Source organism: Corvus cornix, chromosome 26, assembly GCF_000738735.6.
Source record: "Corvus cornix cornix isolate S_Up_H32 chromosome 26, ASM73873v5, whole genome shotgun sequence".
Taxonomy (NCBI): Eukaryota; Metazoa; Chordata; class Aves; order Passeriformes; family Corvidae; genus Corvus; species Corvus cornix.
In genome coordinates, this window is record NC_046354.1 from 4,310,631 (window position 1) to 4,449,573 (window position 138,943).

At 49.8% G+C, this 138,943-nt stretch overlaps 7 protein-coding genes and 1 long non-coding RNA gene across 17 annotated transcripts in view; 2 read left to right on the forward strand and 6 right to left on the reverse strand.

Annotated features, from left to right (window-relative positions):
* Nucleotides 1-4,309: 4,309 nt before the first annotated feature.
* Nucleotides 4,310-8,318, reverse strand: LOC104692417 (peptidase inhibitor 16). The gene is made up of 5 exons (XM_039565425.1): nt 8,138-8,318; nt 6,672-6,884; nt 5,969-6,078; nt 5,606-5,694; nt 4,310-4,616 (listed from the first exon to the last, which is right to left on the reverse strand). The coding sequence occupies exons 1-5, from the start codon at nt 8,288-8,290 to the stop codon at nt 4,486-4,488; spliced, it is 696 nt and encodes a 231-aa protein (XP_039421359.1). The 5' UTR covers nt 8,291-8,318; the 3' UTR covers nt 4,310-4,485.
* A 4,398-nt stretch (nt 8,319-12,716) lies between these two features.
* C26H6orf89 (chromosome 26 C6orf89 homolog) lies at nt 12,717-37,231 on the reverse strand. Of its 2 annotated transcripts, none has more exons than XM_039565346.1 (8): nt 37,184-37,231; nt 33,581-33,788; nt 32,034-32,199; nt 19,933-20,087; nt 19,495-19,616; nt 18,305-18,431; nt 17,466-17,589; nt 12,717-17,084 (listed from the first exon to the last, which is right to left on the reverse strand). In XM_039565346.1, the coding sequence occupies exons 2-8, from the start codon at nt 33,767-33,769 to the stop codon at nt 16,999-17,001; spliced, it is 969 nt and encodes a 322-aa protein (XP_039421280.1). In that variant the 5' UTR covers nt 33,770-33,788; nt 37,184-37,231; the 3' UTR covers nt 12,717-16,998. The 2 variants fall into 2 exon arrangements, with proteins under 2 accessions (XP_039421280.1, XP_019144512.1); XM_019288967.3 differs by lacking the exon at nt 37,184-37,231 and adding an exon at nt 34,133-34,295.
* A 3,351-nt stretch (nt 37,232-40,582) lies between these two features.
* RAB44 (RAB44, member RAS oncogene family) lies at nt 40,583-57,190 on the reverse strand. 3 transcript variants are annotated; one of them, XM_039565504.1, is made up of 17 exons: nt 57,029-57,190; nt 55,450-55,737; nt 55,240-55,354; nt 54,828-54,999; nt 54,415-54,558; nt 53,983-54,073; nt 53,772-53,867; nt 53,272-53,459; nt 52,856-52,904; nt 52,431-52,525; nt 50,815-51,944; nt 44,922-45,470; nt 44,358-44,439; nt 43,909-44,023; nt 43,132-43,233; nt 42,222-42,298; nt 40,583-41,775 (listed from the first exon to the last, which is right to left on the reverse strand). In XM_039565504.1, exons 2-17 carry the CDS (start codon nt 55,657-55,659, stop codon nt 41,688-41,690), a joined length of 3,303 nt encoding a protein of 1,100 aa, XP_039421438.1. In that variant the 5' UTR covers nt 55,660-55,737; nt 57,029-57,190; the 3' UTR covers nt 40,583-41,687. The 3 variants fall into 3 exon arrangements, with proteins under 3 accessions (XP_039421438.1, XP_039421439.1, XP_039421437.1); XM_039565505.1 differs by having other exon boundaries at nt 51,550-51,944; nt 57,029-57,189; XM_039565503.1 differs by lacking the exons at nt 50,815-51,944; nt 52,431-52,525; nt 52,856-52,904; ... (6 more) ...; nt 55,450-55,737; nt 57,029-57,190 and having other exon boundaries at nt 44,922-50,805.
* Nucleotides 57,191-59,632: 2,442 nt separating this feature from the next.
* Nucleotides 59,633-64,496, reverse strand: CDKN1A (cyclin dependent kinase inhibitor 1A). Its single transcript, XM_039565316.1, has 3 exons — nt 64,415-64,496; nt 61,620-62,033; nt 59,633-60,893 (listed from the first exon to the last, which is right to left on the reverse strand). The coding sequence occupies exons 2-3, from the start codon at nt 62,023-62,025 to the stop codon at nt 60,844-60,846; spliced, it is 456 nt and encodes a 151-aa protein (XP_039421250.1). The 5' UTR covers nt 62,026-62,033; nt 64,415-64,496; the 3' UTR covers nt 59,633-60,843.
* Nucleotides 64,497-76,077: 11,581 nt separating this feature from the next.
* Nucleotides 76,078-82,218, reverse strand: SRSF3 (serine and arginine rich splicing factor 3). The gene is made up of 6 exons (XM_039565315.1): nt 82,110-82,218; nt 81,146-81,353; nt 80,102-80,236; nt 77,878-77,916; nt 77,182-77,268; nt 76,078-76,913 (listed from the first exon to the last, which is right to left on the reverse strand). The coding sequence occupies exons 2-6, from the start codon at nt 81,349-81,351 to the stop codon at nt 76,886-76,888; spliced, it is 495 nt and encodes a 164-aa protein (XP_039421249.1). The 5' UTR covers nt 81,352-81,353; nt 82,110-82,218; the 3' UTR covers nt 76,078-76,885.
* Nucleotides 82,219-86,257: 4,039 nt separating this feature from the next.
* LOC120411275 lies at nt 86,258-90,367 on the forward strand. The gene is made up of 3 exons (XR_005603658.1): nt 86,258-86,331; nt 88,507-88,942; nt 90,281-90,367. It is a non-coding gene; the product is annotated as an uncharacterized LOC120411275 (long non-coding RNA).
* Nucleotides 90,368-93,945: 3,578 nt separating this feature from the next.
* STK38 (serine/threonine kinase 38) lies at nt 93,946-109,542 on the forward strand. Its single transcript, XM_039565314.1, has 14 exons — nt 93,946-94,123; nt 95,946-96,078; nt 98,610-98,661; nt 98,806-98,928; nt 99,494-99,577; nt 100,317-100,440; nt 100,850-101,004; nt 102,608-102,710; nt 103,266-103,327; nt 103,869-103,986; nt 104,335-104,458; nt 105,159-105,254; nt 105,502-105,596; nt 106,401-109,542. The coding sequence occupies exons 2-14, from the start codon at nt 95,948-95,950 to the stop codon at nt 106,529-106,531; spliced, it is 1,398 nt and encodes a 465-aa protein (XP_039421248.1). The 5' UTR covers nt 93,946-94,123; nt 95,946-95,947; the 3' UTR covers nt 106,532-109,542.
* Nucleotides 109,543-110,345: 803 nt separating this feature from the next.
* The window catches only part of KCTD20 (potassium channel tetramerization domain containing 20), a 30,277-nt gene continuing 1,679 nt past the window's right edge, over nt 110,346-138,943 (reverse strand). The window contains exons 1-10 of one of the 7 annotated variants that reach the window (XM_010404458.4): nt 137,747-137,839; nt 135,754-135,825; nt 126,549-126,640; nt 119,341-119,534; nt 118,408-118,687; nt 117,297-117,399; nt 116,663-116,783; nt 115,532-115,729; nt 114,966-115,076; nt 110,346-113,546 (exon numbers count right to left, since the gene is read on the reverse strand). In XM_010404458.4, the coding sequence (XP_010402760.2) occupies nt 113,254-113,546; nt 114,966-115,076; nt 115,532-115,729; nt 116,663-116,783; nt 117,297-117,399; nt 118,408-118,687; nt 119,341-119,485 (1,251 nt within the window). In that variant the 5' untranslated portion in view covers nt 119,486-119,534; nt 126,549-126,640; nt 135,754-135,825; nt 137,747-137,839 and the 3' untranslated portion in view covers nt 110,346-113,253. Of the gene's footprint in view, nt 113,547-114,965; nt 115,077-115,531; nt 115,730-116,662; nt 116,784-117,296; nt 117,400-118,407; nt 118,688-119,340; nt 119,535-126,548; nt 126,641-128,948; nt 129,042-135,753; nt 135,826-137,746; nt 137,840-138,943 lie in introns of those variants that run through there. The other 6 variants (XM_039565313.1, XM_010404457.4, XM_039565310.1 and 3 more) reach the window with 6 other exon arrangements.

Genomic DNA, 138,943 nt, shown 5'->3' on the forward strand with positions numbered 1-138,943 from the left:
GAGCTGAGAGTCTGTGGCTGGAATAACCCGACCATCGGCTCTGCAGGGAGAGCTGTGCTCCGTCCCCGCAGTCACCCGGAGGGCTCAGCACCCGTGTCCCGCAGCCGGAGCGGCTCTGGCCGAGCCCCCCGCACTGCTGCAGCCTCGGCTCCCCATCTGCGATTGTGCAACCGCCCGGCCCCGCTCCAGGAGCTCCGCTGGGATCACAGCCTGTTAGAGAGCATCAGCGGGTGGGCAGCTCTGGAGAGCAGAGCCAAGTTAATCACACGCTGCCGGCTCTGCCTCCCCCTCCTCTCCCCACTCCCCAGGCAACGCTTTGCTGGTTTTCCTCTTGTTTTAGACCACACGGATCACCTCTCTCACCTCAACAGCTCTCCTACTGCTCCCCAGATCTCTTACTTTTGTATTACCTTGTCCTTCACCAGCTCTGGGGTCAGCCATACCCTCAATTGTCCAAAAATTTCTGCAAGTGGGGTCTGAGGCCAAGATCTCACCAGGTCTTCTCTTCAACTCGGCCGGTCAAACCAGAGATTCCCATGTATTGCTAAGGCAGATCTGTCTCATGATGGAGACACCTCAACACATTTGCTGTTGCATCTCTGGAGACCTGGGGAAACATCTAGAAAATATCAACACGGGCTGCAGCTCCTGCTGGCCAGCTCACCGTGGCCTGGCTTACCAGGAACAAGGCAGTGCTGAGAATCATAGAGCCACGGAATGGTTTGGGTTGGGAGGAACCTGAGAGTTCATCTCATTCCAACCTCTCTACCATGAGCAGGGACACCTTTCACTAGACCAGTGCAGGTGCTGGTCTCTTCAAACGTGATGTGGAGATGCAGGGCCAAGCTCCACATAGCCCCTGGCACTACAGCACCCTGGCTGCGCCCGGCAGGAGATAGCGTGGCAACAAGGATGATGGAAAATGGGATACGCAGAGCTTGTGGGGAAGAGCAAACAGCTCTGGAGGAGTCATCACCAGGACATGTGGCTCATGGGGAAACGTAAGAGCTGATGCCTTCGGCAAGTGCAGGGCGGCTTCCAAAGGGGTGCAAGGGCCATTTCTCAACTCCCAACCTGCTCTGACGGCTCATTCTGGAGCCAGCGTCTGAAGCATCAAGATTAGCAGTGCAAGGTCCAAGCCCCACCCTGGAGCTGAGACACTCGTGTCCAGCCGGCATTAGGTAAGTGTGTGTGGAATGCAGCTTTCCTTCTGCTCAAGGAACAGCCCATCCCCACACCCCGGGGAGCAGCGGCCTCTGCACGGGGACAGGAGCCACACACCGACACCTGACAGGGTCTGCTCCAGGCTGGTGGCTCCAGAGAGGCCCCACTCTGCAGCACAGAAGTGACCAAGCCTGGGCTCTACTGACTCACATCTCGAGGGGCTCCAGCGGGGCTGGCCGGTGTCTAACAAGGCTCCTGCACTGGTGTGGGAGTAACGGGATCTCTCTCTTTTCCCTACTCGCCCGGATTTATGAGTTCTGGAGGAGTTTATCATCTTCCACACTATTCATTCATCCATTCTATGATTTTAAAATGCTGGGACACAAGTGTTGACTGGGAATCCGTCTGAGCTGGGCAGGGTGAGAGTGGGGAATTTTCCAAACCAGTACAGCAAGTGCCAAGGGGAGCTGAGGTGAGGGAGGCCATGGTGGGACACCCTGTCTGTGACCAGGATGCTTCAATAGGTGCAGGAACAATCCCCTTCCCCCCAGTTCCACCTCAGCAGGCCAGTAGGACCACCAGGCTCTCTAGGGAAGTCCCAGCCTCCTGCAGCCTTTCCAGGGATCTGTGAAACTGGAGCTCTCGATGAGGAAAACGACAAGGGCTCACTTGCAGCACTTTGGCCAAGGTATCAAAACCTCCCCTTGGTCATCTGAGTTTTGCCATTGTGGCCTCACCTCCAGGATTCCCACTCTGATGATGCAGAAGGTGGGAGCACCACTCCCCTCTGGCAGCAGGAGACAGGAGTTCCTCTGGAAGCCGTGCTGCACACTGGGGCATGGCAGATTTGGCCAAAATCGATTCCTTACCACCAGAACTGCCCTCATGTTTTAGTTTTGCAGCTGGTTGCAATGGCAGGGATGGACAACACCTTCTTTTAGTAAAAAGCAGCCAGGAAGCAAGATCAAGAAAGGTGAGTCCTCCCAGGCCCCCACAGGACATTGTGGAAGGAGAGCACTTTCAGCCCAAACACTCTTGAGGGAATACTTGGAAGCTGGATGGACCTGCCAGCAGCATAACCCCAAATGCAAATCCCCCAAAAGCAAATCCCCCAGGAGGGTGTATGTGCTCACCCCACCCTTTCTGACCCACTGCATTCACAGGAGATTGAGGAGCTGAAGCAAAGGAACCTCCTCTCGCTCAACCAGCAGCAAACACCTCCCTCTGCCTGCTGGAAACAGACCCCAGGGATGGAGGGGAGCAAGCAGGTGAGGTTCATAAAGAAGCCAGGCCTCATTAACACCACAGATCTCACCATTCAACCCAAGTCACCCCAGCTGAAGGTTAATGCTTCTCCTCCTCTCACCACACGGAGCCACAGGGCTGTAAGGACCTGGCAGAATCTTTGCCAGGGTCACGGCAGTGCCAGAGCGCCCTTCCTGCCAAGCCCAGCAGTGGAGTGGAAATGCTGCAAAGGTCTCCCTTGAATGTTTTGTGTCCTCCCCGGTGCACCACACCAAACCCTGCCCTTGCCTAAACCCCCAAATTTAGGATTAAGCCAAACCCCCGCCAAATGCGTGTGTGGGCAGGCTCAGCCCCGCTGTCCTGGGAGCAGGGCAAGAGGAAAGCGGATTTCCTTCTGGGTTGCAGTTTTCTGCTGCAAGGAACTCTATAAATAGGTCCTTGCACAACAGCCGGTCTCCACAAGTCAAAACCTTCAGGAAAACAAAACTCAAAGAGTTTTCACAAGGTTCATAGCCCCACACCAGTGATAAAACACTTCAATCCTGGAATTATGTTGGTGGCTGTTAACCGGCAGCACCGCTGGCTCTCAGCAGGGTGGGGGATCCAGCACTGCAAAAAATCAGGGTCTGCCTGAATGCCCTGATCTTGCTGGGAGGAGAAATGTTTCTCTGCTCTTTGCAGTGTTTCCTGGGAATTTCTAGGGAGTGTTACATTGTCCTTCACCCAGATGCAAAACCAGATGAGGTCCTGAAATGCTCTTCCAGGTCCGACCCCTCTCCCCTCACACGGGTGAGGAGCAGCCTCTCGGGCTGTATTTTTATCCCCCCTTAACCCAGGGATGGATTTCTCTCCCAAAAGCAGCTCAGCAGCAGGAGCTCAGCTGCTCCCAGAGCGTTCAGCAGCCACAGCACCTGGGCACGAGGTTATTTTTAATCTGATTCTTAACTACATCTGAAGCTGGCGATTAAATAAAGCTCTGAACTCCGGGCAGGGTGTGCGGGGCGAGTTGAGCTGCCCAGTTCTCAGCGGTGCCTCTCCCAGTGCCATCTGCTGGTCACTGCCTGGCTGGGCTGGACAGGCCCATGACCCCAGAACACCCCGCAGGCAGCTGGGTTCCTGCAGGACAGCTGGTGCTGCCGGGCAGCAGAGACACCAGTGACCTCTAACAGCGTCACTTGTATTTCTGGAGCGCAGATTGTATCGACACACATGGGGATTTGTTCTCCCTGACCACACACACACAAGTTACATGTCAAGCAGGATCTGTATCTAAATTCAAATACACTGAAATTATGCAAAGAATGAAGCCATGCAGGGAAAAGCTACATGAAGGAGCTGGTGGCTGCTCTCAGCTCTTCTCTTCTGTGCGTGCACACAGGTGCAGGCACACGCGTAAAATAAATCCATGGCATTGGAGTAACTGAGGAAGGGGATGTGTGCCAGAGAGCAGGAGAGAGGGAGGAGGCAAGGGCTGCAGAGTGTGAGGAGGAGAGGGGAGAAGAGCTGGGTAGTACTGGCCAGAGCTACACCAGAACCAGGAGGAAACAGAAATCCTCAAAAAAACCACTCTTTTTGGACAAGAAGGGAAAGAGGTAAAATGTGTCCAAAACTGAAAGAAACACACTGGGAAGGAAAAGAGCATTTCTGCTAGAAACTCATCCTGACCAACACCAAACTCAACCACCATGTCTCATCTACAAACACCAAAGCCAACCACCATGTCTCATTGTCCCCAAGTCACCCCGCTGTCCCTGGGGTCACACGAACAGGTGGGTGGGTGGAAGAGCTCAACACTTCCAGCCTGGAAATGCAACGGAAGCCAGGAAAAAGGAGAAGCGTCCAAGGTCACCAGCATTATGGCAAACACCCTCCTGCCCTCGGGTCTCCTCGGGAAGGGACCAAGTTCCTCCGGGCCTGCCGGCTGCCCTTGGCTCGCCGGGGCTGCAGCAGAGAAGGCAGCGTAAGGAGGGAGCGTGTGAATTGTCCAAGGAGTCTCCTGAGCCTACCAGGGTTGTGGAACAACCAGCGCTGACAAAAGCCTTGGTGAGGGGTGCAGGGACAGCTGAGGAAGACGCTTCAGAGCAGAAGGCCCACCAGGATGGCACTGGGGACAAGGAAGAGCGAAAGCCCCAAGCAGGTACTGGGAGCTCCAGCTTTGGGTGGATCCACACTTGTCTTCTGTTGGTTTTCTGTGTCCAGGGCTGATACTGATGGAAAAGAAGAAAACGTGAAGTTAGAGGAGAAGATCCTCTTTAGTGAAGGAGATAAGAGGCTCTCCATTGCCTGCCTTTAGACCCTTTATAATCTGGGTCTAATGTGGGCTCAAAGGAAAGAGTGATCCCAGTTGCCTCAGTAGGATCAGGTCTTTCTGGTTCTGGCTTTGTGGTTGTGGCGGTTTTCGATTGTGTCTTTGCTGTTGTGGCAGGTGCTGGTGTTGTAGCAGCAGATGTTGGCTTAGCCAGAGTTGTGGGGGGTGTTGGCTTGGCCAGAGTTGTGGTGAGTTTTGGTGGTGTGGGTTTTGGCCTGGCTGGGGTTGTTATTGGGAGTGTGATGGCAGGTCTTGGTTTGGCTCTTGTGATGGGTGAAGAGTGTTGGGGGTTTGGGCTTGGCTGTGTTTGGGTGTGTGGTTGCGGGTTTTGGCTTGGCTGTGGTTATGGTGGCCTCTGATGCTGTGGGTTCTGGTTTGGCTCTGGTGTGTACTGGTACTGTGGGTTCTGGTTTGGCTGTGGCGGTGAGTTTTGGCAGGGTTGTGGTTGGGGTGGATGAAAGAGGTGCAGAGATGGAAAGTGCTGTGGGTTAGGGCTGGCTCACCTCAGCAGACCCCTGCACTGAGCAGGACCAGCAGAAACCAGTGAGGGGCTGAAACAGCAGCCAGCTCCTCTCAGGTCACTCTGGGCCATCCCCCACTCTGGGGTTCCCAACCTGGAGACATCTCATGTCCCTCACACAACCTCCTGCCCCACAAGGGGCAAAAACCCCTGCCTAATGGGGTGCAAGGCTTTTGTCCAGCCCTCCTCATCTTGAGGCAGCTGACCTCTCTTAGGAGCAGGAATTGCTCCTGATGTCTCATGGTCCAGCCCTGGGAGTGCAGTTCAAGGGCTTCCTGACAGCTCCAGAAGGCCTCAGAGCTCAGACCCAGCCTGGGGTCTGAGGCCCAACAGCCCGTGCAGGGCCACGCGCGGCTCCGCTCACTCACCACACAGGTTGTTCACACAGACTGTGCCTGTGGGACACATTGTACATGGGGGTCCTTCCATGTAGGGCTTTTTGCTTTTCATGTTACCCCTGGAAGTAGAAAATGCCAAGATAAAGAAGGCGTGAGGAAAGGGGGAACACCCATCCCAGAGAGGGGGCTGATTCAGCTGGGATATCCCAGCCAAGGCAAAACTCAGGATTAATGCAGAAAACAGGTCTTGGTCTCCTGCCACAGCCTGTCAGGGCCATTTACTCACCAGCCTGACCCCAAGGCTGCTAAAGCCAGAGCAGACAACTGCATGGAGCAGATCCCTCACCTCCCTCAGAGCAGAGCAGGGGATGGGCATTGGGGCCTGGAACTTACGGGGGAAAATAGCTGCAAACAAGCACGTGCACGTTCTCTGTTTCGATTCCATCGACCTTCTCACAAAAACTTTTCCCACAGCCAGTGCGAGTTGTGTCTGCCCAGACCATCTAAGGCAAAGACCAGGAGTGGAGGTGAGGGGATTGGGTGAAGGCAACTTGTCCCCTGCCCTTAAAGGCTGCTCCAATGCCCTCCTCATCCCACAGAGTGTACACCCCTGATCCCACATCCCCATGTTGCTTTGGCATTCAGGATCTTGCCCCTTGCCCCTGTCTGAACCACCTTCAAAAGGTCATATATTCCAGTGCCACAGCTTTCCTACCTATCGTCTACCCAGGCAGAGCACCACCAGCTCTGCTTTGGTCCTGGAACCCTCCATCCATCCCTCCATCCACCCATATACTTACCACCACCATCTCTTCTCCTTGCTCCCACCCAAGCTGTGAAGAAACACTCAGACCTCATCTGTCTACCCAAGACAAGCTGGCACTGAGCTCTGCTAAGCAGCCAAAAAAAGGGCTGCAGAGCTTGTCTCTAAAAAAGGCTTCTCCAAAAGGCCGCTCATGGCTGACACCATGCCCAGGTCTGCCTCTATCACTGTGAATCCCACCTGGTTCCCCGTCCTTTTGCAAAGATTTTGGGAGGAGCTGGGGCACTGGTACAGCTCCTTTCCCAACAGCCCCTCCACCCCAGCAGCCAGTACCTGGGTGTGGTTGTCACACGTCTGCCCATTGTCACACTCGTGAGTTGTGAAGCTGTAGAATTCCCTCTCCCCATCCCATTGTTCAATGGCCAATTTTACGTCCAGGGTTGAAGCTGTAGCAAAGAAGTTTTTCCCCTTCTGTTCACCGTTCTTGCCCCAGATGCACTGCTCTGCAAAGGCTCGAGCATTGACCTCCAGGTCCAGGTCCCAGGTCTGAAAGGAGCTCGGTGTCAGCACACAGAGAGGGACACTGGGCTCTCCAACAGGAACAAGGCACTTAGCAAGGACCCCTGCACTCTCTGGCCACAGTTTCCCCATCTATGAAGAAATTCAAATCCCTACCTAATACAGTTCTCGGGAGAGGGGAGCTCCATGGTCAGTCCCAGCACAAACTAAGCCTTGGTTTATGGGTCAAACAGGAGAAGGTCAGGGCACCACCAGGACTCACAGCCTCTCCTGGAGCTCACCTAACGCCATCACAGAACATCCTCAGCTCGGCATGGAGAAACCATCACAGTGCTGAGGGTTCTGGCTCTGTCCCCTTTGAGTCTGCAGTCACTGGTCAGCCCTCCTCTCCTTGAATTTAGCTTTTGGCTTAGTTTGATTGTTAAGCTCCCATTTACCAGCCCACAAAGGTTTTACTCAGCCTGGGTAATTTCTGGGCCAGGCAGAGAGGTGTCCTCCAAGCACACTGTGACCCAAGGAGGAAAGGACTCCAACTTTCCAGGATAAACAGCTGTCCTTCTCCTCCCCGTGATTTGTAAACAGTGAGGAAAAATCACATGTGGTGCAAGATGAAACTTGATAGCCAACTTTTTAATCAAATCAAGAGTCTGAACAAGACAAAAAGCAGCACCAGCTCTAGAGCTCGGCTTTGCTCCCACTGCAGCCACGTGTGATGTGGGACCTGACTCAATTTCCCCAAGCAAAACAGGGGATCCTCATGTCCAAGGCAGCTTTGCACAAGGCATGGGGAGGAGTCAAGGAGCATGATGGGCCCAAATAACTGACAGACCTGACTGGCATGTTTGATGTTGATGCAAATACAGAGCACTGTGTGATGTCCCACACAGCAGGATTCCCACACCAGCTCTTGGCAATGGCCATGGCAAAGTCTCCAGCTCATGGCACCTGCTCATGGCAGGGTCTCAGCAGTCCTTCCTCTCATCAGAGGGAGCTCCAGCAGGCACTCATGGGAGTGAGAGCTGCATCACTCTCATGAAGAGCATCGGGCGACTCACATCACACTTTGGAACTTCCAGAAATGATCAAAGACAACTCCAAAGGTAAAGGAAACTCTTCTCTTTAGAGGCAGTTTAGGAAACCCCTCTGTTGACACCGACTTGTAACCCTACACGAGAATTGCTCTGTCTCCCCTAAGGAGCACCCTGATCCCTCCTCACATTAAGATCGAGCCTTGCACCACACAAACACCCCAATATTCCCCTGCAATAAAAGCCACTTACCATCTTCATCATAGCCCTGGCAGGGGGATTGACCTCAGAGCGATATTTATTATGCTCATCCAAGATTATCTTCTTTTCTTCATCACTCAGGGACCAGCTCAGCTGCAGCACTGAGAGCACCAGGAGAACAGGACAAAGACCTGAGCTCAGCATCGTGCAGGCAGCTTCTGCTCTCAGCAGCTCACGGCTCTGGCAGTCAGATTTAAAGCACCTCCCAAGAGCCAGGAACACCCAACAGTTTGAAAACTGGGCAGGAAATGTATTTATTAGAGTTTTGGAGCCACAGGGGGGCATACCCGTGTGTAGTGGTTTTGGTTCAAAGTATTCATTACTTATTTTCCTTCTGTGAGATAAGAATTAGGAGAAAGCAAAGCAGGCACAAACCTTAAAGAGTTGCAGTACAATGAAAGAGTTTTATTACTAATAGAATTAAAAGTAAAGAGAAAATAACAAGAAATTAAAGCAAATCCCCACCCCCCTTCCCTTTCCAGCACTTCTCTCCTTTTACCCAACTCGCACAAGGGATAACAGAACATGGGATGTTAGTCAGTGTTCCAGTTCTTGAAAAGTCTCTCTCTTACGCTTAAGGAAAAAAGGGTTTTCCTTCAGTTGCACGTGGTTCCCAAACTGCCACCAACAGCAGACCCACCCGGAAACAAACAATCTGCTGTGCTATTAAGCATCTCTCCCATGAAAAATCTCACCATTCCTTCACACTGCAAAACATGGGCCATCACATGGGGTTATTAATCTTTTTAAGGATAAGTTATTTTCGCCTGCACACAAAGCCTTTCTTCGCCACAAGTCTCTAAAAGCTTCTCACTGCTTCTATATAGCCTGGCATAGGCACTCTTCACAATCTTCACAGGCCACACGTTGATTCTCCATCCCCCCATGTACTTAAAATGGATTAAAGAGACAAACAGTTTGTGGTATTATAGTTTCTTGCCACGGCATGCAAGAAGTTTTTTTTTAAGCTACACGTGAGAATCGCAGCACCGCCCTCTTTTTCTCCCTAAGCCCTCAGTTATGGGTCCCCTCTTCTACCTCCCACCCCTTTTCTCAAAATCACAGAATCCTGGAATAGCTGGAGTTGGAAGGGCCCTCTGGAAATCATCCAGTCCAACCTCTCTGCCAAGGCAAGATCACCTGGAACAGGCGACACAGGAACACATCCTGGTGGTTTTGGAATGTGTCCAGAGTGAGAGAGTCCACAATTCCCTGGGCAGCTGTTCCGCTGCTCTGCCAGCCTCCATGGAATGAAGTTTTTTCTTGTCTTGAGGTAGAACTTCTTGAGTTTATGGCCGTTGCTCCTTGTCCTGTTGCTGGGTACCACTGAAAAGAGTCTGACACCATCTTCTGACCCACCCTGGAGATATTTATATGGATTGATGCAATCCCCTCTCTGTCTTCTCTTCTCCAGACTAACCAGCTCCAGCAATCTCTCCTCATCAAGGAGATGCTCCAATCCCTAATCTTTATGGGACTGGACCCTCTCCAATAACTATTGTCCTTCTGGAACCTGGAGACCAGAACTGAACACAGATGTGGCCTCCCAAGGGCAGAGTAGAGGGTAAGGATCACCTCTCTGACCTGCTGACTACAATCTTCCTGATGCCCCCCAGGATCCCATTGTCCCTCCTGGCCCCAGGGCACACTGCTGGCTCACGATAACTCATGGACCCCCCGGTCCTTCTCTGCAGAGCTGCTCTCCAGTAGGTCACCCCCAGCCTGTGCTGGCACCTGGGTTTATCCCTCCCCCGTGCAGGACCTGCACTTGCCCCTGTTGAACCTCATTAGGTTTCTCTCCATCCAACTCTGCAGCCTGTCCAGGTCCCTTTGAATGGCAGCTCAGCCTTCAGGTGGATCAACCACTCCCCCAGTTCTGTATCACCACCAAACCTGCTCAGGGTCCATTCTATCCCTTCATCCAGGTTGTTGATAAACAAGTTGGGTAAGACTGGATCCAGTACTGATCCCTGGGGAATGCCACAGACTACAGGCCTCCAGCTGGATTCTGCTCTGCTCATAATCCTCTGAGCTCTGCCATTGAGCCAGTTCTTGATCCATCTCACTGTCCATTCATCCAACCCACATTTCCTGAGCTTATCTATGGGATAATATGGGAAACAGTGTCAAACACCTTGCTGAAGTCAAGGCAGACACCACCCACTGCTCTCCCCTCACCAACCCATCCTGCTGTGTAATCACAGAAGGCATCAGATTGGTCAGGCAGGATTTCCTCTTGCTGAATCCATGCTGACCACTCCCAATGACCTTTACTTTTAGATGCTTGGTGATGACCTCCAGAACGAGCTGTTCCATCACATTTCCAGGGATGGAGGTGAGGCTGACTGGCCAGGAGTTTCCCAGATCCTCCTATTTGCCCTTTCTGAAGACAGGAGTTAACATTGGCTTTTCTCCAGTCACTGGGCACCTCTCTCGTTCTCCAGGATTTTTAAAGATGATGGAGAGTGGCTTAGCAACAACCTCTGCCAGCTCCCTCAGCACCTGTGGGTGCATCCCACCAGGGATTTATGGGTGTTAAGTCTGCCTGGTTGATCTCTCTCTCAACTCTCAGTGACCAAGGGGAAGTTTTTCTTTTCTCCATCCTTCATCTCTTACCTCCAAGGCCTGGGATTCCTGAGGGCTGCCCTCAGCAGTAAAGACTGAGGCAAAGAAGGCATTCAGTAATTTCACCTTCTCTGTGTCTTCTGTGCCCAGGACACCCACTGGATTCAGCAGCAGCCCCACATTTTCCCTAATCTTCCTTTTGCTGCTGATGTAGTTGGAGAAGCCCTTCTTGTTGTTCTTGATATCCCTTGCCAGACTCAATTCCAAGCGGACCGTGGCCTTCCTTGTTGCATCCCTGCATACCCCACAGATGTTCCCATACACCTCTCATGTGCCTGTCCCTTTTTCCACATCCCATAAATTTCTTTCTTCCATTTGAGAATTGCTAGAACCTCCCTGCTCTTCCGGGCAGGTCTCTTTCCCCCTTTGGTTGATTTCTTGATCATGGGGATACACTGGTCTTGAATACTGAGCAACTTTCTTGGGCCCCCTTCCCTTCTAGAGCCCTATTCCATGGGATTCCTCTAAGTAGGTCTTTGGAGAGGTTGAATTGGATCTCTGGAAAAACAGGATTCTAGTTCTGCTACTGCTTTGCTTCCCCATGCAGGATCCTGAGTTTCACCATGACATAGGTCTCTACAGCCAAGGCTTTCCCCAACCTTCCCATCTTCAACCAGTCCCTCCTGGTTTGGTAATACAAGGTCCGGCAACACCCTTCTCCTCTTTGGCTCCTCCACCACTTGTATCAAAAAGTTATTTTCAATGATCTGTAGGAGCTTCCTGGACTGTGTGTGCTGGGCTGTGCTGTCTCTCCAACAAATACCAGGGTGATTGAAGTCCCCCAGGAGAACCAGGGCCTGTGACCATAAGGCTACATCCAACTGCCCATAGGAAACCTCATCAACTTCTTCCTCCTTGCAGGTGCCCTGTAGTAAATGCCCACCACAGTGTTTCCCATACTTTCCCACAATTTGTAAAAATAATCCCACAGCAACCAGCAAAGCCCTGTTTTCACACAGGTCCTCCTCTATCCCTGGAACGCAGCTGCGTTAGAAACAAAAGCAACAAGATGCAATCGCTGAGAGCAGTTTGCAGCACGGGAACTCCTCAGACAGAGTCAGAGCCCTTCTCGGCCACCCCCATGTCTGTGTGGGGGGGACAGCATTTGGCAGCTGAGGAACAGCCCCCCGGGCTCCCCCAGCCTGCTGGGAACGGGAGAAAGCAGAGGGTTGATGCCTCTTCCCTGAGCCATCAGGAGAGGGGGGAGCAGGAGAGGAAGAACAGAGAACAGAGCTGAAATTGCCCCAGACAGGGGAGCTGAGAGTCTGTGGCTGCCCCCAGGGCTGGCTGGAATAACCCGACCATCGGCTCTGCAGGGAGAGCTGTGCAATGCAGCTTTCCTTCTGCTCAAGGAACAGCCCATCCCCACACCCCGGGGAGCAGCGGCCTCTGCACGGGGACAGGAGCCACACACCGACACCTGACAGGGTCTGCTCCAGGCTGGTGGCTCCAGAGAGGCCCCACTCTGCAGCACAGAAGTGACCAAGCCTGGGCTCTACTGACTCACATCTCGAGGGGCTCCAGCGGGGCTGGCCGTGTCTAACAAGGCTCCTGCACTGGTGTGGGAGTAACGGGATCTCTCTCTTTTCCCTACTCGCCCGGATTTATGAGTTCTGGAGGAGTTTATCATCTTCCACGCCTCAAAGTTTGGCTGAAATCAACTGAATTGTGAAGGAAAGATGGAGATTGTTACCGGGAAGAAAAGAAAGAAGGGACAGGCAGAGCTGTTGCATCAACTTTGTTCAGAGAACCAGGCTAAAACCCACAGAACATTCTCCAAAGTTCTCCTTTTTCACAAGCTGTTTCTTATGACATTTTTCTAACAAAAGTGTTCTGACTTTTCTTTTAAAATTACACTTCCCTTAGAAAAATTGCCCTAAGAAAGGTTAATTAACCCCTCAAATAGCTGACATGCAACATGAAAATAAAAATCAGGAAAAGGGAAAAGGGTCATTAACACTTGTATTTAATTGCAAAAAGTAAAAACTTTTTTATTCTTCTTACATACAAATCTTATTTATTTACACACTTTACAGGCTTTTCCCAAGTATTTACAAAGTTTGCAATATATTAAATTAGGACCATCCATAAAATTCTGCATTAAGTGCATATTTACATTCTTTTTTTTTTTAATCCACCACTGAATTTAGTGTTCAGCATTGAAACAGTCTTTATGCATATATAGCTTTACTTCCCAGCACCCCTGAGCCTTTAGAATGTGGCTCCCCTCCCCAAGACAAAGAGATAATGCTAAAAATAAATCACCTGCCATTTGTCTGAATCTCCAAAGCAAAGGGAAGTCCAGCATCTCTCTTGTCTAACTCAGCAGGACACTAAATCTGCTCTTTACAAGGAGGAGGTTCCTGAAGAGGAGGATATCGAGTTCTACCTATAAAATTTACCGAGAGGAGAAAGTTTGGTTTGCAGGAAGCAAAAGCTTTGTGCACCCACTGGAACGGCCTCACCCCAGGAAGTGTTCAGTTCTCTTGGGGGCCACGATTGGGATTGGGGTGTGTGGAAACTTCCCTCCTGGAGCAGCATCACTGTGATGAACGAGAGGGTTTCAAGGCAGGAGGATCCCCTTTCAGGGACACTGGTGTTTACAGAGCTCACATCTCTACCATGAGGTGCTCTCCTGCTCCTCACCTCCTCCTGCTGCTGCTGCTGGAGCTGGGAGGCCATGAGGGAAGGGAGGTGCTTTGATCCAGCCCAGACAAACCAGCTTCTCCTCCAGAACATTGCAAAAACAGGCCTGGTGGGAGAAGCTGAAGTCTAGAGACTCACGGGAAATCTGACTCAAAGCTCTCCAGGGCCTTGCAAAGGGACCCCTCGGGGGAATCAATGTGTGCAATAACAGTGGGCAGGGAAAAGAAGAAAAGGAACAAAGAAAGCAAAAAAAAAATCAATAGAAACTGTCAGCTTGGCTCCCGTGGGGGCTGCTGATTTCCTGGTACTGAAGTAAATCATAATAATCCTTTCTCCTCCTTTCAGTTACCCTGAGTTCAGGACTGACTGACAGCACCGGTCAGTGACCCCTGCTTTGGGGAGCAGCTTTAAACCACGATCCTCCCGCCCAGCTGACGGGGACAGCCCGTCCTTCCAGCCTGGCAAGTGCAGAGGTGACCCCTCCTCACGTCTGCCTGCTCGTGGGTAGTACCGATTTCTGGTGTGATTTCAGAGCAGCTTTGCAGCCTTTGGGATGTGGGGTGGGGAGGACTCCATCTCCCAGCTCACAGGCAACAAGCTCTGAAGCACACAAAGGAACTTTAAAATGTGTTGACCGGGAACCTGTGTGAGCTGGGCAGGGTGGGAGTGGGAGATTGTCCAAACCAGCACAGAGAGTGCCAAAGGGGAAGTGAGGGAAACCACAGTGGGACACCCCCTCCGTGACTCATCTGATCATGGCTGTCACTATGATACCTCAATAACTGCAGGAACAGCCCCATTCCCCCCAGGTCCACCTCGGCAGATTCTCTAGGGAAGTCCTGCAGCCTTTCCAGGGACTCTGTGAAGCTGGAGCTCTGCATGTGGAAGATGACCTGGGCTTAATTGCAGGTAAGGTATCAAAACCTCCCTTTGGCCATGCTAGTTTTGCCACTGTGGCCTCACCTCCAGGTTTCCCACTGTGGCTCCTCACCCACCCTGGGATGTGGAAGGTGTGAGCACCACTCCTCTGGCAGCTGGAGACAGGAGCTGCTCTGGAAGCTGTGCTGCAGACCAGGGCTCCGCACTCCGGCCAAAATCGGCTCTTTATCAGCAGGAGAACTGCCCTCCTGTTTTAGTTTAGCAGCTAATTCCTTACAGCTTTTGGAAAAGGAAGAGAAAATATACCAGAGCTTAAAAACAAATGATGTAAACTCCAAAGGGAGCGAGGCTGGGATATATGCAATGTATCGCTGAGACAGAGCTGGAAACTTATGCAGAGCCCATAAAGTGCACTTGGAAGGCTGCTCTGCAAACAGGCCAGGCTCACCAGCTCCTGTCCAACCAGCTGCAACTCTTTGAGGAAGGGAGAAGCACTATGTGAGAACACTTCTGCTAAACAGGCACAAACCTGCCCTTTCCTCCCCCTCCTCCCCCCAGTCCAAACAGCAACTGTAAATAGATCCATTTTCTCTGCTTCTTCCCGAAAGAGCCAGACAGCCACAATAGCTTAAGTGTGACTCTCAAAATCCAGGCATTTCACAGACACTTGGGAATTGTCTCCGCAGCTCTTTTACAAGTTACAGTCAAGGACACTTAGCAGTGACAGTGTCACCGAACCGCCGCAATCTCAGCAAGAATGGCTCCAGCAGCATCTCTGAGCAAATGCTTTAAAAAATGGGTCAGATACAAAACCAGTAAGAGGTGAAGTAGCCTTGTCAGCCTTTGAATTTGATTTGAGAAGCTGCCAAAGTGTAAATAGCAACTGCCACTAATGAGGCCCTAATTCTGCCATCACTGAACTCCCAAGTTTCCATTAACTAAGACCCAGGCTTTAAGAGGAGGGAGAGGGGTGGTGTGTGTGTGTGTCTTGGCATGTACAAGACTCCATGTAGTGTCATGAGTGTGAAATACACTCCAAGTAGTGAGAATACTAATGGAAGTTTTATTAGTCCAATTCCCTTTAATATTTTGTAACAAATTATATTAGTCCTTTTCTATCCTGAGAGAGCCAGACTCTCCCCCTTTGGTTCTACTAGATCTGGTGTGCGTCCAGCACCAAGGGCCATGCACAGACTGACACAGGTGCTGGGCTTGTTCTCATTGTTTTGACAGGAGAAAAACAAGGGATATGCATAGAAATGATTGTAGTGTCAAGGCCTCAGACTAAATTCTTTGGAGCAGGAACTGTCCGCTGCCTTATCCTTGTACAGGAGCCAGACGTGGTCATCCCACTTGGCAGCTTTTGTCAGCCCCTAATCACATTAACACGATGCTTGCTCCCATTCTCCTCAAAAACAAAGGCTGGACAGACATTTTCCCAATCTGTCATTTTACACGTACCTAAAATATTTACAGAGAAAAAGGCTCTTGCTCCTGAGAACAGAGTTAACTCACTAACAACCAAAACCCCTCCCAACTCCATATTAACAAGTGTGAGAGTATGTCCTGAACTCCAGCCCTGGCCTATGAGTTCAGCCAGACACATCTGTAAGTGATCTTCAGCAGCGGGATCAGACCCAAAGGATCAGACTTGGAAGGGACCGGAGCATCCGCAGCCTGCAAACACCGAACCTGAGCCTCTCTCAGGGCACTGGAGACAGCACTGCTCCAGCAGCAGGAAACACGCAAAGGCAGCTTGGAAAGGACCCAGGAAAAACCAACGTTCATTCTGAAGACAGAGTTCCAGATCTGGAAGGAGTCAATGCAAAAATATGCCAGGGAAGAGGGAGCTTCAGGTGCTCCCAGAGGTACCACGGGCTGGGCTCCCTTGGTGGCTGAGGTGAAAGCTGGACAGAGCCGCTCTGCTCCCAGCCCCAGCTCCAGCCAGAATTCCTGCACTGCCAGCACCACTGATGTGTGTGTCGGTGTTTTTGCAGGAAAGGAAGTAGAGGTGAAGAAAAGCACAATTATCATTTGACTCACTCACAACCTGCTGATAGAGAGCTGCAGAAGGGTGATCACAACACTGAGAGGTCTGAAGGGATTCTTTTGGTACAAGAAGGATGCAGTGAGTGAGAGTTTCTGCCCTCAGGCTCAAGGCTCTCCCTGGCCCAGGAGCAGGAGCAGATCAGCTCTGCAGGGCTCACACAGCTGCGGACGTGAGGGAGAGCTGGGACACATCACCAATTCATTCCCTTTATAGAACTGGCCTGACTACACAGGCTCAAAGCTTCCTCCTCAGGAGGAATGTACACAGAAATGTCACACACCCCATCCACTCCCAAACCCCCCAGGAAGTTTCAGAAGTGCCATAATCCACAAAGAACACAAGGTGAATCTCATCCTGAGAAATCCATCTGCTGCTCCTGGAAAGAAAACCCTTTGCTGCAAACCCAGGGCTTACCTGAGGGGACAGGGAGGGTCATAAATAGCTTGAGCTTCTCCCAAAATACATTTGAGGAAAGGCAAAGAATTACCTCAAGGGTCAGGAAAATAGTCATTTTTCAACACTGTAAACATGCAGGGTGGCAAAGCTGCCTGCCCCAGTTGCCCCGGCTCACTCCTCTCAAGATGTTGCCTTGGCTTCAAAGCTGAAAGTCTTCTTCTCCTGGGAACAGCTCTGTTTTCCCACCCCACCATCCTTAGCTGGCAGCTCCATCACAAATCACCGCTGGCTCTGTCCCTCTGGCCATGAAGCTCATTGTCCAGTGGTCTGCACTGGCATAACCTGGGAAGAGGCAATGGAGAGGCTCTGTTAGATGAGTCCACCCTTAGTGAGTGCTCCCATTTCCCACGAAGGGATGTGGTCATGCTGGAGCTCTTTGGAAAGACACTTCCCTCAGTGGGCACTGGGTTTGTAATACCCATTGTGTACCCACACTGCTCAGCTTTGAGCATCTCCTGGTATCCCAGTGTTGGTGTTCCAGGCCACAAACTCCCAGTCCAAAAGGATCACTCCCTGTGCTGTGACAAGCAGGCACACACCAGTCTGGAGGTGACAAAGGCACAAACCACCATCCTAGGTGTCAGACAGAAAATACCCAGCTGGAAGCAGTCTCCTGATTCCAAGGGCTCTCCCAGTCCCTGCACACCCCACTCTGGTACTTACCCAAATCCCCAGCTTCCAGCTCCACCTTGAACATCTCACAGTGTCCTCTGCACGTGTCCAGAGGTGCAACAGTCAGGGTGAGCTGCCCACTTCCAACAGCAAAGAGGCTGTGCAGGCTGTAGCTCTAGGATGGGAGGAGAGGATTTCAAAAGCCTGGCCAGCTTTCCTTGGCTCTGTCTGCCTGAAGTAGGGACAAGTCACTGCCCTGCAGGCAGGTGAGACAGAGCAAACAACACGTTTGCTGCTCCCCCAGTTACTAGCAGATCACAGAATCACAGCTGAGGTCAGCTGCATGCAAGGGTTCTCCTCTCCTCCAAGGCAAGGCAGGCCCTGCACATCCTCAAAACTCAGGAAAACATAGAGGAGAAGATCAGGCCAGAAGCCTGAAGTGTCTCAGAATGAGTGAGACTCACTGCCAGGAACTCCTAAAATGCAACTCTTAAATGAATTCTGCCCAACTATGCACAAAAAGACCTCACCCAGCTATAGAGCAAGGCCAGACACATGAATGAAGCAGGCAAGGGGTGATGGAATGAGATGATCCTTAAAGTCCCTTCCAACCCAAACTATTCTGGAATTTATCCTCTGATTCTGTGACGTCTCCAGCTGCCAAGGGAGGTGAGCACAGGGTATCTCCCTCCCCAAACTAGACACAACTGCTGGGAGGCACAGACACCTTGAGACGCCACTTTCCATAGGGGTGAACAGAACTGATACAACCCCAAATGCTCCTTTTCAGGATTGTATCAGCTAAAAATACCCTGCAAATCCCACAAAAACTCAGAGCTGCTGGGAGACAGCTCATAGACAGGAAAAGGTCTCTGGAATGAATTTCTCACCTTATTCCCCAAATCTGGATGCCGGATGAGGAAGCAGCTCTCCAGGGACACTGTCTTGGGGAAGGACAGCAAAGAGGAAGGGGGGAAAAATTCCTGCAGAATCCGAGATTTATTCACAGGCTTGTTCCTAAACAAACCAACCCATATTAAAGAATTACCATACAATGATAATGTTTGCATTTAAAAGCTACTTTCCAGATAAAATTCTTCCCAAACGTTCATGCTTGATAAACAGCATGACAGACTAGCCCTGGGAGGCAGGAGCAAAATTCAACCTCAGCCTATTAACGTGTGCTCCTTCCTGCTTTCCTCTGGGCTCCTGCACCAGGACCATGTAAAGAGGGAACAAACATATCCTGATGGATATCTAAACTTAATTTCCCTCCCCTTTTCGCTTAAAATCATCCAAGTCATTGACCAGATCCATTCATTACAAAAGATGCAGAGAGGTGGCATCGGACACAGCCATAACTGAAACCACATGGCGAGGCAGGGGGATCCAAGGCTGTTCTCTAGACCAGGAAATGTAACTGGAAAAGTCCAGGTGGGACTTGGTATTTTTACATCCCTGTCTAGGGGCCTGACATAATTAATTCTTCAGTACCCTGACCATCCCTCTACCAGTTGAGACCTTAGAGAGCTCTGAGTTGTTCACATGTCTTGTTCACACTTAAAGGCTTTGGCAAACTGCTTTTGGTTAACAGGGGCACGATTAGTGCTGGCCATATTTTCTGCACAAGACCAAACACAAATTGCAGGATTCCTTGACTTTCCATTACTTCTCAGTGTCTGCAGAAGTCATGGCATCTCTTCTCAGTCAGCACCAGTGGTGGAGGATTTCCACTGAGCAGAGAGAGGCGATAGAAATGTGAACCAGTTACCTCAGGTGATCAGATCACAGCCCAGATGATTTACAGCCTGAAGAGCAGGACCAGGCAGCCACTGTGATAATTTTATCTTGTAAGGGGAGCAATACCTGGAGACCAAGCCACAGCTCTCCATTTTTTAGTGCAGAAGTCTTGTCCTCAAACAAATCAGTGCCAGCAAACAGAAGCAGCCTGTAACCCACTCCTGTTCTCCTTCCCTCCAGCTGAAGTGCAACTTGCAGGCACTGGTGGTTCACACAGGCAGAGCCTGAGCACCCCTGCAGAAAGGATGTGTCCATCCATCACATGTTTTGTCTGACTCACCAGGGAAAGAAAAATGGGCAGCTCCACAATTCAGCTGAATTTTCTTCTATTATAACCTCTGCCAGTTCTGGATCCTGGGACTGAAAATGCTTCAGTTCTTCATAGGAGAGATGCTGCCCTGTCTTAAAGAACATGAAACAAAGATAAAAGCTGTGCCCCCAGGGTTGCACCCTGCTCCCACTTCCCTCCCACTAGAAAACATCCAAGAGTAACAGCCACGTAGATTGCTAAATGTCCAAATACAAAGATCACTACTCAGAGGAACAATGCAGGGAGCTCTCTCCTCCCACATCTTCACACCGGGGTGAAATGTCCTCTTAGACACACGTTCTGAACGAGCAGTTTGAGTTCATGGGTGAAAATACTGGGCAGGGGTTATGGGCTCGTGCTGTTCAAGAGTCTGGACTCATCACCCAGCTTCACAAATCCCTGCATTACCTTGATTAGAAAAGGCTGATGCCTCTGGAGCTTTTCTGATAGTTCTCTGAAGTCTGTCACTATCTGAAGGCTTTTCACAGCAGAACAGACTGTGCAGTTCGCGGGAAGTGCGGAAGCGTTCTGTCTGCAACCTGCTGCCCACCAGTCCTGGCATTCTGGGGAAGAAACAAGGGAAACCTGCTCAGTAAGACCAAAAATGGAATGGAAAGGAGACAAATTCAGTGATAAACTCATTATCCCTAATGTGAAACACTGAGATTTCTTATAGTTTCTGATGGCTGTAACTCAAAAGAAGCAGCTTCACCAGGCAGGGAACTGGAGAGAATGTTTCCAGCACATTTTTGAGATACAGCTGAAGGTTGTGAGAAATGGGAGAGTTTATGGAAATTCCACTTCTCTGTACATGAGGCACATAGGCTCAGCTACCCTTCCATGAGCAACAGAAGGATGGCAACCATCATATGTAGCGTAATTAAACTGAAACAAGTCCATAAGCAAAAGAGCAACCCAAAAGTGTTATCAAGGAGGTAACACCCAGTAAACCAAAAAAGATCCAGGCTGGAAAGAGTAATTTCCACAAGGTCAGCACTGGTGTCATGAACCCTGCTAGGATATACCTGAAATCACCACCCTCCTCTTTACCACTGTGTTAATTTAGAAATACGTTGTCCCAGGCAATGGTTGCCCAGTCTCTGATGTGCAGAGGATGCTGGGGAATGTGGGATTTCACCAAGACATGCTGCTGCTGTTTTCATTCATCCCATCTTTCTTGAAGATGAAATGGGGAGAAAAGTCCCAGCATGAGCAACCCCTGGACCACAGCTACATCCACTTTAAATTCCAAAAATTGTTGTTACACCACAATCAGCTGAACTGGCCTACAATGAACACTGCATATGTTTACATCTTCAAAAATTCAATTTTTACATGAAAGCACAACTTGATGCCTATATCCAGCCTCCCTCCTCCAACTTAACAACTCTCCCAAAAAAAACAAAGAAACATTAAGAGAAGGGACTTGTTGCAGCAGGGAATGAGCAGGACAATGCTGAACACCCCATGTATTTCTCTGCTAAAGGATCTGCAGAGCAGCCACCACACTGAAAGGGTATAGCTCTGATTTACAGAATCACAGAACCACACAAAGATCAAATTCCAACTCCTGGCCCTGCACAGAGACATCCCAAACTCCCATCCTGTGCCTGAGAGCGGTGTCCAAACGCTCCTGGAGCTCTGGCAGCCTCAGGGCCAGGACCATTCCCTGGGGAGCCTGGTCAGGGCCCAGCACCCTCTGGGGGAAGAACCCCTCTCTGATATCCAGCCTAAATACCCCACACGCTAATTTTATATTTGGAGATACAGCAGGAGGTTGTGAGAATTGGGAGAGGTTCATGGAAATTCCACTTCAAACACAGATTTTGTGGTAGTGACAGCCCTGGTTCTGCAGCCTTAATCCAATGGAAGAGGCTTAACTCTGGCAGTGGCAGCAAACCCATCCCAGCCCTGATCTGTCAGGGTGGGTCAGGAAAAAACCCAAGGCCTGGGACACATCTCACATGAAACATCCGGGGATCTGTCCTCACGACAGGCCCACCCTGCCAGCACACGTCAAAACAGCTCCAAAGCCTCCCGGACACTGCTGCAGGCAAACTCAGGAAACGAAGGGGGTGGCAAAGGGGAGAAAGAAGAGTGAAGTCTGGCTGAAAAACCGAGTTGGGAAACAAGGATGCACAGCAGCTTTTCAGGGGAAAAAAGACCTCACACAACCTGCCTGCTCCTGCCACCGCGATTTCCAGCCATGCTCACGCTCCTGCACAAGGGTAAGAAGGGATGAACAGCACTTCATAGGAGAGCTCCTGTTTTATTTTCTCCTCTGACATCTGCAACAGGCAAAACGAGGAACATTGCAGACAATTTACGTTCATTGGGACCTAACAACAAGGAGCAGACTGGGATTCATTTTGCTTCTTTCTTGCTGAGTATTTCCAACTCCCAAATGCTGCATTTCCCACCCTAATGCTGGGATATGGACTGAAAGGGATTGGGATATAATTCCTAGTCTTTCTGGACGGTGCATCTACGCTGCTTTCAGGGAAAGGGGAAAAAAGGCAAAACAAAGTGTAAAATCCTTCTTGCAAGCAGAAGTTCCACTCCCATGAGAAACTGCCCCGCCGTACTTTCCCTCCCTGCTCACAAGAGAAAAAAGAAAATCTTTGTTCCACTGCCTGTAGAAAGCTTCAATTTTACAACAACAAAAAAACTCAACTCACAAAAAACAGCTGGTCAGTGACAGGAAACAAAAGGCTGAAAGATCTCACCAGAGAAAGGGCAGTCGCCACGAAGAGAACAAGAAAACATCTCTATGGTGTGTCATCAGACGGGGCGTAGCAAGACTGTAATTTCTCTCTGGGCAAAACTCAGAAACCTCATCCCTAAGCATTAAGCACAGTTGTCCCCAGATTTTCCCTATGGGCTCAGGGCAGTACCCCACGGAATAGGATGCTAATCAGCTTGACAGTACAGAGCCTTGATTCCTCTTTTGAGGCAGGCAGTGATATTTGCATTCTCAATTGCTCGATTCAGGAGGTGATTTCTTTTCTCCATGAATAACCAGAGCAGAGCACTGGTTGAGACGCATTTTAAATGCTGCAAGTGGGGTTGTGGGATTTTTTTTTTCCCCTAGTAATTAATCTTTTAGATTTATTGTGGAGGGTGTTAGTCTGTGCACCAGCATGTGTGTGACTGGCATGACAAGTACGGGCAGTGCCTGCCCTTCCCAGGGAGGGCGGGAGGAGAGGTGGTGCACTGAGGAGCCAACTGCCACTGGGGACCAGGGCAGGATTTTACCCAGGATGCTGATTTTCTCTCCTTACCCTCCCTGCATTCCTTTTACATTATCACTCTGCCTGCCAGACACCCTGGGGATTGTTCCGGTGGAAGTCAAGCACGCTGTCTGTGCACTCACACGGCTGCTCGGGGATGCAAATGGAAGATGCTCTTTTCATCCCAGCACAACCCCTCACACCATGGTCCCATCCACTCCCATCCAAAAGCTGAAGTGCTGGGCGTGGGCAATTATCCCTGTGGAGCTGGAGTGCAGGAGAGCAGCTGTAGCAGTGACACATCCAGCTATCCATTACACGACAGAAGTGTGGCCAACTTCTCTGCGCTTTCTCACCCCTTTTCGAGAGGCAGCCTTCAGTCTGTTTAACAGAACTTCAGTTCCCCATCGGCCATAACCACCTCATATTTCCTTTTATGTGTTATTATTTCTCCAGAACAAGAGCTGTCTTCTCCACTGTGTCAGGAGAGCTCCTAGCAGAGCCAGGGCTGGGACCTCCAGCTGCTAACACATCACAGACCAAGAGATAACAACCTTCCCTTAAAACACATCTATGATTAATGCTACAAGGAGTTTATGACTCTACTTTCCACTATGCAGAAAAATAATTTTCAAGTCACCATCAATTTAAAATGAGTGCCCTGCCCTTCTTGGATGTTTTCATAGAGGATCTCCCAAATTTTTGGCTGCCCCCAGCACTAGAGAGGGGTGTGCATGCACAGCCCCAGAGATGCTGGGTGTGGATAATCAGATTGGAAGCTCAGAGGTTCCTGAGAAGACCTGGCCCTGCTTCTGCCCATTGCAGCAAAGCAAATTAACTTATGGAAACTTGCCCACATGGATCTGAGAGCAGGATCTCAGCAAGCCCTGCTCTCTTTAGGGACCATATGGAGAACGCAGGATCAATCTGCCAGTGCAGCAGGTTCAAAGGGAAGCCTCTAGCAGGGGCAACTTTTGTTCCTGCAGGACACAGATCCAAGGGCTGCTTCTGACCCTAGCAAAGTGCTGAAAACACGAAACCTCCTGCTTGCAGCACTGCAGGTGCTGAGGCAGTTTGCTGGCTCCCCACCAAGCTGGTTTGCTCCCCAGCACTCAGGACTGCAAGGCTGAAGCAATCTCCAGCAGGCAAGTGCCAGCCAGGTCTGCACAGGGAAGTCTGGTCCCAGGGAAGACCCCCCAGGACTTTCCAGTCCCCCCAGGTGTTGTGTCCGTAGGGGCTGTTGCTGCCATCACCCACAGTAACTGGAAGGAAGCTCCCCAGAGAACTGGTTAATGTACTGAGCAGCTCCACAACCTGCAAAGGCTGGTTCCAAATCCCAGATTCCTCTTTCTGAGGATAAGACTATTCCCCACATACTTCACCAGGGGCCAGTCCAGGAATATTCAAGCAACTTCAGCAAGCCTCGGATGAACTCAGGGTTCCCAGGAATGGCTGTGCACTGAATATTTCCCAAACATTTCTTTGTCCTTTCTTGTAGGTCCATTGTATAAACCTGGGTGTTCCATTAAAAGGGGATTTTGCCCCTTTGCCCCGCTTAGGTGAGACCCCACCACAGAGCTGCCTCCACTCTGGGACCCCAACACAAGAAGGACGTGGAGCTGCTGGAGTGAGTCCCAAGGAAGCCATGGAAATGTTCCAAGGGCTGGAGCCCCTCTGCTCTGGAACCAAGCTGGGAGAGCTGGGTGTGTTCATCTGGAGAGGGGAAGGTTTCGGGGAGACCTGAAGAGTCCCTTCCAGTGCCTAAAGAAGATCCAAGAGCACTGGAGAGAGATCTGGGACAAGGGATGAAATGCCAGGATGAGGGGGAATGGCTTCCACTGCCAGTGGACAGGGTTAGATGGGATATTGGAAAGAAATTCTTCCCTGTGAGGGTGGGGAGGCCCTGGCACAGGGTGCCCAGAGCAGCTGTGGCTGCCCCATCCCTGGAAGTGTTCAAGGTCAGGTTGGACTGGGCTTGGAGCACCCTGGGATAGTGGAAGGTGCCCCTGCCCATGGCAGGGGGTAAAGCAAGATGAATTTTAAGGTCCCTTCCAACCCAAACCATTCCATGATTCCATGATGAAGATCCCCCAGTGCTCTGATGTCCAATCACTACCAACCCACAGAAGGATTAGGGCTGCAGCGCTCTCCACACTTGGAAATATCCAGCTTCCAGATGCTGGATGTTACAGTGCTGTTTTCTGTTATTTTAAGGGCAGGGATTTGCAAGGTCTAGCCCTTAACCTTAGAGTGAAGCTGCAGCTCATAACCTACTGTTATTGCTTCAACAGCCAAAGAACGTTCAGGCCAGGTTGTTCTTCCTCCTGTGACCAGCCACGTGCTGCCTTGGGACCACTGCAGACTCACAGATACTCCCTGAGTAAACAGCTTGTAACTTGTGCTATGCCATTGCAGCAGGATATACTATATGCTTATCACCACACTCCCTTTCCCAGATTTTACAGAAAGCTAAAACAGTATTTAAAAACTCGGAGCAATTTAGGCATCAATTCATGATGCACAATCTATGACACAGGTAAATCCCATCATTCTTACTTTACAGATGTGGAAATTCCAAGCTCTGTAGTCACCGGTGGCACAGTTTGGAAGAGGCATTTGGAGCACTTTGTTGCACAAGCAATGTTTCCCAAACTCCATCTTGCTGAAATTCTTCACTATGCTAAAAATTAATTCGATCATTTATAATGTCATGTCAAAGTCAGGCTAAACTGATGGGTTCTTAAGTAAGTCAGGCAGGAAACATGAGGATTATTAATTACAGCCTGCAAGTCCTGATTAAGGACTGCATCACAGTGGGGTTTTAAATACATACTCCAAAGAGTGTCCCTGTTCTGCACAAGATCCTCACCCCTCCCTCATACTGAACTTTTATTGTAGCCCTGGGTATACTGAATATATTTATGCCACGAGAAGAAAGTACCTCCCAGTTTGGTTCACAGCATTTTTAGGAACAGCTAGGAACAAAATAACAGCTACAAAAAACCCATCAAGAACCCCTTTATTGTTGTTCTGGGTAGAAGTCAACAGCTTGAAGAACTACTCATTCATCTCACTAATGGGTAACGGCTGCTCCACCAGCCCAGGGATCATTAGTCAACCTCGAGCAAAGCACAAAAATGACTTTGATCCAACCAGACATTGTGAAATCAAGTCTGCTGCGCTGAGCCCAAGAGGAATTCACAGTCCACTGGGGTAAAAGAGTATTATTTCCAGGAGAAATCTGCACCTACCAGTCTCAAAAATGGAAGGCAGGGACCAAGCTGTCAGGAAAGCATCCGAAGTCCACTCCAGCTGCACCTCTGGTTACCTGCCCCAGCTGACAGCTTGCACTGCATGAGCAATCTGCCTCAGAGGAACAGCTTTGGAAACAAATCCCTCCCAGCTGCTGTTCCCTGCCTGATGGTGGCCTCAGCCTGTAAAAGGTTTGACATGTCTGTGTCACTAGTGCACAGAGGGCTCTGCTAGGCTGCTAAATGCCTCTGCAAGAAGCCACCTATGGCAAACTCTCTTCCCAGGAAAGCGAGTCCAAAGCAACAATTCACTCACTCTACAAATGAGGAAACAAGAAATTTTGGAGGCATCACAATATAGAAGTAAAAAGAAGAGTTATGTTCCACAGCACCACAATGATTTGGGGCTAGTTTCCTGCCAGCAAACCCAAATAAACAGTCCACTGGTTGAACCAAGGCCAAAGGAACAGAGAGCATGAACAGCTTGGCACCACCCTGCCCTGCAAAGTCAGCCGTTTTTTTTCCCCTTTGAACGAGCCAACACATGTCTGCTGGTTGCTCTCAGGTTATATCATAAAAGGGTTGCTTACACACACAAAAGATCAGATAAACTGGCAGCTGTGCAGTGATGGGAGGGAGCCCTGCACATGCTGTGACCCACAACCACGTCCAAATGCTCCAGCCCTCAAAGCGGGTGCACAAGAACACACACAAAAACAAGAGCAAAAACCAGCTCAACTTTGCTTAGGGAAAAAAAAAGTAACATCCTTTGAGAGCAAGAGGAGAGGCAACAAGTTAGAAATCAGATCCTGCCTTACCTCCCAAGCAGCCTCATTGTGCAACCCTTCATTCAGAGCAGGCCCATGCTCCTTGGGCTCAGGAATCCCTGAGCCCCAAGGGTCAGACGCAGTGTGGGCTGCAAAGCCCATGGGGAAAGGCTGGATGAATACCTGGGTGCTCAGCCACAGGGAAAGGCTGGATGAACACCTGGGTGCTCAGCCAGTGGGGAAAGGCTGGATGAATACCTGGGTGCTCAGCCAGAGAAAGGCTGGATGAATGCCTGGGTGCTCAGCCAGTGGGGAAAGGCTGGATGAATGCCTGGGTGCTCAGCCAGAGAAAGGCTGGGTGAATGCCTGGGTGCTCAGCCACAGGGAAAGGCTGGATGAATGCCTGGGTGCCCATGCTGCTCTCAAGAAGCAGCAAGTCCTCGTGCAAGGCAGGCATGCTGGATGCTCCCCTTTTGCACAGAGCTGTGCCAAGGATAAACACACTCCAAGGCCGGAGTGAGAGAAGCAGAGGGAGAAGCGTTTTGCCTGCAAAGGGTTAAGATCAGAGAGGAGACAGGAGCTGGCCAAGTGCCAAGGCAAGCCTCCAGCTAAACCCAAGGTGGGCCAGCCAAGAGGCAGAGGCTGCTGCCCTCTCCCAGTAACCAGCTGCTGTCCTCCCCCAGTAACCCAGCCTGCTGTGACCCATCCCCACAAATAGCTCTGGCACCCAGCAGGCTTTAGTAACACAGTGACAGGCCATTTACAAGGTGTTGCTAAACACTGCTCCTCCAGCTGGGCTCCTTTCTCTACAATAATTACATATAAACCCGTAAACATGATTTTAGACCTACTGGTCTAGGCAAAAAGGGGTATTTAACACTTCTTCTCCAAGCTGGGGGGTAACTTGCACAGGATCTCTTTTCCAGCACTGAGATCCATGTGTGCTTTTGTGTGATTTCAGGTGTGCTGAGCAGTTACTGACCCAGCTGACTCTGGGCTGTGCAGGATGCGTGTGGCCAGGACCAAGTGTCATTATTGTAAACAAAGCTGGATTTTCCTTGAGGTCATTACAATCCCTGCTACCAGTACAATGTGCAAATTGTCACGTTGCTGGGCCACAGCCTGTTCTCCACTGACAGACCTGCTCTGCTGAGGTTTTTGAGCTGCGAGGACTGAACTAACCATGGGCAGACACATGAGTTAATGTGAGTGCAGCTTAATGAGCAGCTCATCACATCATTGTGTGGCTGGCAGAGAGCAGTTACCAACCAGCTTACAACAAAAGCCATTTTTAGATATTAACAAAGCTATAGGGATGACACAACTGTGAAGGCAAGAAAAATCAGGTAGTGACCAGCACTGTGGTTTTAAAATTTCTGTTAAAAGAATAGAAAACCCCTTTTCATTTGGCTTTACTGCAGACTTTGAGAGCTCATATGTTACTTCCTAATGCATGTAGGAGAGAGGGAAGGACTCATACCCCTATTTCACACCAGAGAACTGAAACACAGAGGGAATTACTTGTCCATCCCAGCCTATGTCAGAAATTAATCCAGAATGCACAGGTCTTACTTTTTCCCTGGAACAGCATTAGATAGCCTTGAGTTAAACCATGTGCCCATCAAAACACACTGTGTTCCTTACAGCAGATAGACCCAGAGGTCTGACAGCCCACTGCCTCTCTGGGGTTATAACTGAAGGGCTGATGTGCCAAGAGCTGCAGGCCCAGAGCAGCCAACATGACCCAGCACCGGGGCTTTCACAAGCTCTGCATAAACACCAGCTCAGGAAGAGCAAATGCAATCCACATTTCCACAGACCTTTTCCCCAACCACAGGGACCTTGCCCTGGGAAAACAGCTGGAAGAGAGGCACAGATGCCAAAACCAAGGGTCTAAGAGTCAGCTATCAAGGAACAAAGGGTGGGAACATAAGGTTTAATATGGGAAATGATCCGGAGGAAAAAATCAGCAAGCAAGAGAGCACAGAGACAGGCAAAAAGGAAATTTACTTTGGACTCAATCCTGTAAACAATGCAAGAGAGTTTTGTGGATGTTGCTCCTCACCTCGGCTGCTCAAAGGTCCACCCACAGCCACTGACAGACAGGCAGCCCTTGTCACCCACAGCATGGCTCTTAGGTGGAAGGAACAAGGATGGAGGGCAAGTCACCATGAGCAGGAGGGTGAGGGGAGCACATCCTGCACCCCTGCTCCTCCCAAAGCCTCACCACCACTCTGACTGGAGCTCTTGGCTCTCGGGGGAAATCCAGCAACTGAGCTGCCCTTGTTCTGCAACACAAACTTGGCTGCTCAGCCCACACACCTCCCAGGGGACCGGGCTCCAACCTCAACCCCGGACACAGGAAAGCTGCTCCAAAGCTCAGGAGGGACAGCACAGCCCAGGCTGGCCCTGCCTGCCCAGGCACAGAGGAAGGAGCAGGACCACCCGTGCGCCCACGCCACAGCAACGTCTGCCAGCACTGCCGGTGGGCCACAGCAGCCTCCAGCTGACAACAGGTGGCTTTCAACAGGAACAGCCCGAGCTGGCTTTGAACTGGTGCCTGAGCACAGAGAGCTCCAAGCTCCATCCTCAGCCCCCTCAAAATTTTCATCTACCAGGACCTACGTAGGGAAAGGAAGAGGAGTCTCTACGTCGAGTCCCTTCATTAGTGGTTTTCTCTGCTGCTCAGGCACAGTGCTAGCATCCCTTCTCAGAGAGGACACCCAGAAGGGATCTCATTAACTCATATAAATATCTCCAAAGGATGCCAAGAGGATGTGCCAGACTTTTCCATGGTGCCCAGCAAGAGGACAAGGAGCAATGGTCACAAACTAAAACACAAGGAGCTCCACCTCAACATGAGGAAGAACTTCTGAACTATCCTGGGATTCTGTGATCAGAGAACACCAGACTTGCCTGCAAGACCTCCTGGACTTACACTCTCATCAACAAACAGGACACAAGATGCAGCTTTACCCCTTCCCTTCAGCAGACCACAAGGCCGAAATTAGGGGCAAAATAATACAACACACAGAGCAGGGCTGAAAGAGTTCGGGAGAGCACTCAGCCCCACACCATGGAATTCCCTCTTCCAGATCTCTGCTGGATGGCTTCACCAGTGTCCTCTCAGCAGCAAGCTGTGATGGTGACACCAGTGTCACTGGGACAGCGTCAGTGGCCGCAGCTGCCTGCTGGGAAGCCAGGACATGAGGGATTCCCACAGGAACCCAGCCAAGGTTCAGGCTGGGTGCTGCACTTTCCCATTCAAATAGGCAGGGTCTTGTCCAGTTCCTTTTGCTGAGGCAGGATCAAAGTCACTCCAACCAACCCCAGTCAATCTGTTAATTGGGACATGCTGTGGCTTCCACCACAACCTAATACTGTGGAAAGCAAGCAGGAACTGCCTCCCCCCTCTCCTCGTTTACCCAGAACTGGATTGCTGCCCACCCTATTGCTCATTGCTTCTGAAGAATTACAGGACTAAGGGAGGCATAAGGGATTTTATGTGCATTTAAATAACTCCACATCCTTCCTCTACCATCCATCCTTCCTGTTTCACCTGTTCCTCTGGATGTTTCCCCATCTCCTCATCATTCAGCTGTTTTTTCCAAAGGTAGGCTAGAACTGCTCCTGCTCTTATCTTCACAAGAAGATGCTCATGTTTCAGGCAGCCCTTGTCCTACAAACCTGCTGTGCCAGGGAACTTTCCTGGGCTCTTCTCATCCAAAGGGACCCTGTGGTATCTGAAGGAAGAACCCGTCAACCTTCTGGACAAAATCTGAACAAATATGATAGAATCCCAGACTGGTTTGAGCTTAAATGGAACTTCAAATTAATCTTGCTTTACCCTCTGCCATGGGCAGGGACATCTTCCATTACCCCAGGTTGCTCCAAGTCGTGTCCAGCCTGGCCTGGGACACTTCCAGGGATGGGGCAGCCACAGCTGCTCTGGGCAACTTGTGCCAGGGCCTCAGCACCCTCACAGGGAAGAATTTCTTTCCAATATCCAACCTGCACTCCTTCAAATTTAGACCATTCCCCCTTGTCCTGTCACTCCTGGCCCTTGTGAAAAGTGAAATGAGCATTAAAATTCCCATTGGATTCCATCTCAATACAGGAGCAGGGGGGTGTTCACCCATGGAAAAGCTGGAATGCAGTAGATAAGCAGGCTCCTAATGTCAAGTGCTTATCAGAGCCATCTCCTCACCTTTGTTTTTTAGGAAGAAGAGGAACAATGGGGGATACCCTGTCCCACCCATACAAACGGGAATCAACAGAAATCCCATACCAGCATCACTGGAAAAGAGGGAGGGAGAGAATGCAAAATGGTGCTGGCATTTCAGGGAGCCCTTTTTAGCTCTGACAGGAAGGTCAGAGCCAACAGAGACAACTCCAACACAATGAGGTGCCCAAGCTAAATATAAACCTGACGAGGGCACAGCTACAGAAGTTTGTTTTTACAGTGACCTGCCAGACCATCAACATTGTGCCATATCCCTGCTCAAAATAATTCACAGCTTTATCATCACTGACAGTCTTTGTGTTTGAGCAGAGGCAGAGCCCAGGCTTGCACCCTCCTGCCAGTCTAAGTGAGTGGAAATGATTGACCAAGAATGAGAAATAGCCAAACTTTTCCATTTCTATTATCCCATTCTAGGAAAATCCATGATGTTCCTCTCCCATGATGGGATGACCTCACAGGGAGCCCTTATCTGACTTCCTCACACACACACTGCCCTTAATGCCACATAAACACAGCAGCACTCAATCCCCCAGGCCCTTCCCAATATGCCACTAGGCAAAAACTCATTTTCCTTAAACCAGGCCACAAGTTGAGGTTTTTACACTTTGCTCACAGATATCAAGATTTGGTTGAGGAACTGGTTTTGCCTTACTCAGAAAAAATAAGCAAAGGTGACATTTCCCCAGCAGAGCCATCTCAGTTCTGGTTCTCAGAAGTGCAAAGACTTCTAGAGGAAATGGAACTCTTGTGGAAGAAAAACCCAAGGCGTTAAAAGCAAGGAAAAGAGAATACGCAAGAACAAAATTATCAAGTTAGAGATAAAATATGCTTCAGTCCTAGCGAAGCTAGAATTCAGGATACTATTTTTAAGCACAGTGGTAGGAAAAGAGAAAACCATGATGCCAAGCCAGCAACACATTTGTGGTGCCCTGGAGACGCTCAAGTGACTCGCGTGGCTGGTATTTAAGTTGGTATTTCTTGCTAGGCTTAATTTACAGCAGGGAAATCATTTCCTTACTCTCCAACATGTACTTCTTGGCAATGGGCAGGGACAGCAGCCGGATGTGCCCAACGAGGGAGCCCCAGGCCTGGGCTCTGGAGAGCGGCGCTTCGGGCGGCAGCGGGTTGTAGGGCTGGATCACCAAGTAAACAGTCAGCAACACCAAGCCCAGGGTGAGCAGACCCTGCGAGGGAAAACAGGCATGGAATTAATCACACTGCAGGGAGCTGAGGTGTCCTCAGAGCGGGACACACCTTCTGCTGCCATCAAAGGGCTGCGGTTGTGCACCACAACATGAACACTCTTTTGCTGGGTCTCCTCGTTCAGCTGCAATGCTATTTATGTACACAGAGTTGTCACCCAGTTTTATTATTAGGGCTGTCCAAGGATGAAATTAAGCAGCCTTCAAACCCAAGCCACACAAACAACTCTGTTCCTGTATTTTAGCACTGCAAATAATCCAGCATGAGATCAATCAGGATTATCTACAGATAGTTCCTTTTCCTCCCTACCTAATCAAATAAAAGCTTGCACTCCTGCCATGCCTCTTACACAAGGAAAACCCTGTGGCTTTTGCAAACATCCGTCAAGCCTCGAAACACTTTGGCAGAGTTGGCACCAGCTCCCTCCTCCATACCAGAATCCCAAATAAGCCTTAAAGAGATGACATGACGCATTTCTCCCCCCGGCCAAAGTCAAACTGAATCAACAGCAAAAACAAGAACAGAAGCTGAAAGTTCAAATTTGCAGTTTCCTGTTCTCCTGCCTCATTTTACAGCTTTTTATAGGACATGAGGAAGAGAGCTTGAATTTTTTTCCAAATAAAACTCATTGCAATGGATTTGTAAAGATGACACTAAAGTATTACTGAACATTATGTCAGTGGGAAGCTTTTCAGACTTGTAGCAAACATCTGGTCTAGTGGAAGGTGCCCTGCCCATGGCAGGGACTTGGAACTAGATGATCTTTAAGATCTCTTCCAACCCAAACCAGTCTGGGATCTCAAACCTACCTAATAATAGCATCCCTTCACCCACTTTGCGAAACTTTTGACAAAATCTTTTAGTTAAGGCTTTTAAAACATTTTTTTACCATCAAGCATGATGATAATAGGTTTATTTCATAGACCAGAAGGAGAATAAAGACATATACAAGTTTGTGGCAGGGTCAGAAACAGAGCCATGTTCACTTCATTACTCAAATCTGGACTTCAAGAATGTCTTTCCTTCCCACATTTCCACTCAGGATGCCAACACTAGGAATCTTAGTCTGAAAAATCAATCCAAATCTCATTATTTAATAATTTATGGGAGAGGAAGGTGTTGACATGGTAAATCTACAGCACACATGAGCAATTTCAAATCTTGGTCAGCTATCTCCTGTTCTCAAAGCAGCTCATGGCATGAAGGAAGGAAGCTACACTTCACAGTCACAAAGTCACAAAATCTTTTTAAACAAAGATTTTGGAAAATTCATCAAGAAAATGCAATGGGAAATAAAAAGCTCAGGTGCAAAGGAGAACCCTGACCCTTAAATGTTGTGTTCATGCACAAAAGTCATCTTACCTTGTAGAGAGCCACTAAGACAGGGTACCGTGGAGGGCCCCTCTGGGGTTCGTTTCTTTCCAAGAGTTGCTTGATAAACTTCTCAATGGCTTTTTCTGACATGCCACACTGGTGGCCAGTCTGTCTCACCAGATCAATGGTCTCGGAGAGCTTGTCATAGATGCTGAGCTCGTTGGCTGAAAGCTCCATGGCCCCCGAGGAGAAATCCCTGTGGAGAGGTTGGGTGTGTTAACAGGAATCAACTGCGGCCATACAACCCAAGAGCAGCGTGTGCACAGCGATCCCAGGAATGTGGCAGTGCCCGGCAAAGAAGGAAGGCTCCTCTGGAGCAAACCTGTTCCCAGCCAACAGCACAACACTGAGCTGCACTCCTAATAGTCTCTGCTGGTTCAGGATCTCCCGCCGACTCAAAGAAGCCGTGAAATTTCCTGACAAGAGCAGAACCGGCTGAGATTCGCAGCTTATGTAAATGAACAAAGCTTCCCAGAAATCAATGAAACTCCATTTATTCATCTATTCCAAATGAATCCATCCCATAAAGCGATTGCTCACCAAATACAAAAGCCAACAATACAAAGCTGATCATCACACGCAGCAGCCCAGCTAAGCCCTCCCGCGCTGTAATTTCAGTCGCTTATTTTAACCCAGATTTGTTTTCATTAAATCCCCCGTCAGCAATAGGGACAGGACAGAGAAACAAGCAGAATGTGTGGGGCAAAGTTCAGCAGTTTACAATGTGTTTAAATTTTCGCAACCTAATGTCCAGGCCAACTGATTATTGAGTAACAGCAACGTGAGAGCAGCTGCTCTGCAAGGAACAAAGCCCCCACCTTCCTCTCCAAGTCTGCCTGCAGGTCAGAGATGCCACAGACCTAAATATCCCAGCAAGAACTGCATTGTGCTGGGTGACAAAATGGCATTTGACAGCAAATTATTTCTCACTTATAAGAACACACCCATGAGAGATCAACATTAAGTTGCCAAAAAAAAAAAAAAAAAAAAATTTCCTCTACCACTCCTGCTCTGCCACAAAGGCCTCTAGGAGAGCAGCTGACGGGCTCAAGAAAAGATGCAAAGAAATTGCTGGCCAAGGTACAAACTTCCAATGTGAGAATCACGTATCTCTCATGTAAAAGAGAGATTTCGCCTGGGAAATACACTGGCACTGCCTGGGGGAAAGAATCTCTAAAGGTTTGCTTTGCCTCCTGTTTCTGAGCTGGGTAACACTAACCTGATCAAACCAGGCCAGCTGGGAGAGAGTTTGGCAGTGCTCTGCCCTGAGAGCACAGCCCAAGGACCACCACATAAAAACACATGAAGCACGATGGATAATCAGATAATCGCAGCTGAAAATGGCAATCAGGCTCCCGTCCCCATTTTGCTCTACAGTTTCCTGGCCCCAGGAACCAGCTCACGAATCCACCCAATTCTCCACTGTGCTCCACAATTCTGCCACTGCATTGTGAGAACTCTAACTGTTCACAGGGCTCTGCACACACCTCCCAGCACAGACCTGCTGGCTCACCTGAGCACACCCTGACCAGCCGTGAGTAACAAGGCACCTAAACTCAGATTTGCTCAGCTGTAATTTGTTCTGGCTGCTCCCACAGCACAAATCAGCCACAACTGTAATGTATGGATTGAGCAAGAGACATTATAAAGTTCAGCTTTGGACTCTGATCTGCCTGTAAAGAACTGGCCGACAGCTCTCCCCCTAAACCACAGGCTCCTATAAGTCACACCCCAAGCAATGGCAATTTTAATATCTTCTTTTTAATGCAACACTGGGGTGTATTTTAAAAACCCCCACGCTTCACAGGACTACCAGCTTCAGCAACTGCTCCTCTTCCTGCAAGATCCCTGTTCTGCCCTTGCACACTTGTTTACGTGGTCACATGGAGCATCAGATCAGGAAAATTATCTGGCTGAAAAATAACCCCGATATGTTTGGTCAGCAGCTGCCTAAGCATTCAACTCCAGCAGTTAATGTCAGATGTTATATTAACATTAGTGCCAAATTTCTAGCCACAGCCACGGAAACACCAGAAAGGTAAAAATGCCAAATTACAACCCAACCCCGAGTGTGCAACGGAGAACATGCTGCACTACATTGCCAGATTAATTAGCTCCTGGCCCTCTTCTACCGACATTCCTTGCATTCCATGCAAATATTTGTCCCAGATCTTGCCACCTGAGCAGCCCCATGGGCAAGCAAAGCAGGTTGGATCAATAATATCTCATATTAACCTCTCCAAGACAAGGACTTTTTCTTCTCATCTGTAAAGCACCTGCCATGCACGTGACGATAAAAACAAGCCACTGCTTTCCTAACTCATTCATGCAATACCCTGATTCATAGAACAAGCAAGAGCCAGCACATCTGCAGGATATTAAAGGCCCTTTTTTCCCCCCCTCCAGCTTTTCTGGTTACTCTAGTTGCCTGGACACTATAACTGGTGTGCTAAGTGGTCTGAAAGATTATCTAGTGTTCTCTGGCCCCCAAGTGCCAAAGCTTTCCCCTGTGAAGCTGCCCCGTGCAGAATTCCAGCAGATTCAGCAAGCTTCTCCTGCTTGCATGATCTGCCTGGAACCACTTATGACGAACATCCCCACAGAAATGCTGTCAAACACGGTGGTTTCCCCTTTTCCAAACAGCAGAAGAATCCTACTGAGATACAACAGCTGAGATATATCCCAGCTCCCACCCGTCTCTATTTACACTCCACTCTGAGCAAACACCTTTGTAGACAACCTTTGTAAATCACAGACACTAAAAACCCAATCCAGCTCCTTGACAAATTCAAGGGTAACTCAATCCTCCAGCTAGGAAATAAGGCATTACATTATGCTCCTACACTGTTGGGGAACAGATGAGGCCTTAAAAAACAAATAACAACCCATTATTTTCCTTCCTATTCCTGCAATACAACCGACAAAACAATAACAACAGGCTACTGTACCCTCTTTGCCACCACACACACTGAGCAGGGCTCATCCCTTGCAAACCCCTTAGAGAGAGGCCTTTAAACGAGGAACCCATCTGTTATTCTGGCTTTTTAATGAACTCCACCACACTGTGAGGAATCAGCAGCTCTCTCCACAAACAGTGATGGCACCTGGCCTGCAGGGTTTGCACCCAAGTGCCCAGTTCTGCCCACACACCCCAGGGTGGTTAGTCCAAGGCTTCAGAAGGTAAATATTTAGACAGAAACGCTGCTGGAGGAGTCTTTAAAAGGGAAAGCTTTCGCCTTGCTGGTGAACATATAATGATGTGCACAGATATAAAAATATATTCCCATCTGCTTTAACACCCTTAATGCCGCCTCCCTCACCCTGCCCGGGGGTCAGGTCCCAGCCTTGCGCTGAAATCCCTCCGGAGGGACCCTCACCCGGCCACAGCCCCACGGCCTCGCCCGCGTTCCTCTGAGGCAGAGGAGCCCCAGCCAGGAGGTTATTCTTAAAAATAAATCAATAAACTGCAGCAGTACACCCCCAACCCCCACCCCGGCCCCGGCCTCCATAAGCCGGGGAGCCCCCCCAGGCCGAGCCCGGGGCGAGTGGCCCCGCTCCGGGCCCCCCGCGACCCCCGCCCGCGGGCCTCACCCCGCTCGCGTCCCGCCCGGCGGCTCCTCCCGCTCCGGCTGCGGCTCCTCCCGCTCCGGCTGCGGCTCCTCCCGCTCCGGCTGCGGCCCCGCCCGCCCCGCTCCGGCTGCGGCTGCGGCTGCGGCTCCGGCTCCGGCTCCGGCTCCGGCTCCGGCTCCGGCTCCGGCTCCGGCTCCGGCTCCGGCTCCGGCTCCGGCTCCGGCTCCGGCTCCGGCTCCGGCTCCGGCTCCTCCCGCGGCGGGGCGGGCCCGGCCCCGCTTCCGGCTTCCGCAACGGCTCGGCCCGAGCTGGGGCCGTCGCATCGCCCGGGAACAGCTCCCGAGGAGCTCTAACACGGCCCGGGGAGCCCTAACACTGCCCGGGGAGCCCTAACACCTCCCGAGGAGCCCTAACACCGCCCGAGAAACACTGCCCGGGGACCCCAAACACCGCCCGGGAACACTGTCCAGCACCCACAACACCGCCCGCGGCCCACAGTACCGCCCGGGATCCCCAACACCGCCTGGGGAGCCCAACACTGCTCCGGGATCCCCAACACTGTCCCGGGACTCCCAACATCCTGCTCAGCCCGAGGCCTCAACGCCCCCCGGGACCCTACCAACACCCACCCTTCTGCTGCCCCAAGCACTCCTCAGGACACCCCAACACTGCCCTGGGACCCCCAACACTGTCCCGGGACCCCCCCCAACACCCAGGCCAGCCCAAGGGCCTCCCGGTACCCCAAACATCCCTCAGGACTCCCAACCACCCCAGTACCTCCCAACAGACCCCCAACACTCACATCCCTCCCCACTGGCACCTCCAGTATCCCACTGAGACTCCCTGCACACATTTCACCCCAGAATATGGAGACCACCTTTTCCAGCACCCGTCTCAGTCCATAATTACCGTCAACCTCCCCCCAGCACCCACCTGAACCCCCAGACCAGCCTGAGCCTCCCCTGGATCATCAGATCTCAGGGCTCCTAAGACTCTTCCCAGCACTCATCTGAGCCCACACCCCAGCACCTGCCTGATCCCACATCACTCACAGACCCCCCCCAGGAAACACCTGAGCCCCCAGGCCCCCACCAGCAGCTTAAGACACCCCACACAGCACCCGCATGAACCCTCAGCACCTTCCTGAGCCCACAGCACACCCAAGACCCCCCAGAGCCCCCAAAATCTTTCACAGCCACATCCCACAGCATCTGTAACATCTCCCTCCAACTCCCAGCACCCCATTAGTCCCCAGTACCACCCCACACTCCCCCTCCAAACCCTCCAGCACCCCCTGGAAGACCCACACAGTGCCCCCTTGAACCCCACTTATCCCCAGCCCCATGGGGGACATGGATGCCCATTCCCACAGGTCAAGTTACAAGCACTGAGCACACAGTTAACACCCCCAAAAAAATTGTGGGAAAGGCTTTGAGGAGTAAAGGGCTGGAGATGGGGCAAGAGGAGATCCCCTGGCATGAAAAGCTTGGGAGAATGCAAGAGCAAGGGGTCTCAGCCTCATCCTACTCTCAGACATGAGCTTCGGTCCTTAATTGCAATGAAACATATTTTCAGTCAGCTCTTGATTGTGGGTGTGATGGGTGGTTTTGATATCTCTCTGATCCATTTTCATAGAATCCTGGAATGGTTTGAGTTGGAAGGACCTTAAAGATCGTCTCATTCCACTCCCTCTGTTCCACTGGACCACAAGATCTAGGTCCCTTTAGAGCAACCTTGTTTAAATTTCAGCCTTGTTTAAGTTCTCGGCCTCAACAACTTCCTGCAGCTCTGAGTTCTGCAGCTGAATTAAACATTGCAAGAAAAAGGACTTCCTCTTCTCAGTTTTGGATTTCCTGCCCTGTCAATCCCAGCCCAGGGAGTGGGATTGTCTCCTCATCCTGATTTCCCTGCCTTTCCAGGCCAATGGGGTGAAATTCTGGGAGATGCTCCTGGACAAGACCCAAATGCTGTGGCTGGGGCACTGAAAGCTGGGTTGAAGATTTGTTCCAACTTGTCAGAAGCTTGTGTGGGTTCTCAGCTTCCAAGGTGGATTCATCCCAGCAGGATGGTGGTAAATGCCCGCTGACTTTGGGCTGGTATCCGAGATCTTCCCAATCTTGGCTTGGCTGAGGCAGCTCCTCTAATTCTTGCAGAGCGCCTTGAGGAATTACAAACAGCTTAAAAGGAAACCACCTGATTTTAAAAAAAAATCCTGTGGTCCAAACAAATATGCATTTCCCTCTTGCTATTAATATCCCAGGCCTTGATCCTCCTCCAAATACTCGTGCAGGCGTTTAATGGCTTGCAAAGGAGCGGTGCCTTTGATCCCAGAGTGGGAATGTTTGCTGGGATGTGAATTATTAAAGGTGAAAGATGCTTTCAAGTGCAACATGCAGCCCGTGTTTTCCAATGTGATTTATTACCTTCCTGGTGTTTCTCCCAGCCTGGCAATGAGAAATTAATTTCCAAGTTTGGGTGGGGAGGTTTGGAGGGGAGTAACTCATGCTTTGGGCACAAACTCCATCCTTTTTTCTAGAGATGATTCCCAGGGGAAGACAGACATTTCTTTCTGCCTGCTGTTCTGAGGAGCCTTTTGTTTTTCAGCTCCTGCTTTGGGCCCTGTTCGAGCTCCCTGGTCCTTCCCTGCAGCAGCAATATTGCAGTGGGGAGGATTGCTGCAGCTGCTGCCATCTAATGGGAAAATTCAGCCTCCACGGCCTCAACTCTTCATTTTGGAATCAAATAAAACCTTTTCTTGCACAACCCTGCTGCCACTCGGCCAAGCAGCATCTTCCATGTGCAATCCCAGCATATTTAGGCAAAGGGAAAAGCTGATCTGATGGGTGGCTTTGCATGGGGAACAGACCCAGTAAAAAGAAGTTTATGTGTTGATCAGGCTGAAATGGTGCTTCTCCTATAATGGATCGAATTTGCAAAGTACACTTGGATTTATATTATTTTAAAATAAAAGAAGAAATAGCAAAGAGGGTCCCAAACAGTAAGAAAAAGCTATTCCAGATATCCCAAATACCAAACCCAGGCACAGCTCTGAGCTGGGCCACATAGATCTTTCCTGAGGAACTACTCCATCACTAAAAATATTATATAAAGAAATATGGTAAAGGGGGATGGACTGGGAATGGGAGCATTAAATATATTGAATTAAGAAAATAAAGTGTTTTAATGATGGGGTCAAAGGAAAATGACTTGAGGTAGGCTGGGGGGAGACACGAGAGATGGAGACTTAGGATACAGAGGTAGTGGAGTGATAAATTGGGGTGTTCAGGGGAAATAAATCATCCCTAAAAGACTGAGATATTCCAGAGTCAATGTAAAGTTGGACCCTGGCTGGTGAAGCTGATATATATAAAAATATATATAATTATATATGAAAATATATAGTGTTACTAGAAACCCAACTCCTGTTGTCACTTTATTTTTCTAAAGCACAAACTGTCTACTATTAAGCTTTGCCATTATTTACGTATAAATAATAACGGCAACAAAAAGCAAATCCAACTAGGCAGAATTATTTCCCCGAACTCTGCACATAAGCACAGCCTTTAAATACACCTGTTGAACTGCTGGGAATTTACATGGAACATATAAAATACTAAAATATAGCGCTTGTATTCTGATTTATTTAGTCTGTATGTCCTTTTTTTCCTGCAAAAGTATGATTCAATCAAGTTGTAAAAAGATTTTTTTAAAAACCCTTGAAATTGGGACATGTGCTTATTTAGATTTTCAGGCTGGATTTAAAACCAATTCAGTTACTTCACAAAGAGCAGAAGGGCAGGATGCAGCAGCTTGTTCTTCTCTGCCCAGCCTCAGATTTGCTGCAATAGTCCAGAACTCTGCTTTGGGGACAACACAATGAAAAAACCTCTTGCAAGCATTTATCTTCTTATTATCCTGGACGTGCTCTTGGGGCTTTTGAATTTATTTTGAGAAAAATATTCAGTAGTTTCTGTCAAGCCCCATCACAGCTCACTGGCAGGATAAACCTGGGAAGGGAAAAATTAGCTTTACCTTGTCTAATTGGAGAGACTTAAGTGCATTTAGGATACACTGAATATCTCATTGTTCCTGATGAAATCCAATCAGATTGCAAAGCCAGAGCAGAAGTCCCCGCAGCCCAGAGCACCAACAGCACTAAACCCCCTTGTTTTATACACTTGGATGGCTCCAGGTTTTCATTTCTTCTATCCCAAGGCTTGGGTTTAGTCCCTGCTGCTTCCCATATCCTTCCAGCATCTCAGACTCATCTGGGTTCCTTTTCTACCTCTTTCCTTGGCCTGTTTTTGGTGTCCAAAAGAAAGGGGTGAAGTTCCCCAAGAAGTATTTTGGAGGGCTGGTGTGCTCTGGGGGAATGGCAAGGAGTTCCCCACAGCAGCTTTTGCTCTCAGCATCCAAGGAAGATCAGGCAAGGAAGACACACGGGGAGAGAGAAGGTGTCCAAGGGCTATTTTTATGTTTTTCTGGCTGTTGCTGCAGTTTCAGATCAGTGTGGGGGGTCTGTCCATCACCAGCAGCAGCCTTTTTTCTTCTGGGGTGCCTTTGGTACTTCTTCTGCCTTATTTTTCAATTCATCTTCACGAACTTTGAGTAACCTGGGAGAAAAGGAAGCAAATTAGCTGGGTATTTCCCCCATATTTTGTATTGTTGTGCTGTGTGTCTTGACAAGCCTTGGTACAAGAGGCTCAGCACGGCTGAAAGGAGTCAGGATCCTTCCAGTTCCGCGTGATCCAAGAGCTGTGGACGCTGCTAAAAATGCTGACCTAAATCAAATCACAGACAGAACTTGTTTCAGTCAAGCCAGGGAGAAATCAGCAGCATCCCAAAAAGGGTTTAATTCATCTCCTTGCAATGCTGGTTGTTCAGGAGACAAGTTAGGCCAGTGCTGAGTGCTCATCCCCGCACATGCTGCCCTGAGTTTTCCCTGGCATTTGGACATGGAGTCTCTGGTGACAGTGACATCCCAGTATTTGGAGTTAAAAAAGCAGGGAGGGAGCCCATTAAACTGAGGACAGCTGGAAAATCCAAGTACACGCCTCACCTGACGAAGCTGACCATGGACTCGAAGACGTTGTGGCCTGAGGCAGCGCTGCACTCGTAAAACATGAGCTGATGCTCCTGGAAGACACAGACCCCGAATAGAAATGTAATGTTCTTGCACTGGAATAGCTTAATGTGGGAATAAACAGCCATGGGACAGTCACAGCCAAGGGAAAACAGGAGGGAATCAAGGAAACAAATACCTCAATAACTTATTTACTGGAACATGAGGGTGAAATCCAGTTTTTCTGGTTGCTACGACACTAACTTTTAATACCAAGGAAAAGGCTGACACTGCAGACAGAAGAATTTGTGATGCCCTCTGGTTATGGGAGTGAACACAGAGAGAGACATACCTAGATGTTCCCAACTCTTTTGTGCCTGACAGTGACCAGTTTGGGAAAATAAGCATCTATCCATCATCTCCATTTGTAAAACTGGCCCATGGATTCTGGCCCAAATCCCATAAGTCTAAAATTAAGTCATTAAAGGTGAGATTCTTCTCATTCTCCTCACCTAACTTTTATTAGCCATCTATATTTGAAGAGATTAATTAAACTTTGATCATTTCAGTATCTTTAAACCAGGATAGTGCTCAGTGGGTTTATTGTTTTGATGGCGCTAGGAACATACTGAACACTTCACAGCAAAGATAAGCAGAGCTGAAAATGTTTTAATTTACAAATCCAGTTCCATAAACCAATTTACTGGGATGGTGCTGGGGCAAAATTAAAGTGGCAAAGGGAAAGCAAGGCAGGGAAGGGTGAGAGGTGGGTTCAGAGAGCGCTTTGCTGGCTGCCTATGCATGAGGGGTAAATTAAGGGCTTTCCCCTTTCTCCAGCTCCTCAGGCTGGTGGTGTTCATCTTTAGCTGTCCCTGCCTTGCTTGGGTGGCTGTGCTTCACCACCTACCTTGGCCAGGCATTCACCCTCCTTCGTAGGGACCTGTCTCTGGGCAGCACAGTCGGTTTTGTTCCCGAGAAGCAGAACAGCAACTCCATCCTCTGCTGCTTCCTGAGTGATAAAGAGGGGAAGAACAGGACAGCTTCAAAATCTTCCTTGAATCCCAGCTGGCCATACTGTCTACACATATCCTGGAACGCCGCGACTGACCCATTGATTTGGACTAATAACAGAACTTTAAATTCTTAAATAAGTTCAACAGCATTTAAGAAATTATTTTTTTCCTCTTAAATCATCTGTCCATGTCTATTAGCAGGGCAGAAAACTGGATGAGTTACCCTTGTAATGAATTCACTTTATGCTCAACTTCAGCAGCCCTCTGAAGATGCTCTGGCTGGGATTTAAAGGCACTGAGAAAGGCAAGATGCTATTTTGCTTCAGCATTTTTAAACACTGACTTTGTGTCAATTGGAAATCTCTGACAAGAAGTTTTTAATAAGCCTTGAATCACCTCCCATTTCCCAGGACTCAAAGTGGACTATTCTTGATGTAAAAGCACCATCACTTCCAACATTTTCCATTCCTCTTCACTAGTTTTTTAATTGTTTAAGAGCTGACCAGTGCTACCAACAAATTACCCTGGGAAACGCTGCAGACTTGTGAAAATTGTCTGTATCTGACTTAAATCCTCCAAGAAAAATTATTTTATAACCAAAGCAATGCGGAATACCCTTTCCAAAGGGCTTGGCCACTCCTATCATCCCAAGAGCTCGGGACCTCACCCACCTGGATGCAGCTGAGCCAGTAGCGCACGTCGGAGAAGGAGTACTCGGAGGTGATGTCGTACATCAGCACCACCCCGTCCGCCTTCCGGAAGAACTGCTTGGTCATGCTGTGGTACCTGTGGGCATTTCAGATGGTCACTACTATGGTCTAAGGAGGTTCTGCCTAGGAGTGATGTGAAATCCTAGTGGAAAAGGTGGGAATGCGGGTCTACAAAACAGGCAAACCCCAGATTTGGCTCTTGTCGTGATGGCAGGGACCATAGGAACAGCCTGAGTGCCAGTTTTATCTTAATTACTTCCTTTATTATGTTTTATCAGATCACATACTGTACAGAGTCCCTCCTTGAGCAACCCCACCTTTGCTTAGCAAAGCCAAGAATATTCATTGTCCCTAAACTACCAGGAAAAAGAAAACCCCAGGTCATGTCCTTAAGCAGCACAGCACCTCACCTTTCCTGACCAGCTGAGTCCCACAGGCGGAGAGCAAAGCGCTTGTTATCCACAACGAGGTTTTTGATCTGATAATCCAGTCCTGGAAGACACAAAAGAGGATATTTTGATACTATAGAGGTCTGCCCTGTGACAGAAGATGGATGGAGAAGACACATGGGGCAGGGTGGTCTGAGGCAGCAGCTCCAGGGGTTGGTCCCAAGGGAACCTCTAGCTTTTAGATGTTCAATGGCTGGATTTTGGGAAGGTCTCTCATCTCATGATGAATAAAACCAGGTTGGTGAAGAGAGGAGAATGGAGCTGAAAGGCAAAGCAGAGGGGAAAGCACTGGGCCGCTGTCATTGGTGCCCTAGGAAGGACGAGGAGGAGCAGCATTTCCTGCCCATGAGCATCCAGGCGTGGGGAGTTGGTGGTTCTGGTTGGCCCCTGGGGAGAGGTTGTACAACACACTTGGCATGAGCTGTAACAGGCATGTGGTGGCCACCAGCAGCTTGTGAGGTGGAGGAAAGGGAATTGCAGTGGTGATCCAAGCGAGTGCTTGGAGAAGGGCTGGAGGAGACCTACCCACTGTGGCGGCGAGGTGGGGGTTGAAGGTGTCGGCGTGCAAACGGTACAGGAACGATGTTTTGCCCACGTGGGAGTCCCCAACGAACAGCACATTGTAGAGGTGGTCTGGATCCAGGGGAGCTTTAGGACAACCCCTTGGGCCTCCTGCCCCACCTGCAGTCACAGCCCCTAGGCTGGGCTCACCTTCCTGGCTCACTTTCTGACCAAACTCTTGCATCTTCTCTTGTTGGCCAACACTGAGGTCTTTGCTCTGTTCTCCTAAGAGCTGCCCTTGCCCCAGTGAGTTATCTCTGAGGACCATCCCCAGCTGATCACTCCCAGCATCTTCTGGTGGCACTGTCACGTGCAGTGTTGATGCTGGTGACACCTCTTGCTTTGGAGGCTCAGCAGGTCTGGCAGCTCTGTGCTCCGGTTCCATCGCGGGTGCTGTCTCCCCCTCCGGCCGCGGGGCCACCGTGTGAAGCCTCCCCTCATGTCCCTGTGCTGAAACCTGCTCCTGAAGCTCCCTTGGGGTTGCCTGTCCCGGAGCACAAAGCCGCCACACATCTGGAATGAGAACATCCTCCTGCATCATCGTTTCCAGCTTTAGGGTGTTGATTTGTAACGGCACCTCAGAGAACAGGGAGGCCAATGCTGGCACAGCGTCATCGTGGCCCTGGTTTAGTCCTAGACCCTGAGTTTTCACTACATTCCTCGCCCCTGCCTCCAGCCTCTCTCCCTGTGCCACTTCCAGACCATGAGCTCCATCCAGAGGCTTCTCCTCTGCAGGAGCCCTCTCTCCCTGCAATAATTCCTGTGACTCCAGAATCTGCCCCTCAGGACCAACATATGTTCCCGGTTTTGCTTGGAGACCAGGGCCCTCTGCAGCAGTGACAGGCTCAGGACACAAAGCAGCCTCAGTTGGAGGGGGCACATATGCAGCAGCAGCTCCTTCCTGCAGGTTTGCAGTGGGAGATGCACCCAGACCTGCCTCCAAACCTGGAGTCCAGCTCTGCTCCCCTTCCCACATCCCAACTACACTCAGAGGTGTCAGATCTGCCTGTGTGCTCCCTCCTGAGCCTGCTTTGGACTCGTGCTGTTCTGTGAACAGCTGCACATCAGCACCAGTGCTCTGGGCCTCCAGTGTGTCCAGGCTTTCAGCCTCCTCCTGTGGTTGTACTCCTGCACCAGCCCCCCCTCCCTGTTTGCCTCGTTCTCCGGCTGGATCAAGCGCAGACTCCTGTGGCAGACCATGCTCTCTTTGCACTTGTGCTTCTGCAGTCAGCTGCACATTGGCACCACTGCTCTGGTGCTCAACACTGCCCAGGCTTTCAGCCTCTTCCCCTGGTTGTAGACCTGCACCAGCCCCCTCTCCCTGACCCAAGGTCACCTCACTGGGATGAGGCTCTGGCTCGTGTGGCAGCCCATGCTCACCTTGTGCTTGTGCCACGTCCTCTTCTTCATCCTCCTCAATCTGAACAGCTCCTCCACCCTCCCCTCCCCATGGAGCCCCTGAGCTGGGTCCCCCACACAGCTGCAGATCTGCCTGGGCATCCTCTGCCTCCACTTCCACTAACCCTGCTTTATCCTCCTGATCCAGGGGCTGCTCATCTGGATCCAGTCTCCCTCCCTGCTCTGTCCCTGGGGATCCAGCCTCACCCAGGAGCTGCAGATCTGCCTCTGTTCTCCCTCCCAGGGTCAGTCTGAGCTCATCCTCCTCTGCAACCAGCTGCACATTGGCACCACTGCTCTGATCTCCCACTGTGGGCAGGATTACCACCTCCTCCACTGGCTGCACACCTGCATCTGTCCCCCTTCTCTGTCTCATGGTCACTCCAGAGGGGTGAGGCACAAGCTCCTGCACCAGCTCACGCCCACTCTGTCCCTGTCCCCAGTCTGCAGCCCCATCCCTGAGCTGCACAGCTGCACGGTCCCCCTCTCCCTGGGGGATTTCTGGGCTGAGACCCCCACACAGCTGAGTGTCTGTGCAGGAGTCCTCTGCCTCCACTTCCACTAACTCTGCTTTATCCACCTGATCCAGGGGCTGCACATCTGGATCCACACTCCCTCCCTGCTCTGTTCCCAGGGAGTCAGTCTGCTTTAAGGCCTGCCAGTGTGCCTCTGTGCTTTCTCCTGAGGCTGATTTGAGTTCATCCCCCTCTGCAATCAGCTGCACATTGGCACCATGGCTCTGGTCCTCAGTAGTGTCCAGGCTTTCAGCCTCTTCCTGTGCTTGCATGTTTTCATCAGCTCCTTCACTGTGCTCAACCCCTGATCCCTGCAGATCAAGCACAGGCTCGTGTGGCAGCCCATCCTCACCCTTTCCTTGTGCCCCATCCTCTTCCTCATCCTCCTCAATCTGAACAGCTGTTCTACTCTCCCCTCCCCGTGGAACTCCTGAGCTGAGTCCCCCACACAGCTGCAGATCTGACTGGGCATCCTCTACTTCCATTTCCAAAACATCTTCTCTATCAGCCTGATCCAGGGGCTGCACATCTGGATCCACACTCCCTCCCTGCTCTGTCTCTGAGGATCCAACCTCACCCAGGAGCTGCAGATCTGCCTCTGTGCTCCCTCCCAGGGTCAGTCTGAGCTCATCCCCCTCTGCAACCAGCTGTACATTGGCACCACTGCTCTGGTGCTCAACACTGCCCAGGCTTTCAGCCTCTTCCCCTGGTTGTAGACCTGCACCAGCCCCCTCTCCCTGACCCAAGGTCACCCCACTGGGATGAGGCTCTGGCTCGTGTGGCAGCCCATGCTCACCTTGCTCTTGTGCCACGTCCTCTTCTTCATCCTCCTCAATCTGAACAGCTCCTCCACCCTCCCCTCCCCATGGAGCTCCTGAGCTGGGTCCCCCACACAGCTGCAGATCTGCCTGGGCATCCTCTGCCTCCACTTCCACTAACCCTGCTTTATCCTCCTGATCCAGGGGCTGCTCATCTGGATTCAGTCTCCCTCCCTGCTCTGTCCCTGGGGATCCAGCCTCAGCCAAGTGCTGCAGATCTGCCTCTGTGCTTTCTCCTGAGGCTGATTTGAGTTCATCCCCCTCTGCAATCAGCTGCACATTGGCACCATGGCTCTGGTCCTCAGTAGTGTCCAGGCTTTCAGCCTCTTCCTGTGCTTGCATGTTTTCACCAGCTCCTTCACTGTGCTCAACCCCTGATCCCTGCAGATCAAGCACAGGCTCGTGTGGCAGCCCATCCTCACCCTGTCCTTGTGCCCCATCCTCCTCCTCCTCGATCCGAACATTTGCTCCAATTTCTCCTCCCCGTGGAACTCCTGAGCTGAGTCCCCCACACAGCTGCAGATCTGCCTGGGCATCCCCTGCTTCCACTTCCACTAACTCTGCTTTATCCACCTGATCCAGGGGCTGCACATCTGGATCCAGTCTCCCTCCCTGCTCTGTTCCCAGGGAGTCAGTCTGCTTTAAGGCCTGCCAGTGTGCCTCTGTGCTTTCTCCTGAGGCTGATTTGAGTTCATCCCCCTCTGCAATCAGCTGCACATTGGCACCATGGCTCTGATCCTCAGTAGTGTCCAGGCTTTCAGCCTCTTCCTGTGCTTGCATGTTTTCATCAGCTCCTTCACTGTGCTCAACCCCTGATCCCTGCAGATCAAGCACAGGCTCGTGTGGCAGCTCACCCTCACCCTTTCCTTGTGCCCCATCCTCCTCCTCCTCGATCCGAACATTTGTTCCAATTTCTCCTCCCTGTGGGACTCCTGAGCTGAGACCCTCTGACAGATGCAGATCTGACTGGGCATCCTCTGCTTCCACTTCCACTAACTCTGCTTTATCCACCTGATCCAGGGGCTGCTCATCTGGATCCAATCTCCCTCCCTGCTCTGTTCCTGGGGATCCAGCCTCACCCAGGAGCTGCAGATCTGCCTCTGTGCTCCCTCCCAGGGTCAGTCTGAGCTCATCCCCCTCTGCAACCAGCTGCACATTGGCACCACTGCTCTGGTGCTCAACACTGCCCAGGCTTTCAGCCTCTTCCCCTGGTTGTAGACCTGCACCAGCCCCCTCTCCCTGACCCAAGGTCACCCCACTGGGATGAGGCTCTGGCTCGTGTGGCAGCCCACGCTCACCTTGTGCTTGTGCCACGTCCTCTTCTTCATCCTCCTCAATCTGAACAGCTCCTCCACCCTCCCCCTCCCCATGGAGCCCCTGAGCTGGGTCCCCCACACAGCTGCAGATCTGCCTGGGCATCCTCTGCCTCCACTTCCACTAACCCTGCTTTATCCTCCTGATCCAGGGGCTGCTCATCTGGATCCAGTCTCCCTCCCTGCTCTGTCTCTGAGGATCCAACCTCACCCAGGAGCTGCAGATCTGCCTCTGTTCTCCCTCCCAGGGTCAGTCTGAGCTCATCCTCCTCTGCAACCAGCTGCACATTGGCACCACTGCTCTGATCTCCCACTGTGGGCAGGATTACCACCTCCTCCACTGGCTGCACACCTGCATCTGTCCCCCTTCTCTGTCTCATGGTCACTCCAGAGGGGTGAGGCACAAGCTCCTGCACCAGCTCACGCCCACTCTGTCCCTGTCCCCAGTCTGCAGCCCCATCCCTGAGCTGCACAGCTGCACGGTCCCCCTCTCCCTGGGGGATTTCTGGGCTGAGACCCCCACACAGCTGAGTGTCTGTGCAGGAGTCCTCTGCCTCCACTTCCACTAACTCTGCTTTATCCACCTGATCCAGGGGCTGCACATCTGGATCCACACTCCCTCCCTGCTCTGTTCCCAGGGAGTCAGTCTGCTTTAAGGCCTGCCAGTGTGCCTCTGTGCTTTCTCCTGAGGCTGATTTGAGTTCATCCCCCTCTGCAATCAGCTGCACATTGGCACCACGGCTCTGGTCCTCAGTAGTGTCCAGGCTTTCAGCCTCTCCCTGTGCTTGCATGTTTTCATCAGCTCCTTCACTGTGCTCAGCCCCTGATCCCTGCAGATCAAGCACAGGCTCGTGTGGCAGCCCATCCTCACCCTGTCCTTGTGCCCCATCCTCCTCCTCCTCGATCCGAACATTTGTTCCAATTTCTCCTCCCTGTGGGACTCCTGAGCTGAGACCCTCTGACAGATGCAGATCTGCCTGGGCATCCTCTGCCTCCACTTCCACTAACTCTGCTTTATCCTCCTGATCCAGGGGCTGCTCATCTGGATCCAGTCTCCCTCCCTGCTCTGTCTCTGAGGATCCAACCTCACCCAGGAGCTGCAGATCTGCCTCTGTGCTCCCTCCCAGGGTCAGTCTGAGCTCATCCCCCTCTGCAGTCAGCTGCACATTGGCACCACTGCTCTGGTGCTCAACACTGCCCAGGCTTTCAGCCTCTTCCCCTGGTTGTAGACCTGCACCAGCCCCCTCTCCCTGACCCAAGGTCACCCCACTGGGATGAGGCTCTGGCTCGTGTGGCAGCCCACACTCACCTTGCTCTTGTGCCCCATCCTCTTCCTCATTCTCTTGGAGATCAGTAGCTCTTCCACCCTCCCCTCCCTGGGGGGTTTTTGGGCTGAGACCCCCGCAGAGCTTCAGATCTGCCTCCACCAGTTCCAGTGCCTGAGACTTAACTGGGAACAGCCCACACAAGTCTGGGCTGCCCACAGGTGTTTGTTCTGGGGAAGGACCCTCCCTGTGCACTGCAGCAGCCCCCATTTCTTCTCCCAGCCCTAACTCTGGTTTGTCCTCCAGTGGCACACCTGGATCCACACCTGCTCCCTGCTGTACCCCTGGGGATCCAGCCTCATTCGAGACCTGCAGATCTGCCTCCACCTCTGCCAGCAGCTCCATGCTGGTGCTGCTCTGGGCCTCCATCAGTTTCACATCTGTTCCCACTCCTCCTTCCTGGCTGTGCGTGGGTAGCACAGCCGCTGCCAGTGGCTCCTGAGCGCCCACACTCCCTCCCTGCCCTGCACCTCCCCTGGCACACTCACCCTGCAGCTGCTCTGCCTCCCTGGGATCTGCTTCCTCCACCTCCTCTTCCTCGCTCCCAGCTCTGCTGCTCCCTGCACGCTCAGCTCGGGCTGGCAGCACTTCCAGCACTTCAGAATCCGCAGTCTCTCCCTGGGGCTGCACCTCCGGACTGGCATGCTCCTCATCCAGCACTGCCGGGCCAGGAGCCACTGCCACCTCAGGGACACCATCCCCATGAGCTGCCTCCACTTGTGCCTCACTCCAGGATGGTGGCTCTGGCTCCAGGTGCTCTCCCAGCTCAGTTTCCAGTTTCTCAGGGAGCCCTGATGCCGGGTCAGCCCATTCCTGCAGCGCCATGCTTGGGGCCTGCACACATTGACCCAGAGTCCCGCCTGGCTGGAGCTCATCCACGGCAAGGCACTGTCCCACTGCCACACCTTCCTGCCCAGCCTCAGGTGGCCCCAGACCTGCCTCCAAATTTTCTCCTTGGCTTATCTCTACTTCCTCAGCTTCTCCCAGGAGCTGTGGTTTTTTCCCACCTGTTTTTTCCTGCAGCCACCCTGCTCCCTCCACCTCCATCGGCACCTGCTCTCCTGCCTTCGTGCTCTCTCCCAGATGCTCAGCCACATTTAGCACCATCTCCACACCAGCACCCTTTCCTTGCAGGAATAACATCTTCTGTGCCTCCTCTGGGTTCTCTCCCTGCTCTGCCCCTGGCTCCTGAGCCATGCAGTGCCCGGCTCCTGTGGACGCACCAGCCTGTGTCACATCCGGAGCACGAAGCTCAGCTGTGGCTGGTCCCTCTTGCAGGTCTCCTTCAAGCAGCTCGTGATGGCTGTGGCCAGGGAGGGTCTCCTGCAGGACCCCAGGGGTTGTTCCATGGGCTGTGGCTGCCTCTGGCCCCATTTGGGGCTCAATGTTGTCCCAGGGGTGACAGGGAGCGTCTGCCAGGGCAGGGGGTGCACCCGGTGCCTGTGCCTTCAGATGTTTGCTCAGAGCTGCTATTGCATCATTCATCTCTCTTAGCAAAGAGCTTTGGTCAGAGAAAGCTTCCTCTTTCAGAGATTCTGGGAAGGGGTCCTCTTCTGCAGAGCTTGCTTTCCCTGGGGCTCCTGAAAGGTTTATTTCTGCTGGCAGCATTTCCCAAACCCTGGAAAGGGCAGAAAATGGGATCAATGAACCAGCTCCCAGGTGAGGCTCCAGCTCCCTCCCATCCCCAGTCAGTCCCAGAGGGTGTCTGATCTACAGCCTCACCCCACCCCTCTCCAAACTGGATTTTATTTCCCCTCTGGGTGCGCTTGGAGTTCACACGGGCAGCAATGGGGGCAGAGGAAAGGGGGATGCACACGCAGGCAGCCAGACCCGGGGCCGTATCCTGGCCTCTTCCCAGTACCCATACTGGCATTATCAGACAGGAAAAGACAACTCTCAGCCAGGTACAGCAAGTTCCTGAGCCAAGGGAGTGATGAGCTGGGATAAGAGATGTGATCTCCAGGGTGAGAGATGAGTGGGTGGGAGAGGAGTCTTAAAAGGATGAAATATGATTGTTTGCCTGGGGAGGGTGGAGGGAGGGCCTGGGGCTCAGCCCCAGCTCACAGACACCAAGGGCACACACGGGAGCAGCAGGACCCCTTACACTTTGTGGGTGCTCTTGGCTTTGCTTTCGTCGCTCTGGGATCCCAGCCTGATCCGCATCTCGGAGCGGAACTTCTCGCTCTTCCCAGGACTCAGCTGCAGGAAACAGGGTGGGAAGAGGAGAGAGAAAAACGCTCAGTGAGGGAGAATATCCACCCGAAACGCTGTGGAGTTCTCTGAAATCCCCTGAAATGCTGGAGGAATCCAGCTGTACCCACCCAAAATCTTGGGGGTACCAGAAGTAAGGTGCTGCAACCCCCTCCCTTCCCAAATATCTGCACCAACCCCGTTTGAGAAAGCTTTTAGGGGAGGCAGTGCTGCAGGAGCACCCTGTGCCCTTGGGCTCCCCAGCAGTTCCAAACAGAACGGGACAAGGCCCTGGAACACTGCCCCCCTGTCCTGTCCCCACACACCCTGCTGGAGTACCTGTGGGGACATTGGCACCTCGATGGGTAACTCTGCCACCACTCTGTCCCTGCAAACACAGAGCACAAGGGTCGGAACAGGAACTCCATCCTCTTCACCACATCCACCCCTGCACCAGGGTTGTCAGGGTAGTGATAGTCAGCAAAACCCACAACCCTTGGATCAGTCCTATTGAGCCCTCCTGGGTGAAGGACACCCCCATTTCTCTGGCACTGCCCTCCAGGAACACATTCAGTGCGTGGTGCTGATAGTCCTGCCTTCTTCTCTGATGCTTTGCACACCAAACCGTGGTGAACCTGGACTGTGGATAGCACTGAAGCACCGTGGGGCTGAGGCCCATCCGACTCGTTCCGTATCCAGGAGGAAATGACAAATATGGGGATACGTGAGCGACACATGGTCACTGAGCTACTCACCCGGGCTGCCCTGTGTGCTCCCAAACCACTGTAGCCCTCATTGTCCTCAGGTGGTCCTGGGTCTGCTGCAGCTGCTGGTGCAGGTGCTGCAGATGATGCTCCAGTGCCCGGTTGCTCTCCTCCAGCTGCCGGTTTTCCGTGCTGGTGGCTTGCTGGGAGCTGTGGAGGCTGCGGCAGCGCCGCTCCAGCTGTGGGATGGCAACCAGGATGCTCACAGCCCGCCCAAATCCCCATTAATTAATTAAAAAACATCTCCTCTAGACCCGGGGCTGAATTATGCCCCCCCCCGAGGATGGTGGGTGGGAAACTCAACTCGTGTCCTCTGGGGATGGAGGGGAGTGTGGGATGGAGGTGGCAAATGCGGTGTGGAGGCTCCTGTGTGACAACCTGCAGCCAGGGCTGGCAGGGACACACCGGAATCAGCTGTGCATCACCGTGGGGTTGTTACAGCACAGCCCAGAGACCCCTAACACACAAAGGGGGGGTTGGGGCCAGCCCACCTCCATCTGCGCCGTGACCAAGCGCTGCACCTCCCTCTCGCTGGCATCCAGCACTCGCCGCAGCTCCTCACCGTGCTGGTGGCTCCGGGCCATGCTCTGGGGCGGCACAAGACATTGGCACCCACTCATCCATCAGAAGCTGCCGAGGGGGTTTGGGGTGCTGGGTCCCCCCGGCAGGGACAGCGAGGGGAGAGGAGCAGCAGTGACCCACCTGCTGCTGCAGCCGCAGCTGTTCCTGCTGGATCTGCTGCTCCAGGACCTCGCAGAGCTGCTGCACGTCCTTGTCGTGCTCGGCCACACGCCTGTGGTGACAGCAGGGCCGGGGCGGGGGTGAGACCCCGCTGCAGGGAGTGCAGGTCCCTGGGACCCCGCAGTGCCCGCGGGAGCCTCAGGCTGCGGCTGGGTGTGCCCCACCGCACCCAGCACGGATGTGTCCGGCAGTCCGAGTCCGGCTCTTTTGCCATCCCATCCATGACTGTAGAGGGAGCCCGACCCCAAACATCAGCAAAACCGCTGCTCCGGCCGCTGGTGGATATGGTGAAAGCAGCCAGGTTCCTCTGCACGGCTGGGGTGGCCCTTCAGGGCCCATCCCTGTCCCCATGCCTCCTGTCCTATCCCTATGCACTATCCTGGGGTGACTCACTTGTTCAGAGTCAGCTCCAAAGCCTCCTTCTCGCTCCTGGCTTCTTGGATGCGGTGCCTCATCTTGGCCAGGAAGTCCTCCAGGTTGTCCAGGAGCTGGGGCTCATCCTGCCGGAGCTTCACCCAGAGCTGCCAGATCTCCTGTCTGCAGGGAGAGGGGAGTTTTGGGGTGAGCACCCCCCCCAGAACCCCCAAATCCAGGCCAGCTGAGTCATTCAACTCACACTTTCTGAGGTGTGTGGGGACAGATGAGCATTGGGGTCGCTGTGACCTTGTTCCCTGCTCCTGTGCTTGGGCCAAAGGCACTGCCAAGGCATTTCTGGGCTCCCTGCCTGTGTGGGGATCTCCTGCCCCAAGCCTTTCCCCCCCTACCCATCCTGCAGGACACCCATGGGTGCCAAGCAGGGCACTTACTCTTCAGAGACGTTGTCAGTGCCCAGCTGCTCCATAAAGGCAGCGAAGTGTCTGCGCTCCTCGCTGTCCCCCGCTTCCAGTGCCGGGGTGGGGAGGACCAGCCGGACCCTCCGGGACGCTGTCTTCCGCCGCCGGTGCTCCCTGGCAGCTTTGTGGGAGCTCAGGAACTGCCCTGCTGACAGATATCCCAAATCCTCAGTGCCCAGCCGGGGCAACAGCAAAGCTCAAACCCCAACACTTCCCCCTCCACGGCTTCAACAAAGCGGCACAACAGGACCCTGCACCAGGTGAGCCGTAGGGTGAGACCTGGGCGTGGGGACGATTCATCCTGTGCCACACAGCAAGGGCAGCATTTCACACCCCCCAGGAGAGCACCAGGACTGTGCCCAGGATGAGCCCGGGCTGCACTTACGGAGCCCGGCCAGGAACTCCTCTGTGCCCAAGCGCCCGGTGCCAGCGGCATCCAGCCCATCGAACACAAGCTCCAGCTCCTCCCTGCTGCACGGGAAACCTTCCTCCTGCAATTTCTAAAACCAAAGCAAGCCAGGGTAAAAACCCACCCATCACACCATGTTCAGTCACCCAGGCAGTGCTGGACCCCAGGTGACAGCCCCATCCTCACCTGCACATCCGAGCGGGTGATGACTCCCGCCTGCTCCATGTCCCTGTCACTGAGGAATTGCTGCACCCTCTGCACTATTTCAGATGCCCACGGTGGCTCCTCACTGGGGGCAGGTGCTGGTGCTGGGGCCTCCCCAGAGCCCTCACGCAGCTGCTTGCGCCGGCTGGAGCCCAAGCGCCGGCCCTTGGTGGCTGCCCGGCGCTCGGACATGGCCCCGGCTCCGGCCTGGCAGGGAACCGGCGGGTGCTGAGCCTCGGCCCTCTCCTCGCTGGAGACCTTTGCTCTGGCCTGGTGGGACACAGCGGAGAGGGACCAAGTTGGAAATTCATTTTGCTGCTGTCAAGGGCCTAAAACCCGATTGCTGAGGAGGGTTTGGCAACAGGAAGAGCAACCCTTATCTCCGATTGCACGGCGTGAACGGAGCCTGGATCTGCAGCGGCAAAGGCTGCTCCCGTGGCCATCCCAGGGGCTCCCAGCCCAGCTCCCAGCCCAGCTGCCACCCAGCTGCCACCAGCCAAGAGCCCATCCCAAATCTCCCCATGTTCTCCCCAGGCTGTGGAGGATGCACAGGGCACCAGCACCAGCAAGGGCCACCCTGGAGGTGACACAGCAGGAGGTGACACCAGCAAAGGACCAGCCAAGGCGGTGCTGGAGGTCTGAGAAAGACGTGCTGGTTTCCACCTGCCTTCTCACAGCTCAGCAGCAGCTTTTAAAATTCCTCCCCCAGTTTTCACAGCTGTGAGTCAGCTCCGGGCAGAGGACACGAGGCCTCAGGAGGTTTCCACCACGCTGCTGCTCGCCCAGGCTTGTGGGGCCTGACCTGGGGCCTGGCTGGGTGGTCGTGACACCCACAGCCACTGTGCCATCCCCAAGAGGGGCTGTTCTTTGTGTGGCAAAGCTGAAACTCCAAGGGAAGGAAACCACAGCCGTGGGGAGTGGTGACGCAGAGCCAGGGCTGTGCTCGATCTGGCTGAGCCCAGCTCTCCCCTCCCAGCCCGGGGAGACCCCAGCTTCTCCAGCCCTCTGCCCCCTTCCTTTTGCCATGGGAAACAGATCCTGCTACATCCCAGTGTGCATCAGAAATGTGGGAACAGGCCCCAAAACCAGCCCAAACGCCTTAAAGCAAGAGGGTTTTGTGGAGTTGCTGGAGTCCCACAAGACCAGAAACACCTTTCTGGTGGTCCCAGCCTCTAAGACAGCACAAGTGGGAGCTCTGGGGGGCAGGGAGGTTGTTTAAGGCATGGGGAACCCCCTGGTTACCTGTCCCAGCCTCAGGGCAGGTGAGCTGAGCCCACAGCACGAGGGAGGCACTGAACAAGTAGGGGGGATGGGATGGGATGGGATGGGAATTGTGCCCCCCAGCAAAGCAGGGCCCCCATGGCATCACCAGCTGCCAGAGTCCTGCCTCCCTCCACAACACCCTGCACTGCTCCCAGCCATCAGACAGGGGCTTCCAGCCACAGTCCCCCACAAGGAAAAACCCCCTTGGATCATCAACAGCAAGAAAAACCCCTCATTTCCCTCACTTTTCTATTTCTTAAGGTAATGCCCAAGCTGTCCCCAGAGCAGCAGGACTCACCCTTCCCACGGCCGAGAGGGATGCTCAGGGCTGGGGCACTCGAGGCCGAGGGGCTCCCCAGGTCAGAGCGACGCTGGTCCCACGCCGAGGGCGCTGGAGCGGCCCCGTGCCCCCGCTCTCATCTCTCTTACCCAAGGCGCTTTCCGTTCTCGGTGACACTCAACTGCCGGTGCTCACACATTTCCTGTTTGCTGCGTTGCAAGTGGGCTGTGGGAAGGACCCAGCCAGAGGGTCACCGTCCCCACAAACTCCCCAGATCCCAGGGCAGCTCTGCAAAGGCACTGCCAGTGCCATTGGGAAGTGCAGCAGAGGCCCCGTCCTTTCCTCATTTGCAATGGTTCAGGGCTGGGGGGTGTTTGGGGTGGGGGAAAAACAGCAGACAAACAGCAAATGTTGTTTTGAGACTCCAAATAACCCAAACCACAAGACTATTTATAACCCCAGATTATAACATCCTACCAAAGACGGAACAACCTGAAAATCCCCCCTGCGGAGGCTCTTTGGCCCCAGAATCTGGAGATGTCCCCCTGTGCTCCTCTCTGATTTTTTTTAAGGCTCCTGCCTGAATTATAAACTTGGCTTTAAACCCAGCACCAAACCCACTGGCCGCCCATGGGCTGCAACCACTGTGCTTCCTGAGGGGATGGAGGGATCAGATGGATCACGGGCATTTTTCCTACTCTTTAACTGCAAAACGTGAAGAGAACTCAGGCAGGAGGAAACACTGTTCTCTCTAGGGCATAACTCCAACAAACATCCCCTGGCTCACAGCGGATCTGAGCCCAGGCTCCCAGGGCAGGAGCCATGGGGTGGAAGCTGATACCCCAGCTATCTCTGCCCATCTAAACTGGTTAAATCCCTCACTGAGAACCAGCCAGGCCCTGCTCATTTTAACCCAAGGCAGCAGCAGCCAACTCAGGTCCATGCGCTCCATCAGGGTATTTATGGGCCAACTAAAAGCTCAGCCGGTTCTTCTCCCTGCTCTGGGCCAAGCTGGTGCTGCTTACCCCAAACTGAAGCACCCTGGAGGGCTCAACCCATCCCCTTGCCCTGCAACCCCTGCATTGTTTGTGGCTGCATGGAGAAGGTTGGATTTTGGCTTTGCTTTCTCCAAGGATTTGAGGAGAAATTTTTCCCTTTTGAAGGGAAAACCCTAAATATCCCTGGGAGAGCTTGATTTGTGCCCTCTGCCCAGCAAGACTCTGGCATTGTAATCCTAGTGGCAGAGCCGTGCTGGCAGCGAGCGCCAGGATCAGCGCTGGTCACCGGAGGGCACAGCCCAGGAGGGAGGGCACGATCCAGGAGGGAGAGAATGATCCAATGCCGATGAGGTGCTGGAAGGTGTCAGTGAAAGGGGATTGAATGGGAAGAAGGGAAGGGAACCACCTGACCCTCCCCCTGTGGGGGTTTGACCTTCAGCATCCCTGCTCTGTGCTGAGGCCAGGCTGGGGTGGGAGCAGCAAAACACAACCTGGGCTGAAAGTGGGAAGTTTCCATCCACTCCCCAGCTGCGGGGAGCCCATCACTGCTTTGTGTCCCAAAGCTGGGGGGACACAGTCCTGGAGTGTCCCAGGGACTCAGAGCTCCAGCCCTGGTGCCCGGCTCCCTCTGGCACAGCAGAGCTGGACCCTGGCTCTCCCCAGAACCCACAAACACGGACAAGGGGGTTTCACTGATTTATTTCTCATTTCTATTTCTCATTTCCTTCATTGCCACTGCTCCTGGCAAATGGGAGATGACAGCAGAGGGGAGCTCCCGGCAGCAGCCAGGGGGGTTTGGAAGGACTGACATAAGGTTAGAAAGGGGCTAAGGCTGTAGGGTTTGACTCAGCAGCAGCTCAAAGGCTGAGTGATTGCATGTCAAGGGACATGGGCCTGCACAGATGTCACCCCACACTGCAGGGACAGGCAGATGCTTTCGGGATGCCCAGCTGAACAATAACACAAGGCTGTTCATTGCCATCGACTTTCTTTTCACCTGGATCCTTTGCAAGTTAAGTCATTTCTCACATTAACCAGAACCCGAGTCTGCATCCAAGCCTTGCTCAGTCCTCCAAGGAAGCAGCCAGTGGTAGAGACATCCCTGACTCCCAGGGAACCTCAGTGCCCCCAGGAAATGCCACTGCACGTTTCCAGCAGCAGTGCCACCCCATGCTCTTGTGTCCCCATCCCACAGCGTGGGTCACCCTTGTGGGGCTGGGCACCCAGCACCCCATTAAAGGGGTAAGGGAGGCGACCAGCTTGCCCGTGGCTAATGGCCACATGCACCACAGGACAGGGTGCTGAGGGTTAGGGGGAACAGGGTCACAGTGGGGAAGGGGGAATAATGGGGGCAACAGAGGAGCCACCTTCACACAGGGGTCCTGCAGGGACATCTCACACAGGTGGCAGTGGCTTCTGCTGGGAACACGGTGGCAGCACCAGAGCACGGTCCCCAAGGAATGGGGTCAAGCACAGGGGTTGTGGCAAGGTTTTATCCCTCTCAGCCTTCACAAAGGCAGATCCCAGCTCAGGGCTGCACCCCCAGAGGGATCCCCAGCCCCTGGAACACCCTTCTCCCCTCCCCCAGCCAGACCTGCTCCCAGTTATCCACATTAACCCAGAATTCCTTCACATAAGTGTTTATTCAGAGTTAACACTCTCAGACAAACAGGTATTTCCCCTTTCCCCACATACACTTAATAGCATTATTTTAAATATAAATAAACATTTAGTGCTGGGAGCTTGGCAGCTTCACCGACAGCAAAGTGCATCGTGCTGCAAGGTGGGAAATCAACCCTGTCCCTTTTCTTCCTGGGACCATCTTGCACCAGTTTCCCGAGTCCAAATCCAGCAGAGCAGGAGATGAACCCCATCAAAGTGCTGAGACCTGACAGTGTCGAGTCCCTCAGGAGCAGGGACTCATCCTTCAGTGCTGGAACTCAGCAGCCTCTGCTCCAGGCCATCCCTTGGTCCCAGAGCAGAGCCAGGTGAGGGTCCTCTCCCCGCCAGCCCCAAAGGAGAAAAAGTCCAGGAAAACAAGCTACAATTCCTTATTTCAGCATCAGCCCTGCTGGTGAGCAGGACTTCTTCCTAGAGGAGCCCAACAGAGCCAGAGCAGGGGCTCCCCAGCCCGGTGTCAGTGTTGAGGCAGGCAGGAACGTGGGCACAAGCAGCACCACCCAACAAGCCAACAACAACAAGGTAAGAAAGTGGGATTTGGGGCCAGCAGAGTGCAGGGGATCCCAAAGCCTCCCAGGGGCAGTGTTGGTCCCCCAGTGGCTGTTCCTGGTGAGTCACCCCAAGGACTGTCCAGGGAACAGCCGTGGGAAGGAGCAACCTCCACGTCACTCTGCTCCCACACACGGACAAGTGCTTGGGTCCATCCTGCTGGGACAGAGGGCCACCCCCGTGTGACAGCAGCCGGGGCATCCCAGGGCTCTACAAAGCACACCAGGGACTTTTCTTAAAGATATCTGGTGCCACCAGGTGGCTGGGACACAAGTGTCCCCCACAGCCAGTCCCTAGGCAAGGGACGGATCTACGGCTGGACAGCAGGGTGGCACAAGGACGGTGTTTGGCCCCACAGGCACAGGGCAGAGGACACTTCTCTGCAGGCAGGGCAGTGCTTTGGTCCCACCAGGCCCATCTCAGTCCTCCTCCAGCCCCGCCGTGGGGCTCCTCCTCCACATTGCACACAGTGAAGGTCCCTCAGGACCCCAGAGCTACTCATAAATAGGAAACTACAGACTCTACATTGCTTCGTACAGATCAGCTCACACAGCATGGGGCAGGGGAGCCACGGGCACCCCTGGTGTCGGCAGCTGCTGCAGCGAGTCACGGCCGGGGCCGGGCAGGGACGATCCTCCGCTTGGCACTGTAGAAGTCTGAAGGGAAGAAGGAAAGGGTTGGAAAGTGTCTCCAGCCTGCTGGGAGCAGCAGGGCAGGAAGAGGGATGTGTCCCCAGGGAGGCACCCCAAAATCAGCCCAAGGGGGTTGCACCCTAAAGCCCCCACCCAAAGCTGCGGAGAGCAGAGCTGTAAGTCTGCATCAGCTCTCCTCTTTGTCTTGCCTGCATTTCCACTCCAGGCCCTGGCCTTGGAGGATAGGAAGAAACACCTCACTGTGAGGGAGGTGAGACACTGGCACAGGCTGTCCAGGGAGGTTCTGGATGCTCCAACTCTGGAATTGTTCAAAGCCAGGTTGGATAAAGGCTTTGAGCAACCTGGGATAGTGGGAGGTGCCCCTGCCCACGGGACCTTAAAGATGATCTTTAAGGTCCATTCCAACCCCTTAATATTCTGTGATTCTATGATTGGGTCAGGTCTTCGGAACTGAAGGTGATGAATTTGGGGGCATCTTCAGCTACAAAACCCACAAGCCCAATGCCCATCCCCTGCACAGCCCCCAGCAGCCAAAAGGCACCCAGCTGGTCGCCTTTTTCCCTTTGGAAGATGGGCCCTGCTTCCCTAGGAGAGATCCATGGAGGGTGGTTCCCTCCCCATGCCCAAGAGCCAGGCAGGGCTCTGGCACCCAAGTCCCCTCTGTCTGTCCCTGCCATGACATCAATGCCACCAAGCCCCCAGGGAGTGACAGCAACCCCCAGCACTCACCTTTGATCGTGGTCTGCCCACGCTTCAGGCTCTGTGGGGAACCAGCCTTGTAAACCTGCGAGCTCTGCTGAGACTCCTCGGGGCAAATCCTGCCAACACGGTCCTTGGGGGGGACCCTGTGGGCCAAGGAGCTCCTGCTGTCACTGCTGATGACAGCCCTGACCAGGCTGTGAACCTCCTGGGGCGGCTGCTCAGCCACGAGGATCCTCTCCCACTTGAACGGCCCTTCCAAGGGAGTCTCTGTCTCAAAGTCGAAGTTCCAGCGCTGCTGAGCTTCTTCCAGCTGTTGTCTTATCTTGTCCTCAAAGTCATGCTGGAGCTGGTCGTGGTCCACGGGGCCAAAGAGGTTCCTGCAGGCCTTGCTGCTGCATGGGGTCTGCCCAGCCCTGCTCTGGGACAGCGGCATCGTGCTGGCTGGGGGGAAACCAGAGCAAGTTACGGGGGCTGGGATGACAGGAGCAAACACAGGAGAGTGCTGGCTACCAAGGCAAAGCACACGGTAGCCAAGGTGGGACAAGCTGGGCTGGGCTCTGCAGTGAGGCAGCCCAGAGGGGACTGACAGACACATCTGGACTCTGACTTTTGAGATTTTAGCAGAGGCTTGAGCACGGCTGAGGTCAGACACAGCCCAGTGCAACACAGGAGGATGGGGAAGGTGCAGATGTCACCATTCCCTATTCCTCCTCCAGCAGGCAAAGCCCTGCCAGGTCAGAGCATCCAGCACCCCGACACTGCCACGGGCTCCATCCACAGCCCCGCTCCTTCCCACTCCCATGCAGGCAAAGGCAAGTTGGCACACGGGGAGGTGAAGCAACAGGATGTTTTTCTGGCCAGTTTCTTCATCTCAAGAACCCTGACCCGGTGGTAAGAAAACCTTCAAGCAACTGCAAGAACGTGCCACAAGCTTGACCACTTTGCTAACCACCCTCCTTATCTGCAAGGAGCTGTTGGGTAACCAGAAACAAGACCTTGTTTGTTTTTTTTCAAATCGGTGCCAAAAGCCTTGACCTTCCCAGTAAGTGCCAAAGCCTCTCCATCGGAGCAGTCCTTCCCCGGACTGTGTGGGGATAAGGGACCTCTCACTACACCCACACTTATGAGGAACTTCAGCGTAGAATCAGAATTGTTAAGGCTGGAAAATGCCTCCAAGATCAGGTCCAGCTGATAAGAGTCAGCACTGCTCTGGGATTTGAGTTTTCAGAGATAAGGCTTGCCCCTGCTGGGACAGCCACACTCATTAAATCTGCTTAAAAAAGAAAGATTCATAGCTCCCATTGCCCACCTAATCTGGGACACCCAAAGCCAGGCCACAAAAGATCCTCCCCATCCCCCAACTTCCCCAAGGAGCAGATTCTCAGCCTCTGCAGGGAAGATTTCTCCCTAAATTCAGCACCTGCAGCCCCTCTGGGTTGCCTGTGCCGCATTGTCTTCCCCACATTCCACCCCTAGAAGTGTGCAAGAAATGACTGGATGTGGCACTCAGAGCTCTGGTCTAGCTGACAAGGTGAGGATCGGGCCCTGGTTGGACTTGAGGATCTTGGAGGTCTTTTCCAACCTTAATGATTCAATAATCCTATTCCCAGGCATGGCACCAGCACGGTGAGAGTCTCCAGCCCAGGGGCTGGGGGGGCCACATTCTGTCCCTGGGGCGACCCCTGTGGGCACCCTGTGCTCAGACTCAGCATCCCCGAGTAAAAATAGAAATCCAGCTTCCTATCTCCGGGCAGTCTGAGCACACAGACAGGGTGACCTCACTGCCAGGCAAGTCCCAGCATGTCCAGGCAAGCCCGGGCAGGTAGTGGGAGAGGGACACGTTCCGTCAGCCCAACCAGACAGCCCCCAGCCCTCCCCGCCTGCGTCACGTCCCGATGTCCCCATCCTCAGGTCACCGACGCGACTCAGGTGCCACCCTGGAGCCTCGAGATAACACCCTCGCCCTGACTCATGGCTGCGGATTGCCAAAGCCACCAATGAGGGAGGGACCAGGGCCGGGTCATCGTCCCCTCCCATGGGGCTGGTGCCGCTTCCAGCGACCTCTGCCCAGCAAGAGCTTCGAGGCTCCCGGCAGCCGCCCGGGAGCCCCAAGATTTGGGCAAGGAAGTGGCAGGTGCACGGCCGCGTTAAAACCTCTCCCAGCCGAGCTGGGTGATGAGAGCACCCCTGGGAGACACCCAGCAGGGCTCCACAGACACCTGCGACACCCAGGACCAGTCACACCAGTCTGGGGAAGGCTGGGCAAGCAGGAGGGGCTGGGGGCACCCGCATCCGGGAGCGGCTGAAGCCGCTGATCCCGCGCAGAGAACGCCCGGCTCATGACACCGATGGGGCCGGGGGGGCTGGCACGGGGCGGCCGGTCCCCGCCCGGCCCCGCAGGATGCCCAGCGGCGGGACTGCGTCCGCACAGCACCCGGCACGGCACCCCGCACGGCACCCGGCACGGCACCCGGCACCCCGCACCGCCATCGCCGCGGCCACCGGGGGGCGAGCGCGGCCCAGCCCGGGGGCTCCGCATCCCCCCAGGGGGCTCCGGGTGCTCCCGGGGCTCCGCACCGCCAGCCCCGGCACCGCCAGCCCCGGCACCGCCAGCCCCGGCACCGCCAGCCCCGGCACCGGGCGCGATCCCGCTCCCTCCCCGCGCTGGGGACGCGGCCCCAGGCAGAGCCGGCCCCGCTACGGCGCTTCCCCCGCTCCAGGCACCGCGGACCCCGGGGAAACCGGCGCTCGCCCTCCGTCCCTGGCCAGTGAAGGACCGGAGCCCCTGGGCAAGGCCGCCGCCCGACCCCGCCCGCACTCACCGCCGTCTCCCAGCGTCTGTCGGTGCCCGCCGCGTCGCCGCCTTTATACCGGAGGGAGGGGCGGAGCCGGGCGCCGGTCCCGGCGTCGCCCGGGATTTCCCTCCCGCCCTCCCCGGCCGACCTCACTGCATTCGCCCTGGTCTTGCGTGTGCCCCCCCCCAACCCTTTTCTCTCTCATCCCGGTTCCCGGTCCCGGGAATATGCGCGGTGCCAGAGGAGAGCCGGGCATGCCGGGACCATGGGCACCGGGACCCCCTTCCTAGGGAAGGGCGGGGACCTGGATCAGGGGATACCGGGACCCCCTGCCTTGGAGAGTGCAGGGACTCCCCTATAGCAGGAGATGGAGGGACCCCCATCAGGGGATATGGGGAACCCCTTCCTGGGTGGGTGCAGGGACCCAGCATCAGGGACCAGAGGGAAACCTCAGCCAGGAGATACAGGGCCCTCCTTCCATCAGGAAATGCAGGGACCTCACCCTGAGGAGATGCAGAGACCCCCTTCCTAGAGGGGAGCTGGGGACAGGGAGACGCCCCCATTAGGGATACAGGGATCCCCCAATGGATACAGGGGTGCCACATTCCAGCCAGGAGATGCAGGACTTTAGCCATCTCAAAGGGCGTCCTGTCCTAGCCAGGCTGTCCCACCCACCAGGCCACTGTAGGAAGGAGATTTGTGGATTAAGGAAGGGGTGGCTCAGCCCCTCGGGGTGCCAAGCTCAGAGCCATACCAGGATGATGTTCCCCTGGCCCCCTGGTACTGCTCAGCCCATCCTGGGCTGTCGCTGGCCTCTCGAACTGGCTTGTCTTCCCCGGGCCTGGCTCTGCTCCACCAGCTGAACCCCAGCATCCGCTGTGGGTGGAAAAAGTGTTTGGAGTAGGATCTGCTGCTCTGAGTCCTGCAGATGTCCAGGCAGGGATAAGGAGGAGGAACAAGTCTGTGCATGTCCTGCAGGAACCTGCGGCAAGGATTTGAGGGAATCTGTGGTTTAGCTGGAAAAGCCAGCCAAGTCCACAGGCAGGAAAGCCAGGGCAGCTTCTGCTGGGGTTACTCTGTGGGGCTGGAGGGCTCCTGCCCTGAGCCTGGTCGGTTGGTCCATCCCTGCCCTGCGGCAGGAGAAGGGAAGGGATGCTCTCAGAGCCAGCCCAGCTTGGGCACAGTGCCCGTGTCCTGCAGCCCGTCCCAGCCCAGACCTCACAGCACACGGACACAAGCACAACCTGCTCCCATGGGCACAAGGAGGTGACAGCACAATTCCAAGTGACAAAAGCCGTGTTAAAGCGATCCTTTGGGAATGCCAGGTCCCCTCAAAAGCCCCTGGAGGCAACAGGTGCTGGGGTGCTGAGGAGGATCCTTGGTGTGCAGATCACTCCTGCTTTTTCCAGCTGGACCAGCAGCTTCCCACTGGCCAGAGCAGCTGGAAATATGTTTGGGCATGTTTGGCTGAATGCTGCCACATGCTGCAGGAGGGTTTTGCAATCACTCATCCCCACTCTGTGGAGCTGGGCTGTGCCGAGGTGCTGGGATTTGGATCAGTGGTGGCTGCTCAGCCCCTTGGCTGCCTCCAAACAGGCACAGTGGGATGGACAGGAAAGGTAAAAGGAGGACAGGGAATGGGAAATCACCTTAAATTCATGCTACACACTGCTGAAAATCCATCCTGGAAAGCTGCAGTCTGGACCTAAACGCTCCAAAATTCATCTTGCCTTTCCATTTGTAATAGGCAAGGAGAGGAGGGGGCAAGTTGGGACAGGGAAGCTGTCGCTGGATTTTCCACCTGGGAATGATTTCTGCTCGTGGCTGCAAGGAGCAGCCTTCAGAGCCTCACTGCAGAGGTGGCCGCGGCGCTGGCTGGTTGCGGATCATTTCCTTGCCAAGCTCCAGCTCTGCTCCAGCTGCAGGTGTGGGTTTGCTCCCTCTGGATGTGAGGGATGCAATCGGCACCGTCCCAGCCGCAGCACTCTGAGCATACCTCGGGTCATTGCAGCTCCAGCTGCCACCTGGGACTCTGGGATGAAGCAGCGCTTACCAGAGGATGTTCCCTGCTTAAAACAGATCCCTTTTTTCCATAAAAGCTCTCCAGTGCACAGAAAGAAATGGGAACATCAAACCAGCAGCTTTTTGAAGTGGCAGAGGAAGGAGTTTGTGCAACCCAGAGTGGCTCCACAGCCACTGATTCCACGAGTGAGGGATTCAAAAAGGGAGATAACCGACCAGCCTGGCTGCTGGGAACATCCCAGTTACACCAGGGATTCATCCCAGGGCTAGACCAGTGAGAAAATCAATCAGACATAGATTTTCCCTTAGGAAAGTAACTCTGTAATTCTCTCAGTGATTTTTGGTGGGGTGAGGGTTCATTCCCCACACCCTGGGATGGCGGGGGGTGGGGAGAGGGGCGCAGGTTTCTGGCTCTTCCAAACTCCACTCTCGCTTCCCTTCCTCCGGGAGAGGGGAGCTCCGGCCACGCCAGCATCGGAGGAGACCTCAGCCAAGTGGGTTATTGGAAATGGGAAGTGGGGAGAGGGATGGCGTCAGGGTCTGGGTCAGGAAGTGCATGGGCACGTCTGCAGTGGCATTACCAGAGAAAAAAGGGGGGTGGGGAAAGAGTGAATAAGAAGGCCGTACAGGAATTTCAAAAAAATAGAAAATCCCAAAGGTGATTCATGGTGTTTGATCCCACAACACGGAGGAGGAGCAGAAGGAGGAGGGCAGATTCAGGACTGGGGACCAGGATCAGCGCCGAGGGCTGATGGGCTATTTCCTTCTCACCATTTATAGCCACAGTGTGGGATCTGTCACCTCTCCCGTCCCAGGCTCGCCCTCCCCAGGGGTCCCAAACCCCCACCCGGGAGGGGTGTGGTCGTGGGAGAATCCATCTTTATAATTTCCTTGAATAACCCATCCTAATGCCTGGAAGCAGAAGGAATACATTAAACGACTGCATATTTCACAGCCTTCAAAGGAACCTCCTTCCCAGCACCGGGGGCACCCGAACAACTGAGCAGCTCAGCCCTCGGGAGCGTTTCATTCCCAGCGGGTCGCCCCAGGTGGATCCCGCCGAAGCCGAAGGGAGTGGAAGCCTCTGCAGACACGGAAGCAAACACATTAGTCACAGCAGGCAGAGCCGGAGTGTGACTCAGCCCGGCCTCGGCACAGCCAGGGATCCGGCCGGGAACGTGCCCGGGCACAATCGCTTCTGACTCGAGTCTCATCCCTGTCCCGTGTCCTCCTCTGACTCGGGGAGCAGCACCCCCGAAAGCCACGGGGACATGGGTGGGAGTTCCAGCATGGAGCAGGGAACGGCTTGGGTCGGGTGGAGGAATCAGGGTTGGAATGCTCCAGCCTTGGATAGGATGGAGAACGGGGAAATGCGGCTTCATGGAACCGTGTTTACAGGAATAACACAGTGAGGTCCAACCCGTGCTCATAAGGACTGTTTTAAACGCACACAAATTCCTGCGTGTAGGGATTTTATATGGTTTTGAGATTTAGTAGTCAAAGGTCTGCGTGAAGAGGGTTTTTTGAGGTGGGGAAATAATAATCCTGTTAGATCAACCAGCACAGAGGGAAAACCAGCAAAGATTTGGGCAGATGAGCATCCCTCAGGTCTTTCGGGATGGAGATGGCAGAGATCAGGGCACACTTACTTTTCAAGGTGAGATAAACATAAACTCTGCAAAAAGCCAAATTTCTACCCAGGGAAACACCCTGAGAATGGGAGGAACTAACACAGGACCTCTGCCCCAGCACAGAGAGTGGGGATGAGCACACGGGGTTGGGGTTCAGTCCTGCAGAACACAACATCCTACAGCCCAAATGTCCAACCAGGGCTGTGTCCCATTCCATGGGGCACAGGGGTGACTTTTCCCCCTCCTCAAACAGCTGTACTTGCCAGAACGTCCCAGGCAGGTGGAAATTGCTTGACTCAGGGCAGCAGACTGCAGGGACAAAGTCCTGAGTATTCCAGCACTAAAAATCCTCTTCAGCAAGATTCAAATCACCAAGCATTTTTTCTGTGTGGTTTTTTTTTATTATCTCTACTAACAAGCTTTTTTCTTTTAAGTGGGAAACGTGAAGGCTCTTAATGAAACCCTCACGCTCCAGCAGAAGTCTAAATGAACCCAGTGTTCGGCTGGAGGGCGTTTATATCCCAGAGAAGCCTGTTTTCCCATCAGCTCTTTGAAGTGCCCAATTAAGTGATTTTATACTAATAGGATTTTCCCAGGAAAGAAAGACAAGAATGACAAAACGCTGAATGCTTGATTAACTCTGCCCCTAAAAGAACTCGGATCGTGTTAATTGACTGTTCCCCTGCCATATCCAGCCCTTGTTTGCCCCATTTATGAAGGCATTTTGATGAGACACCAGACCCAGCAGAGTGGAAATAGAGTCCCACCAAGCACAAATGGGGGATGAGACAGTCCTAAAACAAGGCCTCTGCTTACTGGAAATATTCCTGGATGCGGGAGCCGGGCTATGAATCGGTCGCTTCATTCGGCCCCTCACTCATTTTCATCCAAGATTGTTTTTAGCCCCATTCATAGTCATTAACGTAATTGCTTCACTGACTTTCCATGAGCAGCTTGGAAGCTTTGTGGGGTTTTTTTGCTGGCAGCAAAGGCCTCATTGTTCGGAGCGCGGCCGGGCGGGCGCAGTACCTGGCTCCAAACCCTGCACCCGGCTGCCCCTTTATTCCCTTGCTGCTCCACCTCATTGCCCACGGCCCCGGAGCGCGGCAGGATGGGGCAGATGCCAGGAGGAGACAGGGACACCCCGCTGGGAACCAGGGCAAGCGGCTCCAGCCTCTTGCAGGGCTTCCTGCAAGGAATAAGGTCCATCCAAAACGTCCACTGGGGGTTATTTTGCAGCCAGCAGTTCCCTGCAGGCATCTCGGCGAGGGGGGGAGGACAGGGATTGCTCCAGGAACTCCAGGACCTTACCCAGCAGGATTCCCCCCGTGGGTGGGAATAAGCAAGTGGAGTGTGGGGCAGGATTGCTCTTGTCCATGTGGCTCACAGCCCTCAGTGCAGCCCAGCCCATGGAAGCTGTCAATGGACGTAACTTCTTCCCAATGCACGGCACGTGTGGCACGGTGCTGCTGCTGAGGGATTTGTTGCTCTCCAAGCCATGGGATGGTTTGAAATCCATTGGGAGCTTGATCTGGCCCTTTATAGCTGTGTGTGAGGAGGAGGTGAGGATGGGGAGCTCTGACTGAGCACTTGCTCATGATGTCACCTCTGAAACAACTCCAATTCCTTGGGGCACCCTCTGCCCAGAGCGCCCAGACACCAGGATGGGGTGTTTCCACTCCCAGATATTGGGAATTTGGGGTTGTCCACACAAACCTGGGCTCCAGGATGCATATGCTGGCCCGCTTGCCCATCCCACCACCCGCTGGCTCAGCGTGTGTCACCATCTCCTGGGATCTCCAGTCACACCTTTCGGGAATGCCCCAGTTGAGCACAGCATCATGATTCACTTTGCCCTTGTGCTGGGGGGCGAGGAGTGGGGCTGGGCGTGGGCAGAGGGAGGGAAGGGACAGAGCCAGGGGCAGGTAGACCCTGAACATGCCATGAAATGGGATCCGCAGGAGGGCAGGACCAGGACCCAGACCACAGACAGACAGAGCCCTGCACGGTGACTCGTGCACAGCCCGGAGCAGAGCAGAGGTAATGGGAGGGGACAGCTGAGATGGCAATAAAGCCAGTGGTGATGATATGGCACCTTGACACCAGGGTAAGGGTCAATTGCACTTTTCCTCCTACATGTCAGTCAGGCACAGCAGGATTTTCGGGAGTGAGGATGGAAGAGCAGCTTTCACCCCACTAGCCCCTGCTGGCCTTGACCCCGAGCTGGGCCATGGGGGTGGACGTGCTCCACACACTAGAGGGGCTCTGTCCAGTTCCACAGAGGTCAAAGTTGGGGAGTTCCAGGTGCCAAAATAAAACCTTTCTGTTTCAGCCACCCTCACTGGTTTCTTGGCCCGGCCTGTGAAAATCCACCTTGCAACAGGGAAAGAAAATTTTCTGGAACTTGGAGCTGTGGTGGGCAGTGCCACAGAGACTGGAAACGGGGTTAAAATGTTCTGTACTTCACCCAGCAGCAGCAATGCTGCACCAAATCCCTTCCCACCTCCGCACAAACCTCGGCTTTGCAGAACACTGAGAGATTTATAGATTATCAATTGTAAATCCACAAAGGGAGCAGGAGGGAGACAAAAGGAGAGGGATGTCTTAAAACTGGGAAGTGCCCATGCCCCTGTGCTGGGCACTGCTAAGGCCACACCTTGAGTACTGTGTTCAGTTTTGGGCCCCTCATGGCAAGAAAGACATTGAGGGGCTGGAGTGTGTCCTGAGAAGGGAATGGAGCTGGGGAATGGTCTGGAGCACCAGGAGCAGCTGAGAGACCTGGGGGGGCTCAGCCTGGAGCAAAGGAGGCTCAGGGGGGACTTTCTCCACAACTCCCTGACGGAAGGGGGGAGCCAGGAGGGGGCTGGGCTCTGCTGCCAGGGAACAGGGACAGGAGGAGAGGGAACGGCCTCAAGCTGCACCAGAGGAAGTTTACATTGGACATTAGCAAAAATTCCTTCACCAGAAGGGTTGTCAAGCACCTGCACAGGCTGTCCGGAGCAGTGGCAGAGTCACCATCCCTGGAAGTACTTCAGAAAAAGTGTGGATGTGGCACCCAGGGACACGGGTTAGTGCTAGACCTGGCAGTGCTTGGGGGAACAGTTGGACTCAATGACCTTAGAGGGCTTTTCCAACCTAAATGATTTCCTGATTCTATGAAACAAGAAACCCTGAAAATATCTATAGATCAAAAAATACCCCACGGGTCCCTGTCAAACATCCCCTGCACAGGGGAACTCCTGACTCCAAATCTGGCGGAGTTTCATCCACGAGTTTCCGAGCGGCACGTGTCAGCCAGGCAGCTGCAAGGACAACTTGGCAGGAGTGGCAGCAAACCACACCTGGAGCTTATCTCTCCAGCTGGGGCAACCTCCTCCCACAAAGTTTATAGTACAACTGCATGAAAAGCTGATCAATCCAGCACCAGGAAAAGCAGCACCCAGTGCAGGAGGTGTAATAACACTGGTGTTAGGCAGAAATCCTTCCCTGCGACGGGGCTGAGGCCCTGGCACAGGTTTGCCCAGAGAAGCTGTGGCTGCCCCAGCCCTGGAAGTGTCCCAGGCCAGGTTGGACAGGGTTTGGAGCACCCTGGGATAGTAGAAGGCATCCCTGCCCATGGCAGGGGGTGGAACAAAGTGAGTTCTAAGGTCCCTCCCAACCCAAAACATCCTGGGATTCTACAAAACACTGACAGCAAACACTTTGTATCAAACACTGACAGCGAGCCCTCCATCAGCAGGGAGGGCTGGGACAGCACCAGGGCTTCCTGCTGAATATTTTTGAATATTCATGTCCTAATATTCATGTTCTAAGCAGCCTCTGCCCACGAGGAGATAACACCTCTCTCACAGCTGGCAGGGGTGATCTTACCAAGTGACAGCCTGGGTGACACAGTGCCCCGCCCTGATACCACTGCTGCACCCCGATAGCACGGTCCCAACAGAGCACTGGGGCTGCCCAGGGGCTGTCACACATGTCAGGCTGTTTTGGGGGTGGCATCAGGCAGTGGCACATCACAACCAGTCTGTGTTGTCCAGCAAAGTGCCCAAGAACAGCAGCATGACTGTAGCAGGATGAATCTCCTCACACTCAGGGAGGCCGTGGAGTGACACAGCTGGAATCGGTGACAGAACCCAGATGGGAAGGACATACACTTCCCCTTCCTGGCTGGGATCACTCCCACAGAAAAACTGACAGCTAAAATGACTTAGAGGACCAAGCAGAAACACCACCCAAATCAATGTGAAGATTTGTTCAAGTTATGTCAGCCACTAAATTATTAAATAATAGCCAAATGAATCACTTGGGAACGAACATAGCGTTCCCCTTGCATCGTCTATTTTATATTTGTCTGGATCCTGTGTTTATTTTAGTCCCCAGCCGTGTTTGTTTGAAGAGCACTAATAGAGGGAAGTCGTGGCTGTGCCCCAGTGAAACTGCAGAAACGAAAGAGCAACCCCAGACAATGACGGTGTTTCGAGGAAGCCAGAACACTTCTCGTGTGAGAGCCTGGGATGCGGCTTCAGCTCCGGCAACCGCTTGACTGACCAACTGCAAAGCACAGCCAAGCAAAAATTGGCTTTATTCTGCCTCTTTCTGGCAGGTTGAGCTGTGAAGCTGGAGGCAGCTGCATTCCAGCAGCAGGGCAGTGGGGACCCGCCTCTTTACGGCAGGGCCCGGCCCTGTGCCATCGCCCCATGCGGGAGCTAAGGTTGAACCGGAGCAACTGGAATTGCACTCCTGCCCGTCAGCTTTTCTGTTTGCAAAAGGGGTTGATGCTCCAGTTTTCTCACTTTTTTTTTCTCTTCCAGCCAAGAGACTCTGCACTACAACAGCACCAGAGCAGGGCGATCCGTGGTGGAGACTGCAGCTCAGTTTTTGGGACAGTATGTCTGGGGCAGGATTTGAACGCGGGTACAGGGACAGGGATTAAAATGCAGCAGAAATAAGTTTGTCCAATGTTCAGCCACTTCGAGGATCTGTATGTCAGGAGACATTGAGGCAGCTCATGGAGATCATGGCATATGAAAGTAAAACTGGAAACTGAAAAGAGGTGATAACAGCAGTAAAAAGCTGCAGAAGCACTCGGGCACTGCTGGGGGAATGGTTGGACTTGAAGTTAGAGGGCTCTTCCAACCTTAGTGATTCCATGATTCTGTTGAGCACAAAACCCTGTAAACATCTACAGGTCAAAAAATACTTCCAGCACTGGGTTCTGCTGACAGACCCCCACCAAAGCAGGAGAGGTTTAGAGACGATCCATGGGCACTGTGTGGTGTCTCTCTGGTTTCTCTGACTTCAAACAAAAGGAAATGCAAAGGCAAAGGATGAAATGCAAGGCCCTTCCATTAGTAACACACCGCAGTTCCCGCTGTGGCTGGAGGACAGAAGAGCAAAGCTCCAGAACCAGACTGGCTTTGGAGGATGAGGGGGGGTAACACAGCACACCTGTTTGTCAAAGAGGATAGAAGTTCTTCTTTCACAGAGCAATGCTTGGGTCTGGACTTTGGCAGGTTTTTTCTGCTCTTAGAGGGAAGGCAAATCAATTTAACAGAGGAGAAACCAGAAATTGCCAGGCTGCCCCACTGAACAGGGATTTGGCATAGGGAAGCAGCAATCCTTCCCGAGGCTCAGCTCTGAAATCAACACTGGGTATGATCCATACTGGCTCCCTTCAGCTTTCTGAACAGGGTCAGCTCTGAAAGAATAATGTACCCTAAAACCTGGTGAATTCGAGTGGAACAGACAAAAACATTTATTTTTCAAGGGATTTTTTTTCCTTGCTTTTCTAACATTAACTGTCAGCAATGCTTTTCTCCCATTTTTGTCATAACTAGCACATGTATGTGGTTACATGACCTGTTAGGACACATCATCCTGCACATGGAGCACTTTAACCAGAAGCACTGTCAAGTGTTTGGGAGGATCACAACTCCTCACCCAAGCACGACCCTGTCTGAAGGCCAGTGGAACAAATCCCAACAAAAGCAAGGGCATCATAAACCTCTCCACTTTCTAAGTGCAAGGCACATTCTTAACATGATCTTTGGTCATAAACAAGGAGCAGCATGTACATAAAAAGAAAAAAAACAAGATCCTTTTCTTTGCAAACCCATTTGCACACAATGCTCTCCCCAGGGAGAGTGTAGAAAATAACTGGGATGTGCTCAGGCACTGCTGAGGACCTCTGAGAATTAACCCCAGGATGCTTCTGCCTGAAACAAGGGCAGCTAAACCTCTCCCCAAATTAGAAATACAGCATCAATCATTACTGTCAGCACCATGAAACCAGGCCCTGAAACCATTTGGAAGGTATCAGGCAGCAGCAATTGCTCCATCACCCCAGGGGTCTCCGGAGCAGGGCTGTGGCTGAGGTTCTGCCAAGGAGCCTTGGATAGTGTCCCTCTGTCCTCCCCTGGCCAGGACAAACTGCTTGGTGACTCTTCCTGGTGTCCGAAGCTTTGGAGAGAGGCGAGGGATGTCCCTGGCCTTAGAACACCAACACTTCCTTGTACATTTAATTTGAGAGTAAACTTTTTAAATGCAACATTCCCAGGCTCGTCACTCCCTCAGACAGGAATGGGACACATGAAATTCACAAACGTGTTGCTACATCAAAAGTAACTCTTGTTACTTATACCCTGGGGGAAGGGCTGCCCAGTCAGTGCTCATACATATTTATACATTTCCCATCTTATTCTAGAAGCTGTTTGTTGTGTTCCCGTTCAAACCTCCACTTGATTACATAAAACCAGCACACTTCTGATCTAAGGGGGCAACTTCTTCATTCAACTGAGGAGTAAAATAGTCAGAAACCTGAAACTGAAATGCTTCCAGTTCCGCAAGACTGTTGCATATGAAAACCACAACCTGCTCCCCCACTGTCTCTGGCACTTCAGATTTCTCTCCCTGCAGTAGCTGAACTACTGAAGGCTCCTTGTTCCCCCAGGTAACCACAGGAGGAACGTCTGTGCCGGCAGAGGCACCGCAAGCTGTGAGCCTTCCGCACATCAGACACTGCCACAGGCACGTAGGGAAAGGCAACGGGACCGAGCACGGCCGCGGGCAGCCCCTGGGCCCCGCTGCCCGGCCCGGAGCTGGGCTGGGGCGCCGGGGGAGCCAACAGGAGCCGGCCCCGGCACAGAGGAGCCGCCCTGACCTCTGCCGGGCACCGGCGGCACTGCACGGCCGAGCCGGCCCCACCCGCTCCTCCCTCACCCTCCGCAGGTGAAACGGGGCCCGGCAAAATCCGGGAACGGGCCTGCGCCTTCCCAGCTCACCGCTGAATCCCGCTCCACAGCAACACACAGTGCTGAACTGATCAACAGAACCGCAGAGTCACTGAGGGTGGAAGAGACCTTCAAGTCCCAGTCCAACCATAAATAACACTAAGTGATTTAAAAAAAAAAAAATAAATCCAGACACTGAGCTCAGCAAGCCAAGGGGGCAGCACTGGTACATCCTTCCCTTAGAGCTTCACCATCACCTTGTCCCTGGCTTGGGACACCACCAAGTGAAGGAAATTCCATCACCAGTGTTCATCATGAGGGATTTAATCTAAACCACACAACTGAATCAATGGAGCACATTTTCTCTGGGACACAGGACCAAGGTAGCCCTTGGGCAGTGGGGGAAGCTCCACCTGCTCTCCAGCCATGTTGCATTTAGAGGAAGTGAATCTTCAGGGTAAGTTTTGGTTTCCAGACCAGCAACTTCCAAACTGAGATAGGATGAATACCTTAACTGCTGTTCCCAACCCATAGCCAGCATGCAAAGTCCATAGCGAACCTTTGCATCTCCAGCTGGTTTTCCAAGGAATCACTCCAGGGCTCACTGTCAGGCAAGAAGCCAGGTGGCATCAGCTACTGACTACCCCAGCTGAACCTGTAGAACAGGGATTAGATTGCCATGGCAGAGGGACACCCTGCACCTCACCACAGACAGGTGAGCAGACACTGCCAGGTGCAGCTGAGTTTGACAGTTCACAGGTGTGTTACAGCCAGGTGGGGTGACTGTCACAGTCAGGGACAAGTTATATACTGAACAACAAGTTGTAACCAAAACTTTAATCCCAAGGATCTCACAAAAGACATTTTACAAGTGACATGAAAATTCTTGTACAGTAAAGAAATGTTTAATTTCTAATGTTTACAATGTACCATTAGACACAACACATCCACTCCAGGTGTCAGTTCTGCTGTGGATTTGGTCTATTCAGAGGTTCTGGAATAGATGGTCAATCAACAATCAGCTAATTAAGGACTCTACTCACACCAAGTACAAAATTAACTGACCCTACAGCTACAATGTTTTATTTCATGGAATATAAAGCAGCTCAGTCAGAACTGGAGCTGGATGAAGCTGCAGCCCAACCCTTTCCCTCCCGGCGCCACTGGCTCACTATTCTCTTTTCCAGACATAGGCTATGGAACACCCATGTCCTGCTCTGCTCCCAGTCTGATTCCACAAGAACACACCATCCCAGCACACTTCCTCGAGCTGAGCCCCAGCAACCCCCAGCCCAGCCCAGCCGTGCTCTCCCAGCAACACAACACAGACCATTTGCCCTTCCACACACACACACACACACACACACACAGAGCATCTAATGGTACATTGGAAAACCATTAACATTACAAATCATAGGATCTGCTCAGAACCATATACAGATTCACATCTTTACATTTGCCACCTGTTACAAGATACAAGAAACAAAGCAAGTTCAACAGCTAAAACATTTTAAAAATGCACCAAGCTTTATGAAGTGTCAAAACAAAACAATGTTCTGTACATACTCCTGGCCTCGGATCTCATGACTTCCTGTACACAGCTCCTTCCCACAGTCCTATTTCCTCTCATTTGACCTGGAGCGACTGAAGAACAGACAGGTAAAGTTAGGATCCAGGTGTCAGGAGCAGCAGATTTTCCTTTAAGCCCCCCAGCCACAATCAGCAGGTGATACTTAAGCATTTTTAAAATACTGTTCATTTAATAAAACTGAGTATTTTATTGTTCAGGGTGAAGAATCTCCTACAACACTATAAGTGATTCTCCACCACTGCCTTCTTCAGTATTTACCAAGGCACAGAAAGCCATTTTTACATTTACTCAGAACACACCAACACTGAAGACTCTTCTTACCTGCGAGACCTGGAAAAGGAGCGAGAAGGCTTGTGGTTCCTCTCCCGTGAGAGTGATCTTTCTCTTCTTCTATCTCTGGAGAGGGACCTGGTACAGATCACAACACCACACTGTCAGAGCAAAGCTCAATTAGGCCAGCAAGGCTCCCTGAGGAGCTTCCCTTCAGGAGCGAAGGTTTTTAACTATTCAACCAGGGGGAAACCTGTTACCAGTGCTGCTATTAACCCTTTCTCAAGGGAAGAATAATCAGCCTGAGCAACAGCTTACAACGTGCTGTGAACAGGCATGCAGTACTTTGCAGAAGTTTTTTCTTTCAGAATCCCACCTAATCACATCCTGATTTATGGCTGGACTCAATCTTAAAGGTATTTTCCCACCTCAGGGCTCTATGATCCTATGCTCACAGTATCTGTGAGAGAGTAGCACATTAACACTTAAACTCTGGGGAAAACTGACAAAGACCCCAAACAGCTGCAGAATGGAAATTACTTCTGTTCTTAATATCCTTCCACGGCTATCCCTGGAATCTCTAACAGCTCAGTAATTCCAGTCAAGCAGTATGACAGAAGCAAATCTGTTTCCCTTTTACCAAACTACAGTCTGACTGTGCACAGCCTATGCGTGGAGCTGTTTTGGGCTGCTCCTTTTCAGCCCTCCAGGCTGGAGCAGTCCATGGGGCAGGAAAGGGATTCATACCTGCTGCGGCTCCGGGAAAAGCTTCTCCTTCGCGGTGATCTAGAACCAGAAAACCAAATGTGAGGCACTTTATCCATTCTTTGAGCTTTAATGGGGTGAGGCATTTCCCAACTTGTCAAACTCACTGTTGGGCCCAGGGAACGTGCCAAGAATAACTGGCATCCATCATCCAGTAAAAGGCATGGAAAGATTAGGCAGTAAAACCAAGCTCAGTGTGAACAGCACGTTTCCAACCACGAATTCACTTAACTAAGAATGCGTCAGAGCAGAGTTGTCCAATGCAACACTTTCCATTTCAACTAAATACACTGCCCAGAACACCACACCAAAGTCCCACAGGTGGTTCCAAAAAAAAAAAAAAAAAAATAGCACAGAGCAAATGTTTTGGAACCCATGCAAGCCAAAAAGGTCCATAACAAGACATAAGAGATATCAAGTGGAAAAAAAGTGAAAATGCGCTCAGTGTCAATATTGATAATGCCATTAAGTGCTACATTAGAACTGCATATTTGTGATTGTCATTTTAATGCCATAGAGTGTGTTTAGACTATTTTCTTATAAAAAAAAAAAATTTAAAAATATAACCTTAGCTCGGCCCAGTTCATCCCAAAAAGTAATTGTTTTAAGTTTTGAAAACTGTTAGTAAAACCATTTAAAGGTGATAGGATTTTTCTGGCAAGGAAAAGCTACATTTGTTAGAGCTTTATTAAAAATTTAGTTTGGCATCTCACATGCAAATATCCTGGTTTTTACATTATTCACAGTGTAAGAGCTTCCATATCACCCTTAAAAGTTTTCTCAAGCAACATATGTACGTTACCACTCAATTATGCACAGCCAGCCTTTGATTGAGAAAAGTAATTACTTATAAGCCGCTTACTCCTTATTTTAACCAGCAGTAAACTGTATAAGCAGGAAAAACTTACAAGTCTTTGGTTTCAACAAGCTAGAAATGGTGAGGTGAGGCTGCCGGACTGACTGCCAAGAAGAATTTGCTGAAAAGGTTTTGCCAGATGTTGCGTTGTATTTAGTTGGTTGGCGAAGGGGGTGTTGTGGATTTTTCCTGCTTTTTTGTTAGCCGAAGGCTGCTGCTGTAGTTGTTGTGAAGACATTTGGTAAATAAACAGCTGAGCTGATTGGCCGGGAATGTGTGGGCGGTCGAGGTGGCTGCTGCCGATTTGGTTAAGGTTGGAGAGAAGGCTGAGAGAAAACAGCATGCTCGGGAACCAAAGGGCGGTGCAACCTGACGACTGGCCATGCCTGGGTCATGTGAAACGACACCAGCCAAGCTGCATGGGGCGCGCTGGTCACATGACGCTGAAAGGGCTAGTTGGCTGGCTAATGCAGACTCAGAGGGTGGTGAGAAGAGACATGATGGTGACTCTGTAACGGGTTCATTTTTATTAATAGATGGACCAAAAAGCATAAAAAAAATGAAAAACAAGCCATCAGTACAACCATCTATTAGCTAACAAATACTCCTAATGTGTTATTTTTTTTTCAACAGCAAAAGGGTAAGCTTGAAACCCTGACTTGGGAGGACTTCACTCACCTGCCACAGGTAAATTCAGTCCTGTAAAAACCACGTTGCACACTTAAACTGCCAGACAAACTAGTCTGGGTCCAAGAACGTGCCAGTTCCCAAAAATCCTGCTATATGCTAGAGCTGGGTTTGCAAACCTCAAGTGACAGGATCGTCACACGATGCTTTAATTCCAGCTAACACTAAAGTGTCAAGATTCCAGATGTTTAGAGCAACTGTTACTCAATCTATTATTAAACAGCTGCCTGCTTGGGAAGTATTTAAGTTCTGCAAACAAAGTGGAAAAACCCATTGGTATGGAAATGCTAAACTGCTGTATGTCATGTTCTGCCATTATGGAGTAAAGGAAAGGAACAGGCTAAGTTGAAGTATGGGGAAGAAAGGGAAAGTGTGGCTAGAAGATGAGCAGATTTTAAGAGGAAGGAGGATAAGCCCAGGACAGAGGGCACTGACTACCAACTGCACAGTCACCTAAGGACAAAAGCCAACAACATTCAACACAACTTAAGTTCACCTCGATTTTGTGGGGGGTTGATTTTGGTTTTTTTTTAGCATTTGTCATTTCCGAATCATGATCAGATAGATGAATGTTATCCATCAACATGCCTTTAACAAGCCTGCTTCTAGGATGCTACGTGGTAACTGTGCCAAGAGCTCTAGGATTGTGCTGTGCCCAGGTACCTGCGCCGAGGAGGGGGACTCCTCCTGCGATAGTCATCCCGAGGACGCCGGCCCCATGATGGAGGGGGGCCGCGGTTCCGACTCCGCTTTTCCCCGTTGGAGAGCTCCACTCGGACACGACACCCACACAGGGTTCTGGGAAGAGAGGTTGACACTGGTTAGCATTTCCAGGGAGAAGGCAGCACAGAATAAAACATACACAATCCACAAAAGGGAAAAAGAACAGATAAGGGCAAAAAATGTTCTGTCATCAAAGCACAGTGTTCAGTCAGCTCCAGCATGACTGTGGTGGACCCTTCCCTGGAAGTGTCCAAGGCCAGGTTGGACGGGGTTTGGAGCAACCTGATCTACCCAGTGGAAGGTGTCCCTGGCCATGGCAGGGTGTGGAACAGGATGGGCTTCCAGCCCAAACCGTTCTGGGATTCTATGGCAGACAAAAGGTTTGGCTGCTTCTCAAAACTGCTGTGCCAGTAAAGCAGTAAAGCAGGGAAGGAAGCAAGGAGAGTCTCCATTATCAGTTTTGCCTCTTTATAGTAACACCATCTGCAATTTAATTAACACACATAAAGAGATGCAAATAATTTCTAACTTGGGAGTTCAACTGTGAAGTGCAAAATTAACCATTACAATGCTATTCACTAAGGAGGGCGGGGTTAGATGGGATATTGGGGAGAAATTCCTCCCTGTGAGGGTGGGAAGGCCCTGGCACAGGGTGCCCAGAAGAGCTGTGGCTGTCCCTGGATCTCTGGGAGTCTCCAAGGCCAGGCTGGACAGGGCTTGGAGCAACCTGGGACAGTGGAAGATGTCCCTGCCCATGGCAGGGATGGGACTGGATCAGCTTTGAGGTCTCTTCCAGCCAAAACCTTTCTGGGATTCTATTTCTGCACTATAAGAACACCCTTAAAGTACCATATAAATAAATAGTGCATAACAAACGTATCAAGACCTTAGTCCTGCAGTTTCAGCTTCCCAATTTATAAATGTACCACTCCTACAATGTCTCATATTTTGACCAGCCAAGTCAAGCACACAAGCACATTTTACCTTCCATCTAGTTCTCTTACTGCATCAGCTGCATCTCGGGGATCTTCAAATTCCACAAAGGCAAAACCAGGAGGATTTCTCGCCACCCATACACTGCGCAGTGGTCCATAGTAGCCAAAAGCTCGCTCTAACTCCGTTTTGTTGCCATTGTTTCCAAGGTTACCCACATAAACCTTGCAGTCCAGAGGACAAGAGTCGCGATGCATTGCTAGGACAAGAAAAAAGAAGTACACATATATTTAACACAGCGCATGTGCTTGCTCACTTCCAAGGGAAGTCACTCTAGTGGCTGCTTCCCCCTGAAACTTCAGCAGTGATACGAGCTTATGGAAACATTGCGTGAAAGGGGTGGGCGGAGAGCGTTAAAACCCAACAAAAAAGAGACGTGCTATGCCGCATTGTGATTAAAATCCACTATTTCGGAGAATTTCATTTACTTTTACGGTTTAGGTTTGAGGGGTGGGTATTCCTGCGCCCCTCTTCTTGTTTAGCGCGGGGGAAGTCTGCAGAGGGCGCTGCGCGGGGGAGGCTCCATTGTTCCCGGATCGGGATTAGGATCACGGCAATCCGCGCACAAAAGCGGGGGGCAGCGCCATCTCCGGCCGAGCCCCGTGGGCACTGCCCGGGGACGCGCTCCGGAGCTGCTCCTCGGTGCGGTGTGAGGGACCAGCGCTGCCTCGGGCGGGCGGGACGCCGCCACTCCGCCCCCACGGCACCTCCCGCCCCACGTCGCCTCACATGCCGCGGGGAGCAGGCCGAGAACGGGCTCCTCCCGGCAACCCGCGGACTACCCACCGTCTCCCCGCCCGGTTCCGCTCAGGGCCGCGGCAGCCGCCGCCCCAGGCCCCGCGTTACAAATGGCGGCTGCTCTTTGTTTGCCGCCGCCGTCGCTTCCATCCGCCCTGCCGGGTACCGAGACCGCGGCTGCCGCCTCCCCCCCGCCCTCCGCGGTGAAGATCCTCACCGGTGCTCAGAAGGAGGCCGCGCGAAGGGAGCCCGCGCTAAACTCGGCCGACTCGACCCTCAGCGAGACCCCAGCTCCGCTTTTCCTCACTGGACAAAATGGCGGCCGGCGCCTCCCCCGCCCGCCTTTATATAGGGCCAGCCCTCTCCCACGTGATGCTATGCAACAGCGAATCAGAGGGCGCCGTCGCGCTGATTGACAGGTGGCGTCACCGCGCGCGCGCAGGTGGGTGGGATCTTGGCGGCAATGGCGGGAGCGCTGAGGCGGCTCTGCGGGCCCCGCCCGGGCCCTGAAATGCGGGAACGGTAACGCCCCCAGAACTGTTCTTTTTCTGTCTAAAACGAAAAATAAAGTTTTATTTCCTTGTGTTTCTGGCCCGGTGAGATCCGTCCAGGTAGGGCTAACACATTAGAACGTTTCAATTCTCTCAGAGCCATTTGTCCCCATGAGCTTTTAATAAGTGTGTTGAGCAAACTGCTGTAAGCCAGAGTTTTTGGTAAATTTTATGTCTGAGCTTTGCTTACTGAGGCACAAAAGACGGAACTTTTTTTAAGCACTTGAGAAAACGAGAGGATTTGAAAGGAGGAATTTTAGTTACAGATACACAGTGCTGTTGATGTGCTTTGCCAAACTCTCATTCGTACATGACATTTGTACATACAACATGAGTTTTAACCTCTAATTAAACAATTAACTTGCTCCAAAGGGGTTGCCTTAGATAACAAACCTCCTGATTTATCAGGTAATACATGAAACCCACCCAGGGCTGTTGCTGCAATAATCTCCCAAAAACCTCCCTTCGCAACCAGGCTGCGTTTAATCCAGACTTCATGTCTTTGCCATGGGCCAAAGAAGACTAATTTATCTGGCACAAGTATAATTAATAATACTTTGGATCATACCATGTACAATAAGGCGTTTTGAGTATAAATTAATGCTCGTTGACTCTGCTTTCCAAGCAGGAACTGTGCAGAGGATGGGGCGTCCTCAGTCTACCAGAATTCCAGAAACCCAAGTGGAATGAAAAACAACCAGCTGATATCATTAACTGGAATTTCCCAAAATCTTTTGCAGCATCCCACATTATTTTTAAGAGCTTTTTCTCAGTAAAATCCTCCAAAGCTCAAAACTGGCCAAGGGACAGAAACACAACAATGATTTTGAGGTAATGGATGCTCCAAAGTATCTTAATTGTGTGTACAGTTATCTGAGGATTACCTGCCTTTAATTAAGGAAATCTAATCCATTGTAATCTAAATTAGCTGACAGCTAATTTCCTGAGGCAACACAAACAAAGGAAATAATTTGAAGGTTGGAGCTGTTCAGCCATTTCACTTTGTGACTTCTTTCAGACAGTGATTTCCAGTACTCGCTTCCCTTCTCCAAAGGGGTTTGCAGCATTCCTAGACCCTGCTCATATCATATAATGTACATTTCAAACATTAAGTTTTGCAATAATGGATATTTTTTTAAAAAAAGAAACAGAACAAATATTAGACAGCAACTTGGACAACCTTGTAATCCTAACAGAATTTATGATTTCATACCAAAGTTACACATGATGTATGAAGATAATTCCAGATGACAGACTTGGGAACAAAGCATTTATTCAGAAGTTGGTTCACGTCCTGCAATGCAAACAGAGCACTCAGCACTCACCTAGGACATGTTACCTGCTCCATTCAAGCACTTCTTCCCTGGGGTTCAGCCTGTCACCACATTTGATAAATCACAGTCCACAAAAATCGTGTCATCCAAACAATCCATTTTCAGTTTGCTTTTGGCATTACTCAGAAACTAAACATGGCCCATCACCAGGACACAAGGCAGAAGTCAGAGTGTTCAGCCAAATTCCCAGGGTTGGGATGTGCCAGCACAGCCATACAGCACTCGTGTCATTCCAAAGTCAGCAATTTGATTGTCCTCCCAAAGCTTGTCCCCAAACCAGCCCTGAGCAGCACTACATGTGGATGTCACATCTGTGTGGAAGCTGCTTTGTGCTACGTTACCTCCCTCCTTATTCCAAGTTGGTGAGTGTTTGGAAAATCCTGCTGCGTTGCACTCGGTGGCTTTTACAGTAACAAATGCCACTTGTGTCCAGTACCATTGGTTAAATGCTTTATAGCCCCCCCAGACCAGGATCCAAGACCACACTGACCTGGAGTAAGGTGTTCTAGTCAAACTGCTGTCATGGTTTCTGAGATTTCAGTCTCAGAGAGGAAAATGAACACATTCTAGACATTATGATTTCGAAGAAACCTCAGCTGTGTGAGCCAAATTTAAGGGATCACAGAACCACAGAATATCCTGAGCTGGAAAGGACCCACAAGAACCATCAAAGATCCATACCTGGTCCTTCACAGGACACCCCAGAATCCCACCATGTGACTGAGAGCATTGTCCAAATGCTCCTGGAGCTCTGGATAGCTCTGGAGACAGAAAATATTTATTGGAAAATACTTTTATCTGCAAGAAGATCTCTTAGAGCTGCTCCTCAAGCGCAACCAGACGCTAACAAAACCAGTTATTTACTGGCACGATTCTGCCCACAGAAAGGCCTTTTGCTGGGAAACGTTATTGCTCGAACCCAACAGGAACTGGTGGAGGGGACACATCTTCAGTCAGAAACCAACTGCACACAGGCACATCTGAGCCTGCTGTCATGAGGTTCCTGTGGATTCAGCCCACTTTCACATCCTGCCCATAGACCAGCCCTGGTGAAAGCCATTTTCTGAAGAAACAGAGACTTACACAAGCCTGATCTTTAGATACATTACGGTGCCTGAGCTTATTCCCACAAACTCTTCTGTTTACGGGGTACAAATCCCTTATTTCCTTACTTTTAAAACATGTATTTTTTAACCGCGAAAGCTTTTATGTCTACCTCAGACTTCATGTAAAGGGAGAGTGAAACAACAGACTGTAATTTATGTATCATAGACCTAAACTAAGAGAGCACAATAGCACACCATGTCCCCAAGACTCAGCACTTGGGGATTAATTAGTGAGAAGTTTCTTTACTTCAATGACATTTAATTGCTCAGCCTTCATCCCTACCCTTCCAGGTGTGAAGCTTCTGCCACTGTTGATGTCTCACATCTAAGCTTTGGGCACCACAGTGACATTCTGTTGCAGGGGCAGATCCCAGAGAGTTCCTTTTCGTGGAGACAGAGCCCATGGCACTGGGAGACATCCCTTCTTTTTTTGTTGTTTTTACTCAGGTGAGGTCCTCAGGAGATTTCTGCAATGCTGTGGAACCTGGAATAAGCCCAGAGAGCCCAGTGGGTGTTACAGAAGCAGCAAAAGGGACCTGAGGCTTTGTCTCAGCTTTACCTGAATTTGTTTTGCACACATAAAATATTCCATCTGGAGACTATTTTGGGAAGAAAAGAGAATCAGCCCCAGGCTTGGCTTCAGGGTAGGTTTTGGAGGACAAAACACTCACCCTTGCTACCATGTTCAGCCAGAGCTGTGAGTCCCAGGAGCTTCTGTAAATCTGGCCTGAAGTCAGAAAATGGAAAATGAAAACAGTGAGCCTGAGTCACTACTGTTCAACTCTAATTTTAATTCCCTGGAAGATGGGAGTTTTCTCTGGAATGACGCAGTACATAGTGCATAGGGGCCAGGATTTCAAACTGCTCTTGGAACAGTTTACCCCACTCCCAAATGTGATTGCTGGCACCTCTCCAGATGGCACAGGACTGTCCCCAGCAAAAAGGAGGTGACACAGAAGAGCTAAAAGCACCCTGAGGGAGGGGAAGCCTGGAACTCACTCCTGGGAGCTGAACTTCACCTCTTGAAATGATTATGGAAGCCATGGATCTGCTGGCTCCTTCCCCGGGGGCAGAGAGCTGGTGATGCCCCTGTAGCACCTCGAGTGTAGGTGCGGTGGTGCCAAAATCTTCGTGGTTTGCTATGAGGTGTCATTTCCTCCCTTCTCTGAGTGAGGGAGGCCAGGGAGGGCAAACAGCCCATCAGCAGCTGCTGCTTCCCCAGCAGCTCAGGGCAGCTCTATTTACCACGAGCGTGGTCAGAGCGTTTCCTCTCGGCAGGGCGGTGCCCAGCTTTCCATCCACGGCACAGCAGCTCACAGGAATTCGGGTCGGTTGGGCAAAGAGCAGTAAGGGAAAAAAACCCACAACCCAAAAATAATAATAAAAAGAGAGTTGATGTTTTCATCAGGGAAGCAGGAAGTCTTCTGGAGCCCACACTCCTGTTACTGGTGAGTAACAGAGAACAGCACACGGAAAAATTTCCTCAGATCTCTCAGCCCATCTCCCTACAGATAGAGGATCCCTTTGATGCAGCACAGTCTTTGTTTAATTAAGTTTTCAAATCCCAGGCCAGAGGATCCCCCTTGCCCTAATGAAGCTATTTGCACATTTGCTTTGCTTTTTGTTCCCTCCCCCAGTTCCTTCTTCCCCTTCAACTGGGCCTCCAGGCTTTCTCTTCCCTTTTCTTTCATGCTCTGCAGCAAGCCATATTCCCTTCCTCCCCCACCTGGCTCCCCGGGGAAAGGACTGGAAAGCAAAACAAAGGAATCACTCCCTGGGAAACTATAATTGGCACAACCCTCCTGCTCCAAAAACTCCCGCTGAAGGTGAGGGAACAGCGAAAGCCCCTCCCATGCAGAGACCAGGAAAAGCCGGAGGGAGGGAGCAAAGGCTTTGAAGCCAAGGCTAAAACCGGTGATGGCTCCGAGAATGCCGTGAGGGAGGCCCCGAGGGGACCAAGCTCCGGTCAGCCCGAATCCCTCGTTACTTCCCCGGCAGAACGGGCTCCTACTCCACCCTGCACTGCTCAGGGCTCTCACAGAGGTTAATTTATCCCAGCTAAACACAACACCTGGGAGTGCTGGTGGTACAACTTCCCCTTGTGACACGAGCACTGACCCCATTACAGCTCGGAACATTTCCTCCTGGGTGTGTGTGGCTGGCGTTTAAGTGGGCAATTGACACATTTTATGTTTTCTTTAGAAATATTATATCTCTCATGGATACAGGGTAACTCTGGCGAAGTCCGACCTCCCAGAGATGTCACAAAGTCACGACCATGGTTATTTTGACTTCTCCCGAGTCCTTGGGTGGAAGGAAATTGCCAGTGGAAGGGCGTAGCCATGGCAGCGTGGTGTGACCACCAGAACACGCTCCAAGTGCCCCTGTGCCAACCCCACGTCACCATCCCTGCCTGTGGTCACTCAGTTGATGTTTTTCCAGTGGAGATGCCGATAACTGCATCCACTGAAAACCCATTGTACACTGGAGACTTGAAAAGTTCATGGATGAATTGTCCCAGATATTTTACACAGGACTTTGGCCAACTCTTATTAATCCTTCAAGATGTAACCAAGGGATTCACGGTGGATAATTTGGTGTAACCACAGCGTAAATGACTGGAGACTCAGATGTGAAGCCAGGCCCTGATTTACCAATATTTAACAAATGTCAGCTTTAATTGGTGACACACTCTAATGGGTGACACTCTCCTTAACAATCAGGACTCAGGTAATGAAATCAGGAACGTTTATTGGGTGTCTCAGAAACAGCGGGTCTCAGACAAGCCGCCTTGAGGAACATAATGAAAAGCAATTTGGTGTCCATGGAAGCTGCGAGAGCAGACGAGGCTGTGAAGCCCTGCAAAGGGCCTGTCTCTGCAGGACAACGTGTCTGCATCCACCTGAGCCTGGGTTTATCAGGAACACAGCCCTGTGCCTATGGGAAAGGAATCCACCGCTTCTGAAAACACTGAGCAAATGATCTTTCCAATCTTCCCAGGGTATTGCTCCTCAGAGATGACAAATACATTCACTGTCCTTCACTTTGAGAAGTAGGAACTGGTCCCCTTAAGGAGTTTCAGCCTAATGATCCAGCCACATCCTGAGTATCCAAATTCTACTGAAATTACCTGGTTAGAGATCATATAGTGAATATCAAATCTTACGTGGTGTCAGCTTGTAGGGTTTCAAAACATACAAGAATTTGGCTTTTTGCCTGTACTACCACTTGCACTTTTATTGTTTAGTGAGTTTCTCCCATTTCCAAGATTTCAAATAAATTTCTTTACTGTACATACAACAGATTTAAATGAAATTTGTACTGAACATTAAAATCCAGTAGGATCTTATTTAGGTTGCCCAGAGAAGCTGTGGCTGCCCCATTCCTGGAAGTGTCCAAGGCCAGGCTGGACAGGGCTTGCAGCAACCTGGGATAGTGGAAGGTGTCCCTGCCCATGACAGGGGGTGGGATGGGTGAGCTTTTAGGTCTCTTCCAGTCTAACCATTCTGGGATTCCATTATTTACCAGCTCCTGAGATTTTTCTGTGAGTAACTTGTTTCTGCCGACTGTGAATTGCAGGGGTCATCCGTATTATTAATTTAGATTCCTCTTACCCAACTCAGGGTCCCACACCTGAGCCATAAGGACAAGAAAGGAGGAAAATCTATTTCCACACCAGAGACACTTTTCCTGATCAACCCTGGAACAGTTGGATATCCCTTGTCCATCATCTTAGGAAAAAAGAAAGCTGTGTTAGAATCGAAGGTTCTCACAAAACAGGAGAGACTGCAAAGGAAGGAGACACTGCCTGCAAAGCTGTGATCCTTTCCTTAGTCACATTCTAAAATCCAAGATTTATTATTGCTGGACCTGTCTCATTTCCCTGACACAAGGTCTTAGTCACAGAGTGCTGTGGAGCCCATTCCCATTGTTCCTGAGCTCTGGACTGCTATAAAAGGCGGCCAAGGGCACTCAGTGTCACTGCACTGGAACATCACCACGGGGCTGGCAGGAGACTCTGCAGGTCAGGACTTCACTGGGATCCAAACAACACCATCAGTAAGTGGATAATGTTCCTTCTGTGACTGGGAGATGCTTTTAATTAATGTGTAGTTTACTGGTGATCACAGTAGCAAAGTGTCATTTCTCTACTGTGTCTGAGCAGTTCTGCATCAGCATAACTCAAAATATCACTCAGCATTTCATACACACATCTCTATGTATATTTATGTGCATGTATCTGCATTTAATACAGATGTTTTTCATCAGAACTAATATCCACTTGTTATTTTACATCTAGTTTGATTTCAATGTATTGCCTAAGAAAATTACTCACAAATTACTGGGACAGACTTATTAAGAACAAGCTTGTTACAAGCAAATATGGAATTGATGTGTATTTATGTTCTATTAATGTATGATTTGCTTTTTTATCCAGCCACTGCCAATATTCAAGTTAGTATGAAGACAAGTTGTTTGAGCACATGCTGAGTTTTTTACTATCCCAAATTTCTTCTGCACAGAAAGAATTATTCCTTCAAAAGATTATACAGGAACTTGTCTTTACTATTTGTCTTACAGAACAATTTAAATGCTGCAACTTTGTTTTGCTGTCCCTCCAGGTTTTGATGTAACAATTAATACAGGATTTTCTGGTAAATGAATAAAGGGCTAGGCTGGAGCCAATCCTAAAGCAGGGTACAGTCATTAGTGCCAAAAATGCAGAAATTTTAGGGCTGGAGCTGGCAATAAAGGCATGGTGGGGTTGAAGGGGTGGGTAGGTGTGGGTGTACCAACGCCATGAGCAGACGTAGAGCTGGATGAAATTATAACTTAGACTAAAATATTCATCTCACAATTACATCTTCTAGTTGTCCCTTCCCTAAGCCAGAAAGCCACTTCTTTGCAGAAAAGAAATCCAGCATCAGTCTAATACAATCCTGGATATTTGGGTGTCAGCACTTGCCCTGCTCATGGAAAAGGTTGTGCTATTGAAGGCCCAAAGCCCAGGGCTGTGAACACCTTTTAACTTGATATTCCTGCTCCAGCCTTAAATACCTTTTGAGTTTCACAATTTTCAGCAATCCTGATCTTTGTGTCAAATTGTGTCAAATGCTGTGAAGTTTTTATCAGGAGGGTCTCTTCCAAGTCCTGAAATAATTTCCTGTGCTTGCAAATGCACAGGAGTTCAAAATGTTGTATCAAGAGGCAACAGTGGGAAAGGAGATTTAGGACTATAAGCAAGGAAATGTAGAAATATCCTGTGAATCCTATCTGTCTTTTCCTGGTGTTCCCTGATCCACAGGCCTGGGATGATGTGGGAGGTCCTGGGATGTTTTACCACAGCACAGTGCTCCACTCTCAACCCTGCTTAAAGGCTGAAATTCATTTTGTCAGGTGAAAGAAAGAGCAGAGGAAAAGATTTCTGATCACACCGTCAGCTTCTGGTCCTGTGGAGCTGATTTAAAGAAGAGAGAAAATGTTCCTGCCCCAGAGATCTCTGCAGACAGTTACATTTTTGGCAATTCTTTTTTTTGCCTGTTTTGCAATGTGTCAAGACGTTGAAAAGTAAGCAATAATACCTTTTTACTTCATTGACATCATTAGAAATCTGCTCACTTTTGATTTCATTGGCTGTGTTCTGCACTGCTCTTGGCTACTCCAGGCATAGCAGAATAAAAATTCAATGTATTTGATACAGCACCATTTTACCTCACCCTCCCTGCAGTATAAAATTAGACCAATTGCATTTTTAGATGTGTAACATGTACCACATTTCAGTTGTCACTTTTAAACGCAGCATAGCAAATCACAGAAGGATGTTCAACATAAGCCATGGAGATGGCACATGCTGAAATTCCATATTTAGGTTCCCAGTCAGATCCAAATCTGCGGTAGGAGCCTATAGCTGCAGTTAGATCTTATCTAAGCAGCCTGGAATCCTGAAATATTTGCATCTGAGATTTAGCTTGCCCTCCTCAGTCAACAGTTGACTCAAAAATGTTGGTGGATCTGAAGAAAATAGGGGTTTAGTTTTATTTCACGGACATCAGTGATTTCAGGTAAACTACTCCCGAGTTACATCTCTGGAAGGAAAAAAACAAACCCAAGAGTCCTGTAACACTGAGGTGATGGAAAGGGAACTTTATTCTTCTGTTGAAACCTCTGAAAAGAATCTAAATTTGGGAAAGACCAAAACCCTGTAAGAGCTCCTTAAGTCTGCTAGAGCCATTTTGTCAATCTCCCCAGTTTACTTTCTTTAAAAGAGAGGAGATTCAAGGTACACCTTGGGAATAGCACAGCATTTCAGCTTCCCATCTGCAGGAGTCTTTAGGCTTCCTGACAGACTGCCGCAGCCTGAGGCACCTCCAGTGCTCCTTCCTCAGTGCAGAGAAGCATCTGGCATGGATGGATGCAAAACAGCATCTCCCGTCCCTGACTCCTCGTTCCTTCCCTTGCAGCAGGAGGGCAGTGACCGAGCACCAGCTCATGCATGACAAAGGGAGGGCGTTCCAAGGGCAGAAGCGCCTGATGTGGCTCCACCACGCCCTGGGGGCCGTGCACACGGCCAGCAGCAGGGATATCCCCCTTCCAAATGCCAGGTGGGATGTGCAGAGGAGCCAAGATCCCTCAAATTTCAACAGCATCGACAGAGACGAGGCTTCAAGCCGGATGAAGCAGCTGCTGGAACTGACAGAAGCTCAGGGCTTCCTCCCGTTAAAGCAGCTGGATGGGGAGATCCCAAAGGGTAACTGGAACCCACATGGCCTGTTTGACCCCCTTTGATTAATCCCACAAGTGTCAGCCCAGCCGTCTGTCCCTTGCTTTACACGCGTGCTGCTGGAGGGAACAGCTCCAGCGCAAAGGTGAACAGCAAAATGAAAACCCTTAACTGCATTCACTCCTCCAGGTGTTCACAGAGACCCTCATACAGAGCAGGCCCTCTCCCATCTGAGCACTGTGACTGTGAAATGGGTCCCTCTCTTCCCTCGCCAGGGCCCCCCCTCCCGTCTGTCTTGGATATCTTAGGGATGCTGCAGCCTGTTGGAGCTCCTGGAGCTCACACGCAGCAGGAAGTTTGGGTCATTAACCTGCATATTCACAGGCTCATTCACAGCCTCATGTTTTGACTCCTGAAGAACTTTACCTTTGAATACAGGTTCTCCTTCATTCACAGCTGCCTGCAGTAATTTCACACTCTGCTCTAGTAATGACTTTTCTTATACTGTAGTTACAAAGGGTTTTTCCTGCTCCTTCAGCATGCAGACTGTTTTAAGCATCTTGGACACTCAGTTTCTCCTCTGTTTTGCCAGGCAGAAGTTGGCAGTGATCCCCATTCAGCCAAAGCCCTGGACATCCACCTTGTTCTGCAGGTGGAAGAGATGAGAATGAGCTTTCAGGGTCCCCATTTGAGCCTTTTGTTCCACACTTCATTTCCTTTCCTCAAGTGAAATCCTCTCCAAGAGCTCCCACAGCAGCAGGAAAACAGATTCATGAGGCCACCCGTGTTTCCTGAGGTACCACTGGGTTTTGCTGTTCACCTTTGACAACAAACGGACCGTCTCTGTCTAAGCAAAGCAAGGTCCAGTTTAATCAGTCTTTCAGAAATGAAATCTGTCATGTGTGTTACAAATATAACAGCATTTTCATCGTGTAGGGTCTCTACACACTGTTTTAAATCCTGAAATCCCTCTGTTGCTGATAGACTTCAACTGTGCTGAATGCAGTTCTCAGTGATTAAAATGTTGTCAGTAATAAAAACCCTTCTCACCCTCTTAATTGCACTTACTTTTTTTTTTTTTTAAGAAATGTAAATAAAATGAAGCAAAACAACATTTTCCCTATGTCTCCACACATTTGGGATGACTAAGGGATCATATTTCTTTTGTTATGGCATTCCACACAGCTCCCTATTAGGTTCCCAAGGCCAGTCAAACCATTATTGAAACCAATGGTTTCAGACATTCCCAAAGAGGTGGGAGGGGAGAGATGAAAAGGTGTTGTACAGCCCAAGCTGTACAATGAGTTTGCTGAGATGGAATGTGGGAGCTCTTCCTCATCAGAGTCAGGGGATGGAACCCTGGCGACCTGACTGTGACAGCTCAAATCTCTGGGAAATGGTCATGTCCTGCCCAGCACACTGTGGATCAGCCTCTCTGTCCTTGTAGATGCAGTTTCCTCTGGGACTGAGGGGTTTTTTCCTCGATCCCTGAGAGGCAGAGGTGACTGTTGGTGGCCCCTGTCCCTGGGTACGCCTCGCTCCTGTGGGCATTGGGTGATGTGTATCACCTCTGTGGGGATGGGAAAAACCAATCTCCCCTCGACGGTGAGCCCAGGCTGTGTGCTGGGAGGCTGCACCACTGCGGAAAGGAGGGAAGTCGGGAAGGCAGCAGGACAGGGCTTCCCAGGCCTGGAGGAGTTACCCCAGGAGCATCCCAGAAACACCGCAGGCAGGCCGGCACCCCAGGGCTCGCAGCGCTGGTGCCTCTGACAGGACCCAGGGGAGAGCAAGAGCTGATGTGATGCCAAGTGCGGGGCTGCACCCGCCGCCCCCACGGCTGGGTCCCACCAGCCCTTCAGCTGCGCCCGCGATCCCCGCTCCCCGCACCGCCGGGACGGGCACGGAGCCGCAGCCGCGGAGCTCCGGCGCTCACGCCCCGCACGGAGCCGGGGCGCGGAGCGGGGGCGCGGAGCGGGGGCGCGGAGCCGGGGCGCGGAGCGGGGGCGCGGAGCGGGGGCGCGGAGCCGGGGCGCGGAGCGGGGGCGCGGAGCGGGGGCGCGGAGCGGGGGCGCGGAGCCGGGGCGCGGAGCCGGGGCGCGGAGCCGGGGCGCGGGGCCGGGGCCGCGGGGCCGGGGCGCGGAGCGGGGGCGCGGAGCGGGGGCGCGGAGCGGGGCGCGGAGCCGGGGGCGCGGAGCGGGGCGCGGAGCCGGGGCCGCGGGGCCGGGGCGCGGAGCCGGGCGCGGAGCTGGGGCGCGGGGCCCGGCGCAGGCGCTGCCGGCGGGGGCGGGCGGGCGCGGGGCTCCGCCCGGGCGGGGCGGGGCGGGCGCGGGGCGCCTGCGCTGCCGTAGCGGTCCCTGGGCCGCCCGCCCCGGTCGGGTCGCTGTCGGTGCGGGGGACGGCGGTAGCGGCGCGGGGGCTCCGGTGGCCCCGGTCCCGAGCCCCCCACCCGCCTCTCTGCAGCCGCCTCGCCGGGACCCGGCCTCGCCTGCAGCTCCTACCGCCCCTCCCGGGGGCTCCGGGTAAGCCGCTCCCTCCTTGTTCCCACGGGCGACCCCCGCCCAGCGCTCCGCATCCCCTCCCCGCTCTCCTCTTTCCCTCCCTCCCCCCCGGCCCTTTGCCGCTCCCGGGGAGCGGAGCGGGGGCGGCCGCCCGGCGCCGTCGGGTCCGGTGGGGCTGGGGGCGGCGGCGCTGCGGGCCGGGGTCCGTCCAGCGGCGGGTGCCCCTCCCGCGGGGTGGCCGCGCTGCGGGCCCGGGCCCGGCGGGGTTCCCCGGCTCCGCCTCTGTTGGTGGCTCGGGCCCCCTTTGTCCGCTCCCGGGGATGCTGCCGGGCCCCTCCGCCGGTCGGGCCGCGGGGCCGCCACGCCGGTGTCACCTCCCCCCCGGTCGAGCCCCGGTGCGGGGGCGTCCAGCCCCGCTCCGTCCCGCGGTTCCCGGGGTGGTCGGTGGGATCTGAGCGCCCATCCCCGTGGAAGGGACCCCGAGCACCAACAGGTGGTTTGGCACCGATACTTTCTCTTTTTCTCCCCTTCCCTTTTTTCCCCCGTACCTCCTTCTGTCAGATAATTTTCCCGGTTTGATCTCTAGGAAGTGAGAACCGCCCATGGCTTTTACACCTCCCGCTCACAACCGCAGGGTACGACCCCCCATTTCTGGGGGTGTAACCCCATATCCAGGCGTACTCGCAGACTGTGACCCCCCCACTCGTGTGTGTCACTCTGAGCTGCTATCATAAAGCCATGATTCCACCTCACATAAAGACATAATTCCATCTCAAAAGCCACCCAGCTGGAGATCCTCACCAGCTCCCGTCCCACGAGGAATCTGTAAAGGCAGTGCACACGTAGCTGCTGTCTGGGAAGGAGGTGGTTTGCAGGGCCCAGTGGTGACGCCTCGTAAAGATCTGCAAAAAGTGGCCAGAAAGAGTCATTCGAGTGTGTTGGCAGTGCCCAGGGTTGTAAAAAAGGGAAGTGTCTCACCTATTTTGTCTGCAATTTCTAGTAATAGTTGCAAAACTCTGTTACCTTACTGTGAGTTACGTGGTGCCCAGGAGAACCAGTAGTTGTAGATTTGAAATCTTTTTTTTTTTAATGCATATCAGGAAACAGAGCTGGGGTGTCAAATATACTGAAACTGCTACTGGTTGGGGGTGCCACACACCAATATTTACATACTATATTCTCAGAAATAGAAAGGAAATTTGAATACAAATATTTTTCTTAGAAATAAATGCGTCAGATATTTACACTAGGGTCTGGATTTTTGGCTATTTTTTAAACTACAGCTTGCTCAAAGGCAGGGATCCTCTGGATCTGGCCAAATTTCTGTGTGAAAACATCTAGTAAAAGTGCTTAAGGGCAACTAAATGCCCATTTTGCTCCTTCCTCAGTTGCTCTCTTATTGGGATGACTTTCAGGATTTAGATAAATTTCACAGCAGAAGAGCCAGCTGGCAGCTGGTGGAATTATTTCTGCAGGGGTTATGGGAAGAATAACTCATGGATTAGATTTTTCAGTGTGATATTCCTGAATTTTGAACATTCATTAAAGATATAATGTGTTTGGAGCAATAAACTTGCAGTACCGGCTGAAATTGTGGTTTTTGAGGCCTCATGTTTCTTAAGTTTCCTTCCCTTTAATTTTCAGATCAAAAATGTTCAAAACAGGAAGTTTGACTTGCACCTTTTATTTTGTAAGACTTTTCCCTACTTCTTTAAGACCAATGATATTTGTTGTTAAAATCTGAACTCTGTGATTCAGCATCACTTAATGGGTTTGGGCTCTTGCTTGAAGATTTTTTGTCGTTTATAATGTTTGATGTTCCTCCCTTCTCCTTTCCTACCAGCCATGGCCATGACTGGCCCCACGCCGTGCTCGTCCATGAGTAACCACACCAAGGAGAGAGTTACGATGACAAAGGTGACGTTGGAAAACTTCTACAGCAACCTCATTGCCCAGCACGAGGAGCGAGAGATGAGGTAAAAATCCTTCTTGTTTCCCTTCCATACTGGATAAGAGCCAAAATTTATATTGAATGAATTTAGTTTTCTTGAGCCAAAGCAAAAATAATAAAATCACAGATTGGTTTGTGTTGGGAAAAAAAAGCTCACCCTGTTCCATCCCCTGCCATGGGCAGGGACACCTTCCACTATCTCAGGGTGCTCCAAGCCTCGTCCAGCCTGGCCTTGGGCACTGCCAGGGATCCAGGGGCAGCCACAGCTGCTCTGGGCACCCTGTGCCAGGGCCTGCCCACCCTCACAGGGAAGGATTCCTTCCCAATATCCCATCTAACCCTGCCCCCTGGCACTGGGAAGCCATTCCCTCCTGTCCTGTCCCTCCATCCCTTGTCCCCAGTCCCTCTCCAGCTCTCCTGGAGCCTCTTTAGGCACTGGAAGGGGCTCTGAGGTCTCTCTGGATCCTTCTCCTCTCCAGGTGAACACCCCCAGCTCTCCCAGCCTGGCTCTAGAGCAGAGGGGCTCCAGCCCTGGGAGCAGCTCCGTGGCCTCCTCTGGACTCGCTGCAGCAGCTCCAGGGCTGTGCTGGGCCCCAGGGCTGGGGCAGCTCTGCAGGTGGGGTCTCACCTGAGCACAGGGGCACAGGGGCAGAATCGCCCCCGCCCCCCCACGCTGGGGGCTCAGCCCAGGGCTCAGTGGGCTCTGGACTGGGGCATGTCCAGCTTTGCCTCACCAGCACCCCCAAGTCCTTCTCCCAGGGCTGCTCCCAATCCATTCTCTGTGTTTGTGCTGGGATTGCCCTGATCCATGTGCAGGACCCCCAGGAAGATGGTGGAAGGAGGGGGTGTTGTGAGGAGTCCCTCAGTGCTGCCTGTGACTGACCTGAACCTGGGGCACCTCTTTAAGTTCCCCAGTCCAATACAGCAGTGGGCTGGACTGAGCTGTGTGACTTCCCTTTGGCTGGAACCCTCTAATTTGCTGAATACCCTCAGGTTGTAGCACTGGGACTTGTGCTGTTGTCCCAGCTTGCCACGGAGTCTGTAACCAGAATTTGGAAAATGGTTCAGTGTTGGTTTGGCTTTGCTGCCAAAGCCATAATGAGCTCCCTGAGGAGCTCCCCACTGCCTGCTCACTACAAGAGCTGCAGAAATGAGGAAGTAATTTAGAAATAAATATTAACTTGCAAAGATATTTTCTTCAAAGCTTCAAATGAGTAAAGAGAGATTGAGGTCCAATTCAGGCAGAAAAAAATATCACTGATTTAATTCCTTCCTTTCTCTTCACACAGCTCTTGCCTTTAAAATTTATTTCTTATTATGAGCACTGTTGTCTACTCCCCAAATCTCTTTTTTTTTTCTGTTTAGGATCAAGACTTTGTCTGAACAAACAGACTGGACTTTATGAGTTACATGTTTTTTGTAACAACAGATGTCTGTGGGTGTGTAATGTGGAGTTTAAATGGTGTTGACACTGTACCCTGAAGTGCAGATTGAGCCTATTAGGGATATTTGGGGGAATTTCAGCATGGCTTTGGCATCACTCAGTCCTGCTGAGCCATTGAATTCTGTGTATTGCAGAGACTTTTGCTGCTGGAGTTGCTGGTTTGAGTGTGAATTGGGATGACTGGGCAGTGCTCCCTGGTACTTGAGCAAAGGCAAAGCAATTTCAATGTGCCCGATTCTGGAAGTGATAACCCCAAATATTATCACGTCGCAGCAGCTGCAGGGAGCCCCAGGAGACAGGAAGAGGATCTTGCAAAGAATGACTTGCAGAAAGAGAAGGAATGTTTTAGTACATTTGTAATGTCCCAAACCACCAGTCCCAGTTCAGCCAGCTGTTAATACGACTGGCACAGGGAAAAAGGTTCCAGAGGATAATCATTACAAGTGTCCCCTGAAGTCATTCCCCTTCTGAAGTCTTGCTTCCTCCTTTCTCTTCTCCCAGATAATCCTTTTGTATTAAGGCTGTAAATATTTCTGATTCTTTAAGGGGGAGAACATGTGCAGACAAGTTTCCTCTTCCCAAATATTTTGAGTATCTCAGGGATTAGGAAATCTAAAGTAACTTTTCTCATCTTGCATGTGAATAGTTTGAGGTGCAGAGAAATTTTAAATGTGTTTGAATACCAATTCTTCCTGGAATAAGTGAAATTTTGGTGTTTATGTGTTTATTATGGCTCTGGCCTGAAGTGACTTGCCCAGCTGTCAGAGAGAGACAAGAACAGAACCCAGATCTCCTCAATTTGTATTTGTGTGCAGCAAAAATGTACACTTGAATAACTTGTGAAACTCAAGGCAGGTTTAGTTTATTAAAATCAGAGAGGACAAGGTTGGAATTATAAAATTGGATAGTAGATTCTTCGAAATTAATTTCCTGTCTGAGTCTCTCCTGTACATCTTTACACTTGTAACTTGCTGGCACAGGCCAGAGGCTGTGGATATGTGTACCTTGTTAAGAAACAATATTAATGGTTCAATCTGGTTTTTTTTCTAATTTGATTTAAAAAGCAAGGTTAATGATTCAACCTTTATTTTTCTAATTTGTCTCTGCTCTAGACAAAAGAAACTAGAACAGATGATGGAAGAAGAAGGCCTAAAAGATGAAGAGGTAATGAATATGGAAAAACTATCTTAATGCTTAAATACAGGAAATTTTCTTTTCTAAATGGAGATCTGGGATCTTTCCTTGGAATTGCTGTGGTCCCTATGGAACCCACCTGCAGAATTTTCACTGGGGTCTCTTAAACTCTAGAAAAGAATCAGGAGGTCGGCACATGCACAAAAGGAAACGGAGTTCCTTCGCCTGAAGAGAACCAGGCTTGGACTGGAGGATTTTGAGTCTCTAAAAGTAATAGGCAGAGGAGCCTTTGGAGAGGTGAGTCCAGAAAAAAATGACTACATGTGTTTTTAAGTGGCTCTGGTGTTTGGTAAAGACTTGCTTAGTTTATACAAGCAAAAAGTAAATATAACAAGCACAGATTGATTTGAGCTGAACGGTCACGTGCAGCTGGGTTTTTATGTAATAAATGCTGGTTTGAGACATCCTGTGCTTTCAAGGAAACGGAATGAATTTGAAAAGGACCTAATGGGCAGCTAAATACAGGTTTGCAGTGGGTTTTAAAGGTGAATTTCTGAGGTTGGACTTAGGGAGAGGTGGAGGGCCCTTGCAAAGTCTCTTCTGGTGGCCTTCAGAGAAGGGGCTTGGGACCACCTGCTTTAGGTGTGAATCGCTCAGTGTCCTCTCTGTTAAAATAACTGCAGCTCTTAGAATTAACAGGGCTTTTTGCCACTATATATTATTATATTTGCACCATATAATGCTTCTTGTATTTTATAATCTGAGACGATTTCATGAAATGAAAGCCAAGGCCTTGACACCCAACTTTGTCAAGAGTTCTGCTGGGAATGCTGGATTTGATCCAATCTTTGTGTGCCCCCAGGTGCGACTGGTCCAGAAGAAGGACACGGGGCACGTTTACGCCATGAAAATCCTACGCAAAGCTGATATGCTTGAGAAGGAGCAGGTGAGGAGCACCCCGAGCAGGAATTGTACCCTGGATCACTCTGGGAGGTCGCTGTGGTGTGTGCAGAAGAGGAACAGGCATCTGTGCTTTATGTTTAGTAGCTAAAAATTCTGGGGTTTTTTAACCTCTTGTTCTTGTAAAGGAAATAAATCAGAAAAATCTCTGGATTCACAAGAACTTGTTTTCTAGTGGGCTCCTTCAACACAAAGTCCTGTGCAAATGATTCAATGCAGACTTGAAGGCCACTGTTTTACTGCATTTATGACTTACAGGATCAGATATAAATATCAAAGAGATACAACTGCTGGAATTCAGACTCAGAGACATAAAGCAGCAGCATTTAACATTTTTAAGGCTTTCCTTTGCTAGTATTTCTGGATATATAATGATCTGGCACAATCATTTGTTGAGCACTGGGATGGAGCTCTTGTGTTTTCATAAAGAGATCTAATGGTTAGGTATATTTGTAAAGAATTGAGATTTTTGTAGATAGGATTTATATAATAGGTAGGTTTATATATAATATAAATAATAATAATAATAGATAGGTGTATATATAATAGGTATAAAATACATGTACATAATCAATCATATGCTGAAGTTCTGACAGTATTTCTGCCTTTGTGCAGAAGTTTGACTGCTGTCTTCTCACCATTTGATGCTGTTCAGAATAATAGTTGAACTGCCTGTGAAATAAATGCATTTAATAAAACTAATCCAATGCACTGTGTCTGTCCAGGTTGGCCACATCCGTGCGGAGCGGGACATCCTGGTGGAGGCAGACAGCTTGTGGGTTGTGAAGATGTTCTATAGTTTCCAGGACAAGCTAAACCTCTACCTGATCATGGAGTTCCTGCCTGGAGGTAGCTCTCTGGAATGCAAGGGCTGCTCCCCTTTTGTTTAGGGATTGCTAATTTCTTCGTTACAAATGCAGTCTGGGACTGGAGTGCACGTGGGTGCCCTGCAGTGGTGTTTGGACTGTACATCTGTGAGGAACAAGATTTCTGCTTTGTGGGGTACTGAGGTGTTTGGGCAGGCTTGAGGTTTCCTGTTTGGGTCTTTGAGCTAGAGGTATTTAAACTTGGCTTTAATATTCTTCTAGTTCCTACCCTAGCTGTGCCCTGGCTGTCTATAGAGTCACAGCATATCCAGGTTTGGCAAGCTCTAACCTGCTGGTTTTAGCTGAATGCAGCAGAAATAGCTTTTTTTCTATAAAAGTCTTAAAAATTAGTGAGAGTGGAGCCCGTGTGTTCACCTCTGGGGGGTTTCCAGGTGACATGATGACACTGTTGATGAAGAAGGACACTCTGACAGAAGAGGAGACGCAGTTCTACATCGCTGAGACCGTGCTCGCCATCGACTCCATCCATCAACTGGGATTCATCCATCGGGACATAAAACCGGACAACCTCCTCCTGGATAGCAAGGTGTGGACTGGCCACTGGCTGGGGAGGAGCAAACAGGCCTTGTGATTGTTCATATTGACCTGAAGTGGTGTTGACAGTTGTGGAAGAAGATGGTGCTTCTTTATTTAGCCCTGTTCCTTCCAGCTTTTTAGGGCATCTCTGCCAAATTACCGGGGAAAATTCCCAAGCCAGGAAAGACCCCAGCTCCACTCAGACCTTCAGCTCTTCTTACAGCTGTTTAAACTATTTTTGGCTATTTCAGATGCAGTTTAGAGCACGTGGTTTCAGTTCCCTCTTAGGCAAAGCTGTTTCCCTTTGCTCTCACATCTGTTACACTCCCACTTGCCAGCTCTGGTTGTACCAAACGTGAAGGACGTGGCTGTTCCAGTAGCCAGGCTGCGGATGGAGGATGGAGAATCTCCCTCGGGACCAGGGTGTGTTCCTGAGGGCTGGCCAGGCTACCTGGTTATTGCAGGCACTTTGCACAAAGCCTGATTGTTTCAGTATCCTCCTATTGCTCACTCCAAGTTTGCCTACAATCAAGCTTGCTTGGAAAGAGTTAGCCAGCAGTAAATAATGACTTTCCCACTACCATGTAATGCACTGTTGGAATTACTGCAGAATCCCAGAATGGTTTGGGTTGGAAAGGACCTTAAAACTCATCCAGTACCACCCCCTGCCCTGGGCAGGGACACCTTCTGCTATCCCAGGTTGCTCCAAGCCCTGTCCAGCCTGGCCTTGAACACTTCCAGGGCTGGGGCAGCCACAGCTTCTCCAAGCAGAGTGTCCAGTTCAGGATGTTTACATCTAGACATGAATACATTTAGAACTTTGAAAAGGATGTATACTATATATATTATATATACACTTCTAAAACTTGCACACAGTCAGTGTGGTGATGTTATGCACCAGGACAGATTCAGTCACTGAACTGAGGGTGTTTTTTATCTCCTGGGGCCAATACACAACCCAGGGACTGCAGCTGCCTCTGGAGACGTTTCCTTTCACCCTGAAATGGTTGGGAACTTGCAGAGCAGAGGTTTCCTGCAGTAAATGGTCACTCGGCTTTCTCTGTGGAGTAGCAATGGAAACATTGATGGCTTCATTCCCTGCACACATCCAGTGCTAGGCTAAACAAGGAAGGCAAAGGACATTGAGGGGCTCGAGTATGTCCAGAGAAGGGAACAGATCTGGGGAAGGGGCTGGAGCACCAGGAGCAGCTGAGAGACCTGGGAGGGCTCAGCCTGGAGAAAAGGAGGCTCAGAGGGGACCTTCTTGCTCTCCCTGACAGGAAGGCACAGCCAGGAGTGGGTCAGGCTCTTCTGCCATGTCTCAAGTAAAAGAAAGAGAGGAATTGGCCTTAAGTTGTGCTTGGGAGGTTCAGATTAGATACTAGATTTTTTTTTATGCAGGGGTGGTCAGGCACTGGAATAAGTTGCCCAGGGAGGTGGTGGAGTCACAGTCTCTGGAAGTGTTCAAGAGGCATCTGGATGTGGCACTTGGGGACATCATTTAGAGGTGCTGATGGTGGTGTTGGGTTCTCTTCCAACCTTGCTGATGCTGTAATTTACTATGATAATGTTTTATATTGGTTTTGGATTTTGGGTTTTTTGTTTATTTCTAGGGCCATGTGAAACTCTCAGATTTTGGTCTGTGTACTGGACTGAAGAAAGCCCACAGGACAGAATTTTACAGGAACTTGAATCACAGTCTTCCCAGTGACTTCAGTAAGTTCTTTGGCTCCAAAGGGTATCTGGGTGGTTGCTCTTGGTGCCTGACACAACTGATTTCAGTGTGAGGGTATGGCTGCAGTAGGGAGTCTAATAATGAACTTAAACATCTTGAGGTGGATTTTAATTTTCTGTAAAATAAAAATAATTTCAGTTACTTTAAACCCATTTTCATTTCCAGAAGTTTGTCTCTGAAACAGACTCTGCTGTAGCCCTGTGCATGTGTAATAAAGCGAGAACTCAGTGAGTTGGGAGCTGCTGGCTGGCTCTCAAGTGTTACTGAAATGAATAAACCAGCACAATCTCTGAGTATCCAGGATTATTCTCGAGGGGAATAACTTGGATCATGGAGTTACATAAACCCTGAAAGTGTGGTGTGCTAATGAAAGGCTTGATTAGATGTTGCCTGTATTTCATAGGTTTGGAAGTTGGGAGGTTTAGGTTTGGGGTATTGGCACACATCTTAAATGAGATCTTTAGTGAAATGGTTTGGGGGTAAAAATATCTTGGGTGACCAGCAGGATTCAGTCCCAGCTATTGAATCTCCTTCAGCTTTCCAGAACATGAATTCCAAAAGGAAAGCAGAGACCTGGAAGAGGAATCGCCGGCAGTTGGTAAGTAGGTTCCACCTGCTTGGAAATGTTCCTGCTGAGGTGTTGCATCCAAATGGAACATGGATTTACATGAAATTTTTAATGCATCTCAGAGTTCTGGACAATCCTGAAAGGAAAAGATTCAGGCACTTTTTAAAAAGAGGAATGACTCTAGTTTGTCCTTCATCCATCTGCTGAACAGCTGGTGACATATGTGCTAGAGACAGCACTGCTGTAATTACTTACATGGAGAGCTGAAGTCTCCCAGCCAAAACTATCAGTTCTTGCCACTTCCAATCTAACAAAGGGCTGCTGACCCATTCCAAGGTGTATGTGGACAGTGATACCCTTCCCCATTTTCCTGATGCTATTTTAAGACTCCTTCACATGAAGATGTTGATTTTGTCTCTATGTATCTTGGAAGAAAGGCTTTAAACACCTTTGCTAAGGGTTCTCAGAGACAATCTGGTGTCTTTCTCAAAATAACCACTGCTGTTTAAATTCCCATTTCTGCATCAGGCAGTTTTCCCTACAGATGTGTAACTGATGGTCTTTGTTCCAGGCTTTTTCTACGGTGGGAACTCCAGATTACATTGCTCCTGAGGTTTTCATGCAGACTGGATACAACAAGCTGTGTGACTGGTGGTCCCTGGGGGTCATCATGTACGAGATGTTGATTGGTAAGGGACATGCAGGGCAGGGTTGTAGGTGGGAATGGTGGAGCAGGACATCAGCTGTGCTCATAGAATCCAGACTGGTTTGGGTTGGAAGGGACCTCAAAGCTCATCCAGTGCCACCCCCTGCCAGGGGCAGGGACATCTTCCACTATCCCAGGTTGCTCTGTGTCTCATCCAACCTGGCCTTGGACAATTCCAGGGCTGGGGCAGCCACTGCTTCTCTGGGCAGCCTGTTTCTGTGCTTGGGGTCAGCTTCTCACAGCATCCACTCCTTGCCTGGTCTGTCAGGTGTGTTCTGACTTCAGGAATTATTTTTGCTTGACCCAAGATTATATTTTTGTTTCTTTTCAGGTTATCCACCATTCTGTTCCGAGACTCCTCAAGAGACATATAAGAAAGTGATGAACTGGAAGGAGACCCTGACATTTCCTCCAGAAGTTCCAATCTCTGATAAAGCAAAGGATCTTATTTTAAGGTGCCAGCCCCATGGTTTGTCAGTTAATACAGCACTAATTTTCTTGTCTTGTCTCTGTATTCTGTGCCTCTCATGGCTTGTTTCACATGGAAAAACCCTGATGCTACAAACTGTTACATACATGCATCAAATGCTGAACTCCCTTTTCCAATACTTTAGTCTCTCAGGCCATTTAGTGGTTCCCTGACTAAATTGTGCTAAAAAGGAGCTCCCATGGAAGTGCTACTACTCTGGCAAAATGTTTCTGCCCCTTATTTTGCCCGCAAGCTTCTCATGGAAGCAAGTTCAATCCTTTTGACAGAGCTGACTTCTTACAACAGCAGTGATTTTGCCTTTGTATGCGCTGGAGCATACAAATGCACCCCAGTGCTTGCTGACTCATTTGTACTTCATTATCTATTCTCAGGACAGAAATATAAATGTCTGGCTTTTTAGGCTTTATACGTTCTGCTCTACTCTGGTCCTGAAATAGAAAGGTCACGTTATCCTGTTGTGAAGGAATAGCACATCTTAACTGTGGCATTGGACACGACATTCCTAAACATAACTTTGTGTGTTGGTTTTGCTGTGGGAGTTCTTAGTCTGCTCCATTTATCTGGTAAGAAACTGTAGCAGTATCAGTTCAGAAAGCTGTTCCATTTCTGGATGGAATGCTTTCGTTTTCATTCTCCCTTCATTTTCATTCTTCCTTCCATCCCAGATTTTGCTGTGAATGGGAGCACAGAATTGGTGCATCTGGTGTGGAGGAAATAAAGAGTAACCCATTCTTTGAAGGGGTTGATTGGGAGCACATCAGGTAAGATGCTTTGCAGAAAAGCAACTGCTCTTCTCTAGGGACTGCTGAGGCCAGCCCTGGTCTGCAGCAGGGAGCAGCTGACTGGCATTTATCATATCCAGCTGTGGGTGAGAGCCTTTTGCTCTCTACCTGAAGCTTGCTGAGGTTTAGGTACCTTCAGTCTTGATTCTGTTAAGAAATGGAAGGTGGCTGAATCCTGCTTTGTCTGCCTTTGAAATCTCAATGCTCCATCTGCTCTTCTTGGCAGAGAGAGACCTGCTGCGATTTCAATAGAAATTAAAAGCATTGATGATACCTCAAACTTTGATGAATTTCCAGAATCTGATATCCTTAAACCAACAGGTAAATGATTGTTTGATTATCTCTGTAAACCTTCCTCTTCTCCTGTAGAATAATCTTTCCTGTTAGTCAGATCTTACTAGATGCTGATTTTTTTTTTATCATGACCAAATAGCTTGGAAGCCTTGTGGTGCAGGAATGTGGGTTCCAGGAGATGCAGGCTTGTAAATGATGTGGGAGTTGTCTGAGAAAGGGCAGCTCTCAGAAGCAGTAGAGCTTCCAGAAAGTTCAAATCCCAGCAGGGCCTGGGAGCCCAATGCTGCAAGTTCCCCTCGGTGCTAATTCCTGCTGGCACTTGGAGTAGGAGTAGGGAAGGGTGGAACTGAAGGGGATGTTTTGGTGTGAATCTCTAGTCACACATTTGCTCCATGAGTTTAAAAACAGAATCCCAGACTGGTTTGGGTTTGAAGGGACTTTAAAGCTCATCCAGTGCCACCCCCTGCCATGGGCAAGGACACCTTCCACTATCTCAGGTTGCTCCAAGCCTGTCCAACCTGGCCTGGAACACTTCCAGGGATTGGGGGATCCACCACCTCTCTGGGCAACCTGTGCCAGTGTTTCACAGCCCACACTGTAAAAAATTTCTTCTTTCTATGTGGTCTGAATCTACCCCCTTTAATTTAAAACGCTTGTGCCGTGTCCTGTGTCCCAGCAGTTCTTTCCTGGGGTTGAAGCACGGAGCTGGATCCTGCATTTATGATATTTTTTCCTTTAGAAACATTCTGCCTTATTCCACATCCAGTGTTTTGTATGAAAACAAACTCTGCAGTTCCAAAGGATAATTCCATTTCTTCTGTGTCTTCCCAGTGGCAACAAGCAACCACCCAGAGACTGACTACAAGAACAAAGACTGGGTTTTTATCAATTACACCTACAAGCGTTTCGAGGGCCTGACGGCCCGAGGAGCAATTCCATCCTATATGAAAGGAGGGAAGTAACACAGCTTTACCTGGGACTTCTGAGCCGTGGAATTCTGTTGCTGTACTTTGGGTTTATACCCATAAAAGAACTTGTTCTTTTTTTTAAAGAAAACTTGAGGGCTATCAACTCTTGAAGAAGACTTCAGGACCCTGTTTTCTTACCCAACCTGGTTGTTATTAAGGATTTTTTTTTTTCCTGTGCCATTGAAAAATTCCACAGGTTTGCATCATCTCTGCTGCCAGCACCTTTTGCTGCTTCAGGAGCAAGAGGTTTTTTTATATTCTTTGCCAGACTGTCCAGTCCCTCAGGAGATGAGAGCAAACCTCCCCTTTGGCATTGCAAAGCACGGGATTCTACAGGACTGCATCCAGTCCTGCATTAAGTGACAAACTCACTCTGCCAATTCTGCCAGCACTGTTTGCCCAGTAGCTGAGGACTCCAGGACAGAGGAAACAAAGCAATAATTGAAGCTTGAGACACACAACTCTCCAGGAAACTGTCTAGCAGAAGGACACAACTCGGATTGCCTTAACCTTACTTTGTAGTGCTGTTTTTATAATGCTCCTTGGAAACCTCTTCAATAGCATGTCTCAGCTCTGTCGCTGTGGCCTCCAGTTCTGGTGCACTTTACTTTTGGTACTAAGTGACCCTCAAGCCATTTAATATTTTTTCTGAATTAAAAAAATTTGCAACACTTTTTCCTGAATAGAGGAGAAATGGGCCATTTCCTCCACCGAGATTTTGGTTACTGTATGTCAGGATGGATCCATAAACAATGCAGATAAACTACAGCTGGTCACAGAAGTGGGTCTGGAATTAGAGCAGAGGGAGGGAAATTCCATGAACCTGATCCTCAGTGGGAAAACTGTGCACAGCTGGGCCAGCCGGAGGCTCCCCAGGCCAGCTGCTGCTGTTTCTTAGCCACCTTTAAGCTCTGCTGCATCTTCAGTGGTTTAAAGGCAAAACCCCATCTTCTGTGGCCTTTTTGCTGTTGGTTTTGAGCAGAACAGGATCAGAATATTGCTGATGGAGGCCTGCCTGGTGTTCCCTCCCAGAGCTGCTCTTGCTGTCCTGGCTGTACCGTCTGTACCCGGAGTCTTCCACGGATGGTGCCTCATGGGGTCACTTTAGGGGCAGTGGAACCCACCATGTCCACTCACTGATTGTTGCCTACTCTAATTTATAAAAGTACATTCAGTTCTGATCAGGATTTCTCCAGGAGAGCCCCAAAGTGCCTTTCCTTGCCTAAGCCTCTCTCAGAACATGACAGCATTTTGGGAGGGAGGATTCTGCCTTGGCTGAGCTTTTCCTAATTCCTTTTACTAACCACGAGCTCCATTTTGTGCCCGTTTGTAGTTAACGCTGCACTTCCAGGGGCAGGTGGCATTAACCCTTGGACCTGCCTGGTTCCAGTCTGGAATTTACAATCAGATATTAAAAACAGAATTCAGTGAGGTTTCTAAAAGCATGTCTCAATTCCAATTGTCTTGGATTCCTGCAAACTTCTCTTGGTGCTGAACACTAACTCCGGAGTACAGACAAGACAAAGCTCCAGGGATGTCTCACAGGAAGAAAAAGGCTTCCAGGTCTGTTTAGTCCTGACTTTCTTGATTAGAAAATGAAACAAAACGGATTTGTAGTGGAACTTTTTTTTTTTTTTACATAGGTGCTTTTAGGGAATGTTTACCTAGATGTTTCTTGACTCGAGTGCCATCCCAAAGGACTGATGGGGGACTGCCAGTACTGTACAGAACTCGTCAGGGTCCTCCCCTCACCACCCCTGTCCTTTTTGTACATGTCCTACGAGTTTATGACTTGCCATAAGCAGTTTAGACAGCAGTTGGATCCTACCAAGCTGAAATGCAAAACTGGCCTTAATTAGAAGTCCCAGGATCTCTGTAGTCAGAAGGGCTCACTTGGATTAATAAGGGCTAATGGAAGGAATGACTGAAAGGATCAGGCTTTTATCAACTCGTCCCTAGATCACCTTCTGCTCCCTTTTGACTTTGCATGAAGGACTGATACCAACTTCTCAAACTGTTCCATCCTTATCCTGCAGTTTCTTCTAGCCATTTGAAAATGCTGCCTTATAAACTATTGGAATTAATAGAAGGCCTTTTTTTTTTTTCAATTCCTAACAGCTTAGTTACTGCCTTAAAATAAAAACAAAAATCAAAATCTTTTAAAGCTGCTGTGGATTCAGAACAAATGATTTTGAGATAATAGCTGCATTCTTAGCCCTTTACTGAAAGGGACCAGCATCTTTATTTATAAATACCAAAGACGAGGAAGCTAAACAATTTCAAGTTGTGGTAAGTTGCTGTGAAAAACCAACTGTCTAGTACTGTATATTGTGCATTTTTAGTGCTGTGTTTGAAGTGGGACCCCTCAGGTGTGTCACTGGAGTTCAAGGTGAAGTCTTCAAAGGCATGAGGAGCAGTTGGGTACCTCACTCCTGTTGTCTTCCAGCAGAAGTTGGACATCTTTGAATCCAGTCCTGTTGGACACACCTTGCAGCAGGAGGTTCTGTATCCCAGGTGCATTGTAAGCCTGCTTCCTGTTCCAGTTTTTCACCAACATTAGGGAAAAAAGTGTCTCCTACAGTGTCTCCTTCCCAGGATCCATACTTCACTGCTAACAGTAAGGATTTTGTATGCCTGTTACATCTCCCATGGTAGCCAAACATTTTTAATTTTTCTTGTGTTTTGAGGTTGTTAGTATCTTTTACCTCTTTTTTTTTTTTAAGCTGCAGTTGCTGGATTTCTAGAAGTAATTCCAATCTGAATTTCCAATGGATCTGAACATCTTATGCTGCTAGTTCATCTCTGTATCATGCCTAGCACAAAGCTGCACTAAGTGTTTCTTATCACTGTGCCCTGACTCTGCCTTAACCTCCAAGCTGAAAAAGTGTTCTGTAAATATTTAAAAGCTGTTACAAAATTGCACTGTAAAATTTGGCAGGTGGTAGTCCACTTTTTATGGAGCAATCTCATTGTGTTGTGTAAATAAAATCCTCTTAGTAAACACACTTGGTGGTATGTTGTGTTTTACAAACAGGAATCAGAGAATCCTGGAATGGTTTGGGTTGGAATGGACTTTAGAGGTCCTCCAGTTCCACCCCTGGGCAGGGACACCTTCCACCATCCCAGGCTGCTCCAAGCCCCAATGTCCAGCCTGGCCTTGGATACTTCCAGGGATCCAGGGGCAGCCACAGCTTCTCTGGGCACCCTGTGCCAGGGCCTCCCCACCCTCACAGGGAAGGATTCCTTCTCAGTATCCCATCCATCCCTGCCCTCTGGCAGTGGGAAGCCATTCCCCCTTGTCCAGGTCCTGATGAAGAGTCCTTCTTGTAGCCCCTCCAGATAGTGGAAGACGCTGTGAGGTCTCACACAAATCTCACCTTGTTCAAACTCTTAGTGCCCTTCCCCAAGCTTCAGCAAGAGAAGCCTGGAAGTACATCCAAGGCTGAAGACCTGTTCCAAAGCTGCTTTCTGAAGACAAGTAGGTAGAAGTGGAGAGCACTTTTCATAGCCCTGACCAAAAAGACTGGGGCTTGTTAGAGATGCTGCAGTTTGTGGGTCAAGGAGTGTTTGTGCTTTCTTTAGAACATCACTGCAATCAGATGTAGGGATGAAGTGAACCTTGAGGTCCTCTCAGCACAAATGGTGGGAACACTTCCCTGCCAAACCAGGCTCTGGCTGATGCCAAACTACTCCTAAGACTTTGGAATCACAACCCACTTTATGAAGCAAGGAGGTGAAACCTCATAGCTCTCTGTGCCCTGACTTCTTCTACTCCACATTTAAAACAATTTTTAAAGGGGCAAACAAGTCACATATAATTTATACTTTAATACAGAAAAGAGACCATACATCTGGGGTTCATACACAGCACAGGGAGCACTTCAGTACATCTAGAGTAAGACAGAAGTTGACCTTGTACTTGAAGTAGGTGAGCATGAGAGGAGGAAAAGCAAACACACTTAAAATTTGATTCAATGTTCCAATGGAACTCACTCTACTAACAAAATTTAAAATCCAAAATGAGCAATTACTTGGGAAAGCCAATAAACTCAGGGGGTGAGTGGTTAAAAACTGCATGGAAATCATGGGAGCTGGGTCTCTCCATCCCATGCTGAAGGTCCAGTTGATTGCACAGGGAACCACAAGCTCCTACAGGCATTGACAGTCTGTAACTCCCGAGAGGGCCTGGCGCAGTTTAATAAACTGTCTGAATTCTTCCAGAGGCCGAGCTGAGCCTGGGCTCAGGGACACACCCACTGGGATTTAGTTTGGCTGGACATGGTACCTTAGCTGTCAGATCCCAAAAGGTGCCATCGAGGTGCAACTCTCAGCACCTGATGTCTTGACACAGTCCTGAGGAGGAGCTCTGAACACCACCAACACTTCAGTTCTTAGAGCAGAACGTGTGGAAACCTCCAATTCCAGCTCAGCTGGGCAATACCAACACTCAATTAATTAAACCTGACTGCTGGGAAAATAAATACACACTGAAAAACATAATCACAGGGCCTGGGGGCCATCACTGCTGGGGTCTAGGGACAAGTTCCACCACTGCTGGGCTCACCAGTGCTTCCATTTGTCCTGGGGGAACAGCTCATCACCAGGGCAAGGAATGGGGTTGGTCTGGCCCCTGGTGGAGGTTCATGGTCCATGTGTCTTCCTTTCTCTACTACACAACAGCAATTCATCTGGAGCAGTAACGGAGTGTCTGCACATCACCCCAGCTCTGTGCAGGCACCAAAGGACACTTCTCTCTACTGACCCAGTGACACACAGAGAGGGGTTTTCAAAAGTAGTCAAGTGGAATTTGGGCATCTGAACCCCTGGGACTCTTAGGAGGTCCTGAAATCTTCCCATAGGCACTTCTTTTTAGGAGAAATCAATTTGCTGCACTTGGGAAAGAAGCTAAGAACGGAAACACTGAGAGAATGGAACCTGTATCCTTACTAATGGAAACTAAAATGTGCCTTAGCAGAGATTTGTTACTTGCAACTAAAATTTTCTGCTTGATCTTGTTATTTGCACTGAAAACCACAAACACCTTAGCAGCAACCAGCAGCAAACTTCACCGCTCAACCCACCATGCACTTGGCAGTCAGGAAAACAATACAAATTTGCTTGATGTTGCAGCCCCGCCAAAAAAAGGATTAAACTTCCTAGGGCCAGACTGATATCTACACCTCAATTTTGCCAAGTCTGATCAGGTAACTCAAAACCCAAGTGATCCAGGTTTCAACACCACTGCCAGAGCAGCACTGACCTGAACCAGCTTTGTGAGGAGCTGTCCCTCTCTTTCTTCTTGAATGGTTTCAGCTTTTCTTTGCACCAGCAGCAAGTTTAAAAACTCTGATTTGCATGCACAGAGCCTTTACACAGCCATCAGAAGGGATGGCTTTGTGAGGCAGCCCTGGTCTGGGTGCCCTCAGCTCAGCTGGCAGTGCTGAGCTCAGTGTGTGCTCATCAGGGATTAAGACAGTTCCTACAGGGAATTCCTACTTCTAACTCCTACAGGGAACTCAGTGCTGCAGGAGCAGGACCAGGGAGGCTCCAATCTACCCGAGCTAAACCAGCCTGGAGGGTGCCTGTTCTCACAGTCACAGCTTTGTTGGCCCTGAACCCAAATTCCCAGAGCCTTACCTAGGTCAGGATAATACACTCAGAGGAGCAAAGGAGAGTTGTTCCCAGGTATGTGCATTTTCCCTACTGAGGGCTGGTTTACTATTGGTATTTCTTACCTGCCTGACAGCAAAATGGTCCAGTCAATTCCAAATTGGGAAGAAAGTAGCTGGCTGTTTAAAGCTGCAGCAGCAGCTCCTTGGAGAGTCTACAGCAATTCTGACTGACTTAAGGTTGATGAGACCAAGGATTTTACTCAGGTAGTAAACTGGGAGCTACTCCATTGGCTTTATTTGTCTTAGCAGGGGGATGGAGAAGACAACTCAAAGTCTTCAGCATGCACAGTCACTTCTAGAAAGCTTCTTACATCTATTTGGCTATTAACAGATTTACTTTGTTGGTAAAATATCAGCTACAGTCTCTTTTGGGTTTTCCTTCAGCATGATCTACTCATTTTACTGAACTTAACAGAAAACATCCCTAAAAACAGTGATTCCATCTCATGGAGAAGTATAGATGGGGGATTCCTGTGAACAGGCATACGCTTCCTATGGAACTGCTTCCTGCTTCCCTGGGGCAGCAGTACACCACGCTGGATCCAAAGCCAGGTGGCAGTGCAAACAGATTCCTCCACGCTCAGAGTTTTGCTGTCACGCTGTGCTACATTTCTGCTGGTTGACAACAATATCAACTGTCCTGCTTTGATGTTTTGTGATCCTCACAAAAACAAAGTTGTGCCTAATGGTAAAGGAAAGCTTTGTCTTGACATGCCCAGGATTTCCTCTCTCATGTCAAACAAGACGTTTCTACACACTTGTGCTCTTCTCTCAGAAGTTTAGATAAAATATTGAGCACCCACAATCCACAAGCCTTTGTAGTAGAAACAACAGATCATTTCTTTTTGTCTGAGGAGACGTTGCTTTTGATTGCACAATTAATACTACAGAGTGTGGCTCTTTATTAACATGCTTGAAATACGACAACGTAGTAAGAGCATGAACGAGGATAAAGCACCTTGCAGGAGTCTGTGTCCCATCACCTGGGATGAAACTACGGCGAGAGGTTCCCACATCCAGCAGGATTCTCCACCCTGAGCCACTCTAATCCGGTAGATCATTAACAACCATTTGGGAGAAGGGGGCATTCAGCCTGTCCAGTTCATCCACTTGTGGGGGGTGATGCATTATAACCTCGTGGTCCTCTGAAACATCATCCCCCACCGTGACCAGGTTTGTCAGGGATTTGCTCCGAACACACTGGAAATCAACGTGGCGGCTCTTGCCCTCCTCCTTCTCCCAGGACATTTGGATGAACGGCCGCTGCACGTAGTTGTAGATCACCTCGGAGCGTCCGCCGGGCCTCCTCTTCACCTTCTCTTTGCAGGTGGGATACCCTGGAAACACAGACAGCCAGTCAGCTCCACTGCACCTCTCTGACTCACAAAGTGCCAATAGGATTCCAGAACATTCAGGGAGGAACGACTGTGGGGTCAGGGTGAGACACACACAACTCAGAAGACAAATGCTCAGATTCCAGACAAATGCTCAGATTCCACATTTAGCATTACTGGCTTGCAAAAGACTGCTCTCTTTCCCCCTACAAAGGAGTCCTGGAACGCTGGACATCCTTCAAGAAACAAAACTTAAAGCTCCAGGAGCAGGTCATCCCTATGTGCCAGAAGATGAGCCAGTGAGGAGGAGAAGGAAAAGGGGGCAGACAAATCAGGAGACTATGAGGATATTGTGAGGTTATGTGGGGAGAAAATGAGAGGAGTCAAGGCTGAACATGAGCTGAGATATGCCCAGGTGGGCCACAAGGCCAAGGGCACCTGGGCTGTACCAGCCATGGTGTGTCCAGCAGGCCCAGGGCAGTGACTGTCCCCCTGTGCTGGGCACTGCTGAGGCACCTTGAGTGCTGTGTTCAATTTTGGGCCCCTCATGACAAGAGAGACATGGAGGGGCTGGAGCGTGTCCAGGGAAGGGAACGGAATTGGGGAAGGGTCTGGAGCTCCAGGAGTGGCTGAGGGAGCTGGGAAAGGGGCTCAGCCTGGAGCAAAGGAGGCTCAGGGGGGACCTTGTGGCTCTGCACAACTCCCTGACAGGAGGGGGCAGCCAAGGGGGGGGGTCAGGCTCTGCTCCCAGGGAACAAGGGAAGGGACAAGAGGAAACAGCCTCAAGCTGTGCTGGGGGGATTTAGACTGGATATTAGGGAAAATTTCTTCACCTTCACAGGCTGTCCAGGGCAGTGGTGGAGTCACCATCCCTGGAGGGATTTAGAAGACGTGTGGATGTGGCTTAGCAGTGCTGGGTTAGTGGTTGGACTCAATGATCTCAGAGGGTTTTTCCAACCTAAATAATTCCATGGTTCTCTGACAAGAGGGTGCAGCACTGTGTGTAGTCAGTCTACAGGTGCTGCACAGCACCAGCCATTCTGTAAGCAAACACAGCTACTATAAAAATAATAAAGTCTCCCAGGATAAGGCCCAGCATTCTGTAAGCTCCCTAAGGGAATGTTTGGATCAGTAGGTGGAAGCATTTGACTCCTGTTTCCTGTTTACTTATTCCTAAGGAGATGAGTCTTTCTTGTACATGTTATGTACTTTTTACTTTCCTTTAACTTTTAAGCCTCCTGGCCAATTTCAGTGGAACACAGTAGAGGTGAAAGAAGAACATGCTGAGTTTTAACTGGTTTCATAAAGATAAATGTAAAACACAGAGTAAACAAGGAAATGCCTGGAGTCCAGAGGAAACCAGGCTTTACTGACTGTGGAGTCACCTGGTTCTGCATTTCCCCTGCTGAAGCAGCAATTTACCTTCGATGCCAATGCGAATGTTCTTCAGGCCCCGTTCCTTTAACACAGCTTTTGCCACGTCCCGGTTCTCGATGTACTTGAAGAATCTGTACAGCTTGGAACTGTAAAGGACTTGAGAAATAAAAAGGATTATTAGAATCTACGACGAGGAACCTTCTCCCTAATTCTGACGTGCCCTGCTGTGCCAAAAGTCAGATGTGGTTTCCAAGAATTACTTCAGGTGTCTGTTCTCCTCATTGGGATTAATTGTTCTTCCTTGTGGGAGGGCAGAGATGCACATCACAGTCTCGATAGACTGGGTGGTGATGGGAGTGTAAAGCAAAGAGTATTCCCTCACTAAGGAGCCAGGAAAAGGCTGAGGGGGAGGCAGAAACAGAAGGAAAAGTGCAGTGAGTGCTGGGATCAGTTCTAACTAGCCAGGCATCCTGCCTCCAGCAGCACCAGCTCATACACAGCACACAAATCAGGGCTCCATGTGCCAGCATCTCCTCCTGGAGGAAGCCAGTTTGGGAATGTGTCCTTTCCTTATGGCTGGGTGTGTGTGGAACACAGTGCAGAGCCCTTACTTTGTGAATACTCCTCTCCCATGGGAGGTGGATGATCCTCATCCCAGTCCACAGTGTCTTCATCCGTCAGCACGACGATGTGACACTCCCGCTCCCCCTTCCTCGCGCTGTCCACCATGATGGGCAGGATCAGCTCCTCCAGGTAGCTGTCGAATTGCTTGTGAGCCCCGTCATTGGAGAGCTCGTGTAACAGAGCACCTGAGGAGACACAGATCACAGGAGCTTTGCTACACTATGAAAATATGTCTCAGCTCTGCACTTCCCAGATCCATCCGAGAGCACAGCCAGCATCCTTCTTCAGACAAAATGCTCAACATATGTTCAGACACATCGACAGCCTCCAGATCCAGAACTGGCAAAATCAGAAGTGCAGACTGCATTTCAAATGGGATGCAAATTGTACTGCAGAACCATTCCACTCCCATTAAAAACCCACCAAGCTCCAATCAATACAGTGAAACAGTAACAGACTAAATAATTAATTCATTATGATACTTAACTTGAATTTCCAGCAACAACCTCTGCCCTTGAAAGTACATTTTGCTGCCTTCTCTGTGATCACTCACCAGAGAACAGGGCAGGAAATTCCACCCACATTATGATACCACACACCCCATTTTGGTAAAGTGCCTTTCACAGACCTGCCAGTGTTAAAAGTACTTTTTTTGCCAGCATGCCCACCAAAAAGCTACTCCCAATCAAATCCCTTCATGACCAGAAATTCAACTACTTTCCAGATTGGGTATCCTTGGTTCCTGCTCTGCCCATCAGCCTTTATCTTAAATTATTCATGACTCTCCGGTACATTTTGGATAGGGGTTATAATCCTGCTTTTAGCCTTCATTTTGTTGGCAGTAACAGCAAGCTCTGCTCAGCCTCCGTTACAAAAAGAGGCTAAAATGTTTATAATTTGCTTTTGGATCAAGGTGCCTGTGTTCTGAAGGATTCAGTCACTTCACTTAGGATTGAAGCAGCCAAAAGGAAGCTTTTTAAATGCAGCTTGAGCCCCAGAGAAATCCACACGTTCATGCTTAAACTAAAGCACAAGATGAAGAACTGCACTGAATCAGGATCAGAGTGCTCAGTGCCCTGCAGATGACCTCCTAAGAGCTGATTTCTCTCCATACTTACTTAAATCTTGACATTTGATTGTGTTGAAATCGAAGTTTATGCACAGGTAATCACACGTGTCTCGAAGGTCTGGGATGGAAATCCCATCAGGGCAATTAATGATTCCAGTTTTGTAATAATCCTGTGAATAAAGGGACAGATTTTGGAGAGAAAAATTAAGACATCTTGGACTATGATAATTCTTAATTAGTTCTTTGTTTTGTTTACAAATGGAGAGATACTGAAGCTATTTATAGCTCTGTGAACAGTAAACCAGCCCTGCTTGTCTGAGAATCTACGTCTCTTTGCAGATCCTCTAGGGTCTGATAAATGATGAGCTCCAGTTAAAACTTTTCCATGGCACACGGTTTCATAACATCTCATATGCAATATGCATTTATATGCAACCACAGGGTCAGGATACAGCTCAGGAATTACAACAGCAGGACATAGAAAAGGTAAAAGGCAACATCAGCAAATATCTGAAATGTGGACTTATACCAAAGCCTACAGTATTTTTTCTTTAGGAATCACAATGCAAAATGTAAAAACAGAATGTCCCAGGGAGTGCAGCTGCCTGGAGATGTCTCAGCTGAGCACATGTGACAAACAGATCGTTTCCTCCTTTTCTCCCCATCTGCAGAGCCGCCCTTACCAGCACGGTGCGGAACACGGCTGAGCTGATCCCTTCTGCGATCTCGTACTCGCCCTTCTCATTTGGCCTGGTGAAATTGTATTCCCTGCCTGGTCCAAACATTCTGGAGAGGTAAAGAACTATGTAAGTGCACAAGACCATCGAAATGTATTTATTTCAGAGACAAACAGGTGCTTTGGGGTTAAAAAAATTCTTCCCTGTGAGGGTGGGGAGGCCCTGGCAGAGGCTGCCCAGAGAAGCTGTGGCTGCCCCTGGATTCCTGGGAGTGTCCAAGGCCAGGCTGGACAGGGCTTGGAACAACCTGGGAGAGGGGAAGGTGTCCCTGCCCATGGCAGGGGGTGGAATGAACTGAGCTTTAAGGTCCCTTCCAACTGAGGCCATTCCATGATTCTGTGGTGAAGCCCAGCAGTCACACAGAGATACAGTAACTTAAACCTCCACTCCAATCTCTTCCATAGTAAATAAGGACAAGAGGAGGGCTGGCCTCTGTTGCTACGGCTACTGCACTCTAAGGAACAAGCCAAAGGAACAGATCATTCAGTCCTGGGGCAGAAAACCCCGACAATAAAGCCCTTGCTCTGACCTACACCAAATAACTCCACATGGCTTTTGATGCCTTGTTTTACACAATAAGCCATGCAAGGGTCACTGACCCGACAGAACCCTTTGGTCACGGAGGGGGGAAAGTGCTGGCAATACAGCACACAAGGATTTCTTGGTGCAGCAACAGGCTCCAACCTCTCAGCAGGAGCTGAGTAACTTCTCTTTAGGGAGAGTATCAAGGGGTGGCAGCAGGAGGGGATGGAGCATTATCATATTCCCCATTCAGGAGGAAGGTTATCAGCTGAGGACAGATGTACTGCTGACAGACCAGGCAAACACTTGGGGAGAAGGCAAAAGTAGACCATGTTTGGCTAAAAGTGTGCATTTTTTAATTGAAGTGGACCAAAGGGAGACTTATCTAGAGAACTACCACCTCTCCATCTGCTCAGGTCTTCTGGGCCTCACTCACAGCCAAATTCTTACTGAGGTCACCGTGTGGAATGTTTATTCCATTTTGAAGAATTTTAGACTGTCTTGAGGTACCTTGAAAGTACCGGCAGTGACCCACCTTCCCAGCATGGTGTCAGGGTGAGCAGTGAAGATCTGGGGATTCACTGCAAAGCGGGTGCCATCCACCACCAGGGTCACTTTCTCTGGAGCTACTGTCTGGGAAGTGCTGCTTGAAGACAATGCACAGCATCCATGGCGTTCCTGGGTATTAAAATATTCCAACTGTCTCTTATTTCCATCTGGGATATGGCAGCTGTGAGGTTCTTCAGGAGCAGACAGCATGCTACTGATCTGGGGACTTACTGGGCAAGTGTTGTGTCGGCATTCAGAATCCAAACCTGAGGGACACAAACAAACATTGCAAGGGGAAGAGAGGATTTATTGAAAAACATCATTTCATAGTAACACTTCCTACTGAAATGAGAAAACTGAGTCATGCAATAATTAAGGATGCCAACAGCCATAACTGTCAGGGTAATGTTATATGACATCAAACTGGGCTGTTACTGAATTGAACCAGCAGCTGGCTGTTTTGGTGAGCCATGATGCTTAATGTTCCTTGTTAAAGCAAGATGGATTCAGGTGCAAAGAGCAGGAGCACAGGAATTAAGCAAGGCCAGAAACACAGACCCAGACTGCTGGCAGGACCCCCACAGGAAGCTGAGCAGCAGCACACACCTCACCACAGTGGTGTAAGGCAGCAGTGCCCAGTGCCAGTCTGTGGTGGGCACACAGGACTGCCCCGGTGCCTCCAGTGAATCTGTTCAGGGACAGCCTCAGGCCAGCCAGGGCATTCCCATGGGATGGGTTCCAAAGATGCTGAACTCTGCTGTGAACTTGTGTCCTTTAGGGCAGCCTGGCACAGGCAAGGCACATACTCCCCAGTGCAAACTGCCTTGTGATACTGGAACATTTTCCGAAACAGAACACCCCTCAAAGCCCAAAAAATAATTTCCCTTAAAGGCTACAAGGTTGAGGACCTTATCCTTACCCTCAGTCCTGGGAACTGCAGGGCTGTGACCTCCTAACACAGAACTCTCTTCTGACTCATGGGCTGCTACAGTTCTGTTTTCCACAGGACAACTGGACTCCAGATTTCTCAACCAGTCTGTGCCCCCAGCACAGTTCCCATTCATGCTGGGCCTCCGTGCTGTGAGGAGTTGGTGGCGTTTCCTAAGAGAAGAGCTGGAGAGAGAATCCAGGTTGTTAGTTTTGGAAGAAACTCCCAAACAATGAAGTTCAAATCCCTGTATCTGGTACCACAAGCAAGGTGCCTCAGGCTCAAAAGGCATTTCTTCAGGTATTTAACTGTGTTTCAGAGGCTTATGGTGCTAGTTACGCCCCTACCCTCACCTAGGAAGAGAGGAAAAAAGCTTTTAAAGTAATCAGGGGTCTATTAAATCTATTTAATCTACAGACCTTCACTTTTTTAAAGCTGAGTCTAAAGTCACTGATGTCTTTAGATCGCACGTATGTTCCTGCAAATACCTTCCTGGCAACTCCTCCAGACCTCTGGAGCCCTTTAGAAATGTTTCTATTCTTGACTCCCAGACCTGGCCAAATGAACTCTATAACATGGTTACAGGCTGCAATATAACATTTTCCCAGTTAACAGCTCAGGCATTGCCTCTTAACCACTGAGGTTTGACCACGAGGTTCCTTGCTCCCAGTCATTGCTTGGTTTTGGTTCTTTCTTCTTGATTTATCCTGTGCCATCACACAGTGCTCCCCCCACTATTTAACCCAGGACAGTCCCACAACAAACACTCGTACGGTGCAGAATGGCCGTGGCTGGAGCAGCCCCACACACGATGCTTTAACCAATGCCACTCAAATCTGGAATGCTCTTCCAGCATATGCAGAGACACCGCTCCCATTTTTTCCAAGTGAAATTCTTCCTCCTTGTTTCTATCTTTAAGACCCACTTCACTCCTCTGTATCTCCTAAGAGATCAGATCTCTTTTCCGTCTCTTTCCCTCACTCTCTCTGGCATTTATCTTGCCCTGGATAAGAACCAGCTCTCCTTTCTTGGCATCAAGAAAGCGATTTCCTTCCGTCAAGTGTTTTCCTTTCACTCTCTCAAACATAAAACACCAATTTCCTCATTAATGATTTTTTCCAATTTCCCCCCTGCAGAACAATTGTCCTGTGTCTTTCCCTTGGATGAATGAAGACTGCAGGGCCTGTGGGTGCCATCTCTGACGCCTGGCAGAACACTGCCACAGCAAAGACAAAGCAGATAGAACACAGCACCAATAAAATAGCAAAATGCCAAGTCAGAGTTGCTGAGTTTCTGGCCAGCACCTGCTGAGGGTCAAGGCCTTAATGAGCAGTTCAGTGGTGGGTTTCAAGCCCATTGTTACTGGTGGTCTGAATTAAGCATTTTACTCTTAATGAGAATTTAAAAAAGGAATAACAGCTCATTCCTTTTATTCCGTAAACCCAATTTGAAGTTGCCAACGTTATTATATCTGTATATTTTTAGAAAATCTGCTGCTTACACATCATGTGATGGTCATCCAAAGGAAGATTTTTGGCAACAACAAAACCATTTATTTTTTTAAAGGCTCTGGCTGGCAGGACCAGCGACACAGGGAGCCCCCAAGGGTCATCTCAGTCCCAGCAATCTGAACAGCACCCGGAGCATTGCCTTCTCCTCCGCTCTTACCAAAATACCCAGTGTGGTAAAACTCGCTCTCCCCACACCTTCCAGGCTGCTTTCCTGTCCTGGCTGCCTGGAGAAACCCCTCAGCAGTGCCACCAGAAACCCAGCAGTCCCTGTGAATGCTGCCCAGCACTATCACAGAATACCTGGAGTTGGAGAATATCAGTACGAGAGTTGGCCTCCCAGCTGCTCACAGGACCACCTACAACTAAACTGTGTGACCAAGCATCCTCCAGGGAGAATCATGAAATACCCTGAGCTGGAAGGGACCCACAGGGATCATCAAGTCCAGCTCCTGGCCCTGCACAGACAGCCCAACCATCCCACCCTGTCCCTGAAGCTCTGGCAGCCTTGGGGCCATGCCCATTCCCTGAGGAGCCTGTTCAGTGCCCCAGAACCCTCTGGGGGAAGAACCTTAAGAAGAACATCTTAAGTGGGATGGACCTGGTCACACATGAAGAAATCTTTTACGTGAGCAAAGGTAACACAAACTCCCTGTGAACAATCTGAGCAATCCTCTGCCCTCTTCTCCCATGTCAGAGCAGCAAAGGCGTGGCAGAAAGTCCAGCAGTGCCGGGCAGTGGGACAAAGGGGTGTGGAGGTAAACCTAAATACGAAAACCTACATACTCTAAAACACCCTGGAGGGGAAAAGAAGCCCAAAGCCCACCCCCCCCCCGCCAAGAGCCTTTAAATCAATTCCAGAATTGACAATGTCCAGTGGAACAAAAAGTCAACTATTCCCCTGTTTCATAGCACTGATATTGTGAGGAAATGGAATTTCTCAAGACTGCAAATATTAAAGTATTCATAGAACTGATACTGTGATTTCAAACACATTCATGGAATTATTACACTGTATATTTTCACCCTGAGATTAGGTCAGTTGCCTGGAGCGTGACGCTGGTAACACCAAGGTTGTGCATTCAATCCTCTGAAGAGCTGGACTTAATGATCTTTGTGGGTCCCTTTCAACTCAGAACATTCTGCAATCTGTGATCTGAACCAAAATGCTTTACAATTTGGTAACTGCACTGAAAGCCAAAACCTGTTTTTTAAAATGCAGTTTGATTTACTTAGGGCAAAATATTTTGAGATGGGGAAAAGAATACCCTTGTCGAGCAGATACATAATCATAACCCTAACCCTAAGGGAAAGCCCTCAAGGGGAGTCATTCTCGAGACTTGCCAGCTGTCAGGAGGAACCCCAGAATGCTTTGGGTTGGAGGGACCTTAAAGCATCTCAAGGGACACCTGCCACTAGCCCAGGTTGCTCAGAGGAGCAGACACCACACTGGGTTGTGGCTCAGGAACTCTTTCCCCCCCCACCTTAACTTTCCTGTATTGAAACAATATCCCTGATAAAACTGATGCTACCATGCTCACCAGGGAACAGAATATGCTCTGCAAGCTGACAAGAACTCCATTAAGAAAACAAGACAAGCATAAAATTTACTTCTTGGGCCTCTTTTCTTCCAGGAGTGCTCAATTGCTGCAGCTCTGCCAACAACCTCCTCTTGTGGTGCCTGAACAATCTCTTGATTATTTAACGCGTTACTCAGCAGAGAGGAGAATTTAGGCAGGAAGTCAGATCAATAAGCAGAGTATATGAAGGCAAAGAGCAGCTTTATCCAGGGACATTTAGACTCCGTAACTTCCCCAGAGCTCTGCTTTACAAGCCCCATTTAAGTGATGTCGAATAGCACGAACACCAACAGACTGAATTTCTCAACAAGCAAACTGGCTTGGGCGAATGTTGAAATCTTTGTTCATCACCTCAAGCTCTGAATTAAATGCAGAGACCCTGCACACCCCTCAGCAGAGCCCTTAACAACAGCAGCTCAGAACTTATTTACAGAACACACACCAGTTAGGCAGGAACTACAACACATGAATTTTCCTTCGGCATTTCCCCCGTTTTGCTGCTTAATCTGCTAAGCAGGATTGGTAGGGAAAAAACACCCCAGCTGTTTGACACCCTCCTCCTTTTCTGTTACACTAAGTTGAGCACCAGCAAAACACACTAGAACCAGCTGCTCTTTGCAATGTGGTGGCTCTCCCCAAGCATAAGATCTGACTTTCCTCTTTCCTGGAAATGGAACATCCAGTCCTGCCCATCATCTGACCCTGCTCAGGCTGATGGCATTTCCCTGTCTCCTGGCCCCTCTTGGCCTGCCAAAATCCTGCACATCGTGTGTCAGCAGAATTGAGGGAAATGAGAAAAGATCTTTTGGCACATCTGGCTGGTAAAATAAATCCCCAAACTGGTCATTTAACGTGACAAATATATTGCAAACACACCCAGAACCCAGTGGGGAAACAAGTACATAAAGACTTCAAGGCCAAACTCCTGCCTGACCAGCTTACAAATGTCCTGGTTTCCTTTCATGCCCAGGATCAAGGCAAACTACCCGTGGTGAGAATGAATGCCTATAAATAATAATTAGCACTATTCATCTTCAAAGCTTTTTACAAATATTAACTGCTCATTGCTCCTAAGAGCCCTGGGAAGCACTGCAGGGAAGTGTTTTATGAGAGAAAACAGGGACACAGAGGAGGAGACCTAATCCTCAGGATCAGAGCAGCAGGCCCACTGCCTACTCAGGTGTTACTCTGACTTGTAGCACGTTCACTGCTCACCTCCCTGGCCATGCACCAGCAATTCCCCTGTGCTAGCAGGACAAATAGTCCCTGGTTACCAGAGTCCTTAGAAGGCTCCTTCCATGCATGTTCCCACCCTTTGGGAAGAGTAAATTGGCTGGTACCACAGAATGAACAGGCAGCCTGATGTCTTTCCTCACTTCTCTGTGGTTTGTCTGTGTGCTCAGATCCTGAAGGATCAGGTAAGGACAAGTCCACAGAGGAGCTGAAGCCTCACAGCTGGATTGTAGGAGCTGGGCAATGAGGAGCAGCAAAAGCCCCATGTCACGTTCAGCACTAAAGATCAGAGAAAGAGCTCCTCCAGCCAGAGAAAGGCTGGGATTTTAATTGTTTTAACGGGACTCAGTGTCAGAATCAAAAATCAAAATTCCCATCTGGCTCTGGCCGCTGGTTTTGCCGCACTTGGAGCATGGGGGCCCCTTCTTCCTCTGGAACACAACAATGTCAAGAATGAGCTGTGCAACTGCACAAACATCTCTGCTCTCCAGACCCTGTGCTGGTGGTCCCAGTGAAATCATCTCTATTTGAACTTGACTAGAATCTTGTCTTTTGTTGAGGGAAAAACATGGAAATCATATTTAAATTGTTTTTAATCACAAAGTGGAAACACTTTTATTTAGCAATGAACCTTTGGCACAAACAATTCATGCTGCAAATGCTTTGCAGAGATAAAAAGGCTGATCCTTGTTCTTTGCAATTTATAAGTAGGAAGTGTTCTGGAATGTAAAGAGGCTGGGATGATCTTCAGCACGTTATCCTTCCCCACCCTAAGGAATCTGAGGCACATCCAAAGCCACTTCCCAATGCATACAGTTCTCACCCCACTACTGGAAGAGCTAAATGGCTTCACTTGCACAAACCACCATAAACAAGGTAATGTGTGCCACGAAAAGAAACTCAAATACTGCAACATGGCCAGCAAGGAAAACCCATTTAGATACAGCACATTTATTAAGCAAAAGAAAACACAAAAGCATCAGTACAAATGTGCTGATGTCTCTACTTTTTATTTATTGTATTATATAAATACAGTATTTTATTATCTTTATAAAGATATACTCCTTATCCTTGGAGTTTTTTTTAAAGAGCCATTATAGAGTATTTTAGGTATGAAGAACTTCACAGAGACTTCGAAGAAAAATAATGAAAAGCCTAGCTGCCAAATCCATTGAGGAGTAAAGCCCTTGCTAAAAGGTCTGACAGCTTATACAGGGTCTCGCTGTCATGTGGCATGCCAAGAGAGAAGGTGTAAGAGAGCAAAAATAGTAGAAATGAGCGGCTTTACGGGGAAGGACCAGCAGTGAGTGAATCAGCTGGTGAACAATCCTCCCCTCTTCCTAAACCACAGCCTAACCATCAGGACTGAAATAAAACTCCAAACAACTCATTTTTAAGGTGACAACACTCCTTTAAGTCTACAAAAACATTCCCATGTACAATTATTCTCAGAAATATGAGCAAGCAGGAAACACGCGTACGCAGGGTGTGCCTGACCTAATTCCACAGTCCTACACTTAGAACAAGATGGATTTCTAATGGAACTGCACGTCTTTCCACAATGGCTAAAGCCTGGCTTTAATTTCTGTCCTGGTTTAACCCCAGATGGCAACTGAGCCCCAAACAGCCATGTGCTCACTGTTCCCTGGTGGGATGGGAGAGAACTGGAAGAGTAACTCATGGGTTGAGATCCTTTTAACAGGTAAAGGAAAAGAGAAGGTTGTGTAGAGACCTCACAACACCTTCCAGGATCTAAAGGGGCTCCAAGGCAGCCAGACAGGGACTGCTCATAAGGAACTGGAGTGACAGGACAAGGGTCAATGGCTTCCCACTGCCAGAGGGCAGGGTTAGATGGGATATTGGGAAGGAATTCTTCCCTGGGAGGGTGCCCTGGCACAGGTTTCCCACAGAGCACCTGTGGCTGCCCCAGCCCTGGAAGTGTCCAAGGCCAGGCTGGACGGGGCTTGGAGCACCCTGGGAGCGTGGAAGGTGCCCCTGCCCATGGCAGGGGGTAGAACAAAATGAATTTTAAGGTTCCTTCAAACCCAAGCCAGTCTGGCATTCTATGACTCTATAAAAGCTGTGCATGCAAGTAAAGCAAAAAAGGAATTCATTCCCCACTTTTCATGGGCAGGAAGGTGTTCAGCCATGCCCAGGAAAACAGGGCTCCATCACTTTGGAAGAAAAACACCATCACTCCCAACATCCCCCCTTCTTCCCCCAGCTCTAAACACTGAGCATGATGCCATAGGGGTGGAATATCCATTCCTGGCTCAGCTGGCCTGGCTATGTCCCCCCAGCTCCTGTGCACCCACAGCCCACTGGTGGGTGGGCAGCAAAAAAGGTCGTGGCTCTGTGTGAGCCCTGCTCAGCAATAACTGAAACACCCCTGTGTTATCAACCTTTTTTTCCAGCAAAAATCCAAACCATGGCACCCCATGAGCTACTCAGAAGAAAATTAACTTTCTATCAGCCAAAACCAGCATGAATTCTTAAAATATCTTCTTAGAATATGCCAAAAGTTTCTCTAAACATAAAAGCAGAGCAACAAATTAGCAATGATTGACTTCCTACTCTGGAGAGAAAAAGGGCAATCTCATGGGTTTAAGATAAATAAGGAGAAGTGTTTCCTGTACATAAGGATTAGGGGAATCACTGTGAGGTATAAACTGCAGCAGGGAATGCAGTATGGAGATAACAGATCTCCCCATGGCTGCTAACATTGGTTAAGTAAAAAAGCAGCCATCAAACTTGATATGAAAAATTATAATATTGACAAGTAGGTAGCAATGCAACTTCTAATGTTCATAATAACTATTTGTTTCTGATCATCAGATGGAGACTTTCCCAGAGAGAGAGAAAGAGAGAAAAAACAAACCATTCTGCCTGTCAGCTCAGTTCAGCTGCAATAAAAATTTCCCAATTGCAGGGAGGCACTCCAGAGGGCTGTGCAGAGTGACAGGAACTCATCTGGTAGAAAGAAAGGCAAAAAGTGAAATGTTCTCCTCTATTAAAAATTCAGACCAGACCTGGTGCCTCATTCTGTAACTGTGAGGAACTTAAAGCTCATCCAGTCCCACCCTCTACCATGGGCAGGGACCTTTCACCATCCCAGGCTGCTCCAAGCCCCATCCAACCTGGCCTTGGACACTTCCAGGGATCCAGGGGCAGCCACAGCTGCTCTGGGCACCCTGTGCCAGGGCCTCCCCACCCTCACAGGGGGGAATTCCTTCCCAGTGTCCCATCTAACCCTGCCCTCTGGCAGTGGGAAGCCATTCCGCTTGACCTATCACTCCAAGGTCTTGTCCAAAGCCCCTCTCCAGCTTTCTTGGAGTCCCTTTAGGCACTGGAAGGGGCTCTAAAGTCTCCCTGGAGCCTTCTCCTGTCCAGGTTGGACATCCCCAACTCTCCCAGCCTGGCTCCACAGGTCCCTCACAACCAGGGAAATCGGCATTTCCAGGCTGAGCCCCAGGCACTGCCCTGTGCACCTGAACCAACAGAGATGCTCAGGGCAAGGCGAGACTTGGCAGGTGTGGGGTTGCCACTCCCTGGCACCTGTGGATACACCTGGAACACTGGAGAACAACATGGAAGTGCATTCACCCGGACTGCACCAGAGAGAAAAACATTAACTGCAGCCTTTACATGCTTTTCACAAACCTCCTACTGATCCTCATTTCTTTTTCCCAACACAAACACAAGCAGACAATAAAAGCTGATTTATAGGTTGAACCAGCACAGGCACATGACAAAAAGCTTTTCCCTTGTTATGAAATAACACTATCAATATACAGAGGATTCATTTTCCATCTGGCATCAAATGATAGATGGAAAATAATGTCCAGCAGGTCTGATGCAATGCAGGACAGCCTGAGAATGCTGGCAAGAGACAGCAAGGAGGCTGATGAAATGGTTGATTGTTTCTCCCATTCTGTGCATAGTGCTGCACTGTTAGCAAAGTTTACTGACTTAGTCATTTACTCGAGGCTCAACAAAAATCCACTGTTTCTACAAATGCAATTCAAAACTCCAGTTGGCAATATGAGTTTAAGGGTTTAACACTGCACTTGCACACCTTGATTTAAGACCCAGGGTTCACCAGGTCCTTCTGTCACCACCAGTGCTCAGTTTATGCACTGACCTGACCCCTCATCAGTGCCCCACACTCACAGCATCTTTTCTTTTGCCAATTTACAATCACCAAGACTGATACCTGCAGAAAAATAATGGAGATTTATTAACTGGATGTAACCCATTACAGACTTTCCCCCGAAATAGGAAGGTCACACCGCGGCAGCCTCATCAACAGGACAGATGAAGTGCATCCAGCAATGTCCCACCAAGGGAACAGAATTCCTCACCAAGGCAACAAGTTACTGCTTTTTTATTCCCCTCCCTCTGAGACCCAGGATATTCATGTTAAAGAGCAAAACCAAGCTAACTATAAAGGGTATTTCCTCACAATACTGGAATAAAGACAGTAATCTGAAAAAGTATATTTGATCCTCATAAAGAGCTTCTTACCACTGTGGCAATGGCAGCTTTGCCAGTGCTATCTGATTAAATTCAGCAATTTAAATAAAGCTGGCTATGCCCATACAGAATACACACCTCCTTCCTTGGCAGAAGGTCAGAGTGGGCAGATCTGATCAGGGAAAAGGGAAAAAAAAGTTCTGGCGAAAGATGAGCTGTTGCAAATATAAGCAAGATATTTTTCTCTAGAGACAGGAAAAAGCAATGTTCCTTGCTAAAATAGACAACACTGAGCTAAATAAAGTTTTAAGGCAGGTGACACCTATGAGTTACACCTTCTCTTCACCTGTGTTAAATGAAGCTACAAACAGTTACGTGAAAGCCTGCAACAGGAGTAAGTGCTGCAGACAACAAAGTTTGGCTGTGTTCTCTGTTCTACCATTTTCTGGAAAAGTACTTATAAAGCTTTCAGAAAATCCCACACACTTCAGCAAAGCATAAAAGCAAGAGCTGTCTTATCCCTTTGGATTTAAAAAAGCTTTTATTTCTCAACTTTTGCTCTTAGGCAGTTAAACCAAACTTGGTTCCAAATTCCCACGATTTCAATTCCTGCGTTTATATTCTGAGAAGTCCAGTTTTTCAATTATAAATGCAGAAAACAGCATAAGGACAAGAGTATTTCTGAGGGAGTTCTGCCACAGAATCTGATCCACTTGCAACCACCAGAACTTCTGAGCTGAACTGATCACCCACATTTCCTGGTGTACCTCTGGAGCAAACCCTGTGCCAAGCGCCCCTCACTTACTGCCGGCTCATCCGTGCTCAGTGCTCCCTGCACCACGATCCCGAAATCCTGCTGGAGCAGAGGGAAGCACCAAAGCACAGCAAAGCTTCGGGTTTAAACTCTTTGAGCAGCGATGGTCACTCCCCCAAAACCCGGGCGGCTGATTCATGTAAATATTTCAGGTTAAAAGTCCCTCCAGCTGATTCATGGAAAGTTTGAATATAATCTGTGCGGTAACAGCTTAAAGTCTCCTCTTTTCAGTAAAAGCCTCCCGAATCTCTCTCTCTCTCTCTCTCCAGATTCCTTATTCAGGCAGTTTTTGCAGGAATTGTGCGGTAGAAAAGGCTCAGTTTTATTAAACCCTTGAGGCCATTTGGTAAAACACCTGCTGCCACACATCCCTTAGACAGGAAGAGCAATTAGCCACCAGAATTTTTGGTTATGTACATAAATACGTGCACATGGATTCCCAAGCCCAGGAGTCCTAGGACTTGGGCCCGAACAAATTTACAGTAACTGAGGATACAATGAGTTATTTTGACACATCAATGCATTGCTAAAGAACCCAAATAAGAACGACCACTTTCCTTCCGTGCTCAGGTGCCATGGCCAAGGCATTACATGTTTATGGAATCTGGAGATGTTACCCTCTGTCAGCCCAAATATTAAATCAATTTATTCTATTTCTTACCACTTTCCCCTAAGATACAGCTGGATTGCTCAGAGACTTCTCTGAACACATTTTCACAAAACAGCAGAATTAAATATATCACGTATTATCAATTATATATGATTTTTAATGCAAATAGAGTCTAAACAAGCAGGAAACTATTTTTCTCCTGACTCACGCCAGTGATAAAGCACATTTTCCTGACAAGTCTGAAAGTGTGAACGAAAGATGCCTTTAGAGGGCTCTTGATTAAAAACAAACCAAGCAATACAACACAAAAAAAAAAAATCCAAGTTGTCACTAATTTACTAACTTTTGTATGCAAAAACTTGTTATTACTTTTAGTTTGGGGGCAAGATTTTATTTTTTTTTAATGCCCAATTATCTCACCTGTCTACATACAGGTACAATAAAGCACCTGTGGCTGGTAAAAAGGCTGGGGGAATGTGAACATCAAGAGCCTCTAATCACCAGGAGGTGATGTCCCACACCAGGTGAGGCTGGTGGACATCATCAGGACAAAGAACAGATTTATATATTTTTTAATATAATTTATATGATTTGTATATGTATAATTTATGAATTAGCTTTTATAATTACCCTCTGTGTGTTTACCACAGCAACTGTCCACTGTGGATCTCTCGAGATGAGCATTGGTGTATTATCAGTGTGTTTTGAAATACACAAGTTTTAATTAATTTAATTAAAAATTAAAAATTCAGCAGAGACAATATCCAGCCTAAACCAAAACTCCTCTCCTCATTTACAGAGCTTTTAGTTCACTACAAAAAGTTATCTGACATTTCACCCACGGCAAAAAGCACCTACTTGGTTCTGACTCTTATTTTAGAAAGGCTGCGAGCAGCTCAAAACTCCACCTTCCCTCTCTGGAAGGGATCCCAACAAGTAACAGCTCACTCATTCCCAGCTCATCTGCTACAACTCTGCCCTACAACTCCAACTGCCATTCATTTCTAACCAATTGCACGGCAGCAGCTCGGAAAACTAACAATAGATGGCACGTTTTTGAAAGCTGAATGCAGTTACAGGAGCTTTCAAAATAATAACAATGAAAAAACTCAAACCAAACCCAAGAAACAAACCCAGGGAGGCTGCAATGGAATGCGATTAAATCTGCAAGGAAATACTGCCACGTTGAGAGAGAGGTTCAGACTCCAGGTCCAGCAGCAGTTTGTGTCCAGTGTGCAAGGGCAGAACCAGGCTTGGCAAAGCTCAGGTGTCCTCACCCAGCACTGGGGATCTTTCCCAAAGTCTGGGATGATTCAGGCTGGCATGGGGTCCTTGCCAGGGGCGCTATCTGCCATCCCCACGGGGCACTGCCCTATCTCACCACAACAGCTGCTGGAAGCCTGTTCAGATAAAGCCACAGCTGAATTTTCCTGTGGAAGGGCAGAGATGCTCCTTTGTGCCTGAGTGCCTAAGGGAACATTATCAGTGTTGTCCTTAGAAACAACAGAGTTCTCCGAATCAGACGCATGGTTTAATTCTCATTAAGAGAATTAAGATACAGACAATAAGAAAAAGCAAAACAAACATAAGGCTCCTTTCACAGTGCAGCTGCATTAGTAACTGCAAGCAATACTGAGTAATCCGAAACCAAAATAAACACGGCAGTTTTATTTAGCACAATTACAGCTCTTTGGAAAACACCTCCTGATTTATTTTGAGGGAGGCAAGAGCAGGGGCTACAATTTCATCGAGGTGAGGCCAACCATTAGCACTGGCAATTCATGTCAGCAGAGAACCTGATACCTTATTTTCAAGAACTGAAAAACTCCATGATTTCAAACCAACCACTGGCAAGACACCTCTTGCTTTGTTTACATGCCTGGATAAATATTTTACATGTCAAGCATAGTTATAACACTTTCTAAGAATATTCCATTACATTCTTCTATGACTAATAATTCTTCCACAAAAATATTTGGCTAGTGCTGTGTTACAGCAAAATTAGCCAGGAACTGGAGCCATATTTTGTGGGAGTAAAAATGGGAAAATACCACAAAAAAAATATACAAAATTGAAAAAGCAGAGAAGATGCCTATTTCAACACACATAATGAGGTGTTTGTGCTGAGGCAAGGTGCCCATCTGGGCCATGGATAAGGTCACTCTTGAAAGGGTAAGTTCTAAAATTGAAGTGTATTTCAGAACAGGCCCCTCCAGCTTGTTTTTACCTTGACAAGCAAGAACTCAACAATATTCTAGCCAAAACTGTAGCTGGTTTCTTGTCTATCTCAAAGATAACATGCAAAAGAAATGCCAGGACTTTAAAACAATTATTTATTTCAAGGAAATGGTCTTCAAAGCCTCTCCTTGTGAGGAATATTCACTCTCCTTCTGAATAATCCAAGAGATTCTCAAATAAATTAGCATATTCCAGCAGTAGAGCTTATGCATGATTTTAATAAATCCTTAACAAGAAGATAGGTTTTCCTATAGAGTCTGCTAATTAAAGGGTCTATAAATGTCCAAAAGCAGCTCCTGATGATTTCAACTCAGTCCTGAGCAGATGTGACCACACCGTGACATTTCAGAGCTCTTAATGTGGATTGCATGAAATGAGGTGGCTTTTGTCAGTCTGGCTGAAGACACAAGACATCACCTCTTGCTGCTAAACCTAGAGCACGTCTGCCATGAGCACAAGTCCCAGCAGGCCCCGCCCCAGCAGGGGAATGTTTCCTCCAGTCCGGTGTGCCAGGCACGGCCTGGGCAGCACAAGGGGCTGGAATGCTCCTTGTCAGGGCTCCAGCTGCTCCAGGAAGAAGTAAAGCCTTTAAGGCTCATGGCTCTCAATCCAGTTCACAGGAGGTTTTGTTTTGAGTTGTTATTTTTACTTCAGCTGTGACAGCCTTCTAATTAAAGATAGCACTTAGTGTCTGCAGCACACAGGGTGAGAGGCTGGAGAACACTCTATTTTCTGCATTAAGAATTGCTTCATCTCTCAGAAATGCAATAATTCTACTCTTCAAGTGGTGAAGTGGCATTTCCCATAGCTGTTTATAACACCTTTAAAATGCTCTTGGAATGACTTAACAGCACAAAGTGAAGACACACAGAGGTGCCACAGCCATGGCATATTAACCAATTTTCTGAAAACAATTGATTTTCAAAACCAGCTTTTAAAAGGAGAGGCCCATGATCTTTGCAAAGAACATTTTGTAATAGGGACATCTGACAGACAGGACACCACTTAAATATAGCATAGCCCTAATGCACAAAACTCTCCACAGCTTTATCAATAAACAAACCCAGTTTCCCCCTTGCTTGGCTAGCACAAGGTAACAGAAATCATTAGACTGGTTTCACTTCAGTATCTTGTGCAGTGCATTCCCAGCTGACCTTCTCTAACCCAGCTGTTTATCACTCTCCTTGGGCCTGACAGCAAAGCTGCACGTGAACACAGCTCCTTGCATCAAATACATCATTTTGGTCTTTCTGAGAGCCACCTTGTTCAGCCCTGCAAGGGGACTTCCATCCCCAGAACACTGGGAGCAGTGACAGAGCAGTCACAGCACCCTTCCCACAGCACCCTTCCCACCCCACCCAGCACGTCTGACCATGGCCTCACCCTGAGCCTGAGGTGGGACAGGAGCAGACACGCTCCAGCCCCATTACTGGATGTGAAACAGGAGGGAATGCTGGGAATGAGAAAGCTCCTCTCCCATGTGCCCAAGAAGTGCTCATGATCAATATTGTTCCCCATTAGTGCAGCATCCAAATCGATGGCTTCGACCGCACTCAAAGGGAGGTCTGAAATCGCTGTGCAGCACAGCTGAGTCCAGGGATCAGCAGCATTTAGAGTAAAAGCTAAAACCTGCCTAGTCTCAAGTGACTCAAACATCAGCTAATTTACACATGCTTAGGATGGACCTCAGCAAAGCCTGGATATGGGCAAAACCTTGTGGTCTTTAGGTGCTTTACATTAAAGCTGAATCACTTCTCAAATATACCTGAATCACCTGATTTGCGCATGACTGAATAATCTTATGATTTTTCATATTTGTTACTTGGTCAGTCTGAAGGGCAAAAGAAAAATTAGATCCTATAGAAAAAGGCCAGGTTGTGCTCATATATAAGAGAGAAACTCCATGGATTTAAGAAATCAAATTTTAACAGCAAATCAAAACCTGAAATTTTAATAATCTCTATTTCTTTTCTATTCCTTAGCTGGACTCCTTTCCCAACACAGGCAGTAAAGTCAGCCTCTGACACCTGACCAAGGACTTCTCAACAAGCATTAGACTACAGGGAAGTCTGCAAGTGCCTGCCGGAACATTTCCGTCAATGGATTAGGGAACTCATTCATAACCACCAACTGCCACAGCAGATAACATTCCAGACAGACGGAAGCTTTTCTGTGGGTAGAGATTATGTAACACCACGCTTTTTAATCCACTGGTCCAGAGGAAGAAGAGATGAGCTCACTTTCACAGAGGTTAAAGCTTCCTTACTCTGTTTTTCTCCGTTGTTTGCTCCAGTTATGTTGAATTAGCAGATGATACTGAGCACATGAACTGAGGGACTTGGAAAGTCCACCCCGCTCATCTCCAGTCCATCAGAAACTCTGCTGCTGCTGCCATCAGTTTCTCCCTTCCTGCCTTTTCCCTGCTCACATCTTTTGTGGACCTCTCACTCCAATTTATCTGAGTTACCAGAATAACCTGAGAACTGCAGTAATTCAGTTATAAAACAGGCACCACTTAGAGAAAAATAATGTCAATGATTATTAAACTGAGCAAATCGCTCAAACTGGGGCAGATGCTTAATCCTGGCAGTTTACAGGACATCCAATGGCATCATGTGGACTCACAGATTCATTTCAGGTGACCAGCTGCTGTCCCAGCACAGCGAGCCACAGGGTTGGGCTCCAAGGGACTCAGCTATGCCTTCTAGATCAGGAATTACATTTATTGAAAACCCCTCTTTTATCAAACATGGCCTTGTTATTTACATCTGCCTCATCTGTTTTGCAAAGCTATGTTGCCAAAACTTTGCATACAAGCCATGTGGCAGCAGCAATCATTAACTGTTACACACCACTTCTCATTGCTGTCACAAGGTTCAGTTCTCCTGTTTTTATGGCTGCCAAGCTCTGCTTCCTTCTGAAAACTTCCTGATTCAATGGACTAAACTCTGACACCCCACACAGGTCAGGGATGTCACACTGTTTTATGGGAGCTGGTCGGGAACTGCATTCATTTCCCAGTTCTCGGAACACACGCTGTTGCCACTGAAAGCATGACTGACTAATAAACTCTAATCTAGACTATTTGTCCACAAATTGCAGAGGCAGACCTGACACAGAGCTGTGCTTTCATTTCTCTATCTTTAGTCCATTTCCATCACCCCTTCTTTATTGCTCCTTTTGGCTACTTCTGTATTGAATCCCAGGCAGCTTTTTATTCTCACAGTAAATAGCTGAGTAATTCTCGAGTCACTCTGACAGAGCGGTATATATGACTTGTTACATTTTATAGTTCACAAGGGTATTTCTATATTTGTGTGTTCAGTAGCAAAACCAATGAGTGAACATTCGTGCTCCCAGGAGCAATCCATGGATTAACACCACTTTTAATAGCTGCACATAACACATTTGAGGTTGTTCTGAGGGCAAGAAGAAAAAAACAATTGCAAATTGCAGAAGAAATTACTGAATGTTGAGCTTCAGCAACTGCAGCCCATGTTCAGTGCTGCTTCCAAGTCTAACAGACATTGATTTTCCTTCTCAATTTCAGGCCTATGCTTATGGACCAGCTGCCCTTCAAAAGTCCTTAGTCCTCTTTTGTACTCCAAAAAGTGGATCCAAAGCCCCCAGGGGTCTGTGTAAAGTCTCTGCTGAGGCTGGAGGACACATTGTGACTGCAAATTAGAACTGGAACAAGACACAGGAGGAGAAATGGTTGTGAAAACTGATGGAACAACACAGGCAAGGCAGGTCCCAGGACTTCGGCTACTTCAGCACCTGTAATTATTGCCCTGTACCACTCCCAAAACACATCCACCTCCCATTACCTGGATTACAAGTCCCTGCTTCTCTGTACTGTCATGGCTCAGAACAGAACAGGGAGGCTGTTCAGCAAACAATTCACATGGCAAAGCCATCCAAAAGCCAGAGACCCAAAATTGTACCAACCTTGGCAAAGATGGTCCAGCAGTGCTACCCGACTGTCATGTTGGAATCAGAGGGGACATTGGGACCAGAAACCTGAAATCAGAGTGGCTTTCATCAGCAGCCTGGCCAGGTCTCCCCAAAAACCAGATATTACAATCACATTGTTTCTATAAAAACGTTAATGTTAGCAAATTGGTAATTTCTAAACTTTATGTTAGCTCTGGTTATGCTATTTATGAATAAAGTGAAGAAAAAAAAAGCTGATGGCTCCCCACCCTTTTACATTTTCACCCACACAAAAGGTGTTACGTTGCTTGTCTGGATGTGGGTTAAATTAGCCAGTAATGATCCTCTGGCTAAGTTCACTTTTTATTAAGGAACTCACTTAAAAATCAGGAGATCCTTTAGACAGCTCAAGTGACCTTTATCAGCAGGCACCAACTCAGCATTTTTCTTCTAAAGAAAGAGCTCATTATCCACACACTCCTCTGGGATCTCCAAGCAGAACACAGCAGTTCCAGAGTCCATCCCAAGGTGAAAGCTTTAGGGAGACTCACTTTGCATTCATTAAGCAGGATTTGACTTTCTAGAAGGAGGAAGAGTTCCTGACAGTGGCTTTGGCAAGCACAGGCACCAAACAGAGAGCACACAGGTGCTATTTCAGGGAGCGCTGCAAGGCTCCTTTCCCCAGTTATTTGGCTGCTGAGCTGGCCTCTCATCATGCAGTGACTTTCCTAACAGACTCTGCAACTCTTGTGATGCAATTATTAATCCAGTCCCACTGCTGGGCCAATGTCCCTTTGCAATCACAGCTTCTGGCAAAGGGGGACGAAGGTGTTGTTAACTACAGCACTGGAGCCTTATGGCAAATTCATTACAAAGGGTGAAATGTTATTTACTTTTCTCTACACCCGAATTTTCTACTTATGGGTTTTCAGGTAAAAATAGCAAGACTTTTAAACAATATTATACTTCAATTCTCCTGACTGCACTGCTACTCAGTGAACTGAACACTTGGCTGCCTGTCACGGGCACATGGAATGAGTTCAAGATGAGGTCGAGTGACAAACACATGGCCCAAACTTGGGGCTGAAAGCATCAACCAAGAAAATGAGATGTTGATTCTTACTTCTCATGACCTGTAAAGACAGACTGAGTCACCACACAAAAAAATGTTACAATATCCTGAACAGAAAACTCCAAGCAAGTGGTTATGAAACCTCTTGGATTCTCAGAAGGCAGGACTGAACATGCCAAAACACGAAGGTACTTCAAAGAGACTGAGGTAATATCAGATTTATGATCAAATCAGCTGAAGTAAGAGGGTTTCTCAAGTCTGATGGTTAAAAATACTTTGGGGATGCAAATACAGATTACTGGTGTGCAGAGCTCGGGTAAGGCCATCTCTGGAGCACAGGAAAACAAAGTGTAACTTTGAGTGCTTTTATACTGGACACATCCAACAACCCTAGATGGATCTTAGGTGATACATTTCTGTTAGCACAACCGGTGATGAGGCTTCTGGAATTACTGTCTTATCTGCCACTCCAAGAACTGTCTCAAAACCTTTCCAGAAAATCAACAACCCAAAGAAACTGAATATGGGGTTTTCTCTGCCTGTAGGTACATGCAATGTACATCAAACAGCTCAAATGACTTTGCTACTTGGTTCTCACTACTGTTAAGAAGGATAGAAATAACCAGTTTGGTTCTTTCAACTACAACTTCTTCCAGCTGCCCCTGCAGCTTGACTGAGCTCACTGAACTCCACTCATTTTTAGAGAATAACTACAAAACAGAAAGCTTTCAAAAATAAAATGATGTAATGAACTACTACCAGAAAGATCATTCCTTTCAAGCCCAAATCAAACACAAAACTCATCCCCTTTAATTCTGGCAGCAGAAGCCAGCATCAAAAGGTATCAAAAAGCATTCCACGTGCTGCAAATTTGTCTGTCTTGAATCAAACACCAATAAATCAGCACATGCCTACTTCCATGATAGCAGAACTTACTTTAACCTGTCCTTAATTGCTTTAAGATAAGCTGAAATTAGTCTAGACACAGTCTTCTGTGCAGGTTGGTCTACATAAACTGCTGCATTTCAGCTGTAAGATCAGAACACAGATGTTATTATGGAAAATAAAGACAATTGTTGTACAGGCTGCTTTGCAGAAGAGCATTTGTTAGTGATGTAAATACAGAGTTACGTTATAAACAGGGCATTTATTTTAGTAAAAGGTGACTGCTTCCCTAAACAGCATAAATAATAATAAAGGCACATGGGAGTCCAGTCTGAAGAATAATAACTCTGACAAGCAGCTTTGCCTACACAGTAACCCACAGTTCCTGACCCCAACAATTCACTGTTTTGATGCTCAGATCACTGAAAACACTGCTGTGAACTGAGCAATACGGTATTTATAACCCTCAAATCCAGGTGACTGTGAGCAGTGCAGCTTCACAGCCCCTGCACAGGGTAAACAAGGACACAACAGGGAAAGCTCAGCCTTCCCATTGATTCCCAGATATGACTTCCTTCTGATGAACTGTTTGTGATTGCTGCTAATGCCAGCAGGAAGGATTGGGACTGAGGTGAGGATAAGGCTCTCACAGGGACCATAGGTGAACTTTCTGCCTTAAAGCCATGATCTACAGCTACAACAGGATCTGGGTTGCAGCAACCCTGGCAAAGCAATTCAAACCACTCTCCCTACAGAGGTTCTCAACCTCCCAGGTTTACAGAATCCCAGAATGGTTTGGGTGAGAAAAGGCCTTAAAGATTACCCTGTTCCACCCCCTGCCATGGGCAGAGACACCTTCCACTATTCCAGGTTGTTCCAAGCCACATCCAGCCTGGTCTTTAAGAACTTCCAGGGATGGGGCAGCCACAGCTTCTCTGGGCAACCTGTGCCACCACCTTCACAGGGAAGAATTTTTACTTAACAGCCAATCTAAATCTACTGTCAGTGTGAAGCCCTTCCTCCTTGTCCTGTCACTCCAGGACCCTGTGAACAGTTTCTCTCCGTCTTTCTGGAGGCTCCATTCAGCTGCTGGAAGGCCACAATAAGGTCACCCCAAAGCTTCTCTTTTCCAGCCTGAACAATACCAAATCTCAGCCTTTCCTCACAGCAGAGCTGCTCCATCCCTCTGATCATCTTGGTGGTCTCCTCCGACACCTTCATGCCCTTCCTGTGCTGGACCTCAGGGCT

Bases quoted from the DNA above. Each gene is read 5' to 3' on its own strand.
- STK38 (XM_039565314.1), top strand. From the start codon at position 95,948: ATGGCCATGACTGGCCCCACGCCGTGCTCGTCCATGAGTAACCACACC. The intron at 98,929-99,493 runs GTGAGTCCAGAA...GTGTGCCCCCAG, and splicing joins GCAGAGGAGCCTTTGGAGAG to GTGCGACTGGTCCAGAAGAA. The intron at 103,328-103,868 runs GTAAGTAGGTTC...TCTTTGTTCCAG, and splicing joins AGAGGAATCGCCGGCAGTTG to GCTTTTTCTACGGTGGGAAC.
- LOC104692417 (XM_039565425.1), bottom strand. From the start codon at position 8,290: ATGCTGAGCTCAGGTCTTTGTCCTGTTCTCCTGGTGCTCTCAGTGCTG. The intron at 6,885-8,137 runs GTAAGTGGCTTT...AGCTCCTTTCAG, and splicing joins CCAGGGCTATGATGAAGATG to ACCTGGGACCTGGACCTGGA. The intron at 4,617-5,605 runs GTGAGTGAGCGG...CTTTTCCATCAG, and splicing joins CTGTGTGAACAACCTGTGTG to TATCAGCCCTGGACACAGAA.
- SRSF3 (XM_039565315.1), bottom strand. From the start codon at position 81,351: ATGCATCGCGACTCTTGTCCTCTGGACTGCAAGGTTTATGTGGGTAAC. The intron at 77,917-80,101 runs GTACCTGGGCAC...TTCTGGTTCTAG, and splicing joins AGTCCCCCTCCTCGGCGCAG to ATCACCGCGAAGGAGAAGCT. The intron at 76,914-77,181 runs GTAAGAAGAGTC...TCTGTTCTTCAG, and splicing joins TCCTTTTCCAGGTCTCGCAG to TCGCTCCAGGTCAAATGAGA.
- RAB44 (XM_039565503.1), bottom strand. From the start codon at position 49,107: ATGCCCAGGCAGATCTGCAGCTGTGTGGGGGACCCAGCTCAGGGGCTC. The intron at 44,440-44,921 runs GTAGGTCTCCTC...TGTGTCTTCCAG, and splicing joins CCACCTCGCCGCCACAGTGG to GACTGGATTATCAGATCAAA. The intron at 44,024-44,357 runs GTGAGGTGCTGT...AAATGCCCACAG, and splicing joins GACTCAGCTGGTCAGGAAAG to GTACCACAGCATGACCAAGC.
- C26H6orf89 (XM_039565346.1), bottom strand. From the start codon at position 33,769: ATGGAGCTTTCAGCCAACGAGCTCAGCATCTATGACAAGCTCTCCGAG. The intron at 19,617-19,932 runs GTAATGCAGGGA...ATGTTCTTTAAG, and splicing joins ATCAGCCTTTTCTAATCAAG to ACAGGGCAGCATCTCTCCTA. The intron at 18,432-19,494 runs GTGAGTCAGACA...TGGTTTGTTTAG, and splicing joins TGCCCATTTTTCTTTCCCTG to GAACAAGCCTGTGAATAAAT.
- CDKN1A (XM_039565316.1), bottom strand. From the start codon at position 62,025: ATGCCGCTGTCCCAGAGCAGGGCTGGGCAGACCCCATGCAGCAGCAAG. The intron at 60,894-61,619 runs GTGAGTGCTGGG...TCTTCCCTTCAG, and splicing joins TGGGCAGACCACGATCAAAG to ACTTCTACAGTGCCAAGCGG.